A 144179-nucleotide genomic window follows, 5' to 3' on the forward strand; every position below is an offset into this window, starting at 1 on the left:
TTTACTTCCTCTACCTTCCCTAAAGCCCAGGGTTGACAGCACATCAAACACATGCGCAAATAACATTAGAAAGACTATTCATATCTTCACCAAAGAAATAATTTTATGGTATTTGCTGTAACAGCATGAAGGACTTTGTGATCTGTTTTGATGGCAGGATCATGATAAATTAGGTGTCTCTTTGCTTCTGCAGCAATCCCTGAGACGTCTGATGGAAAGTCTGTTTTTCATTTTGCAATTCTTTCAGCCTCACAGTGTAGAGCTTCAAACTGTCTGGAAGAGGTGTATGAGAGAGAGGATCAGTCTTTGGGGAACGCTGAGTAAGATGAATGAGGTCTGTTTGAAAGTCAAAGATGACCACCCTCCCGTTGCAACCCCACCAGTCACATCACTATTACCATACCTGCTCTTAATGAGGATGACTGTAGTACTTATTACAGCTGAAATAATAGGAAATACAGCTGAAGATACAATTTTCTTCGTCAGCGATACTAATAATATGAGGGACAGTTTTGCATTGTCAAAAAAGCTTATGATTAGCATATTTTTACATCTTGGCAGTTGAAGCGCAAAAATATATCAGAGAACTTAATTTGTTGTCTTTAAGTTCTCTTTTGCTGCATCTTACAACTGAATGGTGAAAAATACACTATAATGTCAAAATATCATCATATATACAGCTGAGAAAGAAGTTAGATGTGTGTCCAAAACAAATATTTATGCAAAACTGTTGCAATCAATTGATTTGGGCCGAATTTAAAGAAATAAATTAAATTAATTCCAGCCCAAATTAATTGTTTGCAAACACTTGCATGGATCTTTTTTTTGTGTGTACCGTATCTATGTGTTTTGTCTTGATAAACCTGCTCATAAACTTGCTACTGTCAATAATGTAACCCTATTCTAGTGGTTATGGATATTTTAAAGAAATGCCAACTAATTATTGTTTATTTCTGTAGGATTAACATTAGAGTTTGGGCTAATGTTCATGTAAGTTGACATGTACTTGAAAAGTTTCTTATAGTCAGAAGAATGCTTGTTGGTGGAGCATTGTCATCCGATATCAAGCAGACATACTCTAATGAGAATTAGTTGGCATGTAGTTGCAGAGTAACTAATAGTCAATTAAATGTACAAAAGAGACTATCGAAAGGAAGTGATTCCAATATTTGTTTTTCTTTAGCTCTTAAATTGTTACCGAAAGAAATTTGAGATGATTGTGTAACAGAGTACATGGCCAAATACAATTTTAAAATTTAAATATATATAAATATATTGACTTTATGATTTAAAAACAAATATCAACATTTTAAACAATAATATTTTTCGCAGCGAAAAATAAGACAAAATACAAATTGATAAAATAATTTATTTAATAAAAATGATTTAAATCTAAATATAATAATAATATCAATTTTTAAAAAACATTTATACATGTACATTATACATTATATTTACATTTTCCCTCAGATGCACTACTTTACAAAATCATGTCAGTTAATCAAGAATGATTAATTCATTCAAAATTAAGCTATTGAAGTCAGCTTGTGAAAATTTCTGTATTTCTATGTTTATACTGCAAAAAAAGTGAAACATCACTGTCACTTTTTTCCAGTATTCACTGTAAAACATGCAGGGTTCCACGAAATTCCTTCATGCTGTCCCAACACAAGTTGATTAAGCTAACTCGGGTCGGGAACCATTTTTCAACAAAGAGCCATTTCTGATTTTTTTTAGCAAATGCATTTTTTAAAGAGCCATCTGGATGTATGTATATCTCAAACTGCCTCTTTAAAATGCATTTGCTACTGTATTACTACCATAAATAATACAGATTTAAACACAATCTTAATTTATGTCGATGCACAACTCAAAAATAAACAAATATGAAGCGTCACATGTTGAGCAAGTCCATGAATGAAGAAATGTCTGCCTTTAATTTTTAACAGAGTTCTTATTCATTTTGCTGTAAAAAATGTACAATAAAGAGGAAATTGTAAATGTATTTTCAATAAGAATCGATAGAAATCACTGATTTCTAGTGACGGTTATGATTTTTTTTAAACGATAAAATATTATTGAAGGGAGACAGCTGGAGAGCCACATATTTTTGGTCAAAGAGCCACTACCACTGGTTCCCTACCACTGAGCTAACTTAATAGTTTTTACAAATTTAAGTGGATTAAAACATTAAGTTGCTCCCTGCCCCATAAAACGTAAGGGTAACACTTTACACTATTAGTACATCAAGAATAATGTATTAATATGTAAGCTAAGCATTACTTTATTATGAACTAATGATGAGTTAATGCATGCACTACCCATGGATTAACTTCAACTAACTACATGAGTCACATCAGTTCATGTGTGAATAGCGGCTATTTTAATTACTTGTTAATACATGTTGTTAATGTATTAATTAACATTTAAGTTTAAACTAAATGTAACCATCATGAACTCATGAGCTGTTAATGTATAATTATCATGTCTTTACTTGGAGGGGCACATCACTATTAACTCATTCTTAAGTCCTCATTTACCACTGTGTTTAAAAACTTCATGTTGATATTGACAGAACTTTTGTATTGTTACTCAGTGTAAACGCACTAGACGGACGTGCATAACTGCGTTCACACCAAAGGCAGTGGGAGCATCAAAGTTGACATGCTTTCTAGTGTGAAAATGTTGCACGCTTTTTATCAAATTCATTTAACTATGGAACTATGGCATGATCGTTTGCATGCATGTGGACGCTGTTACCAGTTTGTCCAGTAGCTCGACACATACGTCGCCGGCGACGGGGTTCGAGTCCGGTGAAGAACGGTTCCAGAAAACTGGTACGACAAAAACAGAAGCCAAAAAGAATATAAACAATTAAATAACAGTGTGAGAATGTGGTAAAATTTGAAAAAGTGATACAAATCAGGGGGGTTTTCCTAGGGAAGAAGGTGCGTGGGTCAATTGGTTGTTTTTAAAACACTATTGGTTGAGTTTAGGGAAGGGGAAGTGTAGGTCAGTCAGTCAGTGAGTTAGTCAACAGCAACTTCTGGTGGATTTAAATGAGAAGAGCAGGCGTGAATAGCACTCGAGAAGTTTGAACTGCAAAAAACGTAGCTCCTGGGACGCATTTTGCTCTCTCCAGAAATATACAGTATATAGGGGTACGTAATCAGAATGAGTCTGGGTTGCTCATAGTTAGCATGAGATTACCGCTTTTTTAAAGAAAAAAATAACATTAATGCACATCAACTCACTAGTAGTTTTTTTTTATTGTACGTTCCTGTAAGAAAACATCGTAAATAATTATAAATCCGGCGACCACAATAATCAAACCCTTGGGAACAATTGTGGTCAGAACTAAAGTTAACAGAACCGTGTTCTCTGGACTTCTCTCAAACGATGGACTTCTACATTCCGATTGCTTGCCGCAGAACTGTGTCATAGCTCATTAACATAAAGTGGACTTGATTTTGACTCTACTCGACGCCCACATCGGCAAAGACACACCATGCCGCTTATCGCCGCCGTCTCCCATTGAAAATAAATGACTTCCAGCTACTTTGAAGCTCTTGCCGCTTTCGGTAAAGTAATGATAAAGTAATGTTAGTTTACATATTAATACATCATTATTTATGTGCTGTTACTGCAAAGTGTTACCAAAGTGTTGTTTTGTTTCAGCTTATTTTAAATAAGTAGCTTGAACAAGCAGCAAAAAGTCGGTAACACTTTAGATTAGTTTACAATTCACGGCATTAACAATTCATTAACTAACACTACAAGCTTAGTTAGTAAGGTAGAAGTTGGGTTTAGGTTTTGGGTAAGATTAAGGATATAGAAAAAGATCATACTTTATAGCTAATAATGAACTGTTAATATCTTAATAATAGGCAGATAATAAGCCAGTAGTTAATAGCATGAATTGTGACCTGAACTAAAGTGTTATCCCAAAAGTCATTTTTTGAGTGTTGTTGCTATATTATTCAGCTTAAAACCTGCTGCCAGACTTTATAGCTGTGAATAACTCCTTTTAAATCTTTTTTTGAATATGTGACATGCATTTCCCCACACTTCTGAAGTTAAACTCCTCTTTTTTTTCAGTTTTTTTTAACTATGGCTGCTATGTGGCATGTGATTCTCTCTATTAATCCCATATAAGAGTGTGTGTATGTGTGAAAGTGTAGGAACGAGAGCGCGATAGAGAAAGAGGGAGAGAGAGAATGCCCCTAATCTCTTCTGATTCACTTTGACATGTGAATGACACGGTGAATGGTTACCATGGAAATAAATGTGTAAAATTTATGCATGCACCTTTTTTTCCATCTCAGCCAAAAAGAGGGAGATTTTGCTAATGGGGTGTAAGTGCTACTGGTCTCTCTATCGCTCTCTCTCTCCCTGTCTGTCTGTTTCTCTTTGTGTATGTATGTAAATGTGTGTGCGAGTGTGTACAAATGTGGGTGGGTGTCTTTCTCTGGGCTTAGTGGGCATTATATCGTGGGTTGTTCTCATGTATCAAAGCATGTTAGGGTGATTAGCGGTGTAGCCACTGCATAAAAGCATAACAATGTAAATAGTTGCTTCTAAAACTAGACTCATGCAACATAAACCTCCAATTATTATCTAAAATGTGATATTTAGCCACATTTGTATTGATAAACAGAAGATTTAAAGGGCATCTATGATGGAAATCATCTTTTGGAAGCTGTTTGGACAGAACTGTGTAGGTATATTGTGTCCACAGTCATATTGGAGTGATATAAAGACCACAAGTCGCTTTTTTAAAATTTCCTCATGTTCAAATAGGATCCAAATCCCTCCCATTTTGAGGCCCGCTGCAACGTAACGTAGGAGTGCGGTTTCCCCGCCCACCAAATTGATTGACAGCCACGTATTAGCATGTCTCTGTAGTAACACGTGTAATCATATCAACAAGACAGAACGTGCACAAAGCAACTGGGATTAAAAGATCTGTTCAGCTCTCTGTGATCATCAGTCATCATCAAATGTGATCAAGAATGAGTTTTACAAATGTTTTTAAAACAGTGCATCTTCGTAATAAAGTAAGTTAAAGACAGTAAAATCTCTTTTCATCACGTGAATTCAAGTTGTTTCAATCCCAGTATGTGGACGTTAAATCAGGTTTATTTTGTACATTAACATAACAGATATCCATACAGCAGTGGATATTAAAGGATAACCTGTCACATTTGGCCTGCAAAAACAGTGTGAAGTCAAATACGCGCTGTGTGTGTGTCTGCTGTGTGTGTGCCTGTGTGTGTGTGTGTGTGTGTGTGTGTGTGTGTGTGTGTGTGTGTGTGTGTGTGTGTGTGAACTTTGTAGTGACATTGTGTGTGACTCATCATTGCAGAAAGACTTGAATTAACTCCACAACAAATACATCAAATAATCATTGGGAAAGTTCTTACTGTAGTATTTCTCACAGACGTTACGTGAGATCTGCTTCCTTCATGTCTGTCACTGTGCTGTTTATCTGATGCAGCCGGAGATTGAGGCACACTCTGACAGGCACGTGGGAACGGTGGGTGGGGAGAACTAGCATTAAAGGCACAGACAACAAAAACATCTACATTGTGTTTAGAGCAGAAAATCCAGCCTGATCTCACAAGAAAAAAGTATTTTACGTTTTGACAGTTTAGTGGCTAATTCGTACGAATTCGTACGAGTTCATTCGTACGAAATTGTACGATTTCAAAAAGGAGGCGTGGCACCTAACCCCACCCCTAAACTCAACCGCCATTGGGGGATGAGCAAATTGTGCTAAATCGTACGAATTAGATCGTACGAATCCATACGAATTAGCCACTAAATCAAAAAGTTACGAATTGCCGTGAGATTGTGTTGGAAAATCCCCATATTCTGAAAGGCATTATAAATAATATGATGGGTATTTTGAGCTGAAACTTTACAGACACATTCTGGAGACACCAGAGTCATCTTAAATCTTCAAAAATGAAGTCAAATAGGTGCCCTTTAAAGTAAGCTAGCTGAAAGAATTGTACAAGCTAAATAACACGCACACAGGCACACAGAGGCAGTGGACAAACCCCAGGGTGCAATTTTACTATTTTTGTTTCCTGCATGAATTCCTGGAATTGTGTAAGTACTGTATATGTGTGTGCTGGTAAAACAATGAGCATTACATCCATCATTACATTTGCTAAGGGCATTATTTCAACTTTTCTTACCCATATTTTACGGCCTCATTTTTACTGCCACATTCTAAGATTTCAAAGTCATAGCTCATATCCAACAATGCTGCTCTAAAGTTCTGCACCCCATAAAAGAAATACTTCATGCTGTAATGAAGGCACAAAAAGGAATTCTGTGTATAAAATTGGCAAATGTGGTCAGAAAATGAGATGTTTTACTTGCTTTTCAAACCCGGCATTGCAGCATTCATAATGCTGAATCGCGTATTAATGATTCAGCAGGGTGCGAGGGCAATAATATCTTCTTCATTTGCAATACTCAAGTATTTCAAACATGTTCTGCTCCTCTCTCTGAATTTATCAGCTTGTTAACCTTTAGATCTGCAGTCAGTGAGAGAAGAAATCTGATCGAGCAGTTCTGTACACAGAGTAATGGCTCTTTCTTTCTCGTCCACAGGCCAGATAGTCTCTTCATATATAATGGACACTGCAGCTATGTAATAGAGTTTTTAGATATTTATTTTATGATATAATCATCAACGTGAATAGTGCTGATCTGGATTAAGGCTAGGCTTATTTTAAAAGTGTTTTATATGTATTTCAATAGCATGTTCACTTTCATAATGCGCTTGATTTCACATTAGGCAAGAGTTCAGTTCATCTCATTTCAAGAATTGTTATTGGAAAAAAGATAATATGAGTGACACTGAATAGCAGACAGAGAAAGAAAAAGGGAAAGGGAGATATGGACAGAGAAGTAAACCAATGACTGTCCCAAGCCATTAGAATGAGGGATATTTCAGCTTGACTGAGCAATTCATTCTCAGCATGTCACATTGAATTTTCTCAATTCTAAAAGCCCCCGCACTCCTCACTTTTCCCTGTCCTTTCAGATGCTGAAATACTGCTTCCAAACAGTCGTTTTACCTAAATATGAGCACACACTGGCCACTGGTTTCTGTCTTTGTCTGCTTGCTTGGAATGTTAATCACGGTGAATATGAAATTTACATTTGCAGTAACTAAGGTTTTAATTAATCATACAACACCTTCAATATATGTAAATCATATCTTGAATAAATTACTAATGCATGGGAATCTGAATGACAGTCTGATATGAGGATGACCATTTTAATTTGTGCTACAACCCACTGCATTTTTATTGTGACAATAAAAAGATAATAAATACCAATTTGATTTATTGTTATAAACAGTAACACTTTATTTTGATGGTCCATTTGAGTATTAGTAGACTGTCTGCTTAATATCTGTTGATGCTGCTCCTTCAATAGACATTTAACTGACTATAAGAAACTTTGCAAGTACATGTCAACTTACACAAACCCTAACCCCAACCTAACAGTCTACTTATAATCTAATGAGAATTAGTTGACATGTAGATGCAATGTAACTTAATTCAACAAACGGACCATCAAAATAAAGTTTGACCTTATAAACTTCAGTGACAATAAACAGAATGATAATTTTGGTTTATTGGTTATAAACTTCAGAAACTTTACAATATAATCTGTATCTAAAATATATTTACTTATAAACAGAGTGTATGATCAATACGACATGCAAGATTTTTTTTTGCTAATTCAAGTAATTTAACTGGAATTTTTGCAACATCCTTTTGAGTTTACTTAAAGTTTTAAGGTTTATTTTAAATTGAATTTTGCTATAATTTGCTTGAAAATGGATCAGATTTGTTAGCTAAAATGGTAAACAATTCATATTATTCACATTTATATCTGTCTCTGTCTGCACTGTTGAGTGATTCCCTCAGTTCGTTTGAGTAATGGGAAATCGACAACTCAATTAATTGAGTTGACCAAATGTGGTCTCTTTATTGAATTAACTCAAATGTTTAATTACAGTTAACTTAAATATTTAAGTACAGACAACTTGAAATGGCTAATAGACTAAATTCCAAATATTTCAACTTTTATATTCTTTACTTACTTACTCCCAAGGCCATTTGTATCGAAGTTGATATTTATCCACACCATACTGGTGTTTCGTAACATCTAGTTTTTACAACATGGTTCGTTAGCCCAAAGCTCAACCCACAACCAAAATGTATATAAGCATTTAAATATTCATTCATTCATTTTCCTTTTGGTGTAGTCCCTTTATTAATCAGGGGTTGCCACAGCGGAATGAACCACCAACTTCTCCAGCATATGTTTTATGCAGCAGATGCCCTTCCAGCTGCAACACATCACTTGGAAACATCCACTACGGACAATTTAGCTTACCCAATTCATCTACTGTATAGCACATGTCTTTGGACTGTGTAGGAAACTGGAGCACCTGGTGGAAACCCATGCCAACACAGGAAGAACATGCAAATTCCACACAGAAATTTCAATTGACCCATCCGAGGCTTGAACCACATGTCTTTGGACTGTGGGGGAAACTGGAGCACCTGGTGGAAACCTGGCATGTTCTCCCTGTGTTGGCATGGGTTTCCACCTTCTTGCTGTGAGGCAACATCCCTACCCACTGCGCCACATCGTGGCCGCATTAAAATATCTACTTATTAATTTCTCTTTTCTCTTTCGGGGTTCAGGTAGTGCATCTGTCCTTACAAAATTCAGAATCACAAACAAAATGGCCACCTTGTGTCATGTAACATAAATTGACCAATCAGTGCAGTTGTCAAGGCAGAACCTTAAGCGTAACCAATCATTTTAAACAGACATGGTGAATTGTTTAAAGAAATTAAAATGTTAAGTTCTGAGAACTTAAAATATGAATTAAAAGTGTTTTGCTGCCTAATGAATAAGTTAAAGACACCTGTTTAAGTTTTGATGCCAAAACCTGGTGTTGTAAAGTTTTGCTCCAGAATGTAATCTTAAGGCTTGCTTGTGTTTATAAGATGCAATGCAATGTGTCCTCATGTTTCACTTAAAGGAAATCGCGTAATTTTTTTCATAAATCTCACTTTGATTATATACAGCTACTCTGCTAACATGAAAACTACTGATACATTTCTTAGTTCCTCTGAAAGGCCCGCCCTCAAGTGACTCTGATTGGTCATCTGTCATAATGTGCTGCTATTGGCGGATTGGCTTCACGTCACGCCCGTACAAGCACGCGCTTTTCTGCTGTGTAAAATCACACTAGTGTCTGGAACAAGTGAAAATGGGGTGCGGCTCCTTTAAGAGACATCGCCATTGCGTGTGTCTATGTGTGTGTGTAAATGTGTGAACTTTCTGTAGACGCGTGTAACAAGAGAAGCGCATTTGCGCGGCACTTTTTCTTACTTTTTTGCTCTGATGCTCGGATTAAGTTATTTTTCGTAATATATCGTGACACTGTTGACAGAAGAATAAAGTACAAGATGTGACCTGTGTGAGCCTTGATTTATTTTTCTGCTGCTACACGAGTTAGGCAAGCTCTCCTGTATTTTTTAATTTAACGCGTTACACAACGTCTTTCACATATATTCGGAATATGCAGTTGTAAGTAATATGAATCATCCACATATCTTTTGCGACTTCATTATCTGAGATGTAAATTGCATGAAAAAGCTGCCTATAGAGAAACGATGCAAAGTCGCACACACATAGAGAGAGGCTGCACGCGCCGGTGAAGTGTGTGTGTGTGTGTGTGTTTATAGCAGTTTGACTGATAAATATGAATTTGTAGCAAAATCGTTTGCGGTGCAAAACAGCATTTCCTGTTGTTTAAATCTTTGCTACAGCATACCGTTAATGCTACATGTTATGATCAATTTTAACAAATAAAAACTCACAGGCTACATCTTCTGCTTGTTAGAGCTGCTCCATCTTTGAGGAGATTTTAACCGAATCCAGCACTGAACTGGGAGAGATTCTGGAAGCTGTGTTTTGTCAAATCATCCTTGCTATGTATTTTTATAATTCTCTGGAACATAATTAATATTGAACTGTAAGCACTTCTGTCTTTGTGTCGTGTCCTTTGGAAGCCCAAATACAGAAACAGAAGAAGCTCTGTGGGAATAGCAGCATTTGGACACATTTTAGCTCTATCTCTGCTATAACATTACATGCCTCTGGCCACGGCCCTTAGCTGCGCACTGTGTGTGTGCGGTAAAGGTAAATTTGTGATCTCACAAGGCCTGGAAGTATTTTTTTGTAGTGCCCAAAATGCGTTCATTGTAGGCTTTGCTAAGCTAACTCTGTAAAAACCAAGGTCTCCCTTTGCATTGAACTTTGAGCTTTTTACATTCAGAGATGTTGTTTATGTTCACACAACTACATTGCACACTAACTAAAGTTTAAAATATGATATCGTAGTGGACCACCCCTTTAAGTAATCTCAAGTTATAATAACTTAAGGAGCTCTATTTTGACGATCTAGGCGCAGAGTCCAAAGCACAGGGCACTAAAGCATTAAGGGCGTGTCTGAATCCACTTTTGCTATTTTAATGATGGAAAAATCCACTTTGCGCAGCTGCGCATGGTCTAACAGGGTTGAGCTTATTCTCTTAATGAGTTATATGTGTGTTTCTGAGAATAAACCAATCAGAGTCTCATCTCCCATTCCCTTTAAGAGTCAGTTGCATTGCGCCATAGCACATTTGCTATTTACATGGCAGACTTTGTAAGTGGAAAAACTGAGCGATTCATTAGTGAGAAAACGGTTAAACAGAGCATCTGCAGCGCAAGAATGAGAGAATGAGCCTCCTCATTCTTTACTTTCACTTTCACTCTCTTTCGTGAAAAGAAAGGCAGTGGTTTTTATATTTATGTAGAAAATGATATTTTAATTTAGTTATAACATTTTATTCCTTTAATCATTTTTTATTTGTAAAGATATTTGCGTATTGCTGTACATCCTGTGTGTTTTAAGCAATGTGTAAGCGAGGCACAAAACTGTCTGCGCTGGACTTTAGACCTACTTTCAGCTGGTCAATTGAACAGTCTATTTTAGTTCCTCAAAATAGCAACGTGCCAGCAATGCACCTTAACACACCTTTTTTAGACCAAAACATATGAGCGCAAATGCATTTGCTATTTAAACAGCGTGGTGCAAAACGTCAAAATGACACTTGCGTCGAGCTGAAACTAGCAAACAACAATTACATTGCTTCTTGCACCGCATTGCGCCGGGTGTATGATAGGGCTCAATATCTTTAGTAATGACAACAGCAGGGTTTACAGTGTGTCTTTCTATCTACATAGCATCTATCCATTAATCAATCACTCTATCTATCTGTCTATCTATCTATCTATCTATCTATCTATCTATCTATCTATCTATCTATCTATCTGTCTATCTGTCTATCTGTCTGTCTGTCTGTCTATCTATAGTATCTGTCTATCTACAGTATTCATACATCCATCCATCCATCTCTGCCTTGTTGCAGAAACAAACTTCCATAGCAATAGACAGCAAATATGTCTAGCTTTCTACTCAGCTTAACTTTTGAAACCTTGTGAAACCTTTCAGCTAATATTAATTTTATTTAATGCTCACTTTTGTCCTGGATCTCTGTTTGGTGCTGATTACGGATGAATGACTTGCACAGCACAGTATAATTTCTGCTATCTCTCATTCTCCCTCTCTCCTTTATCTGACTTTTCTCCCTCTCTTTCTCCCTGTTCTCCCTGCAGTCAGACAGTTGTGACAGGTCTGCTTCTCTCTGACTGATGTTACTGAGATGCCAAATGGGAGAGAGAATGGCAATTATGTCAAACTGCGCAGAAACATGTGTCTGTGTGCACCAGCGCCGACCCACCTCACTGCACCTGATCACTCTAAATAACTCTGAACACAGGTATTCTGTGCCAGTGGCAGGCAGCGAAAGAGACAGAGCCCTATCCTGCGGCTTTGTTTTCCTACCTCTCCTTTCGTTTTCTTTCCATCTGTGCTTTGTTTTGTTTTTTTCTTGTTGTTTTTTTTTTTCTTTCCCCTACGGCTCTTCAGTCCGCAGCCTTGAACTATCAGAATAAATAACCTGCAGTGTTTCTATTTGTGAAGAAGCTTTTAAAGTGTGGTAAGAGACAGAGCTGCATTGATACGCCATTATATGTGTGATTATACGTGTGTGTGTGCACAAAGACGTTACTTACAGTCTCTCAGTACAAGACAACAGCATCCAGTGCTGTAAATTTTAAAATAGTAACCTGCAAATACATAGTTATGCTCCAAACACAATGTGGAGCTGGACTAAATGAGATCTAGAGCAGTTTTGTAGGAATATTTCACGACAAGTGGAGCACAGGACAGAGCATTTATATTGCCTTAAGTGCTAGAAGGAAAGAAAGAAACAAAGAAAGAAAACAAATAATACAGAATGTAGTCTACCAGTGGTTTACCAGGAGGACACCATATGTGGAGGTCTGTTTTTACAGAAAATAATCTCAGTGTTGGTTTTACGGCAGATCCACAGGCTGACAGCTCTTTTTGGCACTCAGCCAGTAACATGCAGGCTTTAGGATTTGTTCATTTCTGCTACTTATTATTTGGTGGGAGTGTGACAGAATTGTTACAGAGGTTTTGAATGGCAGAACCACTTCTTAGGACGCAATAATTGCTACCATCCAGCAGCACAGTAGAAGAAAAAACAGGGAAGTTTGGAAAGTTTGGTGTGCGGTTTATAGAACTGAGTGAATGAAGGAAAATGTTTGAAAAAGAAGGAGAGAGGAAATGGAGAAGGAGGTTCTCTTTCTGCACCTTGGCTAGCATCCAGGAGAAGGTAATCACTGTTTCTGACCTTCTCTCGCTGCTTTTAGATATGAAGACGCAAGAAAATTTTATATTTGAAATTGTCCTCTAAGTAAATCATATAGTATGACATTGATTATTTCATATAACTGGACAGTGCAAAATTATTTTTCATTCATTCATTCATTTTCTTTTCGGCTTAGTCCCTTTATCAATCAGGGGTCGCCACAGCGGAATGAGTCATCCAGCACACGTTTTATGCAGCGGATGGCGTTCCAGCCACAATCCAACACTGGGAAACACCCAATTCAAATACACTCCCATTCACACTCGCTACGGACAATTTACAGTAGCTTACCCAATTCATCTATAGTGCATGTTTTTGGATTGTGGGGAAAACTGGAGCACCCGGAGGAAACCCTCGCCAACATGGGGAGAACATGCAAACTCCACAGAAGTGCCAACTGACCCAGCAGGGGCTCGAACCAGTGACCTTCTTGCTGTGAGGCGATTGTGCCACCAACTGCGCCACCATGCTCCCCCAAAGTTATTTTCCGAGTTGCTTTGAAAAAATGAAATCAAATATTATATCAGTTTACAGCGTTTTCCAATTTCCCATTTGTCACTGTAATTATTTGCAATAAATTGTGTAACTGTTAATTTGAATACATATTTAAAACCTACTTTTAAGCTGAAATATGGTTAATTTATTTTAAAAAGGTAATGTAACATAAAATTAGCCATGTGCTGATATTCAGTAATACAATTTATTGTGGTGATGATATTTTCATGAGCACTTAAATAATTAAAACACTGTGAATAATTATTTATTATTACAATTTTAGAGTGTGTTTTAAGAATATTCAGATTGCTGTATTAAAAGATGGCTCTTCACAGCCCCAAATGCTTAAAGATTTAATAGGCTATTTATTTTCATACATTACCTTCACATGTTGATCTGGTCTGTACAAGATACTGATTGAAAATGAATATTTATAGGCCTGTTGTTTGTCAACACTGCGCAATAAGGCTCTATTTGTTATGATTAGTTAATGAAACTAAACTCATGATGAAAACTACAAAAGCATCGTGATGATAATTTCTTATTTGATGTTTATAAATTAATTCAAATCAAGTCGTAACTGTTTTATTAAATTAAGGTAATAAAAAGTGCCGTTCAGTTTTATTTTATTTAACTAACAGCGACTTTAACTACATTTATTCATTCATTTTCCTTCGGCTTAGTCACATTATTCATCAGGGGTCGCCACAGTGGAATGAACCGTCAACTTATCCAGCATCCATGTTTCACGCAGAGTATTCGCTTCCAGCTGCAACCCAGTACTGGGAAACATCCATACACACTCATTCACACACATACACCTTGTGGCCAGTTTAGTTTAATCAATTCACCTAAAGCGCATGTCTTTGGACTGTGAGGAAAACGGGAGCACCCGGAGGAAACCCACGCCAACACAGGGAGAGCAAACTTCACACAGAAGTGCAAACTGACCAAAGCTGGGACTCGAACCAGTGAACTTCTTGCTGCAAGTCAACAGTGTAAACCACTGAGCAACTGTGTCACCTTAATAACTATAATAAATGTGAATATTTTTAGCTGTTGATTTTAATGCAATACCTAATATGTACTAACAAGGATGTTTTGTAAAGTGTTACTAATTGTATTTTATGATGATTTGCACATGTTGCTTTATTTTCTTTGAATATTTACATAGAGTACATTTTTGTTATTATACCATTTACAGAAACCCGTTTTACAACCTATGTGATAATACATGATAATAGTGCATATCATGATAAAAGCTTTACCAGTGATCACAACATTAAATGTTTATCTAAGCCCTTAAAAATGTATGTGCATGAGTTACTGGCAACATTTTCTTCTAATTATAGCAAATTTTCATATAACTACCCATATCACACCTATATGACAGCAAAAGTGTAACATAAATACTATAAATACAGTGTACCAAATTTAAAGTAGGACTAAAGCTTTTGGTTGTGACTTTCTAAAAGTCACCAAATACTTCTATAAAAATGATTTTCAAAGGCACCATATTATTTTTGGTCCCCACACCCCCGGGACATGGTTAATTTTAGTCTCTTTTCTTATTTTACACATGAGTGAACATACAGTGGACATTCTACCCGGTATGCTCCTGCCTTCTGATTTATATATGTGCAATAAAAAAATGATATTTGCACACGTGTAACATAACTTCATTAAATTTTGACAGAATTTTAATGTTTCAGCATGTCATATGCAACTATGAAATGCACAAGTTGCTGAAAGTGATGAATAGGGTGTCATTTAAAATAGGAGTTTCAGTTTACAATTCAAATCGAGTGCGTGTGTGCGTGTGTGCGTGTGTGTGTGTGTGTGTGTGTGTGTGTGTGTGTGCGTGTGTGTTGTGTGCATGTGCACATTCTTGTTTAGTTTCTTAGGTGAGGAACAACTTTCCACACAAGGTCAGTAAAATCTGACATCTTTTAAGATTCTACTAGTGAAATAAATGATACAAAATTTTGTTTATATGGGAATAAAAAAGAATCGCACAAGGTTATATACACTCTCCGGCCACTTTATTAGGTACAGCTTTCCAACTGCTCATTAATGCAAGTTTCTAATCACATGGCAGCAACTCAATGCATTTAGGCACGTAGACATGGTCAAAACAAGCTGCTGCAGTTCAAACCAAGCTTCAAAATGGGGAAGAAAGGTAATTTAAGTGATTTTGACTTTGGACTTTGTTTGTTTATGCCAAACTGGCTGGTCTGAGTATTTCAGAAACTGCTAAACTACTGGGATTTTCATGCACAACCATCTCTAGTTTTTACAGAGAATGGACCGAAAAAAGAGAAAATATCCTGTGAACAGCAGTTCTACAGGCGCAAATGCCTTGTTGATGCCAGTGGTCAGAGGAGAATGGCTCCTCTTAAATAACCACTCTTTACATCTGAGGTATGCAGAAGAGCATCTGTGAACACACAACATGTCCAACCTTGAGGCAGATGGGCTACAGCAGCAGAAAACCACACGAGGTGCCAATCCTGTCATCTAAGAACAGGAAACGGAAGCTACAGTTCACACAGGCACACGTTGTACCCATTAGTACCAATTGAGCATCGTGTCAACGCCACAGCCTACCCGGATATTGTTTCTCACCATGTCCATCCCTTTATGACCACAGTGTACCCGTCTTCTGATGGCTATTTCCAGCAGGATAATGTGCCATCTCATAAAAAGCGAATCATCTCAGACTGGTTTCTTGAACATGACTATGAGTTCACTGTACTCAAATGGCCTCCACAGTCACCAGATCTCAATCCAATAGAGCACCTTTATGATGTGGTGGAACGAGCTTTGCATCATGGATGTGCAGCCGACAAGTCTGCAGCAACTGTGTGATGCTATCATGCATCCACGAAGGTTTAAGGCAGTTCTGAAGGCAAAAGTGGTTCCTACCCGGTACTAGTAAGATGTACCTAATAAAGTGGCCGGTGAATGTATATGGGTGGGTTAAATTTAGTAGATATATAATGTTGTTAGATCAGTATATATTGTAAACAACAGTCTTCCCTCTCTGTCTGTGATTATAGACCCCGCAAATAATAGCTGCAAAAGAGTGTATGTGTGTGAGTGTTTCGTTCTTTTTTCGCTGGCCATTTGACATTCAGTCTAGAGACAGCTGTCAGAAGTCTCCACCATCTTTCCTTTATTTATGTATATTCATGCATCTCGCATTCATAAAGCCGAGATTTCATTGCTGATAATGCAGACTAAAATGACCTTATTTTTAAATTAAACACCCGTGGTTTAACTGTGTTGCCAGAGTCTGAATTTGAGAACAAGACTAACAGGAGATCACTTTATCCTTTTGATTGATAGTGAATGTGATCTGTAAGAGCCAAATGTTCCCCTAGAGTAGATTATGAGCATCACTGACTGCAATGCTTTCTGAGCACTGGCCCAGTTCTCACAGTCCTGCACAGTGCAAAATAAACACAAGGTCATTTGAAAGGATTTATGACATGTTTATGGGGCAACAGAATTCACATTCCTACTTCCTCTTCTTCTACTGTTTATTCACTGCTCTAACCCAAATGCTGCCGCAGCACACATTCCCATTTCCCTCCTTATCTGATGGAATTTCCAAGAACACTTAGAGCCAGGACTAGTGTAAATACACACACATACACACAAACCTCTGAAAGAAAAATGACAAGAAATATATTGTAAGTACTTGCTCAAATTATTGAAATGGGGTTGATAAGTGAAAGACAGACAGCGCAAAAAAGTCAATCCTTAAATTAATTTTATAACTCCATTTACAGTTGAAGTTAAACGTTAACATACACATTGCAGAATCTGCAAAATGTTCATTTTAAAAATAATAGTTTTAATTACTACTGACCCCAGTGTAATATTTACATGCTGTGTAGCCCATAAGAGAAAATAAGTTCCATTAATAAAAAAATGACTCTGTTCAAAAGTTTGCTGTTATGATCACCAGCGATCAAACAGTTGCAGATCGCTGGAGAACCACAATTCGGCCACTGAACCGAATTCCCCATGATGACACACACAGAAACACACAGCTGAAGCTCATCATTGATTCATGACCTAGACTATAAAGACACCTCTTATTTCCACACACATTGCTGAGTCTTGTTTTACCCTGTGTAACATTACAAAGCAGTTTTGCCGTGTTTCGATCCTTGCTTTGTTTTACCGTTTTGATTTTTTGACACCTAGCCTAACCTTTGCCTGTATTTTGACCACATATTTTGGATTATCTTTATGCTACACTTTGCTCCTGTTTTTGACTATTGCCTGCATGATGTCTCTTAATAAAACTGCACGTGGATCCTCAACAGCATTGTTCAGCATTCCTACTGTTACATTTGCATATACTTGATTCTTAATACTGTTTCAATTATTTTTGAATTTGTTTTAATGGTTTGTTTAGTGACAGTTTTTTTTTAACTTAGTGAAACAGTATATGAAATGGTTAGATGGCCTGCTGTTCCTTAGAAAAATCCATCATGTCCAACAAATTCTTTGGGGTTTTTTTCAGCATTTTTCTGTATTTGAACACATTTCAAAAATTACTGTATAGTTTTAAGTTCAATTGTTCAAGTTCAATTGAGGTGTTGTGTGACTATTACAGAAAGTACAAACATTCACTGAAGCTCCAGATGAAAAACACAACAATTTGACATGCTAACTTAATTTTAAAAAGTCAGTAAACAAGTCACTTGACCGTACTTTTGACGTGAATGTGCATATATCTCTGCCCAGCGATATTAACTGACTGGTGCATTTTATCATATCTCAGTATTAATGCTCATTATGCTCACACGACAGGGTTTGTTAAGAAACTGGGATTAAAATATCTATTCCAACTATTTGTTACCAGTTGCATCTCAAGTAGTATATTTACAATTTTAAAATGTTTATATTTTTTTTTAAACAGTGCAATAAAGAAAAGACAATTCCGGTTTGTGGATGTTAAACCATGTTTATTTGTAGAGTAGCTATAATGGATTTGTATACAACAGCATATATTTACTTGAATGGTGGGCATTCTGTCACATGTGCAAAAACAGCATGTTAGATGTGTTTATGTGTGTGCACAGTGAACCTTGTAACGTTGTTCACATGTGGCTCATTCCTAATTGCAGAAAGGCAGATTAAGATCCATTACAAATAGTGTTAAAAAAATTCTTTGTTCAGTTTTACTTTAGTGTACTTTTAGTGACTGGTATCTGTTTCATGTCTGAGTAGTTGTCTGTCTGTCTGTCTGTCTGTCTGTCTGTCTGTCTGTCTGTCTGTCTGTCTGTCTGTCTGTCTGTCTGTCTGTCTGTCTGTCTGTCTGTCTGTCTGTCTGTCTGTCTGTCTATCTATCTATCTATCTATCTATCTATCTATCTATCTATCTATCTATCTATCTATCTATCTATCTATCTATCTATCTATCTATCTATCTCAGTTTATGCAGTGCCACCAAGTTTAAAAAGAGGAAAAGGACAAAATCCCAGTTTAAAGGCATCAGAGAGAGAAAAAAGTCATGGCAGAATGAAACATGTCATTATATAGTTGATAGAAAGGCACACTGAGGCATATAATGTAATTACTTCCCAACTTTCACAGTGTGTCAATCACGCCACTATCTGCTTATGCTTTAATGGGATATTGAAATGTCCTCTCAGCTGAGAGGCAATGAAGGCTCCTGCTAATTAGTATGAACGAGGAGCGTTAAAATGAGTAATGCTGTGGAGGACAGGTTTTAATTGAGAATAATATAACGCTCTATCCCTCAAATTCATCAAAGCCACACGCTAATTGCTCATCAGACTAATGTTACCGCAGACCGTGTTTTATTTCCTGTACATTTTTGAACTAAGAAAGTTTCTTTGCTCTAATTGATGTTAGATAATTGCAGTGACATTTCGGTGTAAGGTGGCATGCGCTTTTTTTGAAACACTGTTTAACAGAAATTAGGAGATAAGTAGATTACTAATTAAGTAATTAGCAGTGGTGTGGTAATGACTCCTCGCATGTCAGTAGGTAAGCTCAAGCTCAAGAAATAGGCAATGACTTGCTACTTGTGTTTGTCAACAAAAAATTATCTCTATCCAAAATATCGTTTAGCAATTAAAAATGCAGAAGACTTAGGTCCAATTCCAATTCTCCCCCTTAGCCCTTCCTCTTACCAATTATCTTTAGCTTGAAGGCGTAGGGCTTAGGGGAAGTGCTAGATACCCCTTGAAATGGAGATTTTTCAGCACCACACTCGAAACCAAGGAGTAATGAAGTTTCTCAGAATACACCAGCTACAACAGCAGCATGGCTGCACACAGAAGTAAGGAGATGCCCTAATTAGCATTTTTTTCTCATTATTACTCATTTTTACAACAAACAAACATATCTTTTAATACATTCATAACTGCATTCGTGTTTTACCGTCATGCTTTTAAAAAAATAGCTAAAATAAGAAACTGCTAATTTTGCTATTTATAATCCCTAATAATAACTCCTGTATAGTAGTCCTACAACATACTGACACTGGATGACTCTCGAATACCCTGTCAGAAAATTCTAGTGCCTGGAAATCACCTTTTTACAGTGTCTGCTATAATGTTTGTTTTCTTGTGTTTACATAAATAAATATGTCCACAGTTTGTTGTTGATCTCATATTAAGCAAGAAATTGTGATGACATATGGTGATGTGTGCAGGTGTTGTATGCTGTAACATTTCTTAGGGGTACATTTTGAAGCCCTTTCCCTTCACACCCTGTTTCAAGGGCCAAGGGGAAGGGGTACAGTAGGGGTTCAAAAATAGAATTGGGATTGGGCCTTCTGCCTCAGCTGTGTAATGCAGGCCCACTTTCAGAATAAATCTAAAACTAATGAGGGTGCTCTTTCTATTTTTACATATGATATTTGTGTCTTATCCAATGCAATGGTTATCACTTGGTCAGTTTTAAGAGTGAACTCTGCATTTATGTGAAAAATCTTAAAATACTCACAAAAATGCCATTTTCTCTTAACAGCAAGAAAAACTATCAACATTTTGAATGGACAGATTCTGAAAGTGTGCTCCCTTTAGTACCATTAAAAGCTGTCACTGAGTTCATTGCAATTTCTGTTACAATCACTATTGCTTACTACACTGCACAACAAATCTCTTACTGAACAAAACCTTTAACTCTCTCTCTTTCTCTCTGTGTGCTTTGTTCAACTCTAACAATGAGACTGTAAACAGTAGAACAAAAACAAAAGTGCAATGAATCTTTTAATTAATTAATTAATACACTCAAAAAATATTTTTGCTGCTTGTTCGATCTACTTATTTATAATGAGCTGAAACAGTACAATTCTTGTTTTTTTTTTTTTTTTTTTTTTGGGGGGGGGGGGGGGGGGGGGGGCAACTTAACCCTTGTGCACTGTTCAAATTTACTCCCCTTTTTCTTATGTTCAGGATGAAAACATCCACTGAATTAAACTGCTGATCAAATTAAACTGCTGATAATAATGCATCAGATAATTCTTCTTTTTTTTTTTGCATAAATCTGTTAATCAACCTCAGTCCTGAACTGCTAATGCTGAGTTCAGACTGCATGATTTTAGCCCCGATTTTGACTCGCCGACAGGTTTTGAGAAATCGGTGACATGCCTAATATCACAGGCAAATCGATGCTCGTGCACGTGAGTTACAATCACACAGTATGAACCATCAGAGATGTGATCTGAGAGAATCACAGACGAGTCGCCGATGCCTGTGAGATATTTGGCATGTTAAATATCTGGAGCTGTCAGCGATTCAAATCATGCAGAATAAAATGAGTTTTGACTGAAAATAACATCAGCGATCGCCTACAGCCAATGAGAGAGCAGCATTCACTTGTGTGTGTGTGTGTGTGTACCCTATGGTGTGTACCTGCAGGCCAGCGGGAGGTTGAGGTAGAAGTTAAAAGCGCTCATTTTCTTTTTATTTGAACCCAAGGAATGGAGGAAAAACTGGTGGAAATTTGACAGGAGCACTTGTGTCTGTTTGACGTTTCATACAGAAAGTTAAAAAAGAAAGTTGAGGAGAAATTGCTAATTCCCTTCAAACCCAGGTGAGCAAATATGTACATTTTCTACCCCATTAAAGACTTCTTTCTCATTATGTAGTTAATAACAAAAGATATACTGCGTGTTTTTGGCGTACTGCGTGAGACGTAGTTTGGACGAAGTTGTCGGCGATTATTCCTATTGTAAAGTCATGCAATGTGAAAGCCCCTGTCACCGATCAATCTTGCAGTGTAAACAAAGCAGCGACAAAATGCTTGCCCAGATAGTCATGCAGTGTGAAAACATCTGTGACACGACTACTTTGAAAATCATGCAGTCTGAACTCGGCATAAATTGTTTCTAAAATTACTGGATTTTAACTCTTTAATTTCCAAGTTAACAAATGATGTCACTGATTTGGTAACACAAAATGACGTATTTTCAACATAGAAAGTAATTGTGGACTGGATTTTTTTATCTTTTATCACAGTTTTGGACATGTGAACAATTAGTAATAACATTGCCTTTGATGCAGTGTTAGATTTTCATTTTTCTCCCTAATTTACTGTTGTCGGCTGTTTTTGCTCCATTGAGCTCCATTATAAACACATTTGATGGTGCATACATACACAGTCTTTGTTTTTATTTACTCAATGTAGTTCTGAGAGCTGAGGTGCATCAAGGCAAGTGCATAAAGGTCACTCTCACACTCTCACACTCACAGACACACATACACACACTTTAATTTGCTGTTATCCTCCATATAAAATCCATAAACTATTCTTTTTCTAGACCTATCAAAAGGTCGATGATGCCATCTGATGATCAGCAGTAAAAATGACAAATTTTAAGTCTTCCCAACAGAGAAAAACCAACAACAATTAAAAATGCATGATTATATGGTGTCATGGGTTTGTATTCAAAAATTGTGGTTACAATAGAAGTCAATGGGGCAAAAACAGCCACCAACAGTAAATTAGGGTGAATAAAAAATTGAAAATTAATTTAAAAACAATACATCGAAGGCAATGTTGATTCACATGTCCAAGACTTTAAAAAACAGTCCAGTCTACAAGTATTTTTTATATTAAAAATACGTCATTTTGTGTGTGTGTGTGTGTGTGTGTGTGTGTGTGTGTGTGTGTGTGTGTGTGTGTGTGTGTTTTCACCAAATCAGTGACATCATTTATGAATTTGGCAAAAGAGTTAAAATATTGTGTAAAAAAAAAATCTGATGCGTTTTTACAGAAGATTAATTCAGTAGGTGTTTGCATCCCAAACATAACAAAAGGGTAATAAATTTGCCCCAAGTGTATTGCTGAGTTTTTTTTTTTTATCAAAGCATTTTCTCAAAATATGTGAAAATAAGATGTCACAAAAAATCATTCTGCTAGCTGAAACACAGAAAAAGTTATAACCAAATTAAGACAAAACATCACTCTAGAGGGGATGAAAACATCCCCAACAATAAGGATTAATTGTTTTATGCTCAGTCCACTTCAATTTGTAAAAACATTAAAGCTAACTTAATATATTTGATTTTAGACAACATGAAGGTATTGTGTGAAACCCTGCATTCTGCACATGCACAACATTCTCTTTATTGACTTAAATCCTCCTTTAGGGTTATGGTTAGGCAACATTCTTCTAATATCTTCTTTTATTTTCAGAAGAAAGACCTCAAACAGGTTTAGCATAAGTGGAGTAAGCGTAAATTATGACACAATTGTCATTTTTGGGGTGAACTATGCCTTTAAAAATGTTAGATTACGATTCTACATATTTTGTTATTTAACCAGCCCGAAAACTAATTCTAAAAATACATCTGTAAACTCTTAATATGTATTTTGTACAAGTGTTATTCTAGAAGATTCACACAAAAAAAAATCTGTTAAGTAAAAGTAACCATATTTTTGGATAAATGTTTTTTTATTTTATTGTTATGCTTCATTCACTCACGCTTGACGCTTAATCCGCGTCTGGTGTTATTTACATGTTAATTCAATGCTAAGATGCAAATAGACATCCTGCAGTGCGTTTTGCGCATAAATGATGTGATTTGCGTGAATGAAGTTGAATAAGTTGAGCTTTTTCCGCATTTGATTCGATGAAATCACTGCGCTGGGTGCACCTCTGAAAGGCTCTAGGGGACTCAGACACGGCGCCGAACGAATCTACTCTGTTTTTCAGAATTCCTAAAGTACATAGCCATTTAGCAACGAAGCTAGAGTCGCCAAGCAGATAAAAGCCCTGCACATGTCGCAAATCCACGTATTGTGAAGTGACGATTTGACGTGCGAATGAAGCAAATTTGCCACCCGAATGAAGCTAGTAAACCAAAAATGGTCACGCGTCTTTTTATGTGCGAATAGATTTATTTGCTTGTGCCGCATCTGGTGCGATTAGTTTTTCACAGTGTATTCCCACCCGGCAATTTTGTGAAAAGATGCTAGATGTCCAAACAAACGTCTTGGTTGGATAAATTCAGACTGTCAGTTAAATCTAACAGACGTCTAACAATAGTCCAAAAATAGACTGTTCACCATTACAGTTGAAGTCTGTCTAATATGTCTTTATTTGATTATATTTAATGACTAGTCTATTTTAGGGCTGTTGTTAGAAGTCTATTAGATTTTCACTGTGAGCCCAAACTTAGCCTTGTATTAGCCAAGACATCTATGTTTAGATGTCTATTGTAGACCTCTTTTTAACAGTAAGTAATTCTTCAGTCCATATGTACTCTCTAATGAATCACAATCATATCCCGGCACAGATTACAACATTACAGCAAATGATTGCCTGCATTTTAACAGTGCAAATACAACAATACAACTGTAATGACACAGAAAGCAGATGAGAGGAAAAGACAGATTAGGAAAGCGAGGTAGTGAGAAAAAGAAAGCACTTTTATCTTTTATCTCTCTCTCATCATTACTGAATGCTGTAATAGAGGCGATGCCCCCTGAGGCTTCTATGTAAAATGCAAAGGCAGCATATCCACACTGCATACTGCAGTATCAGCCGTGGTGTGGGGAGGGGGAAAGGCTTGCTGGAGAATCAAATCTCGTGAAAACATCATTTGTAAAGGGCAGAGTAAATTTATCCTCCTCTGATCCAATGTAGTCTCATGTTGTTATTATAACAGTCTATTAAAATTCAGATACATCAGCTTAGAAATACAAACTCTCCAAATATCAGCTCCACCCGAGCACATCAAGGATCTCAGTGACATATGAGGTGCATAATTTAGCATTCAGTTACCTTTGTAGATTTGTGCTCAATTCTGTGGTGTGCCCTCATAAAATAAACAGTTTAAATATTAAAGCCCCTGCCTTTGGTTATGTGAAACAGCGATATGATTTATTTATATTGATAGGGAGATAGTAAAGGCATTGTAAATGTTCTGCAGATTTATTTTCTTTCTTTTTATTATATTTAGGTATAGTTTGCTTGTTTATACATGAAGGTATGCATGTATTTCGAGATTACATCGATGACTAATGACTTCACTAGTGATAGTAAATGCATCAGAATTGTTTTTGATTTATGACATTTTTATTCATATTCATATACAAATTTCTGTAGCATGTTATTGTGTTTGGCGTGTCCTGTTGTGTTTTATTTTGTAGTCTAATCTTGTCTTCCTGTTTCCTGCCTTGTTTCGCGCCATGTGCTCTTGTGTGTTTGTCAAATTCTCATTGGTTTATTAAGTCATGTGTTTTGTTTCTCATTGGTGGTCTTAGTCATGTTTAGTTCCCATTTGTTGTTTCATACCATAGTATTTGGTATATATTATTTTTTTCAAACTAAAATTGCTCATGTCTAATGGATTACAGGTATAGTAATAATATATATATTTTACTCAGATTTATAATAATTAATCTTTAAGTTAGATGATATAGTGACCTTTAATTTGGAGCAAGAGAAATGGGAGGAGTGGCTTTACAACATCAAAGATGTGTCACATTATTCACAGTTGAATCTCGATGATCTTTAAACCAGAATATAACCTGCCCCAGAGCAATTTAGCCATGTAGCATAAGATACTATGGCAACAAAGAGTGATTAAATCCAGAATTGGTGCAAACTAAACCAAGATTTTGAACATTAGTAAATGCAATCTATATGTTCTGTGGAATTGTTAATTCTGGAAGTATGCATTTATTTATTCATTTTCCTTCAGTCAAGTCCCTGATTATCAGGGGTTTCCACAGCGGAATGAACCGGCAACTATTCCGGCATATGTTTTAGCGGCCTTCTTGCTGTGAGGTGACAGTGCTACCCACTGAGCCACCGTGCTGCCTTCTGGAAGTATTTTATTTGTTCAAATATGTACAATTGCCTGTTTGTTGGGATGGTATCAATAATGACTTCACTAATAATAGAAAATATAAGACTCTTTTTCTCATGGTTATACTGTATGTGTCATGACTATTAGCTGGAGTACACGCCAGACTCACTAGATGGCACTTCAGCTATATGTACACTCCACCAGCCATTCACCCGGACTACACATCCCATCATGGATTGTGCTAATCAACCGCTTACAGCTGATATCAATCTAGACACTGGCACACATGCACAGCTGCAGATCATTGACTCTGATTACACACACTATCAACCAAACACTCAACATTGCTCAGTCTTGTATTACTGTTGTATATGTGTTATTCTGCACTTCCTGTCCCTGTTTGTTTCTTAATATGCTTTCTTGAGTAAGCCTGCATCCATGTGTTCTCATGTAACTAGTGGTGGGCAAAGCGAGGCTTCATGAAACAGTTGAAGCAAATGTGTCGAAGCTTCGAAACATTTCGAAACCCATCTCTACAGTGACACCTAGTGGTCATTATTTATATATTGCTTTGGAACAGCTTGAGCAAAGAAACAGTTACACAAATTGACGTATTAAACCCCACGTTGTAGAGTTGAGGTTATGCCCTGTTCTTTTAACGTGTTTTATTTAACGAATTTGTGTTTCCGAATGAACATATGTCTTGTTTTGGTAATAAAACAGTAACATTATTAAAAATACATTAAGTCATAATTGCAGAGTATTTGTTGGGATTCGAACCCGGGCCATTTAAAGCACAGTAACTTTGTGCACACGCACAGCCCACTAGGCTACACAAGACTGTGTTTTTTTTTCTTGACCCTCTCTGAAATTCTCCAGGGCTTAAAACACTTCTGAAATGACAGATGCTTTGAATCACTTAAGTCACGTGACCTGGTGTTTTGAATCACTTTAGTCACGTGACCTGGTGTTTTGAAATACTTTAGTCACGTGACCTGGTGTTTTGAAATACTTTAGTCATGTGACCTGGTGTTTCGAATCATCTTAGTCACGTGACATGGGTGTTTCGGATCATGCTTCAGTGCAGTGTTTTAAAACACTTGCGCTTCAGGATCTCAACACTGTGTCAAAACGTCAGTTTCAAGTTAGCTATCCCTACATGTAATGTCATCTTCAGCCGCCAAAGTTCAGTTCCAAAATTCATTCCTTGTTCATTCTGAGTTAATTCTTCTGAGGTAACTTGGCAAGACCAGTCTCCACAAAAAATGTGAGTCCATTCTCTGCTTTTCGAATTGACAAACAGCCTCTGGCCCTATCTCTATCTGTCATGTTTTGGATTTATGATTGTTTGCTGCCTGCCCTGCCTGTTTACTTGATTTTGTTTTGGATTACCCCTGTTGTTGCTGTGTATGCCTGTATGACCATCCCTTGCTTAAATAAAGCTGCATTTGTAACTGTTACCCATTGTCTGCACTAATATAACAATATATTACAGTGATGTAATTAATCTACATTTTAATGATGTTTTAGTTTATTTCAGAAAACTGCAGTAAATTAATAAAAAATGTTCTGTAATTGTTTTTCTTCATATTACATTAGGAAGTATAATGCTAGTTTAAATATGAACAAATGCATGGATTTCAAGATTACAGCACTGAACTAAGATAGTACTGATGATAGAAAATGTATCAGACTCTTTCAGGCATGTGAGACAAGCCGAACACTTTATTCCATGACAGTTCACCTTTACTGCATCAAAAAGGAGGAAAGATCAAAGACCTCAGTGTCTGACAATGAAGCCAATCGCACAGACCCAACAGCCTGAGAATATTACCACTGCATATTACTCCATGCACGAATCTTGATATATATATGGGAGAACTGTTGCTGAATCCTGAGTATGTGTTCTATACACAATGGAGCAAAGCTGATTTGTCAGTTTGCCAAGGTCAGAGCAGAAGGCGCTCTTCTTTAGGTTCATAGCAGAGAATAATCTGAAGCTCTGGGTGGAAAAAGTCAAACTTAACAAATGCAAAATGATATGCTATGAGATCAATCAGGCAAAATACTACAGCTGTGAAAGGGGAATGTAAAAGGTGTCGCTCTAACATCAAATATTATTGTGGCCTATTTAAAAATGTAGCTAAACGGTGTGCATTATGTGAAAAATTTGCCCTTGTTTTTTTAATAACCACAGGAGAATTGAGATATGAATATTATTGATGCCACTGATGCCTCTTTTTCTACATCCGCAGCTGTTGGGTCTAATTTAGAGCATGCTGCCACAATGGAGAGATCACAGGCTTAATATGAGGGGCGCATAAATAAAGATTATTAGGTTAATTAATTATTTTGCATTTATTATTCTTTTATACCTCCGCATAATTACTATGGGCTGCTATAATTGAATTTGAACTTGTGCCAGAGTGGGATAATTTGTTTTCAGGTTACCAAATGGTGACAATGTTGCCGGGTGTAGAGGAAATGACATGAAGTGTGAGTGCAGCATAATTCATCTGTGCTCAGACGCTGACACCAAACCCACAGAGAGGAAATTAATTCAGTTTCCCTCCTGCCACATGGGCAAACAGCATTACGCACACAAATAAATAATAACAGAGAATCAAAGATGCTTCTTCGCACATCAGATCGGGCGCATTCATCACCCCACGTATCAAACGTAATAACAGCAACGTGGAATGTGGAACACCCTCCTTATCTGATCGTTTCTATGTATGTGTGTAGATAACATGCGCGCCTGTGTGTTTGTCTGTCTGTTCGTGCATGTTTATTGTATGAGTGTCTGTCTGAGGGGGAGAAAGAAGGAATGTTTTGCATATAATGTCCATATACTGAATGCATTTCCTTTTGTAGAAGCCTTGTAGATCATTTTTAAATATGAAAACACATCTTAATTAAATTTTTGGCTGTTGTTGTGTAATATAGGATTATGCATTGCACGGGAGTGAACATTTTCAAAGGAAACACTGTGAATGCAAATGCAATCATGATTGCCACTTACCTTCCAGCTGAGCCTCTGTTTTTCTGGTGGAGTTACTTTCATCTATAGCTCTCTGATTCAGGCCCATGGGATTACAGAACTCATCCCAGACCAAAATGCACTATACATGCATGGCGTTTTCGAGAAAACAAGGGAATTCTCGGCTGCCTGAAAAATGCAATAAATAGATAACAAAGGGATTTTTGTTTTGACAGCGAACAAATTCTCCATTATAAATTGGTTCCATTCACAAAACCTGAGAATTATTTCTAACCATCAAGAAATGTTTTCTGTCATTGAATTAAAACCATCTGTACACTTTTTAATTCCACACCGCAAGTGTAATGTCATGAGAAATGATGTTTAACAAGTCTTCAGATTAATGTTCTGATTAAAAAAAATCATTTTAAAATGCCTTTGTAGTCTGTAGCCTCTGGTGGTCATAATTGGAAATGTAAATCAGTTCATTCATTCATTTTTTTTTTGCTCATTTTATTAATCAGGGGCCACCACAGCGGAATGAACCGCCAACTTATCCGGCATATGTTTCATGCAGCGGATGCCTTTCCAGCTGCAACCCAACACTGGGAAACACCCAAAGACTCTTGCATTCACACACACATACACTACTCCCAATTTAGCTTATTCAATTCACCTGTACCGCATGTTTTTGGACTGTGGGGGAAACCAGAGCACCCAGAAGAAACCCACGCCAACACAGGGAGAACATGCAAACTCCACACAGAAATGCCAACATGACACAGCAGGGGCTCGAACCAGCAACCTTCTTGCTGTGAGATGATCCTGCTACCCACTGAGCCACCGTGACACCCTGTCTATCAGTTGCTTTATCAAAACATGTTTAATTTTGGCTACAGGAACATGTGTATTTACAAGTGTACTGTTAATATATGTCACTTCCTCTTCTAATTACTTTTCGAAGTAAGGAAAATAATAATATTTAAATGCCTTTGATGTGTTTATGTTATGTTGATATATATAGATAGATAGATAGATAGATAGATAGATAGATAGATAGATAGATAGATAGATAGATAGATAGATAGATAGATAGATAGATAGATAGGTATGTATGTATGCGTGTGTGTGTGTATGTATGTATGTATATGTGTGTGTATATATATATATATATATGTATATATATATATATATGTATATATATATATATGTATATATATATATATATATATATATATATATATATATATATATATATATATATATATATATATATATGTATGTATGTATATATATATATATATATGTATGTATGTATATGTGTGTGTGTTTATATATGTAGACCAGCCTGGTGAAAGGGGTGGTTCTTTTTTTTTTTTTTTTGTATCTTCAAAAAGTGGACCTTTTTGCAGTTATTTACCTAATTTCCTATTTAATTATGTTAAAATATGACATTTTAGCGACATTTTAAGCACTATTTTTTTGCTGGATTAGCTTGTCAGATGTTCATCATAACCACACTTTTTGATGTACCAAAACATTTCCTAAAGATTTAGAGTAAAGGAATATGAATATAATACTTGTTTTTAAAATGCAAATGTATTACATCATATATCTTTAGAAAAAAATACCAATCTGTTAAAGTTTTAAATAAAAAAAAATACTGTTGACTATTGTCATCTATTAGGCAAATTACAAACTGACCAGCACTTTCAACTTTCCTCAGTCAGAATTCGGGATGCCGAATTTGGCAGAGCGTGACTTCAGAACAGGAAGTCATGGCATGCTAAATTTGGTGTTCCAAATTCTGTACCCGAGAGCCAACAGGATTCCGCTTGGCCTTAAAGCCTTTTTTGATGGGTTATTTTTATTATTTATTATGGCATAACAGTCAAAATAGCACAAATGATCATGTATGGGACAGATTCTGGACCTTTGTTAGTGAGGGGGGGTCTTTCAAACCAGACAAACCCAGCTATGGGCCTGAAACATGTTTGATTTAGCTACAGGAACATCTATATTTACATGTGTACTGTTAATATATCTCACTTCCTCTTCAAGTGACTCTTCTAACTGAAAAAATCTTTTTAAAATGCCTTTGGAGTGTTTGCATTCTGTAGCCCCTGCTGGTCATAATTGAAAATGCTTGGCAGTTGCTTGAACAAAACATGTTTGATTTGGCTACAGGAAACTTACATGTGTAAATATGTCACTTCCTCTGTATTTCCAGTTGCTCCACATTTGCCTTGAAATTGGCAGGAATGAATCTACTAATTACTTTTTTCTTAAAGCATTGCTTCCCCATAAAAAGATCACGAGAAGAGCTGAAAAGAAAGCTGCCTATTCAGATGCAAATATTGTGCCCAGGAAATTCAGTTCTCTCTACCCCTTTTGAATTCTGCTGAATTGAACTGGGAAAAATAGGTATCTTTACTTTTGTTTATTCGTACTTTGTTTTGTATTTCATACTTAATATTTTTTGTATTTTTGTTCATACAGCAAAATTATGGTGGCGTTGTTCTTGTTAATAATAGATTTGGGGTTATTTAAACTACTTGCTTTAGAATCAAAGTGCGATTTCATGTTTCTGGTCGAGCTCAAAACTGGGCAGAGGATTTCGGGTTCCCAGCATGTATATTTAATGTGTTTTTGAGCAAGATGAGAAGAGGAGGAGACTTGTTAGTGTTTAATGTCCTGTTATGCTGGGATTTACAAGACATTCTGAGATGTTGAGTTTTGGAGGTTGCGCTTAGAATGAAGATGAGCTAATGGAAATGAAGACTGTCATAAAAACTACTTTAAACAAATAGAAAAAAATGAATAGCAATAAAGCTGTGAAGTTGTGACGTCAATTTATAGGCCAGCTCAGAAGGCTAATTCACCATGAGTTCCCTTAGGAATCTCATATGGGTTTTTAAAATAGCGGTTTTCTGTTTTGAGTAAAATAAGGTCAAGAGGCTTATATATTTTGTTCTGTTTTTATCAAAATCATGAATGTTAATAGTTTTGTGGTTATTAAAACTGAAAAATGCTATCCAGGTAAATTATTACAATGATTGTTGGATTTGAGTAAACTATTTTCTGGTAAAAATAGTCCTTGTTTATTAATGTTTACAGCAGATATTTTTAAAAAACATATTGTTTCAGAACTGCCATTTGAGATATGACTGGTGTGTCATTTATGTTAGAAAAAAAAACACAAACAGGTAATCTTTAGGTAATGGTAGTCAAGTATTTTTTTTACCATTTATAAATCCCATGTATTAAAAAAAGCTAATTATGTATAGGTGTACAAATTTACATGATGTATGTGGGGTTTGTGGAGTACTAAAGGGGATACATCACCACCAAAAAAATCTCTTATCATTTACTCGTCCTCCACTTTTTTCAAACTTATTTGAGTTTCTTTTTTTCTGTTGGACACAAAGGAGGATATAAACATTCTGGAAAGAAGCAGCCATTGACTTCCATTTTATTTTTGTTCCTGCAGGTTTTCGAAGTTCTTCAGAATTACTTGTTTTGTGTTCAGCAGAATTTGACACAAGCTTAGAATCAGCATATTGAATTTGAACTTTTATAATGATTAGTAGAGCACCTTATATGTAGTATAAGTAACATGATTGGAATTCAGATGTACATCCATCATGTTTTTATTATCAAATGACCTGTGTCTGTCACATGATTTACTCATTGGATGCAGTATCTCATCAGAAGTTGTACAGTAGGTCATCTGAGAAATTAATGTTGTTGTTGATTTGTATACTGTGAATTAGAACATACTGTGTGGCACAGTATAGTAAGCATTTATGAAATTTCTGCTTTGTGTTATGGCTCAGTGGGGATGGTAAAGAGTGTCACTAAATAGGCAACAGTGTAAAAGTAGGCACTGATCCTGTTCTGCAGAGGCAGTCTTTTGTTATACTTATTTACTTATTTACTCCCAGGACCGTTTACATATCTAAGTTGATATTTAGCTGCTCCATGTTGGTGTTTTGTAACATCCAATTTCTATGGGGTGGGTTGTTAACCCAACGCTCAACCCCCAACCTTAAAGACCAGGACGTGCATACATCTACTACGGACAACGCTTAGCTTACCCAATTCACCTATAGCGCATATCTTTAGACTTGTGGGGGAAACCAGAGCCTTTTATTACACTATGACACCATATTGAGATAAAATCCACGATGAGCCCTTTTGGGAGCTTGATTTTATTAAAAGCATTTTTGGGGGGAAGTTGTGAGTTCTGAAACTTACAAGGTTTTATTATAATTTAACAACTACTAATTTGTCACAAGATAAAATACAATTTATTTCGCAATCCAAGAGCCCTTTATTTGATTTGGTTTATTTATTTTTCTGGTGGGGGAAACAAATAATTTAAAGTTGATGCAAAAAATAGCTTCGTGGTAATTAGTTAATTACTGTAACTGGTTATATGTTGTCATTTCATGTAGGAACGCGGGGGGTTCTTTCTATGGCTGATAGGGGAGTGGCGATGGGTGCTCTGGGAGTGGTCGCAATGAGCCCCACTCTCTCCCATACTCCTCCATCACAGCTTGATGTTGGCTGAAGTAAACACAAGACCATTGGCTGCTCCGAGTCCCTCGAGCGCTGTAATGAATATGTAAACATCGCTTCCCAAGTTTCTTGGACTAACGGTGCCATCGGACAGCATTATCCACGTGTCTGGAGTGTTTAATTTCATTTAATTAGCCAATCTTTAAGAGGTTAAAGTGTCTAACTGACTGCCAGCGCTTAATTTGAAACGCAAAGTGTGGATTGATGGAGACGTCTTTGAAACACTGAGAGCGGGAACAGCATTGTGTTTAAATCCTCCAGCAACCGAGTCTGCGAGCGTGTATCTGAACGGAGAACATTGTAGCGGAGTTGCTGTTTGCCGGCTTTTCTTTGTGTTGCTCTTCTCCAAGCATGCTTGGATCTCACAGCGCAGGAGCAGTTTGAACATCGCCAACCCTTCTTCAACATCCCAAAACTATGGCCAGCGATCACTGCTCATAGAAGAGGATTACTAAAACTCCTCAAAACACCCTTTACCTTTTCTCTGCCTCACTTGAGCTGCAAAAAACGTGTTGTTCTCCGCGTCCCTCTCATTCTCCGCGCCTGGATTGTTGAAGGACAAGTAAGAGAAAAATTGCGCCCTTTTCATATGAGCAGCGCTTCGCCGAGAGGAAACATGGATGTATTTTATCCGTCTGCCGGAGGGAATTCTATTCCTGGGGATCCACAGAACCTGGATTTTTCCCACTGTCTGGGATACTACAACTACAACAAGGTGAGAGAGACGGTGTTTGAACCCCTGAGCTGCTGTTTCCAAACTAAGAGCGCAAAGTTGAATCTCTGTTTGGTTCAGTAGATGTTAAACAGCGAGCTATGCAGCCTTTTTTGCTTCTACGCACTTGTCCTGAACAAGTTAAAGTTATATACGATAAGTTTGGAGAGGTTTAGTTAAAGGGTCGAGATGTTTTTAGTGATTTTACTTCGTAAAGGTCCGTCATTCGGAGCAGGTGGAAGAGCTACTGCCAAAAACACGCTCACTTGTGGCAAGCCATCATTACATTTGACTTGAGATTAAATTGTATTACTAGTAATTATTTTTAAATAGTTATTAAATACAATTATAACTCACCAGTAGCTACTGTTTCACAACATACTTGTTCTACTTTGCTATTCGATACTAGAAGCAATCGTTGATTTTCATTTAGTAATTACTAATTTATGTGTACCATGTGCTCTTTACCTTCTATTGCTGTTTTACCACTACATATGGAACACATTGAACAGTTCTTGTTCTCATAATAATAATCTTGCTAGAATAACTTCGATGCGTTTACACTTTGTAATTATGGAACTGACTAAGATATCAGTTGTTGTTAAATTACCAGTAATTTAAAAGTGGAACATAAATAAAATACTGCTGAATTTTAAGGTATAAGAAGCTTGCCATATTCATCACTCTTTCTGTTCAGTTTTTAAGTCCTCTGCTTTTTCCTAAACACTGTTTAGTCAGGCAGTATTTGTCAGACATTTGTAGAGAGATTTCTCACAAGAATCAATCCTGATCGTGTAACAATCCTTTTTGAATGTCTTTTTCAGAGCTCCATATCTGTAAATTTAGTAATGACTCTAATAAAACAGATACATGCCTTCTGCAGTTAAAGAAGAATTTCAGACAAAAGGCTGTCAGTGTTACAGGACAATGCGTGAATTGTGCTCCCTTACAGACTCTGCTTGATATGACAGGAATGTTTTTATGTGCTCCTGGGGGAACAGTTATGTGATTCCAGAGTTTTAGTTCTCCCAACAAACGTTGTTGTTTAGTGGGCTAATTCAGAGAACTATAAAATATCATGTCAAAGTGTTTAAGACTGGCAGGTGTTCTGTGTGTTAGAGGAGCTTGACTTTGTTTACACAGCTCTGTCATCAGAGACTACGTTATACTGACCCTACTTATAAATACTGTTAGAATTGTCAGTAAAGTAACACAGTAACAAACTATAGACTTAACTTATTGCATTTCTGTCTTTTTGTAAAAACACATTCCCCCCTCATTATCTTCTTCAAGTCAAAATGATTTAGATGCTGTCACGATAAACTATAGTTTGTACAGAAAAGTTTTTTTTTTTTAGATGCGATCTTTGGTCTTTCAAGGTTTTATCGCCAACAAACACACTTTTATAGCGTCTAAAGCATCTTTAAGTTAAGTTTTATCTTTTACATAACTTCCTGCCTTTCTAAATTAGATTCTAGTAGAAAAGAGTTGATAACGTCAAAGACCCTCAATAATGTACTCTAAACCACTAGAGTCATAACCTTTTAGCTCTTTATTTTCTATAGTATTACATTATGGCTAATATTAGAGCCTGTTGGAGGTGAAGAGCACAGACATTGTTTGTCGCAAGAAATCCTTTTTAAATATAGTTTGTTTATTTATTTGTGTATTTGTTTATTACAGTGACATATTTATGTGGTTTCATATGTCTCAGGAAAATCAACCTATGCTAAACTCATGTTTTTACTTCTTTTAACAATCAATGTTGATTTAAAACACAAATTTAATATTTCTGTACTGTACATATCTTTATTTGCAATGCAAGTTTAGATGTTTCCCCGTCACCACCACCACAAAGAACTTGCAATCATTTTTAAATGTTGAAACTGAAACCACAGGCTTTGTAAAGGTCAATGATAGCAGCTAATTTGCAAACAGTCAGAAATCGGGAGGAGTGTCCCATCGACAGTTCTAATACATGAATCGTTTTAGCGCAGGAACAGATCCGTGTCTTAGGCCATAAGTTCTTAAACTGAACTTTAGGGCAACCAGTTAAAAGGCTGTACCCTTGAGGCAGCTTTAGGGGGTCTTGATTTGTGTCTGCAGCCACACTGTATGCAGTGGATTCTGGGTAATGAGTGTGGTTTGTGCAGGAGCATTGGGTTTATGAAGCGAACACATGTGGTAGCAGTCAGTGAAATTTACTAGAAAAGTGTTCCTGATGGCTTAAATAAACCAGTGCCTACATCTGCAGAATGCAATGTGATTTTTATTTTTGGTTTAGTGGAATTCTGAGTGACATTTTTAAATGGCATTTCTGTTCTATGTTTAGTGCTTCGTATTGATCAACAGTACTTGTATATCAAAGACAGATATGTCATAGGGGACCGGCTTTATAATTTAGTGCACATGAGGTCGTATTTACATAATGTCAGGTAGAAGTAATTTGCATTTTAGGTGAATGGTTGTATTTACTCTGATTAGTTACAGATGTCTAATAGTGTAGTAGAAAAGGCCTTGTTATTATGCAAAGGAATTATATTTGATTGATGATTTTGACTGAAAAGATTTAGGCTGTTGGGAGATGGTATAACGATTACACGGATAATGAGACAGCACATTTTGGCAGGGAATGTCCGTCTTTCGTTTGGTGGTTGTCAGCATTCCTAACTCTATTCACTCCCTCTCTTTTTCTCTATTCCCACTCTCTCTATCTCTCATGAAAAGCATCATTCAGTTATGCAAGAGATGGATGATTCTTTTTGTCCTGTTGTCCTGGAAATGTTTGTGCATGTATGCATTCTCTACTTGATATTGACATAAACAAATTGCTTTAGAGCCAATGCAGCATTTTGCACAATAATTCACTTGTTGTTTAAATGTAAAAGGCTTAATGTATGTTGTGCAAATGATACAACCATAACAAAACAAAGCCATAAAAGGACCAAATAGTCAACACTGAGGTTTTTCATTATACAAACTCCCTGCAGGGAATGACAAGTTGTGTGGGTTTAGTCAGACTGTTTATAGAGCAAATCAGAGATTGTTTTGACATACTAAGTTATTGCAATTTCCAATGACATTTACTTTCCTTTGATTGCCAACTATCAGCATTTACTCACAATAATCTGTCATAACAGTCCGTTTTCAGTTTAACATTACTTCACGAACATTCGTTGTTGTTTTCTTCTGAGGAAAGAATGAACATTCAGATATCACATTTTGAATGGACAGACAAGAGGAAGTTTAGTTAGATCCAACCCAGGCTCGTTGGAAATATCTGCCTCAGTCTACATTTTTGCAAATCATAATATACGTTGCTCCGTGTATATATTTTGTTGCATGTTTCAGATGACAAATCCACTAGAGGGTGCTGTCTATTTTTGCACAGGGTTCATGCAATCATGGAAAACCTGGAAAAGTCATGAAATTTTGACATGGCATTTTCCAGGAAAAACAGAAAAACCCACAAAGTTTTGGAAAAGTCATGGAAAACAGATATCTGTATACTTGAATACAGGTTATTTGCTTCTTTTTTTGTCCTTGGCCAATCACATACTCTCACACTATTAGTGCGGTGTAAGCATTATTTAATACATTTTACATAGATATAAATATAAATTGAAACTAAATAGATTGTTACGTGTTTTACGATATGCTGTAATAAATTTGAACATGCATTGTTTTTCTTTTACCACGCACATGTAGACATTGCATGAAAAATTAGGTCATGAAAATTTACTTGAAAGTCTTGGAAAAATCATCGAAAAGTCATGGAATTTAAGTAGTAAAAATGTGTATGAACCCTGTTTGCAGAACTAAAATCAATTACTTAGTGTACCTTTTGTTATACATTTCAGATACACTTCCATCTTGTACATGTCCATGAGAAGGTGGGGTTTGCTGTACAGATCATCTAATGAATCACTAACCTAAACCCTTTCCTTAAACTCAGCCAATAATGTTTTCAAAAGCAAACGTAAGAGAAAAATGCACTGCTGCAACCACATAGTTTTATCTAGATTTTTACATTGCTTTAATCTCTTTTGTGGAACCTGCTCCACTGGACTTGAACTTGAGCGCTATGCATCGCAAGTACAACCATGTACAAAATGAGCTACAGAGCATACTGACCATAGCACAAAAGTTGCCCATATAGAGATGCAAGTGATCGTGATCTGTCGTTGTGAACATTTATATTTTTGCACTCTGTTTGTGCTGCCCTGGCAATAACACTAAAATGTATTCTTCTGCATCAAACTCACCACTTTGACCCACGGCGCCTGCCTTGCTGTTTGAGTTGCACTGCAATGACACTTACGAAACACTAACTGGCAGTAGGTTTTTATGTTCCTCTGTGTCTTGTTTCTTCATGGGTGTTTTTTCTGAACGCTAGATGTGCAAAAACTTTAATCATAATGTAAACACAAAACAAAAGTTTCCATCTGGAGCTCCTTCACGGGACTTCACACTTGTAAACACTCGCTCAAATTGCCTCGCGGCTCTCAGCAACGGCCACAGTCATCACAGCTACCAAACCAACCAATCACAAAGCTTGCGCTATGCATCGCTGCGACATGTAGTTAAATTGAAGAAGTTGCTCAAAATCACACTCATTCAAGAAAGGAAGGTGGGAACTGGCGAATGTTCAACAACTTTAATCATAACGTAAACCAAAACAAAGTATATATTTGCAGCTCCTCTATTTGCAGCTCCTCAACAGTGTACTCCACATTCACTGACACTGAAACATGTTTAAGAACAAATTCACATGCATGAACACTTTGTGAATTTTTGTGGAATAATTTTGTTTTAGTTAAAAAGAAAAATGACATTATTTTGTGCATACAGATGGAAAATAATTCACTAAATTATTTGTGGATGGGACCCAATTTTCTTACAGCAGATTCGAATGTTGTCACTCGATTGAATGGGCGTTATCAGTGGTTATCAGCTGATAGATATGGGCCAGTAGGGGCCTTCTGCACCTACTAGTAGGCTCAGAAGGCTTTTATCATCCATCCACATGGTTAAACAGCTATAAATCACATATTACTGCGGCCGGAAGTTAACAAGAATTATTTTTATTGTTTATTAAATTTCCCATTGATAGTATTTTCTTAACGTCTACCCCCTACCCCAACCCTAAACGCAACCATCACATTAATGTAAAAACAGATCTGGCTGTGGAGTCTTCTTTATTAGTATAGCTGATTAACCATTTAAATGGATGATATCAGCCTTCTGAGCCTACTCGTAGTACTAGTGAATATTACCTTCAGCCTTAGGTTTATTCACTTCGTATTTCAGTTTTGAAATCACATAATTTTATCTTGGTTTTTACATCTTAGTTTTTACATTTTACATTGCTTCAGAACGCGACACTTGTTAAACCTTTGTGCCACCGTGCTTGCTCCTGTCTTATAGCTCTCATCCCCGCCCACACTCGTCACCACTACCAAGATGGTCAATCACAGATCTTGTGCTTTTTGTCACCGCAAAATGTAGTTACATTTTTGAGAGGTGCATGTCAGGGCACGTGACGGTCATGTCACTGTCTGAAGGACGTACCATGTGCTCTCAATACAGAAGTATAAATTAGCCTATATTTGATTACAGGTCATAGACATTAAGTTGTTTTGTTGGTGTTGTGCAAAGAACTGCATGAAAAAAATCATTTATTTTCTGATAATAGATCTTCGTAACCATCGTTAATTTGAAATGGAACAAAAGTTGACCCAAAGTGTTCATTTTACCTAGAAAGTGCAATCAAACGTATGTTGAAGAAATACATGATTGTGGTTTCACAAAAGTGTAGGCTGAGGCATGAATTTCCAGTGAGCCTGTGTAAGTTAAATCCATATTTGCATTATTGGCTGAGTTTGTTTTTATAAGGATATACTTAAGCTATAACCAGGGAAAATATATACTGTACTTTGTGAAGTATTGCTGTAATTTGCTATTCCAAGCTGTTCATCTTATGTTACATTTTGAGTAATACTCTTAATAAAGACAGGATCTTTTCCCATATGAGTGAAGGCAATCACTTTTACATAAACTAAATGCAGGAGCTGGCACTGATCTGATTTTCCAGGATAGGCTATTACTGTATGTAATAGTGTGTATGTGGACTTAGTGTGTGTATGAGCTTATACACTGAAGCAAATACACAGTATGAACTCTGATGTATTTGTTGATGATCTTGTACTAAAGGATAAGACTAGAGGAAATGAGGTGACAGCAATTGGAGATAGCAAATGACAGTGTTGTCTACATTGAAACACGTGTTCATTTGTTAACGCCAGCTCATAGGCTCTCGTCCCTCAGGTATATTGCTTTTCAATTTAACCCTAGTGCTGATCCATATGGCAAGGGTTAAATTACTTTCCCAAACACGTTCAGATCTGTGTACAGTGATCCAGAGAATAGACACAGCAGGTGTCATTACACACATGGACAGGAAGCAGCATAGATCTGATTCATGAGTTTTAATCGATGTAACGCAATCCCTCTTTGTAGAGGAAGTGGATATGTGTGTTTATTGAGACTCTTGTGGCAGATTCTTTCTGAATGGCTTCTGGAGGATTGCTGTTTTTGAGACAGATTGAGTGTCAGAAATAGAAGATTTTGATAGGGGAAAAACTTTGTTTAACTGGAAGTTTAATTGATGAAAGATGAAGACATTTTAAAGGAATTCTAATGGGGTATTCACATGCATTGGGCCTAAGCCTGCAATGTTTTAATAGACCATTTTAAGGGGTGTAAGGAATAACAATGGTCCCAATGCATTTCCTGTTTTACATTTTTAATATCCATAGCTTCCGAGAATCCAAAAAGAGCAACATATTGATAAATAATGTTATGATAGCTGTTTAAACATGTAGTTATTATTGAATTGCCTCTTGCTACAGTTTTGAAATAGTTTGATAACAAGCAGGAAATGTTCATGGGCCAATGACATCCCCACATTGAAATGGTCTATAAAAATAATGATTTAAAGAAAAAGATGTGTGTAAAGCACTTGTATGGAGGCACTAAACATGTGCAAGCTTCTTCTCATTTTGTGTACTCCACATTCACTAACATTGAAACATGTTTAAGAACAAATTCACATGCATGAACACATGTTGTGGATTTGGTGGATTTTTTTTTTATTAAAAAATTTACATTATTTTGTGCATACAGATGGAAAATAATCCACCAAAATATTTGTGAATGGGACCAGTTTTTCTTACAGCCGATACGAATGTTGTCACTCGATTGAATGGGCGTTATCAGTGGTTATCAGCTGATAGATATGGGCCAGTAGGGGCCTTCTGCGCGTACTAGTACTACTGTTATCATCCATCCACATGGTTAATCAGCTATAGATCACATATGGCTGCGGCTGGAAGTTAACAAGAATTATTTTTGTTTATTAAAACTTCTACCCCAACCCTAAACGCAACCACAGTAGGGTTATCACAGTAATGTAAAAACCGATCTGGATGTGGAGTCTTCTCTATTAGTATAGCCGATTAACCATTTGAATGGATGATAACAGCCTTCTGAGCCTACTAGTAGGCGCAAAAGGCCTCTACTGGCCTATATCTATCAGCTGATAACCACTGATAACATTCGAATCGGGTGTTTTCTTTAAAAAAAAAAAAAGAAAAAAAATGTAACTGTTTTGGAGTAACATGACGCTCATTAAAATATCAGAATTGTAATTTGTATTTTCATTGATTTATTTTGGTAAACTACCTCTTTAATTGCCAAATCGTCAGAAATAAACAGAAAATGGTAACTGTTAGCTGATATGCAAAGATTATAAATAATAAAGTCTTTCTTGCCATCTCCATTCAAAGAAAATAGCATTTTGAGAGCAGGAGCAGATGTAAGCGTGCAGTTTGTCTGAAATGTTTCTCATTGGTCTGCCAGGAAAACTGATGTATTTATTGAAAGTGGAAAGCTTTCATCAGGATATGATTTCACCAGTATTTTGTCCTAAAATGGCAGGCAGATGTGAAGGTTATCATTTAGACTTGTGGTGTTTGTGGCAGGGCATACATAATCTGCTACGGAGTTTTTAGATCTTGTACTGACACCCAACAAAATGACGCCAATCACATTGTGTTCCCTGAATTTTCGCTTTTGCGGAAGTACTGACCTCTTTCTTTCTTGCAGTCTGCTTCTCTGTGCTTCTGTTTTCTTTTTTGTTTCGTTTTTATTGATCCATTTCTTTAGGTGAACTTGGTCTTAATGTAATTCCGCAGCTGATGTGAGAAGTTGGTATTTATTTGGTATTTGTCACATACAGTGCTGGAGTTAATGCATTACAAGTAACCTAGGTTATGGAATCGGGATTTTTTTTCTAGTAACTAGTAAACAATTAATTTTAATTTCCTTCAAAATATTTGTTTTATGTTTACAAAAAAAACCTTTGTTGTCCCATTAACTGACTGACAGCTCTCCTGTGTTGAGGGAATGTGTTGCATACGATATGGAAACCTGAAACAGTACTTGCTGTAGTTATAGCTTAAATGTGAACATGTATTTATTTCTCTCGCTTGCAGAAAAACAGATTCAGTTTCCCTTGAAATTAATAAAGATGGTGAAATACAAATTCGGAATATTCATTGCTGAAAAGTGTTGAACTTTCTCTTCATGCAGTCCAGAAATGCAGCACAGCCAAAATGTTTGTTTGAGCTGCACCTTAACTATACTAAAGTAAATTTGTATTACCTCTGCCTGATGTTTATTCACTTCATATTTCACTTTTGATAGAAAAGAGCCTTGCATTTGTCAAAAATAGAAGCTTTTTTATATTAAAATAGATACTGCACAATTAATCAGAGGGGATTTTCAGGCACAAAACCGGCTTTGTAATCAGTTTTAAATCTCTAGAATGTGCTTTCAGAGCAGTGGGGTTCACTTACAATCAACGCAAATAATCGTGTATGGTTTAATCTGTGCAATCCTGAAATCGAAGATAAAAGTTCTGTAATTTGACAGCTGTTTGCATCGGAACTACAGCTCTGTGATGCTGCTACATCTGAAAGCATGTAAAAATTACACATTTATTAATACATTATTACTCAACTCACCTCAAGACTCTAGACAAGTGTTTGAAATATTTAATTCCGTGATTTGATTCCATAGTTGTGTGTTAATTAGCCACAATAAATCAATAAAAGCAGTAAGATCCTCTTTTTTTTTTATTTCCTGTCTCTTCTTTTTGGCGTATTTGCAGTTTCTATGTGAGAGGAATGCTCAGAGAAGATTTAATTGTGATCACTGAGTCATGCTTCCCTGACAACATAATTTCGATTACTCAAGCAGCTCTAATTACAAACAAACAACACACTTAAAAAGTAGCTTAGTAGCTCTTTCAGTTGCTTTTTTAAAGCAATAACTCATATTGTAATGCTATGATTGCTTTTAAAAATAGCTTTCCCCTACACTGGGCTCATATCGCCAAATTGTATAACCTCAAATTGTGTGCATGCAACATTTCATCATTCATAGTAAATGGCAATGTAATTCACAGTCTCGAGTCATCTATCGCTAACCATGACCAATGGCCATCTCAAATGCATCTGTGATTGATGGAATAAAGGTAACCATGCCAGTATCAAGCCTGAGACTCAAGCTCATTTCCACTAACCCCTATCAGCAGTCTCTTTAATAGTGGCTATGATTGATTTAGTAACTGGCTGATATGATGTTGTGTGCCTGGGCAAATATGTAAATTTGTAGCTGACACACACCATTAGCTAGGCCGGATCACGCTCTATAAATCATGTCTTTAATCCTCTACACGCTGCTTCCTGTAAATGCTCTTCATCTCATTTCCTCCAGTATTACCTGTGTGCCTCATCCGGGTGCTGTAAAGTATGTCGATTTTGGATTTATCTGATGATGTGAATGTCTGTTTTTACTTCTAACTTAAATGAAAGATGTTTGTGAACTTGTTTGATTAAATAGAGTAAAAATAACCCAAGGCAATGTCATCCCGTATCACTATAGTATATGTGTGTGTATTTAGATTGAGAGAGAGAGGGAAGGTGAGACCAAGAAACAGAAAGGAATCATTGGTCCCAAGCTGCTGAAAACTGTCACCAAATCTTCCCCTGAGATTGTGTTGAACAAAGGTTTGATGGCTCCTCTTCAAGACAGGAATGTGCCCCATGCTAAGGGCACAGCACATCTGACAACACATTGTGCCGATGCCAGTCAACTATGTGGAGAGGGTTTAGCATGTCCTCCTCCTTTTGTCGGGAGCCCAGCTGAAACTCTGATTCTCATCCTGTTCCAAAACACTTCTCCGTTCTAATTGTTAGAAAACAAAGGGTGGCAATCTGGAATGCTGATCACCCAGAAGATATTCCAGTTATGACAATGGCTTCAGATAAGAGAGATGGGGAAACTTTTCCATGCATTGTTTTAGTTTGATGGGGTCACCAAACATTTCTGACATGATGAGCGGGGATTAGAAAAAGTATCATTTTTCTCTGGATAAATAAATATGATAAAACTGTCATTAAATGCTTCACTGAAATGATTTGTCTAGAATGGCTTATTCATTTAGAATTTAAGCAACAACCTTTATAAATGTATCATTGAATCACTGGCACAGTATCTATTGGTTCATAAAAATCATTCAGGAACAAAACACTACCGTGTTGCTCTGGAAAACATTCTGAGACGTACACAAGACCAACCAACCCTGCTTCCCTTACATATCCTACTTTCAAAAAATTACGTTTACTTGTTCCAAAACTACTAATTTAGTATAAGTTGAACCAACATAGTTTACAAGGTTGTTGTGGGACAACATGAAGGAATTGTGTGGAACCCTGCATTTTTTACAGTGCATATCTTACTAACTTAAAACTGTATTCTAAGCTTTATTATATATAGTCAATGCTTTTGGACTTGACAATAAAGTCAGCCCACATAATCTCTACCATCTTCCTCTTAGATTGTGTTGAACAAAGGTTTGATGGCTCTTCTTCAAGACCGGAATGTAAGCATTATTGATTTTGGTTGTACTAATATAGTGTGAGGAATAATCACAGTTATCACGATTATTATATCACGATAATTGTACACTGAAAATAAATGTTTGGCAGAACAACCAACACAGTTTATAATGTTTTATTTTGGAATAACTAAATAGTTTTATGTTCAATCCACTTAAATGTGTAAAAAATTGTGTTGAAACGATATGAAGGGATTGTGTAGAACCCTGAATTTATAATACTTGATGACAATAATGTTAGCCCACATACTGTTAAAAGAACAAAAATTATAGTAGTTGATAAATGTCACACATCCCTAATGTGTACGAGAATATTTATTTTCCAGCATATTTCAAATCCCCATATGCTAATTATGTTATGATGAAAATTAAAGTAGCAACACTTTATTTATACTCTGTTGTGTTGTAGACCTATAATCGGAGTAAAACCGGCTTGCATAGAACAACATTGTGGGCCAATGATCTGGGTTGTTCATAGAAAGCCCAGTTATATACATTTAGATAGTAGGAAATAAAAATAAAGCTCTAAGGTAAGGTATGAAAATAAGCATTTTTCTCCTTGCCTTAACCTTGAAAGTCTGTGTGACCCAATAAAATCTCAGTCTGTAAGGTGTTGTTTAATGTACAGTTATAGATTTTGAACTAATGAAAATTTCACACTGGGAATGGGCTAACCTGCACAATAGAAATTGAAGTCAAGATATTAACAGCATAGCCTCTCCGACATCACGGTCGTGGATGTTTAGCCAACTCTGATTTACAGGTAAGAGATAGCTTTTATCTCTCGTCGTTTTATCACATAAAGTCAGGACACGGTGTACAAGAGAACATCTGAATCTGAATTCATATTAAGCTTTATATATAGCTCTTCAAGTGTAGTGTTTCTGAGATTATAATTGCACTAATGATTGCTCTCATTTCCTTTGACCTTTTATACATCATTAAAGGCTAAAAGGAAATGGAGGAAACAGACTATTTAAAGAACAGTCTGGAAAGTGTATGTTCATGGCCCTACAAAGTATATTTTGGTCTCTCAAAGCTCTCACAAGCTTTGTCCTGCTTCTCTGAAGTTATCGACCTCTCAGGCTTATTGCAGGGATATTTTCAGTGACCTAAAAACAGCTTTTGCTCTGAATCAAGCTGTTTCTAAAGACCCACTTGGCACTTTATAAGTGTGCAATGCAATAGACTGTTTTCCTGCTTAATGGTTAAACTAGCTTCATCCAAAAATCTATTGAAAACTGTTCAGCAGTCTCTGTTTAATCAAATCAGTCTCTTCCAAAAGACTAAAACGCATCTGAATGTTATTCTAACTTGTAGTAACACATGTCTACACAGTCAATCATTTGTGACAATGAGGTACAGTGTCATCTATATTCATCTGATAGAGAATATTTGGTTTTCATCAAACTCCAAATGTTCACACCGAAATAAATAGTGACAGAAAAGGGGAAGAGGAGAGGGAGGATCTCATTATTATAACTGAAGAATGATTCCTCAGATACAGCTTGTCAGATGATAATCTAAAAATCGTACTGTGGTGCTTGTGTTAGTCCTTTGTCAGGTTGCACCACACATACCCACAATGCCCTACAGCTTCAGGTTGTCCTGTACGAACTGACAAAGACAGCAGGTGTGCAAATACTAGTAAGGCTCACTGAGCAAAGAGTTCAGATAGTGGGGGTAAACAAAAGACTCATTTGAATGAGCAAACAGAACACATATTGAAATGACTCGTACGAATAAAAAAATACATAGACTTTCAAGACTATTTTCAAAGCTGCTACGTTATGTCTTTTGTCCTTTCTTTCTTTCTTTCTTTCTTTCTTTCTTTCTTTCTCCGCTTGAAATTCAGTTTTATTTCAAAAACCTGTAAGGTGATCGTAAGCAGCTGGAGACAGTGTTATGGAAATTAAGAACCAATGTATGTTTGCTATTAGCTTAAAAAGACTCATCGGTTACTGACACTACGAAACTCCTCCTTCACTTTCCCACAGAGTACAGTATCTGGCTAAGTTTAAGGGGTTAGTTAACCCAAAATTTTTTATTTTGTTATTAACTACTCATCTCTGTGTCGTTTCAGTCCACTGAGACCTTTGTTTGTCTTTGGAATACATTCATACATTCATTTTCGTTTTGACTTAGTCCCTTAAGTAATTAGGAGTCGCCACAGCGGAGTGAACCACCAACTTATCCAGCATATGTTTTACTCTGCGGATGCCCTTCCAGCTGCAACCCAACACTGGGAAACACCTATACACTCTTGCATTCACACACATACACTACGGCCAATTTAGCTTATTCAATTCACCTATACCGCATGTTTTTGGACTGTGGGGGAAACCGGAGCACCCAGAGGAAACCTATGAGAACATGGGGAGAACATGCAAACTCCACACAGAAATTCCAACTGACCCAGCTGACCTTCCACTGTGCCTCTGTGCTGCCCTCTTTGGAATACAATTAGGATGTATTAGGTGGAATCTGAGAGCTCCCTCATTCTCCATATACAGCAATGGTCCTGACTCATTCAAAGTCCAGAAAGGTCCAAAAATATCCTCAAAACAGACCATATGCCTTCAGTGGTTCAATCTGAACTTTATCTACAAGAATACTTTTGTGAACCCGGGAAAAAATTATTTATTCAATAGTTTCTTGTCCTTAGTGTCAGTATATTGTGCATATTCATGAGCACTGTGCAGTGTTATAAGCAAAGCATAGGCGCATCTAATGTAATACGTCAGAGATGCAACTAAGCAAGATGAAGAAACAGTTTTTTTGTTTATGTGGGCATAAAAAGGGCTGTAGCTGCTTGATAATAGGGCTGCACGATATTGGAAAATCTAGCATTGCGATACTTTTTTATTTTGCGATTTAAATTGCGATATGAATACAATTTCACCAGATGACTAAATATTTCTATTTGGAAAGAATTTATAATATTATATCAATTGGGATGATTGTGCAGTGGGTGTGCATCTCCATAAAATCTATTAAGCAATCTATTGATGCCGTCGACACATTTTTATTGTGGCTATTTGCAGTGCGTTTCTCTATTTGCATGTTGTAAGTATTTTCATGCATAACTATCTGTAAATACAATCAAGAAAATTGTACAATTGAAATAAAGTGTTTTATCATTCCCAGAGTCTAACAGTGTTCAAGTACAGTAACTGAATACTGATAAAAATAAAATGAATCATTGTTAAAGTCACAAGTAGTACAATTTCTTATGCCTGAATCCTTTTAAAATCATTATACAATTCCAGGCATCAAAAACACATGCAAATGATAAATTATAATACAAACTCAACATTGCATATCCTGCGATGTGTCTATTCCGAATCATCACATTGATATCAATGTTGAAACGATATATTGTGCACCCCTACTTGATAATATTCCAATTGAGACACTGAAGGCATATGGTCGTTTTTTTGGACCTTTTTAAACTAGTCGGAACCTTGCTGTCTATGAAAGATGAGAGTGCCCTCAGATCTCCCCTAAAATATCTTAATTTGTATTCCAAAAATGAACGAAGGTCTCAGGGGTTTGGAACAACATGAGGGTGAGTAATTAATTACAATTAACATTTTTGGGGTGAATTTACACTCTAAATGTGTTCAAATCCTGGTTCTCACATAGAAAAGTTCTGAAAATCATCTCTACTGCTTTATTTTTCTCTGTGTCTTACTTTTGAGGGTATTAAGTGGATCTTTATATAGAGGCACATCTGACTGATGGGAAAAAAGACCCTCTGTTTTGCATGGGAACGCAATTCTCTGTAATTCATGTTAAATAATTCATTAGACCGTGTTCAGTTTAGGTCTACAGTGTACACTTGTGCTCTCTCTTTTTTTCTCTCTCCCTCACACTGCCATCCGTTTATCCAAGCGGGTTTTAGTTTGTCTCATGTTTACATTAGCACTTGACAAAAATCGGATTCTCAGCATGCTGATTCACAGCTGTTGCTTTGGACTTGTTCGCTTCCAGTTACTTACTTTGTCAAAGCCAAGGAGGACCCGCCGCTGTCTCCCATGCCCGAGGCGGAACAGGAGCGCGGTTTTGTTCTGTAGTGGCGCTTTGCTCCAAGGGCACTGATTTCCAAAGGCTGGCAGCTTGTGCTGACATGCCGACTCATTTAAATTGTGCTTGACAGAACAACCCAGGGCAATTAATCATTTGACTAGCATGTGGAATGATGCTGTATCACAGACAGATGAGAGAGAGAGAAAAGGACCTCTTGCACGTTTGCTCTTTCTATCCGATTCGCCAACCATGAAATTGTTATCATGCCCATGACAGCGTATTTTCCCTTGTAATAAAAATCTGCTCGGCGCAAAGGAGCTCTTCTTCTCATTAAGATGGAGCAATGGACATTCATTTGCTGTCGCTTGTATAGTAACACATTAAGACATATGTTCTCTGTTTGATTCTAGATGAAGACAAGGTTCTGCCAGAGGGAGGAATGATGAAAAAAAAGCAGAACGAAAAGGAGGAAAAAAAGATTTGATGCTGTGTTAGTTTTTCATAGCCACCAACCATATGGTTTCCCTCACTGCTGAGCCAGCTGCTGATATTTATTTCATATGCATATTAAAACTGGAGAGTGAATGCTTTGTAGATGGGTTCCAAAAATTGTACAGTGATTGCTTCATTGCTGATGGGTCTTTTATAAGCCTCTGAGGAATCCTTGAGAGAAACACCAGTCTGCACTCTCTGCTAAAGTGTGATTGAATGTTGCATTTAGCCTCTAATAAAGTTCTATTGGAGACTTCGGCAGCTGGCTCCCATCTGGAAGAGGCTTTGACTGTGTGTGTGTATGTGTGTTTTTTTTTTTGGGGGGGGGGGGGGAGCTTTTATTTAGTAGAAGTAAAATGGAGTCAAATTTTTATCTTAGACGAGGATAGTAAATATGATTTTGAAAGATTGCTAAAGGATTGCAAGTCTGGCTTGTACTACAGAAACTGGAGTGATACCCTCATTCGTTTAGAGATGTCTTCTTAAGCATGGTATTTGCTTGAAATCAATGCTTTCAAAGACAATTGTAAACAGTTGAGGTTTTCATTAGTGCTAAAATGACATGTTCAATGGAAAATTTGTCTTGCATGTCATGACAGTTTGCATTGGTTTTTGTCAATAACAGGAATTTTGAAATGACATGTCAAGTGAGTGGTGTGAAAGGTTTAATGCTCTTGTGTTTGAAAACATTATACCACCTCCAATAAATGTAACCTGTAGTGGTAACAACAAACATGTACCTGTAGCAACTGTTTTAGTTTGCTTTAAGCTCTTTTATTGTGACTTTTCAGTAGGCTCATACCAAAGAGTGTGCTATTACAAGTGCAGTGCTGAACCAGGTGACCAAGGTAGTACTACTAATGGCTTTGGTTATTTAATGCAAATTATTTGAGGTCATAACATGTTTTGCTCTGTAATAAGCCTTTTACAGAGGCAGATTATTTCAGAAAATGTTATCCAAGTTATTTATTGCCGTTATTTTTCACTACAGTTGTCCGGCTGAAGGAACACTATGTATAGATAAGTTTTCAAAAATGTTGGCAAATGCATGTTTTCCCCAAAGAGCAAAGTATTGGTACTAATGAGTAAACTATTTGATTGAATAATGTAATCCTTTTAGATATGAATTTTGTCTTATTTCAGACATGATTTTCACTTCTGTTGTCAGTATACAGATTCAGTTGTGTTGTTTTTCTCAAATGCAAATACTTTCCTTCAGTTGAGAGTAAATCAGAATGGGTAAATAGGATTATTCAGTGTGTAACATTTTGAGCACTTTTAATACATTTGCACTGCTGTTGTACCCTTTTCATTACAAGTGTGAAGTCTCTCTCTCTCTTGCTCTTGCTCTCTCTCTCTCTCTCTCTCTCTCTCTCTCTCTCTCTCTCTCTCTCTCTCTCTCTCTCTCTCTCTCTCTCTCTCTCTCTCTCTTCATCAGTGTACATCAAGGAACATTGTAAAATGCATCATAATGAGGGGAGTCAAATGGATAAAGCAGAATTATTTAACATTAACCACTGATGAGCACATCCAAAATAGCCAAACGAGTAGTGCTTAATGTTTAGGTAGTATCTTTCTGTGTGAAGCAGAATGGTTATAGTCTTCTGTGTATTTTTCATGATAATTTGCAATGAATTCCACTGGGGGGTATACAGTTTAAAAGTGTTTCACTTCAGTTTAAAATCTCCTCAAAACTTTCACAAGTACCTGTTGTTTACTGAATTGAATTGCACTATTTTGGAGCGGTTGACACAATTGTTCAATTTGACATTATAATTGACTTTTAAAAACTGACCTTTTGGAAGTGATAATATTTCACATTTACAAATGTCCCCAGAAGAGCATGCACTGCTTAGTAAATGTTGAAGTAGAAGCTTTGCAAATAATTTGTAACACTTTGGCCTAAGTTAATTGACTCTACATAGCAGCCAGTGTCATGAGTTTAAGGCAGTTTTGAGTTTATCCAGAGAAACCTGCATGAAAAAAGGCTTCTTGTGCTGAAATGAAAGCCAATTGAAGGCCAAGGAATGCTTTGATTTGTATGTGTACTGTAGGGTATGCATACAGTGTGCGTGATGCACACATATCAGCACAGATTTTACTAAACCGTACATAGAATGCTCAAATATTCAGTTTGATTTTGTTTTGCTAAAACTTTTTGATCTACAAAGTGCCAACACTGATCTGGGCTGTTGTCTAACAATCTGAAAAGAACCCAATGAGAGAGAAGAAAATTACTACTGAAAACAACAAAAACAATAAACACCAGAGTTGATGAATTTGAGGTGATTAAACATTTAAATATTAGCATTAAGAGATTAAAATAGGATGAGTCTTTCTATTGAGCATGTGTTGAGTGTCTGTCTTCATGCACACTGTTAATGGACTATACTTTATAAGGACATATGTTTAACTATGCATGTGCGCTATGTATATTATAAAAAATCTGGGCTTAATAAACTCCCATTATTTTCCTCAGCGCATGACTGTGTGAGTTTTATGTGAACATGCAGTCTGTCCACTTGTGCACTGCTTCAGGGGTCACCAGATGTTGCTACAGCTTTAGCATCTGTTCACTTGAACCACTGGACATTACACTCCAGAGTCTAACACTCTGTAAAACCCCCAATGGTAGATTTGTTTTAGGATCATTACCCCTCTCACTCACCCTGATAAAGACTGTATGAAAGCATTCATCTCCCCTTGCTCCTCTGAGCCACATGTCAGAGCCCCAGAGACGAGAATCTCCAAAGCTCTGTTTACACAGGGGCTCAATCCACTCCTGAGCTCAGCTAGCTTCAGCGAGCACCACGCTGTAAAAGAAGGCCACAATCACTCCTAATTAAGCATTAGGGTGGAGTCCGAGCTGCTTGGGTCCCCTTGTTTGAACGGCCATTTTGTTCCATGCCAGCAGTGAGAGAGTGAATTGTTATCAGTGTAATCTTTGTGGGTTGAGCATATAAACAATGTCTCTTCAGTGTAGTAAGACTCGCTCTGTGTAAATGACAGGCAGTGTTGTGCTCATATACGGATCTGATTTAGCCGGATAGGTTTTCAGTGCTTTGGCATGCGAGACCTCTGTGTTTAACATCTTTGTTCTCAATCCAGCGCTGCTGCCGTAGGATAGGATCTAGTCGTTCGGCGTTCCTCGAAAAGATTGCTGAGCTATCCTCTCTTTACGAGAGAGAGAGATAGAGAGCGCCATGGCCCCCGTCTAACTAAGGCTAAAGGGCTGCAGAGGAGAGCTGTGATATTTGAAGTAATTCACAAGTGCATGTGTTCACACATTAGTGGGATGCAGTCGGACAGCCACAAGGTTGAGAGCTAATTACAGCATTTAAAGCCTATCAGTTCCATGTGATTGCTGCTTGTGCTGGGTAAACGGCTTTTATTTGGTATGCAGTGGAAGTTTCCCCTCACAGCGAGGGCTCTGTGGCAGCAAATTATTTTCATCTTAATTGCATGTAGGTGGAGACATGAAATAATGGGGCATATTTGTGTTCAATCTGCTGTGTTTTCATTACATTGTGGAGGAAAACATTGTTAGCGGGAGTTAATTAACAAATATGAGTAATTGCTCTACGCTCATATTTATCACTAGTGTGTTCGCAACAGGCAGGCCTGAAGCGCTAACGACAAAGTGCTACATAAATCAAAGTGCTTTTCTTTGCCAAAGCGGAGCCCTTGGGAGGTACCTTAGAGCTTAATTAGAATCTAGAAGGATTTTGTTTTAAGTGTGAGGTGAGCAAGCACTTGAATAACAATGATAAATTAGGCCCCAGAGCATTGCCTGTATGTTTTGGACCGCGCGCGCAATGTTATATCCCATTTCTATATAATTCATAAAGTGTGATGGCAGAGGCGCCGCGCCAGACGTTCTGCCAGTCCTGTCGATTTGATGAGAGAGATTAACGCAAGGAGTGCTGTTACTGGCAGAAAAGTTTACTGAAATGATGCCAGAGTGTTCGATGCAGAATTACCCAGATGGGATTACGTTGGACTATTCAGATTTTACTAGGCCATTTAGAATATTTTTCTTGTCATGGAGTAATATGAAGGGATGCTTAATGTTGTGCTTCGCTGTCAGTCATAATTCAGTCATTTGGCAGTCCAAAAAATTTGTCATCCAGCATATTTGTGGTCAGCCAATAAAAAGTACATTTTTTGACTCCTAACTGCAAATTATTGTAACCTGATCGCTTTTTTTTATAACTTCATTACAGGATTTTTAAAATAAAATAACTTGGATTTTTTGTCAAATGTGGAGTTATTAGGGCTGGACAATTTTGGCTAAAATGAGAATCACAATTAGTTTTTTTTGCATAAAATCAAGATCACAATTTTCTCATGATTCTGTAGATGTAAAATAAAGGTTAATATGAGCAGGCTATTATTGGTATTCTCAAACAAATGGAAACAACAATAATAAAATTAGGCCTACTGTATGTGTAGCTCTATGGTTGGTTAAAATGCAAAACTTTGTTTAGACATGGAATGGTGGGCTTTAATAGACTTTAAATATGTCCTGGTTGCAGGGCTTGACATTAATACCCACCAACCCACCAAATACGGGTAGATTTGTCTGGTAAGACAGACACTCCCACTAACCACTTTGGCCAGTTGAAAATAATTTTTAAATTGCAGTTTTCTTAAAAGCAGGGTTCAACAATTAGGATAGCCCAATATGCGTGCAAATGTAATCTTAAAATCGAGATGCAGCACGACTGACAAAATAGCATTCATGTGAGCAAAAGAAAGCAGTTGAATACAGAATGAGAGGATGATCCGTGCACAGAGGTCATGTGATGCACGCGACTGTTTAAAAAGCGTGCACGCTCCTGTTTCCTGACATGAAGCAACCAGAAAACACAACTTCTGCGATTGGTTTTCTTTGAAATAGACTGGTAAAAAAAGCAATGCTCGTGCACTCACAGTCCTGCTGCTTTCAAGAGCTCCAGATGTTTTAAAAATGTCTTTTTGTAAGCAGAAGCAGTTGCCGCTTTCACTTTAAACATTCATTAAACAGATTATTAATGAGCCTAACGTTAACTGTGTGTGCGGGATCATCCTTTTATTATTACACATAATTTTAGATACATGCCTATTCTTTTTAAAATGTCATTTGTTTTTTTTTTTAAAGAAAGGATTTGTTGAATAAAAAGTGCATGTATTCAGCTATATTTTGCTTGTTTTGACATTATTTAAAAATTGTGGTGAATAAATAATTATTTATTTATTTTTGGTGTGGTCAGAGATAAATTTGGTAAATCTTTAGTGCTGAGCCCTGAAAAGTCATGTAAAATTAACTAATTGCAATGCGACACTATAAAACTATAACTTATTTGCTCATGGTCATTAAGCAAGTTCATACACAACAAAAAAAGTTAAATGAACGAGGAGGCATGTGGACATAACACAAAGTCTAAATAAAGTAATTTTAGCTTGTCAAAGTCAAATTTATGCATAAAAAATATATTTTCCCATCAATAAAATTGTGGCTAGTGAAAGTAGCGAGTGGCTTGTAACATTGGAAATCTACTAGCCACAGTGGCTGCTGATCAAAAAAGTTAATGTCAAGCCCTGCCTGGTTGTTAATTCACGGTAAAGTGATTAAATCAGAATACCACTATTCATAATTCCTATGCAGGTTCTGTTCACTAAAGTAGACATGGCCTGCACGCCGTTCCTCTCGGTAGTAACGAAACTTCAGCTAATGCGTGATTTCACGGCTAATAATACATCATTACATTAAGAAAGAAATGAAATTTTGGGGTGAATTATACCTAATAAATACAGTATGTATTTAATACAGTTACTGCGCAATGTATATAAAACACAGTGAAGACTTAAGAATTAAGATGGTGTATAGGGTCGAATCAAGATCGTTATCTTTTTTCGATTAATCATGCAGCCCTAGGTGCTAATTATTCATGCATAAAACCTGATTTATATATTTCTTAGACTAACTGTTTTAAACTGTTCTGAAGCCTGAACAAATATTGAATTTATCATCTAGAAAATACCAGTTTTGAAGTTAATTTATGAAAAAAATTATTCAATTATTCAATGTTTTTAACAAAGTAATAATAAAATAATTCCACAGCAGTTTACAATTCATTTTGACTTAAAAATGCTAAAGTTTAGCACCCTAAATTCCTTCTTTTGCTTCCTGTTTGAAATCCCCTAACCAGTTGACTGACCATCAGCATTCTAGAGCACTTGCAAAAAAAATATATATATATTTCTTCATTTAGCCACGGACAGGAGCAGAGTGCCCTCATGTACACACACAGAGAGCATGTTGCTGAAATGAAGGACTGTGTATTGCCATGTAGTGCCAACTGAAGGCTTCTGTTGCTCTACCACAAGAGGCCTTTGAGGTGTACTGAATGTTTTCTGTGGATTTAAAAAAATAGTATGCCGAGCGAAAGACTTGTCTGACAGACACTTGTGTGATTCTTGATTACAGTCATACTGATACTCTGTGGACATGCATATGGACTGCCTGTCTGTCTTGGCACCAGATTCAGCCATCTGGCCTCAATTATGCTTTAAACATGCTTTGTTGTACATGACAAGTCCACACTGAAAGCAAGTCTGCCAGTGTTTAAACGTCATGCCTCTGGCTATGATTATACTCAATCAGTCACTCTGATTTTAATTGGAATGGTTGAGGATGAGTGGGAGACGTGAGTGAAAATAAAACTGTCTTCATCTCCGCTGTGGTCAATTTGGAGGTTTTAAGTGTGTCTTTACAATAGAAGAAAAAGATCAAACCGCTTGTAATTGAAATCTGTACTTTACAAAGAATTATCCTTTGGAATGAAAACCTTTTTACATGTTTATCATTTTTGTTGAGCACTTTTGAAATTGTATCTTTTTTTTTTGCTCTAGATTCACATTACTTCTGAAGTAATACTCAAAATGAGCCATTGACTCGTTTGGATTTGGGATTAGCCAGAAAACAAGCTGATCACATTTCTGCTTTTTGTAAATTATTTTAATCTTTTTTTTTAATCCGTAGCATCTCTTCAGCATCCTGGAGGTACAAAGGAAGCAGTCTATCTCTCGTTGCCCACAATCCTCTGAAGCGTTTCATGCCAGACCTTTCCTCTATCTCTTTGCTCTTAGGCTCAGATTAGCCGCTTGCCATTGTCTTCACCAGACCCACTGTTGTCATAATTGGCTGGCTGTGCTGTTGTGGAGTTTACTTTCAAAATGTCCACACTAACAGTGTTAGGAGTACAACAAAGTCCCCGAAGACCTCTTCGGATGCAGAGAAACGGGTCAAACACTGACCTAATGAAGACAGATGGAGGTGGACACAGTGTCCACATGTGCTGTGGATGATGCTTGGCCTGTGGAATGTTTTGTGTGTTTCGGCCAATTTGTTATTTTAGTACAGCACTTCTCCTATTTGGCCTGTAACAGAGGTCAAGACTCAAATATAGGATCTGTTATTGACCCCCTTTTTCAGACTTTTCAACATAAAATGGGGTAAAACAACACAATGGCTTCACTTTAGAAGAGTGCATAAATGACACAGATTTATTTTTGTACTGTAGCTGTTTTTCAAACCAACATGGTTGAATAAGTCATTTATTTTATAATACTGAGCATTTAAGTTTCCTCAAGGACAGCTTTTTGCAATGTATATATTGTTCGAATGGAGTGTACATGGATTTGTCCTGCTTACCTTCTTGTTTATTGGTTCTGTAGTATCTGAATCAGTCAAAATACGAGTTCCACCTTCTCTCTTCTGTTCTCTTTGTTGCTAAAGATAAGTTCTCTCTCCATCCACACCGCATGAAGCTCTTTTAACTATGGCACAGTTTCAGTAATTCTCGGTTTTATTTCAGTTTCTCTTTGATCTTCTCGCTGTCGCTCTGTCTTCAAGAGAGGAATAATTTTAGGGCATATATGTGCAAATCCTTAGTGCTCTTTTGTTCCTGGGTGCTCAAAGTGTCACCATAATGACCAGAAGTGAATAGAGAAGATTAGGTATTGTAATTTCTGCTGCACTGCCATCGTAATCTTACCCTGTCCTTTGAAATGCAATGTTAAAGATGACAGTTCAGGTGTAAACACGGTGCGATTCATTTTGGGTTGTCTATTGATTCAATTGACTGGCTCATTTTTTTCATGCTTTTTCTGTTACTAAGCATGAAGCCGGGAAGCTGGTTTGTCTTTCATGTATGAGCAAGACATCGCTTTCCATACAGCTGTGTGTGTGTGTGAAACAAAAGGTGCAAGCAGTCTGTGTGGCACAAAACCTATAAACCGTTTTCATTATTCAGGCTAATTTATATCAACCACGCTGTTAATCTTCCACAACCTGTTGATTGCTTTGTTTCTCGACACATTTCTGGAGGGCGGCCATAGCTGTGTTTTCAGAAGGACTCCTGTCAGTGGCGCCAGGCTACACAGCCACAAATTGGAATGTGGCACTGGACCGGGAATACAGCCAAGATTTAAATTAGACAATAACCCCTGGCCCCTCATGCAGGCTTCTCTCTGCAGCTGTAGGCTGATCCATTTGTTTAATATGGTGGAGTATTCGCTAGAATAATAAGCTGATGTATGAGCTGGCGCTTAACAGTTTGTGTTTCACAGACTTGCAGAGATTGAACAACTGGCTGACAGTGCGGATGTACCCAAACAGCAATAAAGGAAATGTACAATATGTAACAGCTAAATATACACTCTTGGAGAAATTAGTCATGGAAATGATGAACACAATACTTTGGAAGTTTCACAGTGAGTTGCTTGGTAATATGAAAAGTCATTTAACATTTTTTATTGGGTACACTTTTATTGCGTTTTTTTAATATTATTATTTTACAGCTCTTGTTGGTACATTCCAAAACCTGAAATTAAAGTAGGTGCAAGTGAACATAAAACTTACGTTCAGCTTTGTGTGTGTGTGTGCTCCTGTTTTATACCCCGGTTGCAACTTAAACCTTTATGCACACTGACCTGTGTCATAATGAAGACATACATTGAAGTCCTTTGGGTTAAACAAGCTTATACAAAATACAGAATGTAGGGATGTCCAGATCCGATCATGTGATTGGAAATCGGGTCCAATAACGTGGTTTCAGACTCGAATGGAATTGGACATTACCTCCCATTCAGGACTCGAATATATATGTATATAAATACAGTTGAAGTCAGAATTATTAGCCCCCCTTTGGATTTTTTTTTCTTTTTTAAATATTTCCCAAATGTTTAACAGAGCAAGGAAATTTTCACAGTATGTCTGAAAATATTTTTTCTTCTGGAGAAAGTCTTATTTGTTTTATTTCAGCTAGAATAAAAGCAGTTTTCATTTTTTAAAATCTATTTTAAGGTCAATATCATTAGCCCCTTTAACCTATATTTTTTTCCAGTAGTCTACAGAACAAACAATCGTTATACAAAAACTTGCCTAATTACCCTAACCTACCTAATTAACCTAGTTTAGCCTTTAAATGTCACTTTAAGCTGTATAGAAGTGTCTTGAAAATATCTAATCAAATATTATTTACTGTCATCATGGCAAAGCTAAAATAAATCAGTTATTAGAAATGAGTTATTAAAACTATTATGTTTAGAAATGTGTTGAAAAAAAAATTCTCCCGGTTAAACAGAAATTGGGGAAAAAAAAATTAAACAGGGGGGCTAATAATTCAGGGGGACTAAAAATTCTGACTTCAACTGTATATATATTCTCATTATTTTTTTGACACATACATAGTTTTGCGGTGGCACAGAGTTAGACCTCTTTCTTGACTTTACACAGGAACAGCAATGCATGCGGCAGGACATCACTTTGTTGCAGAGCTATTGGTTAAATGCCGGCAAAGTAGAACAAGGAAGCAGCTTGAAGTGGAAAGCACGAGTATGTCTGTGGTCTGGAGGTATTATAAAGTTGATGACGACAACATTGCCATAGCAAACTGTGAGATATGTAAATTCAGAATTGCCTGCCGGGTGTTTTAAATTGGGGTGCTATTTGTTTTTTATTGTAGATTTTTTTTTTTTACTGTAGCACTCAAGTCCAATAGGGAAGAATTGATGTTGTTTATTACTTGATTGTTCAAGCTACCTCACTGAAGTGATCTGTTTGTTAACAGAGTTGTTGAATGTTAAAATAAGTGAATTAAAGGTGAATTAAATAAAAAAATAAGGAACATCCTTGATCTGTTTCTTCGCTCTTCTTTTTATGTATTATAGAAGTATTGGATCAGGTTTCGGTATCAGTAGATACTCAAAAGCAAATGACTCAGACTCGGACTCAAGGGCAAAAAAACTGATCAGGACATCCCATACAGAATGAAGTATTATTAAAATGTAAAAAAGCTGAATGCTTAGTGATTTAGGGTAATGTTGTGGAATATAAAGTTTTTACAGTATAAAATATTTTTTTCTATGCATGGTCATCACATGAATAGTAAATCAGATGTGTGTGTGTGGGTGTAACTGGATGTTCTGTTCTATTGTGGGAATATGTGAAGCTTTATCCATGGTGTTAGCTTTACCGTGGCACAGAGCCAGTGCTGTACCCATCGAGATCAAAGATGAAGCCTCAGCTTGTCAGTGCTTTCTTTAAAGGGTTTCTGGAAGGATTGAAATGGAATAACTGACCTATGACTCCAGCACTGGAAGCTCCAGAGCTTCTCATTAATTGGGGGTATTTAGACAAGACTAAACTGGGCCATTTTGTCTTGTGCAAGGATCTCAGATTAATGACAAGCCCCATGGTAGGTCCGGCTCTGTTGAACAGCAGAAGCAGATGCTGGGGTGGTGGGAGGTAGGAGGTGACGATTCCTTGTGTACTTGTGTGTGACGTTTTATGTTGAATTACATGATACTCCTTGATGGTCCAAATGGACATGATTGCTTTGTGTTATAATAATAATAATAATAATAATAATAATAATAATAATAATAATAATATTAATCATTATTATTATTATTATTATTATTATTATTATTATTATTATGAATATTTTTTGTACTAAACACAAAAAAATAATAATTATGAATACCTTTTAGTAGTAGTAGAAGTACAGTACACTTAAAAAATGCATCTAATGTTTCCAACACAAATTTATTAAGTTAAGGTAATTGTTTTTGCAATTTAAGTAGATTGAACATAAAACTATTAAGTTGTCCCCCAAAAAACACAAACATTTTGTTGATTCAGCTCATTTTAAATAAGCAGTTTGAAAAAACAGCAAAAATCATCTTTTGAATGTAGTAACAACATAATTGTAACATAATTTTAACTCCTAACTCTAACTCTTAACTCTTAACTCTCTTTTTTATATTAATAACGCATAGTAAACATAATAACTTTATTAGAATTGTAAAACTGATTGAAATTAATAATAATAATAATTATTATTATTATTGTTGTTGTTGTTGTTTTTCTTTTTTTTTACTAAACATTAGCAAAAATAATAATTATGAATGCATTTTAGTTGTAGTAGAAGTACAGTACACTGTAAAAAATGCCTCAACTGTTCCCAACACAAATTTATTAAGTTAAGGTAATTGCTTTTGCAATTTTAAGTAGATTGAACATAAAACTATTAAGTTGTCCCCTAAAAAACAAAAAAATTGTGTTGATTAAGCTCATTTTAAATAAGCAATTTGAACAACTGGCAAAAATATATTTTTATTTATGTTTATTTATTAATTATTTTTAATTTTATTTAATGATATAAATCATGTTAAAAACTCATTGTAAACATGATAACTTTATTATAATTATAAAATTGTTTGACATTATAACAATGATTATTATTCAAATGAATCATATGAACACTGTCATTACTCCTACTTTAATTAAGCATTAATATACTTTTCCATTTCAAATTCACTTTTTTAATCATATTCAATCACCCCTCTTCATACACTGCAGTGATCTAAGTCTTGTGCTAAAAGCTCTGTAGATGGAAACTCAAGGACTTCTATATGGATCCGTTTCATATCTCTCATCTGGTGGGAAAAATCTCAAGGAGCTCTCGGATTTCATTGTAGCCACTTGTAGCTCTTTTAGCGGTGGTGCACTAGTGCACATCATATCTTTTAACTCTTTTCCTGACATGTTTGTGAAGGCTAGCATCTACAGCAATTATCGTCATCCAGGACCATTGTTTTCTTTTACAAACAGCCTTTTATTCATCTAAATGTAGTTGTTTTAAAAGAATCGGAGATGTAGCTGAATGCAATAATGCAATGAGAAAGCACAGAAGATAAAGGAGAGAGAGAGAGAGAGAGAGAGAGAGAGAGAGAGAGAGAGAGAGAGAGAGAGAGAGCAAAAGCATGAAAAGAGAGATGAGATGAGAGGAAGAGATGACTGTCTAAAGAGAGTCTCTGTCAGTGTGATTGTATTCTCTCTGTGTGCAGTGCTTTCATGTAATGATTTTAGCTTTAAACTGACTTTTAGTCATCGATTTCTCCTGCGGATCAGAACAGGCCTGCTTTAGGCTCTTTGTGTGGGCCTGCTGGACAAAGACGTCAGTTTACACATTTCCCCCGCTCAACTGTGTGTACTTATGTCGTTTTTATGTTTGTGTGAACCACCAATATTGTGTATATGTTGGGTGTTGTTATTCATGCCATCTTAAATGCTGATTTACCACTTAAATGACCAAGGATAATTCCTTTCTAAAAAGGTTGTTATTATTTTTGATATAATAGATTTTGATAGACTTGAATATGCGTCACACTACAGTATGTTTGTTGACTCACCCATTTGTGGATAATGACCATGTGCCCTCAGTAATTCTTCAAACAGGCTGTTGGTCATGGTCACATTCTTCTCAAGTGCATTGTGTTTGGGTTGTGTCGGGTATTAGTTTTGTAATATTGTTTTTTCCCCCGGGGTGATTGAATTCACTCTGTTGTAATAATATCTTATTTCCCTCTGGAAACACTTGCATAAGAATATACAAACAACTCAGGTTATGAAACCGGGCTCAGTGTGGACGCTGGTGTCCAAGAAACAGGCAGGAGCTTATTGTAAAATGGCATCATGGTTTTTGTGCAAAAAAAACAACAACGCTAACATCTTTAGAAGACTGCCTGATGTGATTTGAGTACGTTTAGAGGTTTGAACTGTATTAAAGTTGATTAATAATAAAAGATTAAATTAAAACCCTGAATACATAAGAGAAATTTAAAACTTGACATAACTTACATACAGATGAAGGCAAAATAAATAACCTCCCCAGCAAAATGTTTATTTTTTTTATATTTTCCAAGTTTAACAAACATTTTTAAACATAATAGCTTTAATAATAATTTCTAATACCAAATTTCTTTTTACTGCCATGATGACCATACAGACTATTTACTAGTTATTTTGGAAGTTATTAGTTTTCAGCTTAAAGTGCAATTAAGTAGGTTAATCAGGTTAACAAGTTAATAGGCGGGTTAATAAGGCACGTCATTGAACAACAGTGGTTCTCAAGCTTTCCGGGGGAAAAAAACTATTAAGGGGATAAAAATATTGACCTAATTATTATAATTCATTATTAAAAACTGCTATTCCTTCCAGTCAAACTAAAATAAATAAGACTTTGTTAAACATCACTTTGGAAAACAATGGTCCCTCGTTATAAAATGGTTGACTTTTCTCAGCCTCGCAGTTTCACAGATTTATTTATTTTTTGACATGCTTTTTTCTACAGTGCATTGTGTTCTGCATCCTGATTAGTGCATTGTTCTCAAATTAACATAAATCTTCGATCATTAGCAGTGTGACTCTGAAGTGCTGTACTGTATGTTTGCAATTTTTCTCCTCACAATGTTGACGAAATGTTCTGCACTGTAAAAGGCACCTGCGGTAGCACCCAAAAGGGAAAGGAATATGCTAACCTTCTTACAAAAAGTTGAACCTCTGGACACGCTAATGGAAAGTCGAAGTTATGCGGCTGTAGGGCGCCATTACAGAATAAATAAACGAAGATCAAATGGTTTTGATTTTTACTTTCATTCTATTAATACTGGACTTATTTTTTCTACGAAGGTTTGAACTTTGAGAGGGTTTAAACAAGAGAGAAAAGTGTGAAAATGTTAATGCCTGTCTGAGAAAAGTGTATAACATGTAGTGAGGGGTTTTACAGCTGTAAAACATCTATAATAATTGTAAAAAATACAACTTAGCGGATTTCGCCTATTGTGGGTTATTTTAGAACGTAACTCCTGCAAATATTTCTGGACCACTCTATATGCAAAAATAAAAATGAATTTCACAGTAGAGCTAATAATTTTACTTTCAGTTGTATGTGTTCATCAGTTGCAATTTGCATGTTAAATTACACAAAATGGTAATCTGGTTGGACCTTGAAATGAGTAAAATAGTATAAATAAATTAGAAACATGTTCATTTCCTCAAAAAAGGAAAGAAAATGTATGCGGAAAAGTAATCTAAAACTGGACATGCATTATTGAGTCATTCACAAGTGAAGTTCATGTTTGTGCATACATTAGGAGCAGTATCTACAGAAATTGGATGATTGGAGCCTTTTTAGTCAGTATAAATGTAAGAAATGTGTGAAGCTACTTTTAAATAGTAATTTAAAGCACTAATGTGAAAAGAAACTGACTGATTGACTAGTCATCTATTGTGACTCATGTATATCAAGGGTGTGTCCTGAACCCATTACTGTTCACTAACAAGGCAGAGGTAGCATTTGTTTTGCTCCTCTCATCTTGTTAATTACAGAGGCTCCATTGTCTGATTTGACCCATTTACAGCATTCTCTCTTTCATTCTTTCAGTTCGTCTCATCCTCCCATCACTGCTAATCTCATTTGGCATCTGGCTCAATCCCACCCTGCCATGAACATGAGAGGGTCTGCTCTCTCGCTCAAGAGAGCCAAGAGTGACAACAACACCCCTGTCTCCGTTTCCATTCACGCTAACTTCTGTTTCCTAAAAAAACTCATTCATTATAGTTCTGTTTCTCTCCATCAGCTGTTGAATGTACAGCTGACGACTCAGAGGTAATTTAAAGCAGCGCAGGGCTTCTGTAATATTTGTTTGAAAGTAATGTTTTTCCAATTAATATTCATGAGTTGTGGATCTGCATGTGTCAGTGATGCGAGGCAAAGAAGCAGGTAATGGGATTTAAAACAGGGTGAATGCTGATGGTGTGAATGAATAACTTAAAGCCTGGAGCAGTGCTTGTGTACACACACACAGACGTATCTTTGTGTCTCCTTGCTGTTTGTATTATGTAGACCCACATTAGTGATGAAATGAGGCATAAACTTTTTTCCATTCTCATTTTCTCAGAATACACCTTGAGTTCTCACTCTCTGTCTCTCGTTCAATAGATCTCTTTCTCTCTCTTTTTCTTTAAATTCCTCAAAATATGATCTTTTGGAAATTCATTGGTAATGTCAATGTGAATTTCCATTCTCGAGTCATTTTCCGTAATGTAACTTATTTCAGAGTGAAACTTGATCTATGATGATGAAAAATTGTGTGGTGGAATAGATTAGATAAAACGTATGTCTGGATCTATTCTTGTGCAGAATTAGAGTTACACAGCGCATATCTTGATATTTGGCCGTTCCTTCATGATTGTTTTTTTGTTGTTGTTGTCTGAACATTCATGTAGTTTTTGCATTTACTTTTTTATTTTTATTGGTGTCTATGTTTCTATTGAGAACGGGGGTGGATTTAACCAATAAGTGAGGTAAGCGGCCGCTTATGACCCCAGGATATCTGGGGGCCCATAGTAAATATCTAGAAGTATAAATTATACCTATATATAACATTGTTTTCTATCATATTTTGTATGATGAGAGTCAAACAAACAACATTTTAACGTAATTTATTAATATTATATTATAATATAATATATATAATATAAAATAAAATGTAATATTATGTATATATATATATATATATATATATATATATATATATATATATATATATATATATATATATATATATATATATATATATATATAAACTCGGATAACATGGTGACACAATGACGTTAATTGAATTATTTGCTATATCACGTAAAAAAGATAATGAAAGGAACAATCAAAAAGCAACTCATGTAAACACCTTAATCATATTATTGTCTTATTAAGATTAAGGCAAATAATTTGGTTACTAATGTCCATGTAAATGTAGTCACTGTTTAGTGATGTAAGCAGAAAAATTATTATTATTGTTATTATGTTGATTTAAAGACCATGAACAGGGGCGGATTAAACCAATAAGCAAACTAAGCGGCCACTTAGGACCCCAGGAAATCTGGGGGCCCCCAATAAATATCTAGAAGTTTTTTTCATTTTTGTATGGTGTGAGTCAAACAAACAAAGTTTTAATGTAATTAAATATTATTTAATATAAAATAAAATGTAATTATATTATAATAATGTAATGTTATGTAATAATAATATTATAAAATATTATTTATTACATCTGCACAAATTTGTCCACCACCTCAATCATGGAGCAGTCCAGCAGTCAAATTTAAATAGATAAAATACTTTTTTTTTTGTTGTTGCAAACAATTTGATTACTGGTGTCCATATGAATGTAGTCATTGTTCAGTGATGTAAAAATAAGTCAACATTGATTTCATGTTAAATTGCTTTGTCTTACTACTTTTTATTGAGTTTGTTTTCTGTGTAATTATCCTCTATTTTTGAAGGCTCGGGTAAGGAAAATTCTTCTCTGTAATGAGATGTGTATTCAAAGACCTCTTAATCCATCTCTCTCTCTTCCCATTGGTTGCTCCAAAAACTAATTTTTATCCACAGAGACATGCGCTAAGGAGCAGAAAGCATTCGCTTTTCTCAAACTACTCTCAGGCACCTCACATCAATACGACTATTATGAAACGGCATCTGTCCTGCACCACTGACACCAGACCCCGCTCTGATATGATCAAAACATTTAATTACAAAAATGATTCTTTAAGACTGCGTGGAAAAGCGTTCATTTTTCGGAGAGACGTCATACAGCTGACATTGTGCTGTATTGTGTGAGACAGTGTGTTGTTCCTCTTCAGTGTAGATGCACCAGGTGAGCTCTCCAAAAGGCCTCCTCAGCCCCAAACACCTGCTCTTCAAGTCCTGCAGCTGCACACGCTGCTACACGTGTATATGGGCTGGTTAGACTTTTAACATATCAGCTCATTCTTTTTCTTTTCCCCTCTGCTCTCTCTCGCTCACTCTCTCTCCAGGGCATAGACTAATTAATGGATACCATTCGCAGTTGATTAGCTACAGTTCCTTCGGTAATTACATTCGCATACTAACCACTCAGACAAAAAGATGAGGGGGAGAGAGAGAACAAAGCAAGGGAAAAAATAAATTAATGCTCTTCTCATTTTGCTCTGATCTTAATTTGTTCCTGCAATTGTTTGCCCTCCACAATAAGATAAGAAAAGCCCCCTTTTCCCTCTTATTCCGAGTCTTCTGGTTGTGTAACATCTGAAGGAATCACTTTGTTTTAAACAGACAAAAGCTTGCTGTTGGATGTGCTGTTGAATCAGGGCCTTGAGGCTGTTATGAAGACTTGTTCTGGTTGATGTTTGTGTGCCTATGTGTGTGTGTGTATGCATGATTTGCCTGGTTATAGAGGGCCCTCTGTGCTGGCCCTCCAGCTGCTAACCCATAATTCCTCATTTTGCTCTTCCATTGTTCCTACCTGTCAGTGTGTTTGTGTCTCAGAAGAAAAGATAGGATGCCTGCCATTTCAACCATTTGCCATCACGTTTGATTTAGAGGGGTACAGACCGAATAAAGGATCAGAATAAAGAAAAAGAGCTCCATTTAGAAAGGAACGACATGGATATGTACTGTACTATAACAAATGCCACCATCCCATCATATTTTCACATGTAAAACTGACCTGAAAATATTGCACGTAGCTTCTGTTTACCATGAACGATTTATCATTTTCAAGGGATCAGACCTTGTGCGTACTGTATGTGTGGGTGGGTTGTTTTGCAGTGCTATGCAAGCTGTTCTGTGTTCACCTACTGTAATAAACTGTGATCTTTCATTAGACGATGTGGGCATTTCAGAATAGTAAGGTGATTGTGACTCTCCCTCACTTTTGTAATGCAAAGTTAGCCTCTGCATGACAGACAGCAAGCCACACCTAGCTGTCTCACTGATGCATTACATTACAAGGCGAATTAGTAACTGGTTTACTTCATGTGCCATTGAGCAATTCCATGCATATATCAATCTTGCCATGAAAAATATAGAGTTTTCACCAAAATAGCAAAACCCTTTTTAAGTTTTTTATAAAAGTACTTAAAAATGTCTCTGTCAATGTTTTCAAACTATTATATTTGATTCACCAAAGTCACACAATTTCACATCTGTCACATCCATAACAAAGTAGTGTCACATCTGTAATTAAGCTTTTCCTCATAAATGCACAAATATTAAATAAAATAAAATGAGCCATATCCTTTTGATTAGCATTATTTCTTTTGGGTTGTGCAGTTTAATCCACTGAATTTCTAGAAAGTATGTTGCATTCTGTAAACTTGCATACTTTTATGGTCACAACCAAAACGCATGTCTATTTTCCTCATTTAAAATGTAAAACATGTTTAAATATCGATATTTATTTAAAAATTAACAGATGATATAATGATATAATGTTAACATACTTTGTGAATTTATGTTTTGAGGTTTACAGCAAATGTCACATTCATAATGCTGGAATTGCACCATTATTACCTAAGTATTTGAGTGATGAGCTAATAAATGAACTTTTTACTGCTTTACGATAATTTATGTATTGTATTTTCTGTGGTTTTTAGATTCTAAATGAACTAATAAAAGTAATTCATGTATATCCTTATTTGAAATCACGTTTTTAGGTTTCAATTTCTGTGTATTTTTCTTTTTTAAGTGGCATTTATATTCAAAATATGGATATAAACACTGATTCACAGGCCAGTTCATCAGTCCATATTAAATCTGATTTTCATATTTTGGCCTGTGTATATATAAACGATTAATTGATTGTGCTAAATTGAAACAAACAGCACTAATTACTTTTTACTGAAATATGTATAATTCCTGAAACAAACAACGCAAAGGCTTTTCTTAAGTAAAGTCACGAGTAGGGATGTAATGATTCACCTGACTCACAATGCGATACAATTCACGATACTAATCTTACGACTCACAATTTGGTCATGATTTTTTTAACAAAATCTTTTCTGCAATAACTAAATTGAAATTTTAAAACAAAATCCAAATTAAAAAAGTGAATAATACAAACTAAAGAAGACTCTTTAATATAAACAAACTAAAACTTGCACTGTTAATAGCTTTTTACATGTAGACGTCTGTGACAGTAGTTTTTCACTGTGCTGCATCATATTCGTTGTTCTGTTAGTATAGGTAAATGTTTTTTTTGCAATATTTGCACACAGTTAGTGTTTTGCTCTTGCTCGCCGCTGATGTGCATGTAAAACGAGTTTGCGCCTGTAAACACAGCACCCTCTCTGTTCAAAACATGTATCGTGATTCATTCAACATTTGTACTGGTTTGAATCATTGCATATTTTAATCGATTTTCAACCAGCTCATGGTGAATCGTTATATCCCTACACTGTAAAACCCAAAAAAAGTTAAAGTAACTCAAACCATTTAAGGAAACCGATTGCAACAAATCATTTAAATTTAAACTAATCCTGATGAAGCAATCCGAGCACAGTAAAAAAAAAAAACTAAGAGAACTCAAACCAACTGAGTACTGTAAAACCCAATAAGCTAAGGCAACTCAAACTGTTTGAGGAAACCGATTGCAACAAACCATTTGAGTTAAAAAAAATAATTTATATGAGTACTGTGAACTTACTCCATTTAAGTTGAAGTAATGAGGTATTTAATTAAGTCATTTCCTTCAACACAGAGTTCAAAACTCTTTTCAAATGAGTAGAATTAACTTTAAGTAAATTTTGAGTTAACTATACTCATTTCATTTGATAAAGTTGACTGTTGGGTTTTACAGTGTAGTCACAAGCTGATCTTCTCTTTACAGAGAGCATACTGGACACACAAGGGCATAGTGGACACACCAGGTTTTGGTGACAACTTTCCAATTCTGACTCCTCAGTGTCAACAAATTCATTTATTTTGAATTGAATTCGCAGCCTTTCTGTTTTGTGCATAAAAATATACACATTCATATGTGGTGCCTGCAGAACTGCACTGTTGATAATTAGAAAATGCCAACTGAAATAAGTCCTGTATTCTTTCTTCTTTTGCAGTTTGCGAATAACAACAACTACATGAACATGGCTGATGCCAACGGAGCTCTGCTAGCGGGAGGAGATGTAAGTAAATTCTTTTAGATAGCCTTTTGCATTTTCATTGTTAGCTCATGCCAAGAGCCATGTTACTCTGAAGCCTCGAAAAAAAAAAGGAATTTCCATGTCTAACCATTTATTGTTTTAAAACAAAGTCAATTAATTTAGCATGCATGCCTGTGTACGTTCAAATGAAATGATTAATTTCAGCGGCAGGTGTGCAGCTGCTGGATTTACATAAAACATGATTAGCTCCCTGCATGCCTTTCTGAACTGCTTTGGGATTTTCCACAGCCCGAACCCTTAAAGCTTAGAGCTTGTTACCCCAGCGGCTACATGTTCATACACATATACTCCCAATGTTGTAATCTGACTGAGCGATTCCTCTGGTGGAGCCGGTGTGTTTATGCATCGCTGTTTACCCATCCGTATTGACCATAGGTTGAGCAGCATAGGGGGCAGTGAGCATTGAGATGGGATTAAGTTTGCTTTAGCCACAGGTGTTCACATCCTGCTGATATCCTTCCAGGTGAAAGCTGCCATAAGGCTCAGGTGACGCTGAAGGAGTATGCACCTGTCCAGTGATCATTTGAAGATACCTTCAAACTAGAAACAGCAAAGAAAACTGGCATCTGTCACAAAAGTCACGCTTTCCTCTCCATCATTTTATTTTAATCCCCTGTCAAGAGTCTGACACTATACAGTGGCAAATCACAGGTTGTGTACTTCAGCCTGGCCTCGCTATCTGTGCGTGATTGTGTACAGGCGCTTTACAGTATGTGTTGTCACTCACTGTTACACTCTCTGTTGCCACTGCCTGATTTCCATCACATTTCCAATGCAAATCTCCTTCTCACAGTCTCAACGGCGCTGATAGACACATGCTGGCTAAGCAAAGATAATGTCTGCACACATGCATTTGTCGCACATTTGTTGTGTTTGCGTGGGTCCTGCTTCATTTTCATTTCATGTTAAGGCAGAGAAGCCACCTTTGTCACAGGCTGTTGTATCAAGTCGGTTAAAATCTCCATAAATTCTTCTGATAAAATTGATACCTTGCCAAGGCCAGACTCCATGTTGGCACCTGCAGTGGAAGTAGAGCTGTTGAGCATTGACGGAAAATTTCCCGTAGTTGATGTTTTCTTTTTTTTCCCCCTAAGAAATAACACTTCCTCCTTCGCACAGCAGCTGCTATTATGACACATGACATGAAATTAAAAAGCGTTAACATTTAAATTTCTCTCTTTTTCCCCAAACCTGAAATGTATGTGTAGGGAGGTGTAAGGGGGATATTGTTTCTTGTAACTCAAGCTGAAGAGAAATTAAAGGGACTTTACCCTAGTGAGTGCTGTAATTTCACAGTGTGATGGGTTTTCCATGAGCTTTAGCTCTTTCATTAATCTGCTTAATGTGTCATCTTTAGGCGAGAGAGGGAAACTGAGAGAGAGAGAGGCTAAGTATCTTCGAGCCTGACACTCTGCGCTCTGTATGGACCTGGATATACTGTATATAACAATAGTTTAATGTATACTAGGGCTGTGCGATTAATCGAATCTCAATCGCGATTTAAAACGTTGCTATTAGCTAAGCGCAAGAGGCATCGATATCAAATATATATTATTTAATTTCCCCCACCCACAGCAAATGCGTGACTGATGTCTGTGTGTGACAACCTTACTAGCCAATCCATCGTTCTCGTCAATCGAAATTGTGCAACTGAACTATGCGGAACATCCACAGTAAAAAAAAACAAACAGGAAAGTGCAATCGAGTAGGATAAGGTGGCATCTGCCACTTCAGAAGCAATAACAGACAAATTCATATCAAAGAAAAACATTACTTCGGTAATATGGGAATATGTTGGTTTCAAAGTTACTGACACCAAACAAAAACAGGTCATTTGTATGAGCAGAATTGTTGCCACAGCACATGGAATTACAACAAATAGCACCTAAAAAAGCACCACAGCAGCTATATGAGGAGCATCTTGCTAAAAAGTCAACTAAAAGTATTGCCAATGACACTTAATCTAGCATCAAGCAACAGCAAACTACAATTTCAGTTGTTTGCAACTATTTCACTATATGAAAAACATCAAGAAGGAGATAACTAACATCATAACTCACTACCGCGCTAAAGACAAGGTGCCTTTTAATGGAGTGACAAAAGAGGGATTTAAAAACCTTATCCAAATGCTCGATAGGAGATATTACAGTGCACTTCCGCCTCACACATATTCTTGCCATTTTGCAGTACCACCTTTTTGTTTGAATAATAAGCTACACAATCTCCCTAATTTGAGATGAACTTTTTTACAGAAAGGTACGGTCATTTTATTTGTTTACTGTTTGCTCTAGAGAAATATGAGTGTTTAATTTCTGAATATTTAAAAACTAATTTAAATAAATGTTGGCGTTAATGTCTTTTTTTTTTTAAACTAACACTCACTGCATTTTAGCAGTAAGAAGCTACAATACAGATTATTGAGCTGAAGCTTGACTACAGAATTAAATCGCAATTCAAATCGCAATATCTGTCAAAAAAAATCGCAATTAGATATTTTCCCCAAATCGCACAGCCCTGATGTGTACCAGGTCCTTATATAAACATATTTTTAATTAGATGGATGTACACTGAAATTTAGGAGTGAAATTGGCAGCTGAGGTTGTCAGAAATTCTCTGTAAAAATGACAGTGGCAATGATTTAAGTACAGTAATGGCTAAAAGTAATAACCAGCCTTGGAAAATGTATATCTTACTTTTTATTTCCAACATATTGATGTAACTGTTGCTGCTGATACAAAATTGCGTATATATTGCATAGCTGTCCTTGGAGAGTGTAAAATGTTTGAATGCTGTAGGGACCAGATCTCAATTGTTTCACTTGTAATAACACAAGAAAATATGCTTCTAGAGAAATATTTTTTTCTGAACCCTCAGGTTCCAGGTATTCAAATAGTTGTTTCTCAGGCAAATATTATCCTACCCTAACACATAATACTTCAATAGAAGGCCTATTCAGCTTTTATGTGGTGTATAAATATGGTTTTATAAATGTTTATCTACTTTAACTACTAAAATTTAACAAAATGTTACTTTAAAATGTACTGATAACCTTCTAAATAACAGATGTGCTACAATAATTCAATGTAAGATGCTTGTTCTTAGAGTAACTACTTTAATAATAAAAAGTTAGAAAGAAACTGAACTATTTAAGTAAAATATAATCATACTGATGCTATGCCTCTGTTGCAATACCAGATAACAGTTGTCTAATGATTTTTTTCTGTTGTCTTTTTGTCTGTAAAAATCTCAGCAAATTGTTAATAATTTATATTCATTGATCCAAAGAGATAAATAATATTTCAAACACGATAATATATGTAAACCACATTATCTTGAACATCATAATGCAATGTGATATGGAAAGAGTATATCACAGTGCTTGATAAGGTGACCTCTTCCTTCCTGCTGTTGAGCTGAAACTGATACGGCCATATTCAGTTCCACTTAGTAATATCACTTATCACACACAATCTCATTACACACGTATAATCACTACTGTATATGTAGAAATGGATTTGGAATGGCTGCTGTTGGACTCTGAGAGTCTTTGCCACTGTCATCTGAGGAGCGCTTTTCTCTGATATTAGGAGTTTGCTCTATCGATCCTTCTAACCATTATTCTCAGTAATTGTGATGCACTGCCTTTTAACAACTGCTGCTTATGTCTCTGCTGAATAGGTTTACTAAATCTGCAGGGTGAAAGGGGGTTATTGCTTCGTAATCTGTGCGATTGGTTTGCCCTGATTATCTGAGTTTAGCATATAAGTGTCGATGGATTGATGCAAGTTGGGTTTTTACAACAGGTCTGTTAATTTGTCATGTTAAATTATAGGGAAAGTTCACCCAAACCTTTTTTTTTCTTGTATGCCAGACTTTATACAATACAAAAGAAGAAATGTTGGAAACCAAACATTTTTGGTTGCGAATGAATTTAAGGGCAATTGAAGTATGGTTAGGGTGACAATTTGTCCCACATTTTTCCTTAAAGTCCCGAAGTTGGGCGCTCTGTCACATGTTCCACAAGAAAATCAAATGTCAATGTATGAAATAAACCAACAAACAAACAAACAAAAAAAACGCTTTTTAAAAAATGCTAAAACTCGTTATTTACTTACAGTAACTTAGAATTTGACAGCTACATGAATAAATATTATATATACAGTTGAGGTCAGAATTATTAGCACCCCTTTGATAATTTTTTTTTCTTTTTTCAAATATTTCCCAAATGATGTTTAACAGAGGAAGGACATTTTCACGGTATGTCTGATAATATTTTTTCTTCTGAAGAAAGTCTTATTTGTTTTATTTTGGCTAGAGTAAAAGCAGTTTAAAAATTTTTTAAAAAACATTTTAAAGTCAAAATTATTAGCCCTTTAAGCTATATATTTTTTCGATAGTCTACAGAACAAACCATCGTTATACAATAACTTGCCTAATTACCCTAACCTGCCTTAACCTAATTAACCTAGTTAAGCCTTTAAATGTCACTTTAAGCTGTATAGAAGTGTCTTGAAAAATATCTAGTCAAATATTATTTACTGTCATCATGGCAAAGACAAAATAAATCTTTCAAATAAATATATAAAAATAAATATATAAAAATAATAAATTCATTATTAGAAATGAATCAAAACTATTAAATTTAGAAATTTGTTGAAAAAAAAAACTTCTCTCCGCTAAACAGAAATTGTGGGAAAAAAACAGGGGGGCTTATATTTCTGACATAATTATATATTTATATATATATATATATATATATATATATATATATATATATATATATATATATATATATATATATATATATATATAATAGTGTAGACGTCAAATGCTAAGTTATTGTAAGATAACCTTTTTTTTTTTCTTTTTTTTTTGTGGATAGTCATGGAGCAAAGGAAGTTTAAGATGCACCAAAAAAGACAAGTTAATGTGATTTTACCTACTCGTCTGTTATATTGAGGTTATCATTGTCTTTGCATGACTTGAACATGAACTGAAGTTTACTGCACTCTGAAAAAGCAGACTACAAAAAAATCATGACAACAAATGTTTTTGTTACTCTAACTTATTTTAATACGTTAATCAGGTTTCAACTGCATTTTTAAAGTTATACAAAGTTTAACCTAACATCTTTAGTCAGCGTAATCGTAAGTTGTGTAATGTAAGTTGAGATGACTAGAAAAGTTAATTAAAAAACAAAAAAGCAACACTTTTTTTACAGTGTGCCAATTTATTTAGTACCAAATTATTATTATCATTAGTTTGTCACAGGCAGTCGCATCAAGTCAGTTAAAATCTCTCAAACCAAAATTAACTTGATTGCACATTCAGATAAAGTAATAACAATAAAAAAGTGTATGTTTAGACCTTTACAGTTTATCATACAAAGAAATATTAGCAGGGAGGGAAGATGATGTGCTTTAATTTATGTGTATGCTGATTGAAGAATAATACACACACAATAACACACTGTAAACTCCACACAGAATCTCACAGTATTCTGCACAAATTAAGGCTTGAGGGTTGGACTGTTTTGCAATCCCAGTTAAAGTGAGGAAATTACAACACAATATTACACCTATTGTATTCTGTGTACAGATGATGCATGTATAACCCGAGGCTGTCTGGGAATTAAAAATCGATCATGATTAATTTCATGATGTTTTTCTAATAAACATGATTCATTTATCACAATTGGATTTGCTGGAATTTGCCCTAAACATGCATTCATGTAAAATGTAGTGTGTGTTCCATTTTATTGAATTCTGTTTTAAGTCATTAAAAACAAAGTTAATGCTGTATTAATGGCTAAAATATAACAAAAATTATTTTAGCTTATTTTATTGAATAAGGTGTAGAATATGAAATTTGTGATAACCTGTGTGTGCTTTAAATTAAATTAATTCTATATTATATTATATTTTGCTTTTGTTTTATCTATTATTTGTTTTGCATTGATCATTTCAGTTATGACTATATAATCATTTATAAATCTTAGTTATTCATTTAGTCATCCATTTATTTGATTCATATTTTTTTAGCATTTTTGTTTATCATTTATTATATTAATCACTTATTGATTTGATTTCTTTATTTTATTTATTTCTTATTACTTGTTCCTTTTTAGTGCTTTTTCCATTGTTTAGTCTTATAGTGATGAAATGTTCCTCTCCACTGATATGAGATATGAGGGTATGTCTCTAATTCAAGGTCTCGTGGCCTGATGTATAATAACATTTGTTATATTTGTGCTGTTCAGACCAAGTATGAGAGCGCACTGGAACACATGCAGCTAAGATTATTCAATAAACCCTGCTCATTTATTATCATCACTTCGTCTCCTGCTTCTGCTTTTCTCTGGCTTCCTTCTACAGTCAACTCCTATATTGATAGTAGTCTGTTAATTCAGTCGAATACCGGTTAACAGGTTTGGGTATTGGAAACTATGCTGACTTGTTGTCCAGATACCTGGAGCAACTGACATTTCCTGACAAGATCTGGCATCCAGCGCTGGATTTTATTTATCTGGCGTGGAGAGTGTGATCTAGCAAAGGACACCCGGGATTACTTTCTTTTATTGACAGTTAGTTCACTTCAGAGAAAGATTTCATACAGGTCACTCCAAAACCACTTCTATAAACTAAATAAGTGTGAATACTTATGTTGCTTTCTTCTACCCGAATTGAAGATTGAACCTGTTTTGCATATTCTGTCCTGACTTTTCGACACACTCCCATATACAGTCTCAACTGACTTTTACCACCTTATCCCACAACATCAGCCTTACACCGACGGCTTACAGCTTCTGTACTGAAGACATGATACCACCACCACCTCTCAATTCTAATTTACACACACTCCATCTCACGGTCTCCGAGAGCAGATGTTAATTTAATCTCTGCCTTCTCGCTCTCTTGTCTCATTGTGTTCAGTCAGGTGTTCAGTGTTTTGTTTTGTTATTTGTAAAGGTCAGTGTCATTTTAGTTATGCTCCGATGTGAAAAAGATGAATAAAGAGACTATATGTACCTCACATCTGATCTTTGAATGTCGTATCAGATCTTGCAACACAGCCGTGTGTTGTTGGGACATTTAGGTCGGGCCACTCTTTCTTTCTCACCCTCTCTCTCTCCTTCTTACTCTTTCTTTCTCTCTGCGGTATTGTACTGTGAAAACATGCTGGCACTGCAGGTCTTATTCATAGAGAAAGGTCATGAAGTAAAGTAAATGAAAAGAGCACCACTCTCTCCCTCTCTTGTCCTGTTTTCTCTGCTTTGCTATCATTCATTCGACCTGTTTCCCTTTCATTTTATACACTGCATATTCATTTACTAGTTTTATTTCTGTCTCTTGTTTCTTTATTCGTGATCCCTGCCATGTGCATGACATTCGACGCATTCTTCTCTCATGACACAGTTTTTATTATTTATGCCTCAACGCTGCTGTTTTGATTAACACACTGTTAACTGCTGCAATGCCACAGGGAGGGAAAATGAGTTTGTAGCTTGTGTGTTAATGGAGAACTGGGAAACAGAGCTCCGCTGGCCACTAATGGCTTTAGTTGGAGGTAATGTGAACATGTGTTAGGCTCTGCAAGCCCCTGGCCCTCACTATGACAAAACACACCACTGCTTTTACAAGATCTGCTGCTCACAGCTGTGGAAAAAAATGCTCCAAGTTAAATGCTGGAATAGAGCCACATAAAAATGAAATAAGAGGGAGAGGTGATGAAAAAGAGCTGATTATTAGCCTTACCCCCTCAGCTGGATCTCATCATACAGGCATTGAATGAGCTTCGAGTCTCTGTATATGTTGATCTTTGATGGGGGGGTGGGGGTTTGTTGTTCAGGTTGTGTCTACGCTTTGAAGACCAAATGTTCCTTTTAGGATAGTTAGGAACGCCAAAATCACCTGACAACCTATGAGGTAAACAGATTAATAAGAAATACTAAAAGTAAAGCCTAAAATTAAATGAATGCATGTATTAGGGCTGCACGATATTGGAAAAATCTGATATTGAAATATTTTATTTTTCCGCGATAAATATTACGATATGAATAGATTCACAAGATGGTTTGAACAGCACTGTTTTACAGTGTTTTATGGAGTCTAACAGTATTCAGGTGACAAACTGAATAGTCACAATGCAAAAACAATGCTTTTCTTACGTTGTTTTGTCTCATTTCCTGTCCAAATATCAAAAAATTCTTAGACCAAGTAAAAATATTGTTTTGTTTTCACCGTCAGAAGAAATGAGTATGAATTAGTTTTTCCTTAAAGCAAAATCAAATATCTGCTATTGGTTTAAGTGAAATAATCTTGTTTTTGCTTTGAATTGTAGATATTTGGACTAGAAACGAGACAAAAATTCCAAGTACGATTTATTTTATTTTTTTTTGCATAAATCATATAAATTCCATATAAATACAGTGATTAAATACAATTCTATAGCTCCTGTTCAAATTTAATTCAAACTCAACATTGCATATCTTAACAATGTGATTATTGCGATATCAATGCTAAAATTATAAATTGTGCAACTCTTGTATGTATACTATATGTATGTACAGTAGTCAACATTTGAAGTGGATCAAATAATTTAATCAAAATTCCCTAAATTATTCAAAAACACCCATTCTTGTCTTAGGACAACTCTGAAAATTGTTTTTGATCCAGTTCAAATGTTGACTACTTTATATGTATGTATGTATGTATGTATGAAAAATTAAGTTAATGTAAAGTCACACCTTGAATAAATGAAAAAAAAATTGTAAAGATGTTTAAATGTAAACAGTTTGCGTGTGTGTTTAAATGTCAACACTTTTGGTATATTAATGCTAAAAAGCAGTTGTTCTATTTGTGTTTTTGAGGTGTTTTGAGCACAAATAACACAAAATCATGTTTACATGGATACTTGTAAACTGAAAAGGCTACACTATGCATGTATTTATATACAGACATATTTCCAAAAAAATGTACTGTGAAACCAATACTTAAAGGTTTGCACACAACTTAACCACTGTTGTCTTGTACATTAATATCTAAAAATGCTTAAAAAGCTTTCAGTTTTTACTTGGTAAAAAAGTGTTGTGTAAATGCCACTAAAATGAGAAGAATATTAACTTGCTCTAATAAAAATGTCTTGGCACATTCGCTGTGCACATAACTTTTTTCTCTCAAGAAAAGCGAAAACTGAAAGAAAATAGATTGAGAACGAGGAGAACATGAAAGACATGATATAGAGCGATGAGAGGAAGGCAAACAACTTCAGATGACGAATGATGTGTTGACATGATGTTGATATGTTTTTTGAGGCAGTGAAGGAAACACTTTGAGAGCATTAAAGTGAAGATGGAGAACATGATGGAACATGAAACCAGAGGCTCTGAATATATCCAGACTGAAATGAGGCAGAGAGGATGAAACGGAAAGAGAGAGAGTCAGGGAAGAGAGGAGGTCAGTGAATTCCTCGTTGAGGAGGAGCCAGAGCAGGTAGTCAACATAAGCAAATTAAGCGTGACAGCAGGCGTTAATTTACCAGTAGAGGGATTTGGTTGTTTGATGAGCAGATTTGTAGGTGAAACTGAGAAGAACAAAGTGCAGCGCTTCTGGACAGCCATAATATTCTCTGTGAACCTTCTCTAAGCCCATCACTCTCTGCACTTCCTTTTCTTCTCCCGCCAACATCATCCAGCTCAGATTAAGCAGTTTTTATTTCGCCTTCCTGCTAGTGTGATGGCAGCACAATGTTATATTTTAGAGTCAGACGTCTTGTTTTTTTCACCCTGCTTCATAGAAAGTGTAGTGGTTTGAGTCAAAATAAACATTTTCATGTACAAGTATTAAATAGGTTTTCTTATCTCTTCAGCTCTGTTTAACAGCTTGCAGATTAAACATTTTTCCCCATTTGCGAGAATGTACTAGGCTTTGTTTAATTTCTTTTTTAAAAGAAGAGCATTTTCTATTTCATGGCTGCGTTCAAATTTTGTGCAAAAATAATCCCTGGTTTTCTTTTTTGATTTTTTTTTTTTTTTCTTTAGACATTTCATACTCCAAGTCTGGGTGACGAGGAGTTTGAAATACCCCCCATCACCCCTCCTCCAGAGACTGACCCTGGTATGGGCCTTCAGGACGTGGGCTCACCTTACCCTGGGCTACCTGACCATCCTAACCCTCATCGGGGGTCTTTCACCCCGCAGTTCCCACCCCAGAGCCTGGAGCTGCCCTCCATCACCATCTCCAGAAATATGATGGAGCATGAAGGGCAAATCAACAATGGACATTCAGGGGTAGGTGTCTGGTTATTCTTTGGCTGTTTGCTTGAACATTTTAAAGATTTTATCGCTTGCAGATGTCGAAGGCGGTTGTTATGCAAAGGCTCTAATTACATTTCCACAACATTATTCACTGGCAGTTACATTCAGCTTTCAGCTCCACCTGGATTTAAGTGCAGATTTAAATCCAGGTAGTTTTCCTCCTCTAAATGCAAATACGTTTGCCAAAGGTGTTATGTGAAAAACAAATCAAGGTGGCTGATGTTACGTGTCAGTGTTATAAAACTGGATTTGTATTTGTAGACAAAGCCTTAAAACGATTGTTCACACAAATAAAAACTGGCACATTTCATGTCATCTTGCATGGAAAAAATAGCAAATGAAACATAATTGATACTTTTAAGCATTAAAATGAGAAAACACTATTCATCATAAAATTGTTCCCTTGTCTTAGACCCCATTTACACTAATACGTTTTAGTTTAAAAACTGCATTTTAGAACCACGTCCACACTGGCGCTTCACGTAGTGTTTCTGAAAAGACCTTCATCCACACTATACCGCTGAAAACACACATCACGTGACCACACTCTCTGGAATGCGCTGCAGCGTATGAAGACATCTGAACTCCAGGCAGTCAGTGAGTGCTTTGAGCACAGAACCCCAGGTGAGAGCAGCGCATGTCAGACAATTCATCAAGGATATACCGCTGGATCTCATCTCACTTTAGTTCTGATATTTAATTCATCTGGTCTCTATCTAACGACTCTTTGGTCTTTTGAATCTTTTACTTGTTTTCAGGTAACGTGTTTTGAGCACAAATATAAGTTAATATAATAATCTATGTAACCACATACACTGATTCTGCTCGTTTAATTGATTGCTTGCCTTTATTTCCTATATTGTAAAAACTTTTTATATGTTATGCTTTTATAATGGCCATTATTGATTATTAAAATGTATTAAAATTATTCAAGCAAAAGAGACAGGATATGTTTCATATTTTCAATGAAAATGAAAGGAGGCAGTTATGTTATCAGCTCCGTTTTGTTATAAATATGCATACAGTGAAGTTGACGGTCATATAAATATGTAGCTACATGATGCCTCAACATTTTTAGTGTCTGTTAAGTTAATATAAAAAAAAAATAGGCAGTTCCTTATTTCATGTTTTCATTTTATCGTTAAGAAACAACAGAGCCAAGGTGATGCGAATGACTGTTATAAAGTTTCCTACACTGTTCCCTTTGAAGATTTATCAGACCTGTCCTCTGGAGTTTGTTTTCCATTTCAAACTTGCGAAGTCTGAACTTGCAAGGAAAGGATGTAAGACTGAACTGTGTACTTAATATTGAGATAAAGCCCCAATCAGATAGGCGAATGTCTGCAGCCACACCTCGATTTTCCCTCATCCACACTGACATGGAGCAGCAGCATTTTAAAACCAAAATGGCCTCTTCATCGTTTTTTAAAATGCTTTTTTTAGGGCTCGAAAACTCTGGGGTAGTGTGGACGGAAGGCGTAACTGTAGCGTTTTAAAACTAAAGTGTATTAGTGTAAACGGGGCCTTAAAAGGTAGTTCACCCCAAAATTAAAATTTACTCATCTTCACGTCTTCCAAACCTTTATAAGTTTCTTTCTTCTGTTGAACACAAAAAGAAGTTATTTTGAAGAAAGCTGAAAATCTGTAATCATTGACCACCATAGTAGGAAAAACAAATATTACAGAAGTCAATGATTACACTTTTTCAGCTTTCTTCAAATTGTCATCTTAAATGTTCAACAGAAGAAAGAAAGTCTAACAGATTTGAAACAAGTGAATGGTGAGTAAATGAGGAATTTTCAGTTTTCATCACTTTAAGCCCTGCAGTAGCTTTGCATAAACAGACTCAATTCACTGAAAATCTTCACATTGCCTCTAGGTCTCCTTGCTGAGTTCATGAGAGAAACAACTATGTTTATGACTTACAAACAAATTGTGGTTTGTTTATTCATATTCAATTGTTTGTTCATTGAACTGATAGTAATGATGAACAGCTGACTGCTTTAGAAAATGATCATTGATTAACTATTCCAGTTTTGGCTTGTTCATCACAATGATGTGTTGATGACTACCTTGTAGGGTAAAATAAAAGTCTAGACAAGCATTTGCTTGGTAATAATCACGTTTTATGATCAAGCTTTTATGGCTGTTAATTTAGATATTAAAATGGCTCCTAAATGCCACCGACATGGATTCATCGAAGATGAAATGCCACGGCTATGCTAGAAATATTAAAAGCGCTATAATAGAAATTAAATTTCAATAGAGAAATTTAATGACATAAAATGACACAAAATTAGCCAACACATGATGCGTGGCAGGCTATTGATGTTTATTTTATTACACATAGCGTTTTTATAGATTAATATTATATTTTATCTTAATTCTCAGTAGATTTCCCTAAACATACTGTGGTGTGTATATGTATATACTCAGAATAATATATCTTTATTTACATTCCAACATGGACAGGCACCATCAGATTTTATTGCTCCTTTCCTGGCCATCCAGGCTGCTGGCGAGTGAAATAATTGCAGCTTTTAAAATATCTGTGCTGCATAAGTGACCGCCGGAAGGCTTTTTGCCTAAAGAATTTTCATTTCATGGTCAGTTAAGCTCGTATGCATCTGGAAGAAAAAGGAAACCTTGACACAATTACAACACGGCCGGTTCTCACTGCGCTGTGAGGGGATTAGATTTGATTCTCCAACATTATTCCTCTTTAGCAGCTCTTTCTGTGGACAGTGCTTCTGATTGTGTGGGGACTATATTAGCAGGTTTGGGGGAGAATGAGGGCACTCTGCTCTGTGCCTGATGGCATTGTGACCGTCCCTCTGATTCTTCTCTATCGCTCATCACTCATTGTCCTCCTGAAAGACTCTCAGTCTCTCTCCTCCTAATGGAATTGATCTCAGTTTGTCCTGCTCTCTGGGACTGGTACAGACAGTGCCGTGCCTTTGAGTCAATGCCTTACATTTGTAAAGGACTCACCAAGGGTTAGCGGAAGTTAGCACCGTAACCTCCAACGCTGTCCTTCAGTCATTTTGATGCATTATAGAATTATTTTTTATCGTCTAATGCGGAAAGACAGACCATTAAGTACAATTCAGGATCCAACTGATATAATATTTAAGACTGATGGGCAGTAAGGGAGTAAAAAAAAGCCATTTCATCTTTAAACAGCAACTGAAACAAATCTATGACAGAACTGAACAGCGTACCTGTGCTAGTTTCATCTATCCCTTATGTTTGTGCTTTTAAGTCAACTATTCTTCTAATTCCTTCCTCTAATGCTCTGCGTATGTCAGGCGAAATTAGCCGCAGATGCTGCTGGCCGAACACAGTTCCCAAAAATCCATTTCTCAGCTGTGAAGAAGTCTGGCGGGATTCAGAATGTGAAGTCATTATTTATTTAATCTGTTCCCCTAACAAGCTCCTGCATCTCATTTTGTCCCGATAAGATCTGGGTTCTGACTGGATCTCTGAGTAGACACAAACTGATAAGGAAGCAAATAGCATTTTCACATATTTTAGACTAACTCTTTGTCTGAGATTGCATACAATTAGTAGGTATACAATTGAATAAACTGAAACCTCTCTTGTGGCCTAATGGGACAGTAAAACATCCATCAAACGCACACTACAGAGTCTTGGCAGAAGCAGGAAGTACTTACTGTTTTATTGGTAGCGCTTTATTTTACAGTCCATTTCCAAATGTGCATACGACACTACCTGACAAAAGTCTTGTCATCGATCCCAGTTGTAAGAGCAACAAAAAAAATAACTTGATCATAAATAAGTTGATCATTTGGAAAAGTGGCAGTAGGGAGATTTTTCTGATGAGTCATCTGTTAAACTGCATCCCAATCATCAAATACTGCCTGCAAAAGACCTATTGGAACCTGCATGGAGCCAAGATTCTCACAGAAGCCAGTCAAGTTTGGTAAAAGAAAAATCATGGTTTGGGGTTACATTCAGTATAGGGGCATGTGAGAGATCTGCAGAGTGGATGGCAACATCAACAGCCTGAGTTATCAAGACATTTGTGCTGACCATTAGATTACAAACCACAGAAGAGGGCAAATTCTTCTCATACTGCAGCCTCCACATAAATGTTCCTGAAAGCAAAGAGGTTCAAGGTGCTCCAGGATTGGCACTCTCAGTCACCAGACATGAACATTATTGAGCTTGTCTGGGGTTAGATGGAGGAAGCATTGAAGAGGAATCCAAAAAATCCTGATGAACTCTGGGAGTCCTGCAAGAACGCTTTCTTTGCCATTCCAGATGACTTTATTAATAAGTAATTTGAGTCATTGCAGAGATGTATGGATGCAGTCCTCCAAGCTCATGGGAGTCATAAACAATATTAATTCTTTTCCGCTGCACCGTGACTTTATATTTTGTACTGTACATTATTTCTGTTAAGTGACAAGACTTTTGTCTAATAAAAGTCAGACCTTACTGTCTTAATTGAATATTTAAAAATCAAAGCTTGATCATATTTTATTTTGGTAAAATAAGTGTAATCTAGAGGCCTTTGGCTTTCATATACACCACTTCTGATACTAAATGATCAACTAGAAGTCAAGTGACTATGAATTTGGACAAAATAAGCATGTGAGCAAATGATTTTGTCCAAATTCAGCAATACCTCTATTTTGGACAAAATCCTTTGCTCATATACTATTTTTTTTCTTATGACTTTTTGCGTAATTCTTTTGCTAAGCATATATTTGATTTATTGACCTACAATGCATTATTATTATTTTGTGCATTATTTTTTGTAAAGACTAAATTAATTTATCTGAAATAAATACATTTTTATAATGAACATAATTATCTTGTATGGCTTATTTTGCTAAACTAAATACAAACACATAGTGTGTTGAATGTACAGTGCACTTGTGTAAAGCAGATGTCTGTGAGACATGAAAGACTATACAATGGTACAGTTTGTCTTTAAAACATGTTCCCTCACAAACCAACGAGGGTCTGACTGCTGTGTCTGAATAAAATGGAAAATATGACCAGTGTTGCAGAAACTATATTTTTCTACTGCTCCAACACCACACACACACACAGAGAAACTCACTCACACTTTTCTCTCTCCCCTACTCTTTCTCTTTACACGTTTCTGTTATCTTATCTCCAAGCTGAGTAGTTGTGACATCAGTTGTACATCAATCTCAGAAAGTGGATTTTTTTTCTTCTCCTCCTTCACCTTCATGTTTTTCTTTTTCGTCTCTCATTTTTTTTTTCTGTCAGACAGCCATTGTGACATATTGGGCCAGTAAGAAATGAAAGATATTCATGCAGGCATGCAATACTTGTAATGAAGTCTCAGCCTGACCTTCTCTGTGATTGATTCTGTAATTTAGTTTTCTCAGCCAGTACTTGAAATGAAATGAAATCATGTTGAACAAGTTTTAAATACCCATAGTGCACCGGGAGAGTCGGGAGGGAGGGAGAAGCAAAGGAAAAGAGATAAAAGAGAAGAGAGAAAGGTTGTAGACTAGTCTTTTTTGAGCCACTGGAATGATGTTTTGGACTCTCTTTTTTTACAATTCATACAGGGTGCATTGAGCATGAACAGTATATATGCTGCATGAAACGAGAGAATGTGTGTGTGTGTTGTAGATGGAGTGAGAGAGGAGAATGAGTGGGTGGAGGAGAAATAGGAGTAGAAAACAATTTATCTTCACGGTACCATGGTCTCTGCAAGCATTCAAAATTCCATTTTCTTATTTTTTTTCTTATTTTTTTTTTCTGGAGCAGCCAGTTATGCAGGTGCCCATAAATGGTTGAAAAATAAAGCAGCATGTTGGTTAAGGTTCCAGTGCAGCTGTGAATATGTGCGGGGGGCTGATAAACTATTCATAATAGAGCTGACCTTTTCACACTGGCCAAACTTGTAAGATTCATCCTCATAATTACCATATAGATGATTTTACTCCTTTTTCTGTTATGGAACATTTCCAAGAGCTCCGCGGAAAGATTGAATGGAAATTGAACTTGTTAACATTCTTTTCAGCATGGAACAGCTCATACCAAGCTGCTTTTAATAAACTCTCCAATTCCATCGCCGCCCCCCCCGACCGAATCCCGAGGCCGGTATCTTGAAGAGCAGACCCGAGACTCTCAGCCATTGACACGGCATCTTCAGATTCTTATCCTGATGGTCTGAAAGCAGTATTGGCCATGTTATGGTTATGAACACATGCTGGAAATGGGGTCTGGGGTGTTTTTTTTTTTTTTTTCTTCTTCTTCTGCTTGTCGGTATATTTTTTTAACCATTTAGTTTCGGTTTTTGCTTTTGATGAAAGGAGTGAGGATACTATTAGAGGCAGAACCAAACAGTCATCCATCAAACGTCTCAGTGTGTTGGACAAGGGGCTTGTCGTATGGTGTTGCTGTTTGGTGTTTATGCTTTTGTGCCTGTAGTAAAGTATGCTAGGGAATAAAGATACAAGAAAAAAAAAGGTTATTTATTTTATTTTTGCTGGGATACAGTCAGCCGAGATGGACTGATTGCTGGAATAATAGCAACATTTGCACAAGCACACGCAAACACACAGAGGAGAGGATAGGGCACATCTGGCCTCTTTGCTCTTCAGATAAGAAGTTATTTACAGATTTATGAAGACTATCAAAAGCATCTGTGTAGATGTGAGCTGTGTGTCAGCAGACAATGTTCCAATCAAAATGCAAATGGAGGGTGTGCAGCAGGGACATAAATAAACAGATCGGATACTGACTCACTCATTCTACCAGCTAAACCACTCTGACAGCAGAAATCACATTTCTTTCATTGCCTACAAAGGCTGCTATTAGCAAAAGCTGACTGCTGTTTGTGCCGCTTTAGCGTGAATGCTCCATTCATCGCTCTTTCTTTTGCATGCACCCATTCCTCACATAAATATCTATTTTACACAAAATCATCCCGTGTTTTCATTTTCTGCTGTTTGATCATTGGGAAGATAATGTTGTCAAATCATTAGATGCTTCAAGAGAAATCGCAGCTGCCTTTTCAAAATGCGTCGTGGGAATTATTTCTGCATCTGTTCTGCTTTGTGTGACCGGATCAAATTCTCCTGAAACTGAAGACCAGTTCTGAGGTGCATTTCCGAAAACCATGGTTAGCCAACTGAAGTCGCAAGTTGCATCGTTACAAACATAGTTCGGTTATGTTGCATTTCCCAAATCCATCGCTCCAACAAACATTCGCTAACTGCATCGCAAACTTGTATGCTTGTGACTACACCTCTAGAGATGTACTTAGAAACATAGTTCCTGGCTGTGTTCTATTCTCAGTTATCCCCCCGATGCCCTATTCGTTTAGAACATTCCAACAATTAAACTTGGAATTTCCTTTGCAGTGCACTTTGAAAACATTGATGTCATTTTGAACACAGCCGTGGCTCATGACGAAAGGTATAGGTGACCTATTATTTAAAAGAGAAATTTCCATTATGTCTCCAAAGCTTGTGAAAACCAAAAACATAGCATACGTTAATGCTTTTAATTTAAAGTAGGTTATTTAAGTATCTGTACTGTATATGACATGGGCCTGTTGGTTAGAACATTTTGCAGTGGTTTGTATGTGTCAAATTGTAAAAGTAGACTTTTCAAAATAAAAATAAAAATAAATAAACAATATCCTACTTAATAAAAATTATAATAATAATAATTGTCATCATCATCATCATCATTAATATTATTATTAAAGTAAAATATTACATTTCATTTCTTAATAAATAGGCTCATTATTTATTTATTTATTTATTTATTTATTTATTTATATGATTTAAATATGATTAGAATACGTGTTAGCTTTTGTAAGTGATTTTATGTTTTAGAATAGAACATGTAATGTTCTCAATAATATTTGTAAAGGAAACACAGGCCCTATATGTGCCATTTACATACATTTAAATTATTAAATATGGAAAACAAGTGCATGTTTTTATCAAATTATAATATATACATATGCATATATATATTTTATTTGATTTATTTATTTTTTTATTTGATTTATTTTTTTAATGCGTGTGTGTGTAAAACAATATAATTTGCACAAATAAATTATGGGGTTTTTCTCTGTTACTTCACCCTATTTAGAGCATCATTATGGGCATTTTACGTTATAACTAACATTGATTGTTCAAATGATGGATCTGCAACACAGAAACTACGGGTTTTGGGAAACACTCGTCACTACATCATTCTTTTTCCCAAACGATGCATCGTACTATGATAGTTCAGCTGCGAGTTACGTCATTGTTTGGGAAACGCACCCCTGACCATTTTTTGAGACCAACATAGTAATGCAGGAAACGAAAAAGAATTCAAAAGAGTTAGCAAACATTTGGTCGTCTGACAAATATTCAGAACATTGATCATTTCTATGTATTCACATGGAGGAGAGAGGCTTTGATGTTAAATATGAGCCCTCAAATAACTCTGATTTTCTGTGCTCTTTCCATTACTGACACAGAGAGAATGTTGCGGTGATTTCAGTGTGGTGTATCGGTGAGTGTTGAAGTGTTAGACGCAGATGGTCATGACTAATGAACACAGTAGAAAGGTCTGACACAAAGAGTGGCTCTGACACTGCGTTCTGCTGATGAAACTAATGCAAATCTGTTTCTGCTGAGGTGTAATTAATTTCCTCATTTACTCAGAGATTTTTTTGCGCTATGCTTCTTTAAAAGAAAAACAGAGCATATTTTCCAGCTTAACAGATGTTGAAAACAGCTATTGTATTGTAAATTGTGTTTTTGATAAGGCATGGATTCGATATGAAGCTACATGTGTCGAGGGAATTAATACAGAGAGAGTGTAATCTGTGTGTGAGGGAAGGTGTTAGAATATTGTACTAAGGGAGAGGGTTCAGCAGGTCTGGCCAATAAGGCCAGGTGCACAGCTTTATGATGTGTTGACACATACAGATATTGAGTTTGAGTCTCTGAATACCAGATGGAGAGAGGGAGAGGAAAGGAGTTGATGTACAAAGGAGAAGTGAACAAAGGAGATCAAATGAATTCTTGTTTTTCTCACGTTGTTTGAGTTGATTTTGCTCTGTAATCTGGTTGCTTTTGGAGCCTGTCAGTTGCTGTAATTTTACTCTTTGTTCAGTCGATACAAAGCACATTAGTCTTCGCCATACTCCACCTCCCCATACATAAAACATCACACACTTAAACTTGTGTTGTTTTTATATAGAGCTAATTATCTTTTCCATAACCTACAGTTCTCAGCATATATAAGTACACCCCTCACAAATCTATCTTTTAAATTCATATTTTTAATAGGAAGCTATACAATATTATATTTGTGCAAATCCGGAGCTTATCTAACAAGATAAGAGTTCAAAATTTAGTACACCCAAATTTATGGTATAGAAAAATATTAAATAGATATTTTAAAATAAGGGGGAAAATCAAGAGAAGCAAAAAAAGTTGAAATTTTGTAGGTTGTAAATTTTTGTTTTTGCAATAATTTGCTTGAATTTTATTTTATCATCTTTCAATTTCTAAATATGTTTGGTGACTAAAATATTATTTTAAGAAATATATCTGTTTTAAATGCACCAAAATACATTGTCAATATTCACTGAGAAATAGATAAAAATATTAATTTTCAAAATGAGGTGTGCTTAATTATGCTGAGCACTGTATAAAGATAAGTGTATGGTTATTTTTATATACATTTGGGTCAATACCTGATATATACAGTAGCACAGGATTAAATTCTGTATTATTTTGTCGAAGTGAATAAAAAAATGAAACACATTTTTGAGCTTAGAAATGTACTAACACAAATGAAATACAAAATATAAACAATAATAATTAAGAAAGGAAAATCTGTAACACTTTAAAATATTACAGTTTAAAATAACTTATATTGTCAATCATTTTTTATTGTAACGTATTTATTTAGATGGCACAGCTGATTAATCATATTTGGTCATCTGTATTGTGCCCTTGCTAATAAACAATGTGGTTTTGTTTTGTTTTTAAGTGTCTATATGTAAACTTATTTAAAGGTGCATATCTTTAAATACCATGTTTACTAAAAGTTGCTGCAGACTTTTATTTCAGAATGATGTATTTCCAACTGAAATACAATATTGAGTAGAGGTGAGGTTTTATGTTTTGCTCCTCCTCTCTCAACAAAATAATAATGACTGGAGGAGCATGACTAAGCATATTTCTCCCAAGTCATCAATCTGACATCAAGATAGACTGCCATTCCAAAGTGGAAGAAAATGGTTAGCTTCTGATTTAAAGATGCCCAAGTCAAACAAAAGTTTTTTAGTGTATTAATTTTCATTATTATTCACCTAACAATGTGTGCTAGCAAAATAAATATTGTATATTTTGATGTGCTGTCGACTTTAAAATGGTTTTATATCTAACAAAGATTGTATATCTAACCAAGATTTTGTTGTCTTCAGGGGTTTTGTTGTGTTTTGAAATGAGTTTTTTTTTAACTGGATATGTTGTCTTATGAAATGTATAAATGTACAGTAAAGGTCAATTCACACCACACAGTCAAACCAACAAACAAATCTGATGGTCTATGTTAGATCAGTGTGTTGCCATGGTCAGCATTTGTTTACACGTGACTAAACATGTTCAATCAGCAACAAAATCTGACCTACAGTAGTCTAACCAGGGACTAGATAGACTTCACGTAAAATGCATTTTAGCCCTAAAAAGGATCTATTAATAAATATTAATAATATTTATTCATTTATGAACATATCATTAATATGTTCATTCTTTATTGTGCATAGGAGTGTAAACATGACTAATTTTTCACAACATTCCAAATACAATGGCCAACTTGTTTGTTAGCGTTCGTCTGTATGGTGTGAGTTGGCCTTAAAATGGATTGTGTTGTCTTTTAAGGTGTTTAAATTTAGGGTAACACTTTATTTTGATGGTCCATTTGAGTATTAGTAGACTGTCAGCTTAATATATGTTGATACTGCTGCTAAACAGACATTTAACTGACTATAAGAAACTTTGCAAGTACATGTCAACTTACACCAACCCTAACCCCAACCTTAGAGTCTACTTATACTCAAATGAGAATTAGTTAGCATGTAGATGCAATGTAACTTAAATTCAACAAATGGACCACCAAATTAAAGTGTGACCAAATCTGGTACTGATTTTGTTATATTTGACAGGTGTAAATCTAATACTGATTTAGGTGTGTTTTGAAAGGTGTGTGCCTAAAACTGGTGTTGTTGTCTGTTTGCTGTGCAGGTTGTTGGCCAGACACACCTCCGTCAGTATCCTCCAAACCCCACTATGGTGATGCGCTCCATCATTAGCATGCACAACCCCAATGGCATGATGTCTCAAAACCAGCTTACCACGATCAACCAGTCCCAGATCAACGCACAGCTGGGGCTGAATATGACTGGATCAAACATTGCTCACACATCCCCATCTCCACCTGCAAGCAAATCTGCTACACCTTCACCCTCCAGCTCTATCAATGAAGATGATCAGGAGGAAGGAAACAGGGTGAGTGTCTTCAGAAGATTTTAATGAAAATACTTTAGGGTGACATCGGATGTCCAGTTTACACAAGTTGATATGATTATTTAGAATCTTAATAAAGTTTCATTTCTCAATGTTAGTGTAAATGAACCCACTGTCACAAACACATCAGTGAGCCATTTTGCTTCATTGCTCTTTAAATTCTAATGAGCTGCTGCTAAACCCACCGCTCCTGAGGCTGCAGGTTCAGGAATGATGGTCTATTCTTGGGGAGCAGTTAAACCTGCACAGCACACATAGTACTCAACGTCTCAAGCTTTTGTTGACGTTTTTCTTTATGACTGCTATGGAATATTTGAAGCTGTTTCCACATGTTAATGACAAAATGTAAGATTCCACCAGGCCGTCATCTGTGCATAGAATCGATGCATATAATTTATCATTTCTTGACATTGCAACCCATCATTATCAATGTAAGATATATTCAAACAAACATCTATACATATGAAAAGTCACACTGGTGTAGTGAGCAACAAATGCTCAGCTGCACAGTCTGAGTGAAAACCAAAAACAACACACTGACAAACACAGCTCTGCACATGAAGAATGATGATCTGATTCTAAACACAAGTGAACTGAAACTGGCATATAGTAACAACTATCGCACAGAGCAGACTGCATGTCAGGATCACTCCATTGTTCAAATGCAGACAAACTAAAGACATATTGTAGGCTGCTTTGCTATCTGTTTACAAAAAAAAGTGGGGAGAAGGGCAGTGCACATAGTTTGCTTGGAGGCAGGCACATGTAATGAACTAGCTGGTCTATACTGGCATGAATTTCAGACAGGTCAATTATGGCACATAAATACACTCAGACAGTTTATAATAAACAATCTGCATGGTTTCGTTTCGACTTCTTTGAGCTGGCTGACACAGCACAAGTCTAACAATTTTTTTAAAATGACAAAAAGTGACAATTTAATCTGATGTCACCTTTAACATCCCATTAGGAACCCAGCAGCAACATCATAAGACTTTAATATTAGGTTAGATTTAAGTCATGACGTCAGGTGACCAAAATTCAATGTCTTGCCAGCGTCTAAGAACAACGTTATTTTGACGTCCAATAACGACGTTAATATTTGCTTGATTTTAGGTTGTGTTGGAAAGTGACTAAAATCTAACAGCTCATAGATGTCATAGTGGTAACGTCCATACAACGTCAAGGTGTAACATGATTAGAGGTTGGACATTGGACATTGATGTCAGCCTGACGTTGGCTCTGAAATCAACCTGATTTTCATATTCAAACAAAATCCAACGTCCCCATGACGTTGGGGTGCAACGTCAATATGACATCATGTTGACGTCCTGTGCCTGCAGGGAATATTTTAATTGACCTTTTTTTTCTACGACCCATAATGCTTTTCATGAATTATGAGAGTAATTGTAAGTAATCAGTGAAGAGTTTTAAAAAAACAAGGTGTAATGAGGTGCCATTATTCTCGCCACAGTTCATTCATGGCGATATTAAAAGGCAGCAAGAATTAAAAACAAATTGCTTCCAGCAGACCTTCAAAGATCCCAAAAACAAGTCTTTCCACTGTAATATTGCAGACATATATTGAATATTAATGTACTGTAATAAAAACAAAGAGACATCTTTGTTTGAGGAACAAAACTCAAAAAAGCTTTAAACAAAGATATCCTTGTGATATTAATGTCACATTAAACCAAACATAACTTTATTTCCTTCACATTGTCACATCAAACCAAACATAACTTTATAATGCCAAGCATAACTTTCTTTCCATGATGGATAAAAATAAAACTCAAAGCAAAATGTACCTCTCACTCATATTTTCTCTATGCATGTGTATTATTTGTAGCACAACCTTATAAACTGAAATTATTTGTTTGTGTTTCAATGAAAGTTCTCAAAACTGAAAGTGTAACCCCTAATTTAGTATTCATGTGGGGCATAAGATGGATAATAAGCTTCCCTTTCTTCATCAGGTGATTGGTGAAAAGCGTCCCGCCCCTGATGCCGGAAAGAAGCCGAAGACGCCCAAGAAAAAGAAGAAGAAGGATCCCAATGAGCCCCAAAAGCCAGTGTCTGCATACGCCCTGTTTTTCAGAGACACCCAGGCAGCCATTAAAGGCCAGAACCCCAACGCCACATTCGGAGAGGTGTCCAAGATAGTAGCCTCCATGTGGGATGGACTGGGAGAAGAGCAGAAGCAGGTATTAAACTGCTGATTTTCACAGAAAATATTTTTCTAATCCTCACATGAACACAGTCTGTATAAATAGAGCTGTCTGTTTGAGAACATTAATAGTCTTCCTGCTTGAGCTAAAATAACAAATGTTCTTAATTTCTGGTTTTGCACAGAGTGATTCATGTCAGGTGTTTTAACAGGCTGCTTGATTTTTTTTTTCACACTTCTTTAGTTTTTTATTACCGACTGAGATGAAGCCTGCAGGCTCTCCCTGTTGTGAAACGCATGCTTGCCAGTCAATGTTCCGCTAATTATCTGTTTATCACACCTCACGTATTCTGTTCTCCACAGGTTTACAAAAGCAAAACAGAAGCGGCAAAGAAAGAGTACCTGAAAGCTCTCGCAGCATACCGTGCTAGCCTTGTGTCAAAGGTGAAGGTGCTTTCTGTTTAAACGGCTCTATGTCTGTGTTTTTCTTTTCTTCTGTCAGTCTACCTCACACAGTCTTTCCTTCATCTTTTTTTTCTCCATTCATCCAGAATCCTTTCATAATGTTTTCGTTTGTCAGTATATGGAAAAATAGTTCAGATCACTTTCAGACTTGAGTCAATTTCACCTTGAGTCTTTACCCACTGTTAAAAGATAAGACCTTCTTACACAAAGCAAACTTTTCAATGAAAGCAGCAAATGTAGAACTGACAGAAAACAGCAGTTCTTCTTCCATCTGGCGTTTATTTATTTAATATTTTGTGCATATGTTAACATTTATTGATTTTTACCAAAATGAACTTTTAAAACACAGCTTGACAAATTTCTTTTATATTTAAACATGACTGCAAGTGTGTTTGCTCACTCACACTGGTGGTATAAAAATAGAATTAAATACAGCTAATGAAATAGATTAGATATTCTTATGATCCACCATGCCTCATTAACTCGCTGTATCCTTTAGGCAGCTGGAAACATTTGCATATTTGTTGCTTCTTGTTAAAAAAAGAAATCACTTTGCACACAGTTTAGCACTAATGATATTCATCTACACCAAAGTCTAAGCAGAGTAGCGGAGTAGAAGTCTAAGTCTGCGCTCTGCCAATGAACAACGCTTTGTGGTTCCATTCCATTGGGGCACAAAATCGATTGCAAGGACTTTCACCTTTAACCTTCCATCCTAGTAGAATGACCTGCTTAACACTTTGTGAACACCTGAGTCTCTGGCCATCTTTAAGAAACCTCTGAAGACACATCTGTTTCATTAACACTTGACTAACAATAGCACTCACTAGTTATTCCTTTATTGTTTTTTCTATGTTTGTTTGTTTGTTAAACTAACTTAGACTTATCAGTGCATTTATATATCGCTACTGTCTGGTGATCTGGAGTGCTTCTACTATTCTGATTTGTTAGTCGCTTTTGGTTAAAGCCTCTGCTAAATGGCTTAATACTGCTTAAATGTAAGCAGTGACCATGAAATAGTTTTCTCCATACAGTAAAAATGTGCAGTATGAATGAAATTCTGAAATAATACATCTGCCACTGTCATATGAGCAATGGTGAAAAGAGTACTGAAAAGTCAAACTCGAATAAAAGTACCATTACTTGCCTAAAAATGTAGTGCAAGTAGAGTAAAAGTATCTGTTGTAAATATTACTCAAAGTATGAGTAAAAAGTAGCCCTTTTAAAATTACTCAAGAGTAGTGAGTAGTGAGTATTACACTGGGTAAGGTTGATGTGTTTACATGTAATTTGTGCATGTGTGTGTGTGTGTGTGTGTGTGTGTGTGTGTGTGTGTGTGTGTGTGTGTGTGTAAACATAACATTCTGTAGTGCATTTAGTTATTGTTGTGGTCATCATACAGTAAACATCTGTCATCTTCTCACCAGTGACATTCAGTCTAAACAGTCTCTGGGTCATTGCATGTAAACTATCTTCTTGGACACTTTTAATGCTTTCAAACAGTTTGCTGCATGTCTTAAGGTACTTCAGTATGATGCGATTTACTTTCTATGTGTGATTTGATTGGGCTGGAATTGCAGGACTGATTTTTCTAATCCCTATAGACAGGAAATAATAAAGTAGTGACTACAGATTGAAGGAAAGTAGTGGAGTAAAAGTACCAGTACTGCATCAAAAATGTACTCAAGGGAAAGTAAAAGTACACATTTTTAAAACTACTTAGTAAATTACAATTCCTGAGAAAAACTACAGTAATTTAAGTATTTGTAATTTGTTCCTTTACACCACTGCATATGAGCCACATTCACAAATCCTCTCCATTGTCTTTATGCAATAGTAAATGATCATCAAATCACAATCTGAATGAAAGTAATCGTCTGAGAACTTAATGATGTTTGATTTTAGACATTATGTACAGGATGTGCAGTGTGAGGAGCAGAGATATTGTATATGACTTGTGTGCTGCAAGTTCTGGAGATTTTCTACAAATGTATGCTATCAGCATCACACTGCTGTCAATTCAGCAGTATAATATATGTATTAAGCATTTCTTCTGAAATTCCTAACTGGAGAATTAGTTATTTTCAGTGCGCGCGTCTCATTTCAGATCTTTTCCTAGGCTACTAAATAATATAAACTCCTCTCTTGGCAAGTTCCTTAGATCACCGAATGTAAGACAGCAGCAATTTTCTCTGAACGGCTTTCTTTCTGTCGAGTCAGTCACCGCATCAGCACTAATAAAGCGGAGGGCACTACAAAAGAAAGAATCTGTTGAGTACCAGAATTCATTTGACCGCTCTCTATTTCTGTCTCAGGCGGCCGCAGAGTCAGCGGAGGCCCAGACCATCCGCTCGGTGCAGCAGACTCTGGCTTCCACCAGCCTCTCGCCAGCGCTCGTGCTGCCGTCTCCTCTGTCCCAGCACCCCTCCATGTCTGCAGCTGCACAGGCACTTCAGCAGGCCCTGCCTCGAGCCATCGCCCCAAAACCTCTGCAAATGCGTGTCGGCGGCAGCCAGATTGTCACCTCGGTCACGGTAGCTCACCAGAACATGACGCCCGGCAGCGTGCAGTCGCAGCTGTTGGGGCAGATGGGTCCGCAGTCGAGCGTGTCGTCACAATTGAGTCCGCCAATGCAGCCCCGGCATTCATCCATGCAGCAGCAGATGCAGCAGCAGCATCAGATGCAGCAGCATTTGCAGCACCACCAAATGCAGCAACAGCAAATGCACCACCAGCAGATTCAGCAGCAAATGCAGCAGCAGCATTTCCAGCATCACCTGCAGCAGCAGCTTCAGCAGCACCACATGCAGCAGCAGCAGCAGCAACACCAACAGATGCAGCAGCAGCAGATGCAGATGCAGCACATGCAGCAGATGCAGCAAATGCATCAGCATCAAATGCAGCAGCAGCATCTCCCGCAGTCGCAGTGTTCACCCGTGCAGCATTCGCCCGGTACGCCACATTCAGCTTCTCTCGGCAGCCCGCCGCCCCCTCCAGCGCCTCAGCAGCACCCCTCACAGGTACAGGCTCACGCACAGGTCCTGTCGCAAGTCAGCATCTACTGAACCAAACGCCCTCAGAAAAGGAAGATGGAATTTATCGAAAAGCATCAAGCTTTTTTTAAGTTGCACTTAAGAAGTGTGTGAGAAATATGAATGTTTTACAAAGAACTGTCCTTTGTTCTAGATGGATATAAGATATGTGTTAAAGGACAAAGCATCTTAGCTGGATTTCTTGTCTATAAGATAGACTGAGCTACCGGGAGGTCTGTTCATAGACTTGAGCACCCAGTAGTCATTTGTATGTATATTTAGTTCATTTGGTTTTTCTCTCTCTATCTCTCTCTCTCTCTCTGTTGTGGAGATTAAACTCTATCAGAGCATGATGACGTGGAAAGTCCGACGGTTTTATTTAACAGCTTTATTTATGAGGTTGGATTCACTCTTACCACTGGAATGAGGAATTCAGGAAGAAAGCGGCGTAAGGTGAACTGAACACTAAACTGGTCGTCAGAGACATGCTGAATGGCTCTTGCACTGTCCGACTGGTAATTTTGCGAAGTCTACTTTCTCCCTTTTTTTGTCATCCTGTCAATGAACTGTTTAACAGTCACTGTCGGGAAGCTCTCAATCAAATCATTCTGCTTTTAGAAACCAAGTGGTGTTTGACACATCTCATGCCGTGTTTTCAAACAGGAAATCTCAAAACATGTAAAAGACTTGGACTATTGACACGCGTCCATCGATCATTTCTGTCATCCTCCTATCTGTGACCTGCTGTATGTGTTATTCTGAGGAAAGAGGACTTGTTGTCCTCTGGCCAAAGCCCTCAAACGGCGCACTCACTCCAACATATGTAGTAACAGCGCTCCAAAAATCATTCTTCTCTGTAATTATCTTTACCTCAGAAGTTTTATTGAATAAGTTATGTTTTTGAGTTATTTTCTTTCATGTAATGAGAACATTTTATTGGGGAGAACAGACTAAATTACTGATGTTAGTCTGTTGGTTTACTGATTGTTTTATAATGCCCTACATTTCACAACAAGGACAGTTTAACAGGAATCTTATCAGATGTTTTTTTTTTTTTGGCTATCATAGAAGGACATGGAAGTATTTTGTGCCAGCTGTAAAAGAATCTGTGGTAAGATAAAAGAAAATGAAGTTGTACATTTTTCATACCTCTTGTTGTAAAGTTTTAATATGTGAGGCTTTAAACGCAGATGTTGGCAAGCTGACCTGTCACCTGCTTTATCTCATAGTGCTCTTTTCTACTTTTTTATGAGTTACAGTAGCAGCAAATCATTTGTTTGTATTTTTGCTTACATTTCAGAAATTAATTGCTTTAAAAAAAAAACTGACAGTAAAATAAATAAATCCGGCTCATGTCAGTCGGAAACTCCACCTGTTTTTAAACATCATGAATGTCGTTTTTTAAGTTTTTATGTTTGCCATCCAAAAACCCATTAAAAAAGGCATTCCATCGTCAATATGATACTAGCCATAATTTTGTATTATATTTCTCTGTGTCTCTCTCTCTGTTTGCAATTAAAATTATCAAAAATATTTATTTCAAGGAACTGATTCATTTCAAAGATTATATTAGCCATACTTTTGTACAAAATATTTCCTCAATGTGTCCTTGTTAGTTATGAGAGATTTAAAATAAAGACATCAGTACTTAAATACTCTGTTTATTCTGGATATATACGCTTATTTTTTTGCATCTCAACTCAAACAAATGATTATTCCAACAAAAACACATTGGTTCTCACTCAGTAAAGCAGTGCTGTTAAGATTTCACATTTTCAAACTGACCCCAAGCCCTCGCACACAAATATTTGTGGGGGAAGGTAGGATTTGCCAAAGGCTAATTAGCATAAATGCACAATAAGCACGTGAGGACAGTGGAGCGAGCTCCTTTATCTGCTGACCGGTGCTGGTATTTTTATTTTTTTTTACACGCTACGCCACACAGAGGCTTCCAGAAGGGAAGGAATCTGTGCCTGCGCATATCTTGTTCCGCATTAATAGAATTCTCAATCTGTATTTTGTACCCAATTAGTTAATTTTGAGAATGCTTGTGCAATTTGCATGTGAGGGGCTGCGGTGATTGGCTCTCGAGTCGGGTTTTGTGTCAGAGAGAAGCCCACACTCGCACTCTTTGATTAATTGCAGCATCTGTTCTGTCAGAGGGTGTAGTGGAGAGGTCTGCAGGAAAACTGCAAATAAGTGCTGGCAACAGTCTTAAAGCGCCTATGATGAAATGAAAATTAAAAACAGCGAGTTCCCCGCATGCCCTGAATTTCAATGGCAAGAAGTGGGGAGAGAGAGAAGAGTGGTGTCCATGGCGACCAAACACATCCTTTAAAAACAGCCGGTAATGAGGGGCCGGAAAATAGCGCTTATTATTCCGAACAGTCTCATGGAGGGCAGCATCAATAATGCATGCAGTACCTTGTTATTTGGTAAACCTTGTTATCCGCGTGGTCTCAGCGAGGATAAATATCTCACAACAAGGGCTGGAACTCTGACACACCCCGCTGATGAATAAATAAATAAAGCTTTACAGACTGATTATATGTCCTAATAACAGCTGATGATGCTTTTGGCTCGTAAGCGATTAGGAGTGAAACTGTGTCGTGTTTTAGTGACCGGATGAAAATTGATCATCGGGAGAGCCTTGTTTAGATTCAGTGCTTCATATTTGCTGAAAACACCAGTATGTGTGTGTATGTACAGTGTGTGTATATAAATATATGAGTACTCCCCTCACAGATCTCTCTTTTAAATCAATATTTAATTAGCTAAAACTGAAATTAATTTAACAAAACAATTTAAAGTTATAGTTTAAAAAGCAGTACACCCAAATGAAATTTTGTAGGTTTTTTTTTGTTTGTTTTTTGTTTGTTTTTGCAATACATTGTTTAAATTTAAATGTATTTGTTGTATTGCTAAATATATAAGGTGACTAAACTCATACAGTGCTCAGCATAATTGAGCACACCCCATTTTGAAAATGAATATTTTGATCCATTTCTCAGGGAAAATAGGCAATGTATTTTGGTGCATTTTAACAAAACAGATTTATTAAACAGATATATTTATTACAATAATATTTTAGACAACAAACATATTTAGAAATTGTAAGATAATGCAATTCAATTAAAGCTAAATATTGCAACAAAAAAAATTACAACCTACAAAATTTTAACTAAATAAAAAAATAAAATAATTGCTTCTCTTGATTTTTCCTCTTATTTAAATTTGTATCTAATACTTTTCTATGACATAAATTTGGGTGTACTAGTTTTAAAAGATTTGTGAGGAGTGAACTTGTATATGCTAAGCACTGTATTAATGGGTATAACTGTTTAATACAATAGTTTTTTTTTTTAATTGTACCAAAAATTACTGGCTACATTCAGTAAGAAATAGATAAAAATATCATTTACAAAAGGAGGCATACTCGTTTATGCTGAGCATAATGTATTTGGTATAATGACTGTATAGTCCAAAAAATAAAAATACCAAAACTACTGTGTTTTTCAATTTAAAGGGCACCTTTTTACCCATTTTACAAGATCTAAAATAAGCCTTTGGTGTCTCCAGAATGTGTCTGTAAAGTTTCAGCTCAAAATAATTTATTATAGCCTCCAGAATCTGCCATTTTTGGTGTCTGAGAACATTGTAGCTGTTTTTGTAGCCTGTGCCTTTAAATGCAAATGAGCTGCTTCTCCCCACCCACTGTTCCCACATGCATGTCTGCTTCTCATGCCTTACTTCACATAAACAGCAGTCAGTGATAGAGACAGACTCGGATGAAACTGAAATACAGCTCATTGATCAAAATACCAAGTAAGTTAACTTCATATATTTGTGGTGGAGTTTATTCAAGCCTTTCTAAAATGATGAGTCACACACAAATGCCGTTTGCAATATACACACACACACACACATTAGTGTTTACTTACACCATGCAGCCGTGGTTAAGAAATACATAAATTTTACTTTCTTTATTACAAACATTTTTTAAAACGTTTTAAACTTATAAAACTTATAAAAATCACAGAGAGTTGTAACATATTATATTACTAGTTTCTTTGCAAAAATTGTTTTGTGGACATGTGTATTCACGTTATTATAGAAACATGGCACCTGTCAATCAATTCATTGGGTGGGGCAAAAACGCACTCCAACGTCACGTTGCGGTGGGCCTCAAAATCAGCTCAGGACCTAAGGATTTGGGTCCTGTTTTAACATCAGAAAATTAAAAAAAAGAACTTGTTGGGTTTCTATCACTCCAATATGACAGTGGATACACTATACCTACACACAGTTCTGTCCAAACCGCTTTACAAAAGATCATTTTCATAATAGGTGCCTTTTCATATTTTTTGTCAGTTTGATTGATAGAAGTTGAGATGACTAGAAAGTTCAATTAATTCAACTAAAAATTTTAAGGCAGCAATAATTTTTTTACAGTGCCGATTTTCAGTGAAAATCTTTGTTATTCCTACTATTTGTCATTTCCTGAGAAAACAAAAATCACAATAGTTTTATTTTAAATTGAGAAGAATTTAATCAAATAAAACAAAAAACATAGAAAAAACATCACAAATATGAACAATGTTAGCAATTTTTAGGTTAACTATCTTGTTAAATAATACGTTGTGTAAAATGATTTGAAGTAAACATAAATTCTACCTTGACTAGAATTACCCCTCAGTAGTGGAAGCATATGATGTCTATCTATAGAATGTAGTTCAAACCACAGTCATGTGATCTGGCGCTAGTTTTATTGTATGTAACCTAATATTCCACTGCTATTCATCATCCTGTGTGTGTGTGTGCGTATGCATACAAATGCATTTTAATTTAGCCTATGTTAAACACAGAAGAAAAGGTCACATGCATTGTGAAAGTCCCATTTTTTGTGATATCAATCAGTGATTGATTGGTATGTTTCGTCACCCTGCTGTCTGCATGGATATAATGTGTGCGCTGTGACAAAAGCTCTGTGGCCTGAGGCTCAGGCTGTGACCTCTGGAGCTTGTGGTCTCTTTGGCTACTTTTCATCAGAGAATGAAGGGAAATTACCATAGGTCATGTTATTACATCGCATTTAACATGAATAATTTCTACCAGGTCCAAAAGTGTAAATTAAGGCTGTTGTTTATTCAATATTAGATACTTATTTGTTACTTCCTATTGGATGTGCGCTCTTAAAAAAAAGGAAGGTAATGGGATCAGTGGTTCTATAAAGAAACTTCCACAAAAGAGAAAAAAGCTTCTTTAATTATTAAAATGTTCTTTACTCTAAGAAATAAATGGGTATTTTAAGAACTGTTGACTGAAAGGTTGACAAAAATAAATCTGCTCTTTTCTTCGAATACCCTCTTTTGAAACAAGTCACACTCTACAATAAGGCTCCATTAGTTAATGTTAGTTAATATATATTTACTAACATGAGCTAATTGTGAGCAATACTTGTACAGCATTTATTAATCATAGTTTAACATTTACTATTGCATTATTAAAATCCAAGGCTGTGATTTAGTTAATATGCTGTGAGTTAACAAGTAACAGTGAACAACTTTGTTTGCATTAATTAACATTAACAAAGATGAAGAACTTGAATAAATGTGTTGTTCATTGTTTGTTAATTTTATTAAATGCATTAATAGAACTCCTAAAATTGGAACCTCAATGTTCATCAATAATACGCTACTGAACAGTATATTTAACTTCTCAGAGTAATACTAAAATACTAATAATAATAGAAATAAAATTTGGAATCACACGAATTCCATTTTGTGTTTAACAGGACTAACAAAAATATTTATTGATTTATTTGTTTTATTTATTTGTTTTTGCAGTTGTATACTTTCTAAATAAAATAATATAAATTCTGTTGTGAAAGTGGACAGACAGTATAGTGTTCTGTTATTCCAGCTAATGGACCCTTTTCACATTTCCAGGTTTCTCAGTAGGGGAAGTTGTCATAGTTGTATAATATATAGTATAATAATAAAAAAAACTCTGCAATGTTGTTATCAAGACTTTCAGAACAAGGAAAATTGTGACTAATTATGACAGCCAGAGGGTAAAACAATGTCAAATTGACTGTCCTGCCCCCATACACTCTGCATTACAAACGGCTCGCACAAGCTGTAATTTGTTTTTTGTACATTGATGCGAAGATGATGTAATACATACCTTAATGCATATAAATGTACATAGGCTTGTAAAAAAAATCTAAATATTAAAAACTTCAAGGATAAAGATTATGATGACTGTTAAAAAAGTCCATTAGATAAGTTTTAATTACTAAAATGGAATCTATAAAAAATATTTAAAAGAATTTGGGAAATATACACAAATAAAACTGATGTCATAAAATGAAAAAAAATCGTTTAATTAACAGTTTTGTGAATGTGTATTTTAACAGAAAATTCGATTGTCTTCATTGGACTTTGATCTTTTGAATCTTTTGGAAATTTAACTCAGCACACTGTAAAAAAAGACAGTACAACAACAACAACAAAAACATATCCTTATTTCCTTTTGCTTTTTCTTGTTCACTCAACTTTTGAAATCATCAGCTGCACTGACCTAAAATTATTCGTCAGTAATACAAAAACACTTAGTTGGGTTAGCACAAGATTATTAGTTTTCTGGAGAGGTGAATTTTTCTATAACAAAACTTTTTATGTTGTGCCAACTGAACATTTGTTGTCTGCAGAACTGAAATGCCTAAAGTTGATTGAACAAAAAAAAAGTATTTTCTTTCATTTTTTCTCATGTACTCAACGTTTTTTTCACCTTTAATTGATAGGACAGTAGAGAGTAATAGACAGTAAAACATGGTGAGAGGGAAAGGATCAACATAGAACCTGGAGGTGGGAATCGAACTGGAGGTTCGTCACCATGAACACAGGAGTGCCATGTGTTGACGCACTAACCACTACACCATTGGCACTGACGTGTACCCAACTTTTAAAAATATCAGTTGCACTGACCTAACATGTCTGAAGTTGAGTGGACAAAAAACTCTTGTGGAAATTGGTACTAAGAAATAAAACATTATGAGCACAAACAAACATAGTTCAACTGAAAAATCAGGAAGGCATGCTTCACATGTAAAGCATTACAAAGCATTTTGCTGCCATGTTTTGATCCTTGTTTTGCTTACCGTTATTGTTGTTTTACCTCCTGTCCTGTTTCTGTCTCTGTTTTAGTTTTTTTTTTTTTTTTTAGTTGAACTATGTTTGTTTGTTCTGATAGTTTTATTTCTTAGTACCGATTTCCACAAGCGTTTTTTTTTTTTTTGTCCACTCAACTTCAGACATTTAGGTCAGTGCAACTGATGTTTTCAAAAGTTGAGTACACATCGGTGCCAATGGTGTAGTGATTAGTGCGTCGACACATGGCACCCTCTCCCCATGCTTTCCAGTGTATACTCACTACTGTCCTATCAGTTAAAGGTGAAAAAAAATGTTGAGCACACAAGAAAAATGTTCACTTACCTTCAGGCATTCCAGTTCTCCAGGCAAAACATTTTCAGTTGGCACAACTTAAAACGTTTTGTTACAGAGTAATTCACCTCTCCAGAAAATAAATAATGTTAACCCAACTAAATGTTTTTTGTATTACTGACAAATAATTTTAGGTCAGTGCAGCTGATGATTTCAAAAGTTGAGTAAACAAGAAAAAGCAAAAGGAAATAAGGATTATGTTTGTTTGTTTTTTTTGTACTGACTTAATTATTATTTTTTTTTTTTTGTTGTTTATTAACAAAGTGATTTTTATTTACATTATTTTGTCATTTGAAACAATATATTTCCTGGCTTGGTCATGTCATTTACGGCATGAAACCTGTGTGATAATAAGCTTCCAACAATGTTTTATTATATATTACCCAATTTATTATTTTTGAAAGCTTTGTTTGTTAAGCAGTTGAAGTCAGGATTATTAGCCTACCTTTGATTTTTTTTTTTTTCTTTTAAATATTTCCCAAATGATGTTTAACAGAGCAAGGAAATGTTCACAGTATTTACTATAATATTTTTCCTATGGAGAAAGTCTTATTTGTTTTATTTTGGCTAGAATAAAATTTTTTATTTTTTAAAAAACATTTTAAGGTCAAAATTATTAGCCCCTTTAAGCTATATTTTATTCCGATAGTCTACAGAACAAACCATCGTTGTACAATAACTTGCCTAGTTAACCTTATTACCCTAGTTAAGCCTTTAAATGTCATTTTAAGCTAAATACTAGTATCTTGAAAAATATCTTGACAAAGATGAAATAAATCAGTTATTAAAACTATTATGTTTAGAAATGTGTTGATAAAATCTTCTCTCTGTTAAACAGAAATTGGGGGAAAAATAAACAGTGGGACTAATAATTGTGACTTCAACTGTATTTGATCAGTGATTGAAGCTGTTCATCTATACAGTTTCATGTTTTAATATAATAAAATAATGACTGATAAAGCAGCTTCATGACAGATGGGAGATTTCAGCTTGTGGACAATGTTTGTGTAGCTTAGCAACAATAACTAAATAGGGCAGTAGTTGAAGAGGGCAAAGGTCACCTCTAACCACACACCATCAGTTACACTGTCCAGTAGGCCGTGCAGTTTGCCCTCCATTAACAAAACGAAGCCCTTCCCACCCAGATCCCACAGAACACATGTGACCTTTGACCCGACTTCAGACACCTGGCCTTGCACTGACTCAAGAGTTTGGCTGACTAGCTTTAGGCAAGATGTTGTTGATCCCTGCCAGCTTTTGTTTGCTGAGTGTTGACCTCTCAGCCAGACAGAGAGCTTTCTTTAGGTGCTGATGACCTGCTGCTGTTGCTGTGGACATTTCTATGAAAAATTCCCCAGACTGACACAAAGTAAAGAACTTGACTTTCAACACTGTCTTTTATTAGCCTACTTTTGGTCAAAAACACATCTGTAAGGCAAAAAAAAAAAAAAATAAACACAACAATGTTCTGTTTTTATTATTTGTTTAATGAATGGTTTGATACTGAAGTTAATCTAAAACGAGTAATTTGCCATAAAAATAATACATTATCAAACAATATATGTTATTGTTTGATAAGTGTGATAGTGTTCAAAATGTGTACATAATTATAAGATAAATTTTGTATTTAAGAAATCGTTTATTTTCTGTCAGTGATTTATTAGTATTTATATATTTTTTTATTATATTTTTATAGTATTTATTTAAAGTTATAGAAATTAAATGTGCAGGTTTAATCATTTTAAATCTGCCATAGAATGCACTGATACAATATTTAAACTGTTCTCTGATATCTACATTGGAAATATGTTGCCTGAGAAAGTGCAATTTTGCAAAAGTCTAAAACCACAAATGGTTTAATGCCCATTTACAACCTTAGGATTTGTTTCTAAAATGAAATGGTCTGTTTTACCTTATTTGAAAGGGTCGTAAATATTAAAGAGCACCTAAATGAAAATCATCTTTTGTGAGCTGTTTGGACAGAAGTATGTGTAGGTATAGTGTGTCCATAGTCCTACTGAAGTGATAGAAACACAACAAGTCTCTTTTTTTTTAATTTCTCTACATCAAAATACTGTAGGATCCAAATCCCTCCCATTTTGAGGCCCACCACAACGTGACGTAGTAGTGTGGTTTTCCCACACACCGAATTGATTGACAGCCATGTATTAATATTTCTCCATAGTAATGCGTATAATCATATCAACAAGACAGGACGTGCGCAAACCAACTGGGATTAAAAGATCTGTTCAGCTCTCTGTGATCATCAACCATTATCAAATGTGATCAAAAATGAGTTTTACAAGTCTAAAACGTTTTCAAAACAGTGCATGTTTGTAATAAAGTAAGTAAAGATGGTAAAATCACTGTAATTCATCTCCACCGCCACATGTCAGTACAATTATAAAAGAAGACGCTTAAATCCGAGTTTGTGGACATTAAGTCAGGTTTATTTTGTACATTAACATAACAGATATCCATATTGCAGTGGATATTAATGTATATCCTTTTACATTTGTCATGCAAAAACAGTGCAAAGTCAAACGCATATGCTGTGTTTCCGCTGTGTGTCTGTGCGTTATCTTTGTAACTACATTGTGTGTGACTCATCGTCGCAGAAAGGCTTGAATTAACTCCACAACAAATACATCAAATAGTCATTTTGAAAGTTATTACTGTAGTATTTCTCGAAACGTTACATGAGATCTGCTTCCTGTCTGTCACTGTGCTGTTTATCTGACGCAGCCGAGGCAGAGATTGAGGCACACTCTGACACGCACGTGGGAATGGTGGGCAGGGAGAACTAGCATTAAAGGTACATGCAACTGCTACATTGTGTTTAGAGCATGTCACCTCACAGCAAGAAGGTCGCTGGTTTAAGCCTTGGCTGGGTCAGTTGGGATTTCTGTGTGGAGTTTGCACATTATCCCCATGTTGGCGTGGGTTTCCTCCGGGTGCTCCATGTCCATGCAGCAGCTCTTGAGTTATTTGTTGTTGATGAAATTTAGGCTAAATTATAATTGTACTCAACAAATGGGACTGACATAGATGCATATACAGCTGTATTTTGTAGGTTACAAAATGTCAACACTGGCAGGAGTTAATAGCAACCTCAGTGCAAATAGGTCATCGCAATATTTAGTTTGCTAGATAGTTAGCTAAGTAGTTGGCTAAGTTTAACATTGCGATTTTAGCATCTTGTGTTCAGCTGTGACAACACATGGTAAATTGTCATTTATGTTGTTATCTCAATGTTCAATTTGGGATACTACTTGGCTTGGTACTTGTGGTGTTGGGGTTGTAATGGCAGTGTAATGGGGAATTGTCTCCTTCTTCAATATCAAATCCTATTAGGGCATAGCCAAAGAGTATAGGATACCTTTAAAGAGATTTTGGCATAACCTACATATTAATGACCCTGACTGTGACCTCACAATCAGTGTTATGTTCTGATTCGTCTGTTTTTCAGTGATGCTTTTTCTCAAACAATATTTACATAAGATGTACAAATTGCGTGGTGTCTTTGTACATATATAGATTTTATGGAAAGTCATACATTTCTGGGGACTTTCTGTACAAATAAGAATACTTAACACTAGTTTGCGTGATTATTTGACAGCTTTGATTGAAGGATGTGCATCATTTTTACTCAGTGCATTTAACACAGTCTCTCTCTTTTCACACCACTTTATCAAATCAATGCTTCAGTTACGAGAGCCTGATTCATCCCAAGTACAGATGAAATGGTTTTCTGTTCTTAGAAGCCCTCTCGGCTGTAGCAGAAAGAGCAGAAATACACTAAATTGAAGTTTAAATTCCCAGAAAATAGATTTTGCCTACGTAGGATACTTGTCAAGTGAGATTATTCAGCATAGCTAAATTTCACGCTTCCACTGCATCAGCGAATACAATGATAAAACTTAACTTCAGCAAGTTCGCTTGACAGAACAGTTGCATATATTATGAACTTATTTGGATTTCTGGGCGTTCTGTGAGATATTCACAAACTGCTTTATTCCTTCAGTTTTATGGCTCTTGACTGTTCCCAGACTCCGTTTTGGAAAGTTAAAGGTCATCAAACAAACAATCCTGGTTTAAAATCACTGGGGTGAACAAACCCTGAAATACGACTCTGTTTCCTTTTGCAGCAGGTAAAAAGCCACACGATGTCACCAGGAAATCTGCAAACACACTTTTACTGAACAGTCAGTATTTTCTTTATTTTTTTACTAGAAAGAGAGCAAAACATACTGTAAACACAGAACACACAAAGAGCAATAGATCATAAATGAAATAGCAGGAATGTGTTTAAAAAGCAAAAACAATCGGAATTATATTGATAGTATTGAATAGTATTTAGCATTCATAGTAGTAATAATAATGATGATAAAAAAAATGGTAATAATAATAATGTTGGTGATGATAAAAGTAATATTCTGTGGTGACAGCAAACAGTGATATCAGTAATAATAATAATAATAATAATAATAATGTAATAACAATAGTAATAATGGGGGAAAATTACACATATCCAACACATCATCCTGGCTTTAGTGTCAGCAAACATGTTTTTTTTTAATTTTCTATTTCCCTTTTACTTTCTTTTCCTGCCTTCCCTTCCTCCATCCTCGTCATGTCTTACAATGTGTCAATATATGCATGCTTAAGCTGAGGTGGTGCATTACAATCAACATGCGGTGCATTAAAAATATGTGTTATGTTGGTTGCAGATTTGGTTTTGTTCTACTGATGATTTTACTATTAAATATATATACATATATATATATATATATATATATATATATATATATATATATATATATATATATACACACTCACCGACCACTTTATTAGGTACATCTACTTGTTAACACAAATTTCAAATCAGACAATCTCATGGCAGCAACTCAATGTATTTAAGCATGTAGACATGGTAAGGACGATCTACTGCAGTTCAAACCGAGCATCAGAATGAGAAAGAAAGGTAATTTAAGTAACTTTAAATGTGTCATAGTTGTTGGTGCCAGACGGTCTGGTCTGAGTATTTCAGAAACTGCTGATCTACTAGGATTTTAATGCACAACCATTTCTAGGGATACAGAGAATGGTCAGAAAAAAAGAAAATATCCAGTGAGCGGCACTTCTGTGGGCGCAAATGCCTTGTTGCCTTGTTGATGTAACTCAAATAACCACTGGTTACAACCGAGGTATGCAGAAGAGCATCTCTGAATACACAACACGTCCAACCTTGAGGCAGATGGGCTACAGCAGCAGAAGACCACACCAGGTGCCACTCCTGTCAGCTAAGAACAGGAAACTGAGGCTACAATTCGCACAGGCTGAACATGATAATGAGTTCACTGCACTCAAATGGCCTCCACAGTAACCAGAACCAAATCCAATAGAGCACCTTTGGCATGTGGTGGAAACCGAGATTCACTTTATGGATTACAGCCGACAAATCTGCAGCAACTGCGTGATGCTATCATGTCAATATGGACCAAAATCTTTCCGAATATTTCCAGTACCACAAAGGATTAAGGCAGTTCTGAAGGCAAAAGGGCGTCCAACCCGGTACTAGAAAGGTGTACCTAATAAAGTGGCCAGTGAGTGTATATTTATTGGTAGCAATCAATATTTTCATGGCCAATTCAGCAATCTTATTTGACACAGTTGGCATTTTATCTGTGTTAATGTTTGTGTTACTTTTGCTTAACCTTCATGCAGAGACTCATTCTAAATTTGGACCGTGGGCTGTCGTTGACTGAGGAACATTTGCGTTTAGTTTTTTTTTCGTGACAGATAGCGAAACTTTGTATCTGACAGATGTACATGAGAGAGAAAGGAAAAGAATCCATTCCATCTCCTTCAGTTGCTGAATATAAAACATATCTCGTTTCCCCTGAGTTGCCTCTTTTCAATTCCTCTTCAGTATTCAGCGGACTTTGTGTTCTTCGCAGAAACCTGACTCTCCGAAATTGCTTTTTATTGTGACTTACTTAGGCTGTTAATGTAAGCTATTACTGAGCTCACATGTTACTATAGCAACAAAGCTGATAAAGTGCACTGGGAGACCAAAGTGATAGATTACATGTGCATGCTATGTCATATCCAATAACTCAAACTTACTATACGGCACATTATTCCAGTGGTCTGAGAGAAATCAATAAATGTGGACACAGCCCAACAAGACATGCTCTCTCTCTCTCTCTCTCTCTTCCTCCCTCTATCTCTCTCTCTCTCTCTCTCTCTCTCTCCATCAGTGTGTCTAATTGTGTACGACAGTAAGGAAGCCGTAGCAGATCAGGCCATGTTTCTATGATGTCTGTGCAGAGCTACAAGGGGCAGGTGCTGTACAGACACCATTCAGAGAGAGTCTATTCAGCTCCTCTCCTCCATTTCTCCATTCATGCAGGGCAAAACGCCATCTGCTCCTGTTGTGCCTGGAGCTCTCACAGCTGACCAGAAAAAACCACCCCAACAGCTGTTGCCAAACAAAAGCCAAACAATGGGGGCAGAGAAAGGTTACGCGCAAGTTTGAAAGAGGGTGAGAAGGAGATGGCGAGGGGAGGGCGCAAACGCATTGCTCCGATGAAAGGCGAGTCAGAAACAAATCTTTTACCGATTATGAAGTGGAATGCTCTTTTCACTGGGTGCAGCAGAAACTGTTAAATATGAGATGGTAAATCTTGGCTATTGTTTAGGTGAACTTGGTGGACTCCATTACGCCTGTCGAATGGAGAAAGAGGAAACAGTATTCATGGTTCAGTCTTTTGAAGTGCCTGATGAGTCAGGCTAATGGCAAGTCATGTTACATAGCAATAGAAAAGATTAACTACGAACCGTTGACTTATTCTGTTTTAATAATAATATTTTTGGAATCAATCATGAAAATCATTTTTTTTATTATAACCATAATAACTGACTCAATAAAATAAAATAAATAAATATGTATTATTATTATTATTATTATTATTATTATTATTATTATTATTATTATTATTATTATTATTTTACTGTTGTTGTTGTTGTTGCTAATAACTGACTCTCAATAAAATAAAATAAAATAAATAAATATGTATTATTATTATTATTATTATTATTATTATTTTATTGTTGTTGTTGTTGCTAATAACTGACACTCAATAAAATAAATAAATATTGAATTATTATTATTATTATTGTTGTTGGTTTTGTTGTTGTAGTTGCTATTAATAATAATAATAATACATATTTTTTTTATTTCATTGAGAGTCAGTTATTAGCAACAACAGCAATAATAATATTGTTGACAACAATAATAAAACAATTTTTTTTCATTGAAACGCCAATAACTGACTCTCAATAAAATAAATAAATAAATCAATAAATATTGTTTTATTATTATTATTTTTATTTTTATTGTTGTTGCTAATACTACTACTACTACTACTACTACTACTACTAATAATAATAATAATAATAATAGTTCCAAACATCAAACATGAAAATCATAATTTTTTACTGAAACCCCAATAACTGTCTCTTATTAAAATAAATAAATAAATATGGTATTATTATTATTATTATTATTATTATTATTATTATTATTATTATTATTATTATTATTATTATTATTATTAACATTGCTGTTGTTGTTGTTGTTTGTTGTTTTAGTTGCTATTAATAATAATAATAATAATTCATATTTATTTATTTTATTTTATTGAGAGTCAATTATTAGCAACAACAACAACAACAATAATAATAATAATAATAATATTTTTCATTGAAACGCCAATAACTGACTCTCAATAAAATAAATAAATAAATATTGTATTATTAATATCAATATTATTATTGTTGTTGTTATTGTTATTGTTGTTGTTGCTAATAATAATAATAATAATAATAATAATAATAATAATAATAATAATATAATAATAATAATAATAATAATAATAATAATAATAATAATAATATTTTTGGCATCAAACATGAAAATCATTAGCTTTCTTCACTGAAACCCCAATAACTGACTCTTAATAAAATAAATAAATAAATATTGTATTATTATTATTATTATTATTATTATTGCTATTATTAATATTACTACTACTACTACTACTAATAATAATAATAATAATAATTTTGAAAGCAAACATGAAATCCATTCAGTTTTTAATTGGAACATTAACAACCAGTTCTTAATAAATAAATAAATAAATAAATAATAATATTAATAATAATATAATTTATTATTATTATTATTATTATTATTATTATTATTATTATTATTATTATTATTATTATTATTATCATTATCATTATTATTATTATTATTATTATTATTATAACAGAACTAGATTCGTTCCTAACTCATACAGTCAGTGGTGTCTGTAGACATGTGCCCGTAAATAAATTATCGTTCAGTAAAACATCAGCAGGCATGACTCTGCCCGCATCCAAAATTGCATTCTTCTCTAGTATATAGTGGACAAAAGCAGTGTATGAAAAGTGTAGTGTATTCATAATCTCAGTATAAAACAGATTTGTGCATATAGTAGGCATGTGGACTCAAATCTACTGTATGAATTTGTACGTTTTTTTTTCTCTTTATTATTTAAATTTTCTTGCACAATGATCCTGCACAATTCCCAATAGTGAAAACCATATGCATTATACTAATAGCTCCCAATATGCATTTAATGCATGCACTATGCAAGAACACAATGTGTTAAATGTACAGTTGAAGTCAGCATTATTAACCCCCCTGAATTATTAGGCCTCCCTGTTTATTTTTCCCCAATTTTTGTTTAATGGAGAGAAGATTTATTCAACACATTTCTAAATATAATAGTTCTAAACAGAATAGTTTTATAACTAATCTCTTATAACTGACTTATTTTAGATTTGCCATGATTACAATAAATAATATTTTGCTCGATATTTTTCAAGACACTCCTACAGCTTAAAGTGACATTTAAAGGCTTAACTAGGTTAATTAGGTTCACTAGGCAGGTTAGGGTAATTAGGCAAGTCACTGTATAATGATGGTTTGTAATAATTTTGACCTTAAACTGCTTTATTCTTTCTGAAATAAAACAAATAAGACTTTCTCCAGAGGAAAAAATATTATCAGACATATTGTGAAAATTTCCTTGCTCTGTTAAACATCATTTGGGAAATAAAAAAAAAAATCAAAGGGGGGCTAATAATTCTGACTTTAGGTGTGCACAACTGAAGCAACGACAAAATTCTAATTATCTTTGTAATAAACCTTTACAAAGAACATTCATGAATGTCAGTAAAGTGGCACAACTGACTCTGGTTGGTCACAATATAAATAATAACATGATAAAAACTAGTCTGGATCACATTCATACAAAATGAACATACTTTTTCAGCAAAGTAGGATTTTAGCAGTGTGCTCAGGCACTTTGCTATTTCAGTTGCAGCCATACTGTAGTGTTTCATGTGAAACAAGGTTTAGACTAGAGAGATTATTACTAAATGTATTCTTCATTCACACCAGCATGTCATGATAGGGATGGGTGATAATAATAGAGTGCTGCAGTTGTGATGTCAAAACCCAGAAAATTAATTTGCTGCTGGTGTCCTTGAGATTTTACTAGATTTTTTATGACTACCCCCCCCCCCCCCCCAATAATGAGTAAAACATTACCATAAATTGACAACAATTGAAACACACCGAAACATTTATATACTGTTACTTATTAGAAAGATGTTTTTAATAATACACATAACTCATTTAAAATAATTTTAGTGTGGGTGTAGTTTAATTTGTAGAGCAAAACATCCAAGTAGTGTTATATTCACCACAGAGCTCAAAAACTGGGGGTTCCATTAAATAAATGTTGAGGAATATTTACTTTTTTGAGGAAAATATGGGCAGACAAGAAGAAATTAATCTTCTAACTAACTCATGTTTTTGATAAATATCAATAGATTTGATTAATATTAATACAAATACTATTTTTTGTTCTTGATATGGATCTATATTTTTTATCCATGAATATTCACCTTGGGTGGCGCAGTGGGTAACGTCGTCGCCCCACCGCAAGAAGGTCACTGGTTCGAGCCTTGGCTGGGTCAGTTGGCATGTCTATGTTGAGTTTGCATGTTCTCCCAGTGTTTGCGTGGGTTTCCCCCGGGTGCTCTGGTTTCCCCACAGACCAAAGACATGCGCTATAGGTGAATTGGGTAAGCTAAATTGGCGGTAGTGTACGAGTGTGAATGTGAGTGTGTATGGATGTTTGCAGCTGGAAGGGCATCCGCTGCGTAAAACATATGCTGGATAAGTTGGTGGTTCATTCCGCTGTGGCGACCCCTGATTAATAAAGGGACTAAGCCGAGAAGAAAATGAATGAACGAATGAATGAATATTCACCTTAAAACACAAAAGAAGATATGATGGAAAATTCTGGAAACCAGCAGCCATTGATATCCATAGTAGGAACAAAAAATACTGTGGTAGTCATTAAATATTATTAAAAATGTATTCTTTCTTCTTTAACAAAAAAAAAAAATTAAAACAGGTTCGAAACAAGAAGAGGGTGAGTTAACCTTAACAGAATTGTCATTTTTGGATGAACAATCTCTGTGCCCTCTTACTGTACATGCCTTACATGTGCTAGGGCAAATCTTGGAGAGTGAAAGCATTTGACATTAAGGCATTGTGGAGTAAGTACATATCTTTAGCTGTCTTTGTTTTCGGTGTCCTTAAATGCTCCAAATGATTCAGTGAGATAGTGGTCCAAATAAATCAAAACAAATCGATTCAGTCCATTTTGAAACTCATTTGGCCAATTCACTGAGAATTAAATAAGAATGATTCACTGGCACAGCTAATTCTCAAACAGTTCATTCACATTAGTTCCTTTAAATAGTCAACAGAAATACAAGGCACATGTCAAACTCAGGGACGTTCGATAACCTCAAGTCTATATACACTGAAAATAAAAAAATGATTCATTGGATTTACTTTAAAATTGTAAGGTAAGTGGTTTATATTTTTATTTTTTTTTGTATGGGCTGAATTTAAACAAACAAATAAAATGTAGAATTGTTTAACTTAGTTTGTAATTCAGCCCATATCAATTGTTCTCAACCACTTACCTTTAAAAAAAAAGTAAATCCAATGAACCATTTTTACCCTGAGTACATCATAATTATAATTATACAATTATACAATCCTAAAACAACAACAACAACAATAATACTAATACTACTACTACTACTACTAATAATAATAATAATAATAATAATAAAATTCAATTCAATTCAATTCACCTTTATTTGTATAGCGCTTATACAATGTAGATTGTGTCAAAGCAGCTTTACATAAAAGGTCACAGTAAATAGGAACAGTGTAGTTCAGTTTGTAGTGTTTAAGTTCAGTTCAGTTTAGCTCAGTCAGTGTGGTTTAATAATCACTACTGAGAGTCCAAATATTGAAGAGCAAATCCAACGATGCGCAGCTCTACAGATCCTGAACCATGCAAGCCAGTGGCGACAGCGGAGAGGGAAAAAAAACTTCACTAAAGGCGGAAGTGAAGAAAAAAAACCTTGAGAGAAACCAGGCTCAGTAGGGCACGACCATTTTAATTTCTCCGCTGGCCAAACGTCTTGTGCAGAGCTGCAGTCTCAGTGGCGGAGGCTGGAAGCTGGCCTCAGCGAAGACTCGTCTGTCTCTGGAGCGTCATAGGAAACAGTCTCATGTTCTCCACTCTTCCATGACCATCGCAGTAGTTGTTCAGGATTCGGCCAGGTCCAGGATATGGAAACCTTGGGATCATCTCGTCGTTGGTCTTGGATCGAATCAGTGACTCTGCATAGTCTGAGGGCCTCGGGAAGAGTATCCCCAGGTGGAAATGGAGAATAAAGAAAATAATTAGCGTAGCTGATGTTCACAGTGTATATCAGCAAGATGCATAACTTGTGTGGAAGCCCCCTAAGTGGTGCACTAAGTGTATGCTTTACTGAACAGATAGGTCTTTAATCTAGTTTTGAATTGGGAGAGTGTGTCTGAGCCTCGGACGTTATCAGGAAGGCTATTCCAGAGTTTAGGAGCTATAAATGAGAAGGCTCGACCTCCTTTACTCGACTTTGCTATTCTAGGTACTACCAGAAGTCCTGAGTTTTGAGATCTTAAAGAGCGAGTTGGATTGTAGCGAGACAGAAGATTGGTTAGATAAGCAGGAGCTAGATTATTTAGAGCTTTATATGTAAGAAGCAATATTTTAAATTCAATACGAAACTTAACAGGCAGCCAGTGTAAGGAGGATAAAATTGGGGTGATGTGATCAAATTTTCTAGACCTGGTTAGAACTCTGGCAGCTGCATTTTGTACTAATTGAAGTTTGTTAATAGAGGATGCTGGGCAGCCAGCAAACAGAGCATTACAGTAGTCCAGCCTAGAAGTCATAAAAGCATGGACTAGCTTTTCTGCATCTGAGATGGATAGCATACTTCGTAACTTAGCTATATTTCTCAGATGAAAGAAAGCAGTTTTTGTGACATGGGAAATATGATTTTTAAAAGTTAAATTGCTGTCTAATATGACACCCAGATCTTTTATAGTAGAACTAACGCTAACTTTGTATCCCTCTAATTGTAGATCGAGTTGTGAGATCTGCTGTGTACAGGATTTAGGCCCAATAAGTAATAATTCTGTTTTGTCTGAGTTTAAGAGAAGATAATTGTTGGTCATCCAGTCTTTAACATCTTTAATACACTCAGTTAGCTTGGACAGATTAGACGTCTCGTCAGGTTTAGTTGAAATATATAATTGAGTATCATCTGCATAGCAGTGAAAGCTGATCCCATGTCTTCTAATAATGTCTCCCAGGGGTAGCATGTATATTGTAAACAGTAAAGGGCCTAAAACTGATCCTTGAGGCACCCCGTATTTTACTGGGCTGATTTGTGAAGGCTGTCCATTTATATTTACAAACTGGTGACGGTCAGATAAGTATGACTTAAACCATTGTAGGGCCTGTCCCTGGACACCTGTAGACTTTAAGCGATTAATAAGGATACCATGGTCAATGGTGTCAAATGCCGCACTAAGATAAAAATAATAATAAAAAAATAATAATATTAATAATAATCAGTGTGTAAAAACTGTCTTAAATGTACATTATACCATCTTTAAATCAGCAAGAGTATCATACACTACTTACTGTAACAGGGGCGTAGCAACCTGGGGTACAGCGGAGAAACATCCCCCGCACTTTTAGAGACAAACCGTTTGGAAACAGGTGATTAAGAATGTAAACCTTTGGATTTCATACAGCTGTCCAATCCCCCCCACCCACACACTTTTAAAATGTCCATTACACCCCAGTTACTGTATATTGATTTTCTTGTTTATCACTGATTTTCAGTTTAGGATCATAGAGTTTAGGATACAAAGTGGCACATTGACAATTTACAGACAATTTACAACTTGAAAAAAAGCCTTTAAAATAAAAACTGCTTGTCACATGGCAGCTATCAATTCACAAGACATAATAGACTGTCATATAAATGAATAGAGCTGGTTTGACATTAATTAATCGCAGTATCAGAACTGCAGACACAAAAAGGCAAAGAAGAAAAATCTAAATATTCTTCTACTTCTAAACCCAAATGAAGCGAGTACTCATATATAATCAGTCAGAATCCTACTTAACAAATCCAGCCAATGATGGATTGAGCAGCGGAGTTGTTTGGTTTGGTCAGATAAGAAGAATTCCAGATGGAGGTGTAGACAGCAAGATAAAACACATCAACTTAATCCTAATCCTGTTTCATAACAGTGCTGAATTGCCTGAAAAGAATATGTATTTATGTAAATTAGATTCTAACGACCCTGATGTGAATATATAGTCAGCCAAAAATATATGTGATATTTGTGTATGTGCTTACTGATTTACACATTTTCATTTAATGTTAAAACAGAGTCACAATTACAATTAAATTAAAATAATGTTGTCTAAATAATGAACAATACAGCATTTAACATCTCTGCCTTTTAAGCAGAAAATCTCCACATTCATTCTGTAATAGACATAATTAATGCACATGGAATGATTTTGTTCCATGCTTTGACCACCCCTGTGTTGCTATGCTCTGAGTGTGTGAGTATGTGTTTATGTACATTGCCCCTGGTTTATTATGCTCATGGTTTCATTCAATTTGTCATGTGTTTGACTGTGTTGATGAGGCTGCAGTGGTGCTGGGGCTATTTATCACACGGCTCCTATAATGCACTAATTCTGTGTTCATGATCTTCAGAGGGTTCATCCATCAATATCAGGTTGACAGAAACCCCTCCTCCACCCGTGTCTGTAACCCCGCCTCCCCCTGAAGCCGTCTGTAAACATATGGGCCTCATTTTTTCATCAGTGTCCTAAATTTCACACAATCGCTCCATCTTATGAATCCAAACAAGCTGAATAGGCTATTTGATGAATGGCATAAAAGCACGCACCAGACTATACAGGCTTAATGCCATTAGTTATTGAGTAAATCATTTACTTAAATTAATCATTATTTTAAACAGAAATGCAAGCACTAAAGCTAAACAGACACAAATCTAATAAGCAAGACACATGAATCATATTGGATTGTTTGTATAGGGTATGATAAGATGTATTCCATTTAAAATCACTTTTGCTAATTTAATAATAATATTATGTTATATTATATTATATTATAAAATAATTATATATATATATATATATATATATATATATATATATATATATACACACACACACACACACACACACACACACACACACACACGCATACACACACACAGTTGAAATCAGAATTATCCCCTTTTAAATTTTTTTTTCTATTTTAAATATTTTCAAAATTATGTTTAACAGAGCAAGAAAATTTATCAGATAATATTTTTTACTAACTGATTTTACTTACAAATCTTATTTGTTTTATTTAGGCTAGAAAAAAATTAGTTTTTATTTTTTTTTTTACATTTTAAGGTCAAAATTTTTTGCCACTTTAAGCTATATTTTTCCGTTAGTGTACAGAACAAACCATCGTTATACAATAACTTGCCAAATTACCCTAACCTGCCTAGTTAACCTAATTAACCTAGTTAAGCCTTTAAATGTCACTTTAAGCTGTATAGAAGTGTGTTGAAAAATATCTAGTAAAATATTATTTACTGTCATCATGGCAAAGATAAAATAAATCTGTTATTAGAAATGAGTTACTTAAAATAATTTGTTTAGAAATGTGTTAAAAAAATCTTCCCTCCGTTAAACAGAAATTCAGGAATAAATGAACGGGGGCTGTTAATTCAGGGGGGTTAATAATTCTGACTTCAACTGTATATATAAATTCTCGAATCCGATTGGCTGATAGCCATGCGGTATTCTGCAATAACAGCACTGGTACAGCCTCCTCACCCTTCTGTACTGCTCCGCCCACATAGAGTGACAGCAGATCAATAAACTCACTACAGTTTGACAAATATTGCAGCCTTTATTACAACATAATGTACTTTTGAGGCTTTTTTAGGTGAGAATGTAGTTGTTTAGATTGCAACTATGCAGTTTATTTTTTAGGTATAGAGCCTATTTTAAATATTTATAATTTCGGAGATACAGCACGTCAGCATCCATCAGCCTATCATACTGAGCAGAGCAAGGACAGTTGATGTTCCGTCACAAGATGGCGATAGAGACCTCATAATAAGTCCTTACAGGAGATAAATTCAGCATAACTTCAAATTACAGCTGATCAAATCATTCTAAAAAACAAAGTGGATCTCTCTCTTTTTTATGTCGTAGTGCTGTATTTATACCATAGTAATCTGGTAGTCTTTGCTTTTCTTTGGCTTTTTCGTGGTTAATTACTGTGAGATCCCGGTTGCAACTGAGAAATGTATCTAGACTGATGACATTTCATACCGTTCAGCCTTATAATCCTAAAATGTGAGCAAAATCACCTGTTTTGTCATCACTTTAGATATTACACTAGAGAATCATTCAAATACTAGCTCTAAAGTGAAGTTTACTAGCCCTAGCAACAGTTTCTGCTGTTCTGACGTCAGCTGCAGATGTGAATAAATGAAGGAAGAAAGTAGTTCCTCATGCAAAAGGATTTTTAGACTATCCATGTTTGATTTTCTTTGTCATGGTTATGCCATTGAACTGTTGTATAAATGCAAAATTACACTCATAGCGGTGCGATATGGCTTTATATACTCACTGGTGGACAAGGCATGCCTCCAACCAGTGCTGATATACAGCCATATCGTACTGCTACTTGTGTGATATTGCTCATATAAAATCACTTAAAAATTACATTTAAATTTTTTTCTGGATTTACAGTTTTTTATTGCATAAGGGTTTGAGTAAAATATTAGTTTGTCACAGTAACACTTTCATTGGTTGTGATTGAAATTCATGGCTACTCCACCAAATTTTGATTTCTTAACTCTTCTGATGTTAAAACATAGTATTGTCTAAAAAGGAATGTAAACATCTCAAAAACATACAGTAGTAGGTTTTTGCTATTTTATGCTAAAAAAGGCTGTAAAGTATGTAATTGACAATGTTTTTACATTTGGAAGGAATGTCATCAGTAGTTTACAGAATAAAACAAAGATTGCTTTACTCAGACACATACATATAAATTAAAAATCCAGAGAAACAGAATTTTCAAATGGTCTCTTTTTTCCATTGCTGCATGAATACTGATGAATATATCAATGAATATATGAATAATATTGCCGGGAAATGGGTAAAACCTAGTGGTTTGAAGGGTAGTAGAAAATGTGAAGATTTAAAATGACATTTGAAAACAGTCTTTTAATATGCCGTGTGATTGTTGTTCTAAACATACCTGACAAGATGTTTCTTAAATATATAAACTAATGTTAAACTGAATGAATAACAGTGATATCATTTCACAGCAGTTAGTAAATTGTGTCTCCTTTTTATGACTGTATGATTATGTTGTAAAGATATTAATTTAGATACTTCTGATGTAGTTTTTGTGAATACACTGGTTCTCTTATTACATCCCAGCTGTGTTAATTGCCGCTATGAACAATGATGAGGTCTGGGCAATCAAAAAACAATTACAACTGAGTTTATAATTAATAAAGGATGCTGATAATGATGGTATTAAACAATACTTAGTCACCGTATTCTGCTGCACGAGAGCGAATGTGTTCTTCAGGATATGAGAGGTGAAAGAAATGATCCAGGCGGCAGAAATGAAATGGCAGAGCTCTCTGTGATGTGAAAACAGAGAGGCTGGCGATGGGGAAAGGTCAGAACACATGTAGTGGAGATGTCTTCTGAAAGCGCTCTGCCACAGACGGCTTGTACTTAATGATGAGGTGGACCAGGAAGCAAGAGAGCGTTTTCATTAGACCTTTGCTTTAAATCAAAAGCGTAAAAGGAGCAAATTCATGTACAGCTGAACTAGACACTATTTAATAGCTGGTTTAATTTTTCAATTAATATTGTGCTATTAACATATTTAATCTAGTGAGATTGTAATGGAGACTATATAGAAGGTTGCATATAGTTTAACAAAAGATAATATGTTAGGTGATTTATTTATTTATGTGATGAAATTTTCATTTTTTTTTATCCAGCAATTGTTCCAGGCTTCAGGATCACTCGATCTATTAGAAATCATTATAATATATAGATTCGTAGCTCAAGTAACATTTTGTAGCACTTTATTTTACAGTCCATTACAGTTCCATTATGCTAATGCTATGCTTTTATTATAGCAATTACAATAACTGGGTAATAACTATAGGTACTAACTAGGCACTAACCGTACCTCTAAACTTAATCTTAGCATACCTTATATTAACCATTGTTGTGAGCCATGTTCTGTTGTAAAATAAAGTGTATAATGAGCATAGGACATAACACCCAGATGCATTTTTATTTAATTATTTGTGCACATGTGTGTTTAAATGAATCATGTAAGGTGATTTAGTAAGGTTGGTGATTTTGCTGATATATGTGCCATTGTTTAATGCAGAAAAAAAGCTGTTTTATGCATTGTGCTGAGCATTAGGAAAATGATCTGCTGTGTCTATGTTCTTTAACCCAAGCACTTTTAACATGGCATTTTTACTAAATTGTCTCATAATGTAAAAACTATTTCGTATTAAATTTTTGTATATTAGGCCAAGCACTTGTAACATGGAATTTTTACTAAATTGTCTCATAACGTCAAAACTATTTCGTACATTTTTTTCCTTAAAAAATAGTATACTACTGTATATTTAATGCATTATTCACTTTTAATTTTGAGCTCTCACCCTTCCCGTTCAAAGAAACTCTTCTCATGCAGGAGATACATTCATTTATACCAAAGCTTGCAAACCTGCTCTGTGCCACCAATCTGTCTGTTTTAAACTAAACTAAAAGGTTGACAATTAACATATTATATATACATATATATATACATACATACATACATACATACATACAAATCAACCCTCCCGTTTTTCTGGGATTCTCTTGTATATTACTATTATATCCCGCTATCATTCTGTGAAAGTATTGTCCTGTATTTCTCCCATATTTTTTTCTTTCTATGAAACATGGCAATAACATTCAAGAGCTGATCCTCCCAACCCAGGCTCATTCTGAAAATGTACCACTATATACATTTCTGCAGAGCACCAAACACGTTCCAGGAGGTACTTTTTTTTGCAGTTTTTGTTTTTACGAATCCACCGCTATGTACACTTTTTGAGATCTCAAATTTCTCTCGTGAGTGCCATTCGCGCCTGATGTTCTCTCGTTAATTCACCAGAGGCCATTGTCGAGTGACTGTATGCTTTTTCAGATCTCAAATTTCTTTTGTAAGTGCCATTTGTACCTGCTTTTCTTGCATAAATCCACCAGAGGTCACTGTCGACTGACTGATTGACTGACTTACCGATAGACAGACAACCCCACCCACCCCCTTTTCTAAACCCAACCGATAGTGTTTTCAAAAACACAGATTGATCCAATCAGCCCCTTCCCAAAACCCAACCAACAGTGTTTTCAAAAGCAATCCAGAAAAAGAAAACCCTTGCCTGATTTTTACCATATTTATAGATATTTATAGATGTTTTTGTTTTACCTGCTTTCAGGAACTGTTCTCGAACCCTATTGTCACGGTCAACTCCTTTCTGCTTCTCAAGTCCATCGTCAGTCATTCTGTCAGTCAGTCAGTCGAGAGTGGCCTCTGGTCTCAGTGGACTGACTGACAAGGTGAGCTACTGGGCAATCTGGTAACAGCAAAAACGTCGTCCACACAAAAGTGAACGGTCAGCTGGCAGCATGAAAAGACCAGAAGCTCCATAGCATTTGTTTTAAAGGCAAAATGCAGCCATACAGTACGTACAGTAGCTCTGGCTACATAATTCGCGCTCTCCAGAAATGTATATGGGGGTACGTTTTCACAATGAACCTGTGTTGCTTAAATGAGAATAAATAGTTAGGAAAGCAATCGAATACTTGTCATTATAGATTTTTGCAGTCTTGTAGTGACATGTTATTTAATGTTAATCAAAAAAGAAAAAAAAATTAGATCACTACTCTTCACTAAATAACTGGATTAATTTTAATCAGATTGTACATTTAATTTACACAGGGAAGAAAAGGTGAATGAGATTTGATAACCTGATTCAATTTCTGTATATTAGGCCAAGCACTTGCAACATGGCATTTTTACTAAATAGTCTCATAATGTCAAAACTATTTTGTAAATTTTTTTCCCTTAAAAATAGTGTACTACTGTATATTTGATGCATTATTCACTTTTAATTTTGAGCTCTCGCCCTTCCTCTTCAAAGAAACTCTTCTCATGCAGGAGATACATTCATTTATACCAAAGCTTGCAAACCTGCTCTGTGCCACCAATCTGTCTGTTTTAAACTAAACTAAAAGGTTGACAAGTAACATATTATTTATATATATATATATATATATATATATATATATATATATATATATATATATATATATATATATATATATATATATATATATATATATATATATATACATACATACATACATATATATACATTTAATTTACACTGTGAAGAAAAGGGAAATGAAATTTGATAACCTGATTCAATTTCTGTATATTAGGCCAATAGTTTCAGTAGGCTAAATTCGTTTATTTATTTATTTATTTATTTATTTGTTTATTTATTTATTTATTTATTTATTTATTTATTTATTTATTTATTTATTTATTTATTTATTTATTTATTATGATTCATTCATTCCTTTTTTAACCCTATCCATTATCTTTCACAACATAATGTTAACAGGTATAATAATATCACATACTGTGGTAAAAATAAAGGAGTTTCTGGTCTCTGTTTTTATTTGAGCTCCATTAAATGAGGCATTTACACCTTGGAACATTCTGTTGTGTTTACTGCCACTCTCAGGGACTGTTTTTTTCTAGCATAACTCAGAACTCACACTACAGGAGTTTTTAAATCTTAACCTATTATGAAATCTGGTTCCGCAATGTAACATAAGGAGAATCTTTTAAGATGTTGTTCTTTTATTTCTCAAACAAGCTTACTGAGATTATTGTAGCAGTGGGAACCGCTCACATTATCTAATTGGGAAGAAGAAGAAGAATACTGAATGTGATAGTTGGAGAGTCAGACTTGTGACACAAAGACTGCAGGTTTGAGTCTCAGTACTGCCCAGAATTGAAGGTGGAGGGAGTGAATGTACTGTAGGTTCCCTCTCTCCTGCTTGAAACCATTTTGTTTATAGAAAAAACTAAAGCAGAAAAATTAAATGGGTGTGGATGAGAAAATGTTTGTGGACATAAGGTCTTTGTGGATAGCTTGGAGAACTGGAGGTAAGAATTAAACTGCCAATTACACTATCTGCTAATGTGCTATGATTGTTATAGCATTAACAGCTGGCTAGTTCAAAATAAACTCGGTTAATTTTTACATTTGCTAACCAGTACACTCCACAACCATCAGCATTCTCATCAGCTCTTCTCTTCTCTGGTTGTGGTACAATTTTAATAGCACATTTGCATTACATTTGCCACTTTTAAACAAGTCTAATTTCTGCAAGAGCAGATTGAAAGAAAGCAGATAATATATGGTGAACAACAGAACTAATCCTGGACACATTTTTGTCAGATTATTAGGATGGTAAAATGTACCTCTATATACATTTTTGGAAAGCACCAAATACGTCCCAGGAGGTATGTTTTTTTACTTTTTTTGTTTTCACGAATCCACCAGAGGCCGCTGTGTATGTTTTTTAAGATCTCAAATTTCTCTCGTGAGTGCCATTCACACCTGCTCTTCTCGTGTAAATCCACCAGAGGCCACTGTTGACTGACTGACTGACAGAATGACTGACTCGACTGACCTACCCTCCTCCTTCCCTAAACCCAACCAATAGTGTTTTCAAAAGGACAGACTGACCTGAACACCCACTTCCCTAAACCCAACCGACAGTTTTCAAAAGCAATCCAGAAGAAGAAGAAAAGTCGTCGTCTGACTTTTACCACGCTTTCAGATTTTACCATATTCTCACCATGTTATTTACTTGTTTATTTATTTTTTTTGGCTTCTGTTTTTGACTTACCCACTTTCTGGAACAGTTTTTCACTGGACTCAACCCCTGTCGTCATGGTCAGCACCTCTCTCGTCTCAAGTTCGACAACAAACTGTACATGGCGAGCTATCTAGACAAACTGGTAACAACAGGAAAGCCGTCCACACGGAGAGTAGCGGTCAGCTGGCAAGCATGAAAAGGAATGGCGTCATACCACCCCATTTCGTTCGTCGAAATGCAGCCATACGTACTTCTGGCTACATAATTCGCAATCTCCAGAAATTTATATAGGGCTACGTTTTCAGAATGAGCCTGTGTTGCATACATGTATTGTTATAAATGAAGAATTTACATACAAAAGCCTCTCAATGGCACCTGAAATTTTCTTCTAAAATAAGCATTTTCCCCCACAGTATTCTTTATTTAGGTTCAGTAATCTCATTTAGGGGGCTGCACGGGGGCACAGTGGATAGCACATACTGGGTCAGTTGGCATTTCTGTGTGGAGTTTGCATGTTCTCCCCGTGCTCATGTGGGTTTTTCTCTGGGTGATCTGGTTTCCCCCACAGTCCAAAGACATGCATTATAAGTGAATTGGGCTAAATTGTCTGTGGTGTATGTGTGTGAATTAGTGTGTAAAGATGTTTCCCAGTGATGGGTTGCAGCTGGAAGGGCATCCCGCTGCATAAAACATATGCTGGATAAGTTGGCTATTCATTCCGCTATGGCGACACCAGATTAATAAAGGAACTAATCTCATTTAATTTAGATGGCACTTACAGAGGTTTTGCATCTTAACCCTTCATATATAGCCAAAATACAGTAGGTACTAGGGTTGCACGATACTGGAATTCGGTGTAAATCAATACTGTAATTTAAAAAATTTTCATTTCCCATTAACATTTAAGCGCTATTGAGCACGTTCTTAAACAATTTGCCATTGTGTTCACATGCTCAACAAAAATGACTGTGATCGGCCGTGAAGGTCATCAGTTCACTGAACTCACCGCTGTTTACTGAGTGTAACCACAGATACAGGGACACTGGAGCGTTTTAAAGCTGCGATTCATCAGCCGATCGCTCGAATGTCAGCTTATAGACAAACCAGCTGATCGACATGACTTTGAAACATGCCAGTGTCCCTGTATCTGTGGTTACACTCAGTAAACAGCGACACAGAACACAATGGCAAATCAATTCAATTTAATTCAGTTCAATTCACCTTTATTTGTATAGAGCTTTTACAATGTAGATTGTGTCAAAGCAGCTTCACATGAAAGGTCATAGTACATTGGAACAGTGTAGTTCAGTTTTCAGTGTTTAAGTTAAGTTCAGTTTAGCTCAGTTCAGTGTGGCTTAAAAATCACTACTGAGAGTCCAAACACTGAAGAGCAAATCCAACGATGCGCAGCTCTACAGATCCCGAACCATGCAAGCCAGTGGCGACAGCAGAGAGGGAAAAAAAACTTCACTAATTGGCGAAAGTGAAGAAAAAAAACCTTGAGAGAAACCAGACTCAGTTGGGCACGACCATTTTAATTTCTCCGCTGGCCAAACGTCAAATCAGTGCTGTTTCAGAACGTGCTCAATAGCGCTCAAATGTCAGCAAGAAATTTACGTTTTTAAAACTTCAATATCGATTGGTACCAAATTCCAGTATTGTGTGCAACTCTAGTACCCATCTTAAAGAAATTTAATGTCATTTTTAAGATTGCTCCCACTACAGAAGGTGCTGATTTATGCCTCTCTTTTTTGTCCTATTTGTCATTGAGGACAAAGTTCTTTCTGTAAAGTGTTTATGAGTTACCTGGACTGTGCTACAGCACAAGTCTGAGCCATCTCTCCTCTCTCTGCAATTGACTGGACTCTCTGAGAGACACATTTCCTGTTGGGGTTGTGTTTTGTGTTTCTGGGTCAGTGGCCTGGTTTTTGGGGGGTGAGGGTCTTTTGTAGAGAACCAGAGGCCTCGTACAATAGAGACTCTTCAGCAGCTGCCCTGTTCTCAGCCTGCCAAATGAAGTGACCAAGCCCTGATGAACTTTTCCCTATTGTTCTCCGGCTCTGCCATCCTTTTTCCCCCTCACTGGATTGGCAAACTCAAATCATTAGGCTTCATTGGAAGTGATGTACGGTTGGCTTTTGTTTGGCCAGTGCTGTTGTCATATCTTGTAATTCATTAGACACAGCAGAGTGCACAAACACAACTGGGACCGCACCGAATCAACCTTACATGCGTGTTGATTATGTAATGTTGAGAGTGCATGATGATGATGGTGGCGTACTGATTAGTGTTGATAAACGGCATCTGTTTAGCTCAAGCATACCTTTCATTTCTTCTAAATAAGGTGTGTTTTTTCACATCATTGGACAGGGACTGTCTTGTCTGGTTTATTTTGTGAGATGAATTGATTTTGGTGTTGAGTCACATGTTTTGTACTAGTCTACTTTAAAAAAAAAGAAGTAAATGCTGTAAAATGTAATCTTAAGGAAATAATAATTGTTGAATCTGTGGTGTACGGTAGTTTGGCATACTGTGGTGTAAACACACTGTATACATTTTGATCTGTGCGACGTGTGAAATGTTTAGCCTCAGAGAAGGCAAGAAGCTGGAAGATTGTTGCAGAAATAATGTTATCCTGACAGTATAAATCAGCTCCAAAGTAAGGTAAACATTTGTGTTGCTGTCACATTTAATAAAGTGCCCTGGCATTTCAAGCAGCTTTGAAGAGTTGTTCAGTGCAATAAATAATATATCTAGCCTTGGACTTCAAGACCTCGCATGGAAGCGAACAGTAAATATTAAGAGAAATTTTGTGTTTCGAGTGCCAGCTAGTCATCAGATTTAAAAACGAAACCTGCAAGGGTCGACTGTGTTCCCAGACATACGGCCCATTCTTCTCCATACTATAAAAAACGAAATTGCCTTGACAAAATACACAGTCTGTACTTCATACCATGTCAAAAAATGTGATCTAAGTTGGCATGGCAACAAATCTCCAGGGAAGGAAAAGGTCATAGTGGCTATAAATTCATTGCTTCGGTTAGAACGAGGTGGTTTCCTATTATCATCTCCATTCTGCAGTAGCTTTATTCTCTCTCTTTCTCTCTCTCTCTCTCTCTCTCTCTCTCTCTCTCTCATGCTCTTATAAATGTGGTGATTCACTTCTCTGGAGCTAAACAAGCTGATGATTTTAATTTTCTGTTTTCAGAGTAATAAACATTGACATGAGAATGTGCCTCGGGCTCAGGCTCCTAATGAGAAAATGAAATTAGTTTTTCAGCTGACTGATCAGCAACATTTTACACGTAATAATCAAGCATTTATTTGAGTGAGTGTGGGATCTCTTCTGTTTAGAATGCTTGCATGCAGTCTGCAGGGGCGGACTTAGTGATTTGGGGGCCCTAAGAAATTCCAGGTAAGGGGCCCTGGCATAAGCTACATTTTTATTCACCTATTTTTATGTGCATTTTGGATATGCACATAAAAAAAATAGTTGATGGAAACGCCAAGATTTGAAAATGTGCATAAAAACATATGTGCATAACTGTTTAGGTCAAACTTTTTATTTGATAAGAAAAAAATTGTATAAACTACAATGGAAACACTTTTACCAAACAAACTCCAGTATGTGCATTAAAAAGTCTTGTGATTTTGTTATACGAGATCATTTGATGGTAAAAATATGTGCAAATGGATAAATCAGCAGGCTGAGGACATTGTTTTGGTCATTCTAAAATGCCTTAATCATTTCAGTTTCAGTGTTATTATATTATTAATGACCTCCAGAACTGTCAAGAACTGACTCACGCCTTTAAACACCACCGCGCGTTCACTGCATGTCAGGATTGCCTTCTGAGGCGCAAGTCATTTATTAAATAAAGAATAGATTTACGGAGCTTCTCCTACCATAGTAAATTCCGTTTTTACTATTGATATTTGGTGCCAGTTAATCAGGAAGTGACGATTTTGTTCTCTTTGACTCGTTGGATGGAAACGCTGCTTTATTCGCACATCTTTTATGCAATAATTCAGTTTTGTGCAAGAATTTATTTAACATTTTGGGATGGAAAGACAACTATTAAAACTCAAAACACTATATTTCACTGTAGATATTTGTTTTTTCTCTAGATTCAGTTTTTTGTAAATAAACTGCATGCTAAAAATATATTTTAAGTAGAACCTTCTTAATTCAAAATTAAATACAATATATTCACAAATAAAAAGCAAGCTCACAAACTTTACAGTTAATTAGCCATACTTGTGATTAGATTTTAATATTTGCATGTGCAGCAAGGAAGGAACGTTCCACTTTCATAGGGCCCCCTGGTTTAGAAAATATGTAATAAAGTTAAAATCTTAAACGTTATAGACAGATTTTACAACATATGATGGAAAAAATATAAAATAGCTTTTGATGATTAATATAGGCTTCTCTGCATTGGTCGGGGCCTCTTATTTTCCTGGGGCCCTAAGCGGTTCTTTACCTTGCTAATTGGTTAAGTCCACCCCTGATAGTCTGTATGTTTTCTTTTGTTTCATTCATTCATTCATTTTCTTTTCAGCTTAATCCCTTTATTAATTAGGGGTCACCACAGCGGAATGAACCGCCAACAATCCAGCAGAAGCCCTTCCAGCTGCAACCCATCACTGGGAAACATCCATACACACTCATTCACACACATAAGCTACAGCCAATTTAGCCTATTCAATTCACCTATAGTGCATGTCTTTAAGCTTGTGGGGGAAACCGGCAAGAAAACTCCACACAGAAATGCCAAGTGACCCAGCTGAGGCTTGAACCAGCGACCTTCTTGCTGTGAAGTGATCATGCTACGCACTGCGCCACAGTGACGCTATTTTCTTTTCTTTTTTTCTAGGAAAAATAAGGGAGAAAAAAAACCATAACCTGACATGTTTGTGCAGGGGCATTGCATTTTTGTAACATCCATCATTATTCATTGCACGGCCGCCTCCTCTGAGCGCATATATCTGTGTTTTTGATTTTGTTTCCTCATGTTGAAGGTTGCAAACTAACATTGTCGTTTCTATAATTTATCTCTCTTGTAGTTTCGAGGTAAAAGAGGTGGCCCAATTACCTTTCTGACACAACATTTATTCCATTTACAAACTGTCTGACCTCACATCTCAATGAATAATGCACTGCAGGTGTGTATTTGCTGTGGTGGCACAGGTCTTGAGTCATACACCAATGTCTCAATTGCTTACAGATGCGCAATGGCTGATGCAAGAAGCGGTCAATAATAGAGGCCCTCGTTGCCCCTTGCTGCCCTGGTGTGTGTATAGTGCGCTTGTGTTTTCTAAGACCATTTTATTTGAGAAATTGTTCAGGAATCGCATGCCCCAGAGAATCGCCATTTTCAAAAGATCTGCTAACAGGAAGCATTAATTGGCCTAGGGTGAAACTGCGAGAGGCTTCTTCTGTAGTGAACTGTGGGTAAAAAATGTACTCACCAGACGACTGTCCGCATAAGTTTAAACTTTACTCATTCATGTACTTGGGTCCAGACCTGAGTGAGCCAAGTCTCTCTATCATTCCGTCCATATTGAGCTGTCTACCTTTGAACTGAACATGCTTTATTAGTTTTATTCCTGCTGTTGGCAGCCAGTGTTGGGGAATCACATTCATTAGTGTCAGTTTCATTGCCCGCTGAGTTCAAAGCATTTATCTGATGAGAGAGAGCTGGCGCGGTTACACTGAGAAAGCCACAGCACCTCTCCCCTGCTACCACTTTACATCTGTCACTCAGCTGATGCAAAACACAAAAACACCAACTTGTTTATTGGCATTGTTGTGTTCGCTTTTCTCTGTAGTGCTCCTCAGAGAAGCACCTGCTGTGATCATTTTTGTTTGATATGAACTTGTAACAAGTTTTCTTGCCCTTGAGGATTTTAATTAGCAAACGTGAATAAACAAGCAGAGCTGCATCATGCCCTTGTGGTCAGTTAAACTAATCAAACACAAACACACACACTGTATGTATATATACATTTTTGACCAACCCTATAGAATGTCAATTAATTAAGTTTTCTGAAGTTTTTGTTAAGTGTTTTTCGATTTTTTTGTTGTTTTCGGATTGTGTTACGAGTCCCTGATCTCTGTTCCGGCAACTTCTGGTGACTTTTAATGACTTTTTTTTTGTTTGTTTTTGAACCAATATATTGATTAGGTAAGCCACATAAAGTATGGTACAAAAACCAGACAGTAGGTTTCCATCCAACTATTTTGTGCTATTTTCCAAAATGCACTTAAAAAAAGGTGATGGAAATGCCAAGATGTGCAAACATTTCGAAAATGTGCATAAAAAATATATGCGCATAACTGAGTAAGATCAACTTTTTATTCGATAAGAAAAGATGTGCATAAACTACAATGGACTTTTACTGAACAAATGTTTTACTTTTGATATTTGCCGCAAGTTCATCAGGAAGTGATTCTCTTTGACTCTTTGGATAGAACCAGTGCTTTATTAGCATGTCTTTTATGTGATATTCCTGTTTTGCACAAAAATTTATTTGCTTCTTTGGATGAAAACACAGCTAGTGAGATGTAGGCACTTTTTCATTACAGTATATGGATTTATTTCTATACATTTTGTTGCATACATTTTAATACAAAAAATTAGAATAAACAAAACATTTTGTTAAATAATAACAAATAATAAATGATTGTTAAATAATAAAAAAGTCTATGTAGCAGAGAACAAAGTCTTATAACTCTGTTTGTAAACAAACATGAAAAACTCTTAAATCATAAATTGTTGAGCTGTTAGTGTTAATAAAAAAATTGGCAACACTTTACTTGAAGGGGAGTTCATTGTTTTAGATGTCTTTTTTATGACAACTTGAGAATCAAATACATCACAGCCTTTTGTCTTTGTCTTCGTCATCACAACTTGACATTACCAAGGGAACATAACTTGTCATAAATCTATCATAAACATGAATGTCATGAGGCCATTATAATTTTGAAAGTTTTTATGCTCGCTTTTTTCAGTGGAACACAATGAATGCCAATAAAATTTGATATTGGAAGTGTCAGTACTCTGTGAAAACAAAATTACAACAGCGTCATTACTATTTAATGACATTTGCTGAAATTTTAATGACAAATTAAATTTGTACTACGATACAAAAATATTAAGTGCACTGCTATAATGGCTCGCATGAGGCAATCATGTTTATGACAGGTTTATGAAAAGTTAGGTTGTATTGGCAATGTCAGGTTGTCATGAAAAAGATGAGTTGTGATGTATTTATATTAATTTTTCATAACAAAGATATCTCAAACAATGTCACTTTTGCGTTTAAAATGCCATAAAATGGCATGAATAAAATCTCATTCATATTCATGATGTCATGATTATGAATGTTTCATGAAAGATTTATAAGCGCCCCTTCAAGTAAAGTGTCTAAAGATCGATTTAGAATTGGTAAACACAGAAACGTGTATGATAAATCAAATTTTTACTCTGAGTGTGTGAATAATAACCATTATCATAGATTAATGTTTGACTCTGCATCTTAATAACAGTCCTCATAAATCAAAACTTCACTTGCAAGATCATCTAATTGTGTGGTGTAAACAACCCAGGCTTATTTTTTATTTGGCCTCTGTTTTTGTCTTACCTGCTTTCTGGAACCTTTCTTCACCGAACTTGGACCCCGTCATCATGGTCAACTCCTCTCTGCATCTCAAGTTCGCCGACTTACATGGCGAGCTACTGAACAAACTGGTAACAGCGGAAATGCCGTCTATACGGAGGTAAGCAGCATACCTGCCAACAGTCCCTTTTTTCCTGGGAGTCTCCCGTATTTCAGACCCATCTCCCATTTTGTTCTGTCTCCAGAAAAACACCCTGAATATAACTTCTGTACTTCTGGCTACATAAATCGTGATCTCCAGAAATGTATAGGCCTACGTTTACAGAATGAGCCTATGTTGAGTGTAAAGATTGATGTCAAAATTACTTTCTCAAATTGACCATTGCACGAACTCCTTTGAGGAGATTTGGTTACTTCTTTTGCATGGAACAATATCTTTGTTTTAGGAATGACCACCTACCAAATGTAATAAGACATACAGTAATGAGGTACCATAATGTTATATCTAGTACATCTAAAAGTACTCAAGAATCAAACAGATGCATCCCACACATACTATTTCACAAATATTTCCTCCAGTCTGTACAATGAATGACCTACTAATTAAATCTGTTACTTTTCTCCACCTACTGACGTAATGATGTAACCTGCAGAAAGCCGATGTTTCTGTTTCTGTCACATGAATCATTCAGCGCTATGATTCATTCAGGAACTAAATACCTTTAGCTCAGAGAAGTACTTGATTTTGCCTTGGCTACATTTGGAACTATTTTTTTTTTTTTGGCAGAGCAAAATTACACAAAGTAATGACTATAATATGTTTAAAATGTTATGCAGTTCTTGTTTATTTAGCTGTTGTGTCTTTATAGTGCAAAACAATCGTGCTTCCGTGATGTTCCCTAAATGAAAACATGTCCTCTAGGAAATATCTAGCGTCCACTGAAGTGCAACACCCCGGATTGATCTACTGATTATCAAGAGTTTATAAACAGCCTGGGGGTTATAGGGAATTATGTCAAATCATGATGAAATACGTCTGTTTGCCGTGTACTCTGAGGCTGATGTTAGACAGGGCATCCATTATTGTCAAGTGCTTTATACAATTTACTTTTTGAGTTTGGAGCTCACGTAGATAAAACAAACTACATTTATATAGATTTGCTCTCAGGCTGTTCTTTCTTTGAAAGCCAGAAGTCAAATATTTAGCCTGCACCTGAGTTTCAAGCTTTCACACTCACTGAAGCGTGGCAAAAAATAGTCAGGAAATATGCAAGAGTTCCAGAAAGCCATCTAAACAAATGAGGCATGAAAGAATTTGAAGACTTTTTCAGACAGTGGTAGGAGTGCGCATGAATTTCATTTGTGGGTTTTTGAGTGCTTCTTGCAAATCTGCACACACACACACAAATAAATGTTCCTGAAGAGTTATTTGAGTGGGTTTCCAGTAAATATATTTTGGCATCCTTAAAAAAAGACTTATTTAAGCTAATATAATAAGAAATTGTTATATTAGTTGTATTCTTATTTGTATTGATAATAAGTACATTCAAATTTAAATAAGCGTTCAAGTCCTCTTAATTTACTCATGAATTGACAAGTCACAAAACACAAGAGGCAGAAGATGCTGGCATACCTTTTTTAAGATAAATTACAAGAAAAAATAACATGGTTGGGCAACATAGTGGCAACAGTGATTAGCACTGTCACCTCACAGCAAGAAGGTCGCTGGTTCGAGCCTGGCTGTGTCAGTTGGCATTTCTGTGTATGTGTGTGAATGAGTGTATATGGATGTTGTACTGGGTGGCAGCTGGAAGGGCATCCGCTGTGTAAAACATATGCTGGATAAGTTGGTAGTTCAATCTGCTGTGGCGACCCCTGATGAATGGGACTAAGTCGAATAAAGGGACTAAGCCGAAGGAAAATGAATGAATAACAGTATTTTAAAGGAATAGTTCACCAAAAAATTTATATTCTGTTATAATTGACTCACCCTTCCCTTGTTCTAAATCCCAAAAGAGTTTTGTTGAACACAAAGAAGAATATCGAAGAATGTTGAAAATCTGTTGATGTCCATAGTAGGAAAAAGAAATAATATGGAAGTCAATGATCACAGGTTTCCATCATTCTTCAAAATATCTTCTCTTGTGTTCAACAGAAAAAAGGAGGGTGAGTAAATGATATTATAATTTTTATGTGAATGAACTATATTAATACATTACAATTAATACATATACTATGAAAAATCTGAAAATATGGAGTGTAATACCAAACATAATTAAAAACATAATCAAAATAACACATTTTTGAATACTAAATCTTTATTTTTACTTTACAGTTGAAGTCAGAATTATTAGCCCCCCCCCCCTCCCCATCCCGTGTTTTTTTTCCCCAATTTCTGTTTAACGGAGAGCATATTTTTTAAACCCATTTCTAAACATAATAGTTTTAATAACTCATTTCTAATAACTGAGTTATTTAATCTTTGCCGTGATGACAGTTAATAATATTTGGCTAGATATTTTCAAGACACTTCTATACAGCTTAAAGTGACATTTAAAGGCTTAACTAGGTAATTAGGTTAACTAGGGGGGTTGGGGTAATTAGGTAAGTTATTGTATAACAATGGTTTATTCTGTAGACATCGAAAAAAATATTTAGCATAAAGGGGTTATTAATTTTGACCTTAAAACGGTTTTTAAAAAATTTAAAACTGCTTTTATTCTAGCCAAAATAAAACAAATAAGACTTTCTCTAGAAGAAAAAAATATATATATTTATTTATTTATTTATTTATTTATTTATTTATTTATTTATTTATTTATTTATTTATTTTTATTCAAAGGAGGGCTAATAATTCTGACTTAAACTGTATGTCACAAAATATTTCAGATTCTCATTTAAAACTTTTTTACAGTAAAACCAAAATCAAGTGAAGTAGTGCAGCAGGATTATGTTTGTTTGATTATTATTATTTTTTTTGTAAACCAATAATGCTGTGTGAAAACCATTATTTAAAATATTCGTTCTTTAAATGACTTTAACAGTCATTATTTAAAACAGTCAGAATTGGGTCAACCATTTGTAGAGCAGGCAGTTAAAGGGTTGAAATTTATGAGTATTGTAATTTATGTTTTATTTCAGCAATCTCTTTGTCTAACTCCCTCAGTGAGACATGCTGGTACAAAATAATTGATATGAATGTGATGAAGGGGCTTCAGCAAAAAAATAATAATAATAATTATAATAAATAATAATAATAAAATCAGTGCATATGTTTTTTTGTTTCTTTTTGCAACCTTAAAGAAGATATATTTATTTGAAATGCAAAACTGTGCAAGGAAATGAGACTGTGAGAACAAGAGTTTGTTGTTTAATTTTATTTTGCTTTTGTAGATTTCTCTTTCTTCTTTGTCTTCTTCTTCTTTTTTTACCCTTCATTGTACCCAGTGCATTTTATAGCTTTTTTTTTTTTTTTTTTTGATTCGATGAGATTTTATCAACATTATGTGACAGCTTTCTGTAGCAAAAATAATAACTCACCTCTCCCATCTCCCAGCAACCTCATTAAGCTTTGGTTAGACAGATGTGACAAATTCAACACCATGTGCAAAAATCACCTCAGGCTGTATAATACTGTCAGGTATGCTGACCTAAAGCCCAATTACAGACCTGTGATGTGGTAGTCTGGACTCACAGCTCTGACCCTGAACCTCACAGTGCGCTGGTCTACATAATCTCCAACCATCTGCTTCTGGGAATTCAGATCCTAAAAAATTCCAAGAGAGATGCTGCTCTTCCAGTGACAGGTGCAGTGTGATGGCCGAATTCACCCAGTAAACGCCAAAATTGCTAACTATTCAATTGAACTAAAGCAAATTGTTCAGTGTTGCATGCATGGCTCACGAAACAACACTGCTTGAAGACCAGGGGATTCATTTATATATGTGGTGTACAAAACAGGGATGGAAATGTGCATACGCCACTTCCCATGCAAAAGTTGTGTTCTATAAAAAAATCTAACTTGATGGTAGAATCTGTGCAGCTGTAAGTAAAAATATTTAACTTAAAGATTGACCTAATTGAACCACTTTAAATCAATATTTGAGCCATAATCATAATGTATTTTGGTGTACATTCTAATTTTTTTAATCAGACAGATACCATCCAAAAATCCAGCCATCTGAACAAGTGCCATTTAGTATCAAAAAACAAACAAACAAACAAACAAAATAATTAGTGTGCATTCTTCATTTGACAAAGCCTAATCGCTTCAATACTGGTCACTTCAAAATATATTCATACAACACCAGTTTCAACATACTGAAATGACACAAAAATCTAAAATATATGTTCAACATCAGCAAAAATACCCTTCAGCTGAATATGTCAAATAAAAAAGCAGTGCAATAGTGTAAAAGTCACACAGACTCTCTTTTATTTTGCTATAATGTTGATTTCTAATCAAATACATGTCGACATTCAACAAAAACACACAATACATTATACATTGCTAAACAAAACAAGGCTTTTTAAAACTTTAAACACTCGGATGGCCAGATTCCATATGTTATTTAGGGCATTAAATCTTCAAATTATATTAATACCATTTGATCAGTGATGACAACACAGGTTTTCTAGTTTAAAACTAATTTAACTTTTTTCCTTTTTTAAAGTAATTTAAATAGATTTTTTTTTTTTTTTTTATAAGGCAACTACTAATTGTTTAAAGTGCAGTATATGTAAGAAAGTGCTGGATTAGATAGCATAAATACTGTATACTGTATTACGATTAAGTTTAGAGATAAGTTATTACTCAGAATATTCATTCAATCAATTTCCTTTGGTTTAGTCTCTTTATTCTTCAGGGGTTGCCACAGCAGAACTACCAAATTAACCCTTTTAACTGCAACCCAGTACTGGGAAACACCCAATACACCCATGCATTCACACACATACACCATGGCCAATTTAGTTTATTCAATTCACCTATAACGCATGTCTTTGGACTGTGGGGTAAACCAAAGCACCCAGAGAAAACCCACACGAACACGGGGAAAACATGCAGACTCCACACAGAAATTCCAACTGACCCAGCCAGGACACGAACCAGCAACCTTCTTGCTGTGAGGCGACAGTGCTAACCACTGAGCCACCGTGCTTCCTTACTCAGTTTATATAATGACAATTATGAGTACATATGAATGTGAAAACTGGGCCTTAAAATACCTGTTTACCTGGTGGGAAAAATAGACTTAATTATCAGAATCACCTTAGTAACCCACCAGACTCCCCAAATAAGACTAATTGACATGTTTTATTTGAAATCAACTTCACATATTCTCACATACCTGGCACAGGAGACTCTGAACCTCTATGAGGTCTTCGCTAATTATGCAATTAATAGGCAAACAGATACCTAAGCTAACGACTCAATACTCTAATGAGAACACTGTTAAACACTGGAATTAGGTGGGAAAAAAGCGCTCTTTGATTTTTGGAACCATTTCAGAACTTTTAAAATGTCAAAACATAGACACACACATGTATAATGTACTGTATATAATCTTCCTTATTGCTCCATCCATAAATTAGATAGAAATAGTCATTTCTTAAACAGTAAACAGACATGGTCCTTACCAGGAAATTACATTTAAGGGATCAGGTAACAAAAATCAGTTCTGGCAGTTTTCCAGTTGTAACATTACCAGTAAATTACCATTATGATGCTAGTATGTGTGAACAAAAACTGGTCTACTACAGCTTAAGGCCAGAATGTAAAGTCTGCTTTGAGTCAGTTATAAAGCTGTGATGGAGCTGTTTACAGTAAACTCCGCTGTTTATAATTGTTTTTCTGTGTAAACATTCGTTGGATGTTTATACTCATCATGTAACTAATGTCTTTCTCTTGTTTTTGGCAGTGCAGTGTTAAAGGTCATTTCTGATCACTTACAGCTCAGAGTTTAGATGTGTTTTTTATTTATGAATTAATTTATTGTTTATGTTTTTATATAAAAAGTGGCCAAATTGTGCTCTTCTGGGTGCCTAGAGTAATGTAAGGGCAGTGGCGGATTTAGGCATGGGCAATATGGGTGATAGCCCAGGGCGGCATCTTGCTGGGGGGCGGCACAGGAAGACGACCCCAGTAAAAGCTTGAGATACAATTTACTTTATTAAGTGTATTAATTTAGAGAGGTAATGTCAGAATAAAGACGTAAGAGGCCGTTCACATTTGACGTCTTTTGCATGCGCAAGTTTGTTCTCTATGTGCAACCAAAACAGCACTGGTGAAAGTAAACTGACGCATACGCACAGCAAACCACTCCCTGCTCTGCTCCAGGTGTAAATACCGGCTGTTTACATGCACGTTGATAAAATATGCACCGCTTATGCGCTGTAAAACCAGAGTAACTGGAGTAACTTTTACGCAGATGTTTGCAAGTCGACAAAACTAAAGTTACAATATGACGATAATCTTATTTTGACCAAGCATGGCTATGAAACAGAAAAGAGGGGGAAAAGGGAGGTAAGACTTAATAACATTAATTAACAATAACTCTCAGTCAAGAGTCAGGTCTAAGACAACAGATAATTACATAAAACATATTTTTTGTATTCTATGGAATTGTCATTAATATTCATGCAAAAAATATCTTAGCATATCACTCCAGTTGTGTCTTTTCCCAGTGCTACATTTAGGATTTATTTCTGTTATTTATTTAGAATAATAAAGTAATAAAGTAATTAAGTAATATAATAACAATAATTATTATTTTATTTATTGTTTATATATATATATATATATATATATATATATATATATATATATATATATATATATATATATATATATATATATATATATATATATATATATATATATATATATATATATATATATATATATATACAGAGTTGCAGTCAGAATTATTAGCCCCCTTGAATTATTAGCTCCTGTTTATGTTTTTCCCCAACTTCTGTTGAATGGAGAGAAGATTTATTCAACACATTTCTAAACATAATAGTTTTAATAACTGATTTATTTTATATTTGCCACGATCAGTATTTGCCATGAAAAAAATATATATAGCTTAAAGGGGCTAATAATTTTGACCTTAAAATTAATTTGAAAATATTAAAAACTGCTTTTATTCTAGCTGAAATAAAACAAATAAGACTTTCTCCAGAAGAAAAAAATATTATCAGACATACTGTGAAAATTTCCTTGCACTGTAAAACATAATTTGGGAAATATTTTTAAAAGAAAATTCAAAGGGGGGCTATTAATTCTGACTTCAACTGTGTGTGTGTGTGTGTGTCTGTGTGTGTGCGTGCGTGCATGCGTGCGCCCAGGGTGCCATTTAAACTATACTGCCAAGCGTAATTATTAAGCGTAAAGTGTAATTCATTGTGTATTCTTGTTTATGATAATTGTATATTCGCTATGTAATGCTGAACATGTGTAAAAGGACAAAAATTATTAGATATTAATGCAATTTTCTTTGCATGATAGCTCTTCTGCCTTGTTTATGTATGTATGTATGTATGTTATTTATTGATATCCTTATCAATAACATACATATATACATACATACATACATATAAGGTCTGCCAATGATTAATGTTTTTCTTTAAACTTCCTATCAAGGTAAATAGTTCAACTCATACTTTATATATCATATGTATATTAATTCTTAAGTATTTTAAACTGATTCTGGCTATTTTAAAAGCTATACTATGTATAAACATTAAATCAATATTATTAATCACTGGCAAAACAAACAAAAAAAAAAACTTTTTGCCAATTTAATGAGTACCCAGAAAGTATCCCAAAAGTTTCTAAAGGACCTATTAATGCAGGCATAGTTTGTTCGGGGTTGCGAAGATAGAGAATACTATTATCTTTGCAAAGAAACATATGATGATTGATTAAATTTGTTGGAAAAATCAAGCGGTTCTTTTTATTAGCAAGGTTCAGGAGCTCAATTGCAATTTTAAAAAAGCAAAGGTGAAAGAGGGCAACCCTGACCTGTGCCTCTGTGTAATTGTAACTAAGACGATCTGTTCAAATTGGTAAGGACCGAATACCTAGGATGAGCGTATATCATCCTCACCCAAGAGGTGAATGTGTCACCCATATTAAACTCTTTAATCACAGCTAAGATATAGTTCCATTCAATTTGTTCAAACGCTTTTACCGTATCCAAGGCAAGGCTAGCAAGGATATTCATAAATCACCTGACATTAAAGAAGGAAAAGCGACCAGTAAAACCAGATTGGTCAGGGTGAATAATTTTTCCAATACAATTGTTTAATTTATTATAAGCTTATATATATATATATATATATATATATATATATATATATATATATATATATATATATATATATATATAAAATGGGTAATGCATTTTCTAAGCACACCCAATCCAGGAACTTAACAGGGAATTTTTTTTTCTCCAGTGGATGTCAAAGTCTGGAACACTTTGTGAACATTTCAGTTGTAAAACCTATACAAAATAAATAAAAACAGAATTTCTTGGTCCAAAGGTCTACACACACACAAAGAACACAGAACATTTGAACTGACTGCATGTGTGCATATGCATGAATGTATATAATCTTAAATATGTATCAGAAAATAAGGAATTTTACAATAATATCTGGCTGCTGATTTGCACATGCAAGCTAAGCAGTTTCAGACACATGCACTTAAAGGGTCACGAAACACCAAAACACATTTTTTGAGCTGTTGACAGTCATATATGTGTCCCACACGGCTATAAACACTATTAGGACACATACATTTCACAAAAAATGTGAAAATTGGTTGTTTTAGCGTTACTTCGAGCAAATGAGTTCTTCCAGTTTGAAACAAATTTTTGAAGCTGCGTCATGCCGATTAGATACTTTCATGGAGAGTGGACGTCTGTACCTGCGAGTGCATCGTGAAATCTCTGAGCGTGCAGCATTAATTTATGGGAAAGACTTGGTTCAAACCAATCAGCGCGCTCTATTGTGTATGCGGTGCAACTTCATTAATATGCATAATAGCTTCGAAGACCTGTTTTTACCTTTTACAGTGTTCAGACGGCAGAGAGACGCCATGTTGTGTTGCCAAAACAAGTGGAAGAAGAATTGTTTGGAGACACAGGTTGTCAGTGTTGTGTTTTTAAATGTGCTGCAATGAAGGTTTTGTTTTCATTTCCCGCTATGGAGAGCAGCTGGACTCATGTGTGGATTACAATGCACGCGACACGCGACAGAAATACGTTTGTAAGGAACATTTTTTACCAGAGAGCTTTCCGCATCTGGAAATGATGAAATCCAACTTTGCTGTTCGTCTCCTTTTAAAAAAGACGCTGTGTTGATTGTCCAGTCTTTACAGATTTGGTAAGCGATCAGTGGTCTTTGTTTGTTTATTCAGACGGCAAAGTTAGTTCGTATCGTCAGCAGTACTCTTTCAGCTTCTAAAGACATACTTTAGTCAAAATGATTTAGTTACTCAGTTTACATTACGTACGTTAATATCACTGCAATATTATGGGCTGAAAGATCCGCTGTAAATGCTGCTCTCCGAGTGTAAACATGTAAACACCTCAGTCAAACTATTTCTGTCGTGTAGAATTTTCGCCGCATTTTGTGACGACAGTTTATACTGTTTATAGCTTTTTATAGCTGTTTAGCTTTCTGACACTACCTACCGAGTGCATCTAAGTTACATAGAAATGCGGAGGGTTTTTTTTCTCTTATACGACATGCGGTATCAAACATTCCATTAAAACTGCACTCTTCCAGCAGTTCCTCTTAGGCCTGTTCAATATCTGGTTTGTCATTGGGGGGGGGCAAGCATGAAATGTTCCTGAATGAAAGTGAAAGTGCTAAACTGCAGTTAAATTCGACAAATTAATGGTTTGGCAAATAATTTGATTACTGATGTCCTTGTAAACACAGTCACTGTCTTTCTCCCCTGCATCTGTGTGTTTGTTTTGCCTCTGTGAGAATCAGCGCGTGCCCAAACGGAAACTCCC

General features: G+C 35.7%; 1 protein-coding gene across 1 annotated transcript; it reads left to right on the plus strand.

Moving 5' to 3' along the window:
- The first annotated feature begins 33248 nt into the window (after positions 1 to 33248).
- tox3 (TOX high mobility group box family member 3) lies at positions 33249 to 99018 on the plus strand. The gene is made up of 7 exons (XM_056461788.1): positions 33249 to 33975; positions 69786 to 69851; positions 79930 to 80178; positions 91482 to 91745; positions 93740 to 93967; positions 94294 to 94374; positions 96711 to 99018. Exons 1-7 carry the CDS (start codon positions 33850 to 33852, stop codon positions 97458 to 97460), a joined length of 1764 nt encoding a protein of 587 aa, XP_056317763.1. The 5' UTR covers positions 33249 to 33849; the 3' UTR covers positions 97461 to 99018.
- Positions 99019 to 144179: the final 45161 nt, after the last annotated feature.

Source organism: Danio aesculapii, chromosome 7 (assembly GCF_903798145.1).
Source record: "Danio aesculapii chromosome 7, fDanAes4.1, whole genome shotgun sequence".
Taxonomy (NCBI): Eukaryota; Metazoa; Chordata; class Actinopteri; order Cypriniformes; family Danionidae; genus Danio; species Danio aesculapii.

Bases quoted from the DNA above. Each gene is read 5' to 3' on its own strand.
- tox3 (XM_056461788.1), top strand. From the start codon at position 33,850: ATGAGCAGCGCTTCGCCGAGAGGAAACATGGATGTATTTTATCCGTCT. The intron at 33,976-69,785 runs GTGAGAGAGACG...CTTCTTTTGCAG, and splicing joins GATACTACAACTACAACAAG to TTTGCGAATAACAACAACTA. The intron at 93,968-94,293 runs GTATTAAACTGC...TGTTCTCCACAG, and splicing joins TGGGAGAAGAGCAGAAGCAG to GTTTACAAAAGCAAAACAGA.